This window comes from Cnephaeus nilssonii, assembly GCF_951640355.1.
Source record: "Cnephaeus nilssonii genome assembly, chromosome: 16".
Lineage (NCBI taxonomy): Eukaryota > Metazoa > Chordata > Mammalia > Chiroptera > Vespertilionidae > Cnephaeus > Cnephaeus nilssonii.
This window is the reverse complement of record NC_137087.1, coordinates 51,664,165-51,803,266: the sequence shown is the minus strand read 5'-3', so window position 1 is coordinate 51,803,266 and position 139,102 is coordinate 51,664,165. Positions and strand designations below refer to the sequence as shown.

Sequence of the window (139,102 nt, the reverse complement as noted above, 5' to 3'; positions counted from 1 at the left end):
TATCACCTTTTCTCAAAGTCCCTAAATTTCTCTGGCTGCTTCTATGGGGCTCAGTTCCCTTCATTTGAAGCACACCTTTCATCTGAGCCCATAGGGCTTCTGCTGGATAGACTAGGGACTCCCCAGCAAGAGTCTGGATGCTTCAAGAGTCTCAAGGTGCTGTCTTTCTGACACCAACTTTGCATTTACATCTCATCTGAAGGGACCAGGTATCCACCAACTCTGTCTCATAGCCTGTGCCTGCTCATGTGTTGAGAAATCAGATCAAAGCAGAAGAACATGTAAGGCCTAAGCTGGCAGGATAAATTTAGGTCCACCACCTTTCACCTGTACTATTGGGACACAGATGAAATATCTTTCTGGTTTTGTTGCCATTTGCTTTTATCTTCATAGGCTGTCTTTACAGAGTCAATTGATTTAGTGATTTTTTTGGTCACTAAATATTTCCCCAACTCATTAACAATTTACAGTCAAAGGGCTTTATCTGGTAGTGACCCAGTGAGCCAGTAGGTTGGTCCAAATAACACTATTGATATTTTGGGACCATCCAGAATTGTGCTCATGTATGTACAACTGTGAGATCCTTTATGGGAGAATATAGAGCAATGATTTTTTTCCCTTTAAAAATATTTTTATTGATTTCAGAGAGAAAGGGAGAGGGAGAGAGAGAGAAAAACATTAATGATGACAGAGAATCATTGATTGGCTGCCTCCTGCATGACCCACACTGGGAATTGAGCCTACAACCTGGGCATGTGCCCTGACCAGGAATTGAACCATGATCTCGTGGTTCACAGGTCAATGCTCAACCACTGAGCCACGCCAGCCAGATTTTTTTTTTTCTTTTGAAAGAAAATAAAACAACACAGAGTAGCCCAGTAATTTGAATTTGAGTGAGTCAGGATATAGATAGTCAGTCTTGAAATTTTTTTCAAGTATTGCAAATAGAAAGTTTTGTGATTTTGTGCCCTGACCTTTGTACCCTACGACCTTAACTAGTTAGTTATCTTAGACTATTTACATCATTTCAGATTCTGGTTTGAAACAACTATGTTCTCTTAATAGTTGGATTTAAAAGCTATGAACATTGATCATGTCCAGTGGACTTCAAGATGCTTAAAATTGACTGGAAAGCCATTTGCAGCTCTGGGCACACTCCAAGATAACCTCAGCAGAATATCATCGTTCCTTGGAGAAACAGAGGGCTTGGGCTTGAGAAGGACTTGGATACACTCCCCTTCCTATCCAGTTCTGGTTCTGCCCTTACTGCACTGTGCAACCTCGGGTTTTACTTCTCTGACTATTCATTTCCACCAAGCTCCTTCTAAGGTTATCATGAGGGCCAGAGGAGAGGCATACAATTAGAAGTTGTATATCAAAGTATATAATCCTACATAATAAAAAGGCAATATGCAAATTGCATCACTCCGCTACGCCCACGATTGGGCCGGCTGGAGGCGCGGGGGGCGGGACTCAGGGTGGCCGATTGGCTGGCGGTAGGAGTGGGGGGCGGGGACTCGAGTCCCCACCCCCCGCTCCTACCGCCAGCCTAAATGGCCAACGCTGCGGAAGGACCCATGCGGCCGTGGAAGACGCTGGTGGCGGAACTCGGGGTGGCCAATTGCGTGACTGCCAGCACCAGTTTTCCGCCAGCAGCAGTTTTCCACTGGCCACCCGCCATCAGGGTGGGGCACAGCGGAGCGGGGCGGGGCGCAGCGGGGCGGGGCGCGGCGGAGCGGGGCGGGGCAGGGCGCGGCGGGGCGGAGCAAGGCGCGGCGGAGCAAGGCGGGGTGGAGCAAGGCGGGCGGCAGCGGCGCGTGGGTGCAGGTGTGGTGGCCCCAAGGCTGCGGCAGCGACAGTGCATGCGGCTGAAGCGGCCGCTTGCAGGGTTGAATCCTGCAAATGGGCTACTAGTTACATATAAGATACTATGCAATATCTATCTATCTATCTATCTATCTATCTATCTATCTATCTATCTATCATCTATCTATTATCTATCTATCTATCTATCTATCTATCTATCTATCTATCTATCAATCATCTATCCATTTTGTGACATCTCTTGCTGCTAAGTAGAGAGACAGACAGATAGGGGGAGGTTGTGGAAGCATTTTCAAAACCACAAAGTCCCATATGCATGCAAGGCACTGCTAGAGATCACCATTTCTAATAGTGAAGCTGGCCTTGTGGCTGATTCTATTGTTGTGCTGACTACAATTTACTGGATGTGCAGGTAGAGCTGGGCCTTGAGTGATGACTGAGCTGTGGCTCGCATGGCTGGGGTTAAGATGAAACATTTTCTTAGGCTCATCCTCTTTGGACCTCTTCCTTTAATGTTTCTTACCTTCATTCTCCCCTTGCTTTTGTGTTTTTTAAATTTTCTCTTACTATAGAGGTAATACTTGCTCCTTGCAGAGTAGCTAGGAAGTTTATAAAATCTTAAAGAAACAGAGTAAAATGCATACTTACATCCTTTTGAGGTAACCGCTAAGACTATGGTCTATTTCCTTTTTTTGTCGTTGTTACTGTTTTTGAGCTATGCATTTTAAAGACATCATTGAGAGCCCACTGCTTTGGAATTTTGGTACCCTGCCCACCTTCTTCTCTGACTGAACCATAGCAGAGCCTTGGTGATCTCTAGGGATAGATCTCAGGACCTTGTTGTATCCCCTTACCTACAACATTTGCTGACATTTGTGTAGAATATAATTTCCCCAATAAAACTTTCCCTGCATCACCAGCAGTTGTCTCCTGGTTCAGGCTTACTTCCTCCTACTTTCCATGAACTAGTATGTGGGTGATAATAACTGTGTTGTACAGCGGCCTGTTGACTGGGCTCCATCAATAACTGGATCCCATAACCCAGTCCCCTGCTACTTGAAGTTCAACTTCACATGACCAGAAAGAACAAATGACTCCATGCCTTTGATTCTCATGATCACCTGTAAACAGTTTAAACCTCAAATACTCAACTGTGACTGCCAAGGGTGTCCTCATCCCCAGACTGTTGAGTAAGAGAGGCAGTTCAAGATTCTGTTTCCTATCCATCCTTCTAATCTCCCAGGTGAAGTCTGGAGAATTGGTGCCTCAGAGAATCACCTCACTTAGCCTCACTGCCATCCAGGGAGCGGTGACCCATAGCAAAAGTCTTTATTTTCCAGCTGGTGAAAAGGACTGAGGAGAGGATAACAGCAAGGTAATCTTAAGACACTCACCAGAATCTCTCATTGAGGCCCAGTAGAAGTTCCCTATCAAATGGCCACTGGAAAAGTGAAAAATGCAAATGTCAGCCTCTGCCCTCTGCACTTGAGCTTGTCCTGAGTAAAATCGCAATGCTCTCTTCCACATCACTTAAGCCCATGACTTCAGCCAGGGCCACCTTTCCCGAACACACTGAAACCATTATCCTGCTGCGCAATCCCTGTATTTTTACGTTTGTGATTTCAAGGGCACAGATAGCATCATCCCCCATGGAAGGGCCTCATTGTCCAAGGCCTTTTGGAACCCATATTAAGTAACTTCAAGGTGGCCGGTTGGAGACCGCTTACACATTGCAAGTGAGAGTGACAAGAAGTGGCTTTAGGAAAAAAGAACAAAGTCAAATGAGAGTCGGTGAGACTGATTTGGGCTTGGTTTTCAGTGTCCAAAGACCACAAAAAGGGCAGCGGTTCTCACTGCTCCTCCTCCGATTGCAGTCTACCAGCTTAGTTACAGGGAGGAACATAGTTTTATACATGTAGGGGTGACTGTATTTTGTAAAATCTACAGCCCAGTGCCAGTCACTCCCTTGCTTAAACATATTTCCTGGCTCTCTACTATTTCCAGTATAAAATCAAATCCCCAGACATCAGTATTAGGGTCCTTCAGTGATCTCCCTCAAACCATGCTCCATTTTGCTTTTCTTCTTCTCCATCCCTTTAGTAGTCTAATCACAGTATATCCATTGTCTTTCATTGATGAACACCAGCTTTTTTTTTTTTTTTAATCCTCAACTCGAGGATATTTTTTCCATTGATTTTTAGAAAGAGTGGAAGGGAGAGGGAGAGACAGAAACACCGATGTGAGGGAGACACATAGATTGGTTGCCTCCCGCATGCCCCAGACCAGGACTGGGAGCCTGCAAGCAAGGTACATGTTCTTGACCGGAATCAAACCCACGATCCTTCAGTCCACAGGCCGATGCTCTATCCACTGAGTAGATAAACTGGGTAGGGCTGAACACCAGCTTTTGCTCAAGCATTTCCACTCTGCTGGTATGTGTTCCCTCCCTCCTTTCCTACTTTCTTTTCAGGGTCATTTCCCCCTATTGCCCTAATTTGTAACTATTTACAAAAGATCAGAGGTCAAGAACAGGCAGGCCATGGGCTGATCCAATCAGCAGGCAGTGTGACTTGTTTGGCCTTCACAGGTTTTATGAATCTGAGCCAGCATTTGAAAATTGGGAGATTTTACACAACTTAGCTTTTAACTTAGTCTGAAGCATGATAAGCTGTAGCAACACTGTGCCCACATTTCTGCAGTGGTAGCTGTGGTGGAGAGCAGCCGCTGTCCCCTGATAGGTCACACAGTCCCCAGATGCCGCAGTCCCTACCACTCAGGGTTTGTCTGTGTGCCGCCACCTGCTTCTGCTTCTCACGTTCGTGTTCTCCGACTGAACTCTGTAGGCATTTGTGTTGGCAATGCCTGCTTTAAATAAAACAATAATAATTTTAAAATAATAAATTATTAAAACACACACACACACAGGCTCCTCAACACAACACAAGCTAAAGCTCTGCCATTGCAGATGACATTGCAGAGTGGGAGGGGATGTCGGCTTGTGCTCTTCTGGTGAAAACCTGAATAGCCCCACCCTGGTTGGATCCCATCAGAACTTACATAGGCATATAGTGAGGAACGAGAGGGGGTGGTGTGGGGGAGTCAGAGAAAACTCAAGGGTAATGGCCAGGTTTTTCATACTGAAATTAGAAGAATGGGTTGCCACCTACCAACAAAGAGAAGACCATAAGGAAAATGAGCTGGGAAGAAAATCCAGAGCTTGGTTTCAAGCCTGTTAGATTTGATGTCCTTATTACCCATCTTTTATGAGTTGAATTGTGTCCCCAAGAGAGATATATTGACGTGCTAACCCCCAGTACTTCAGAATGTGACCTTATTTGGAAATGGGGTCCTTGAAGATGTGATTCATGAGGATGAGGGATCTTGGCCCCACGTCCCCTTCTCTCTGTGCAGAATTAGTTCTAGACCCCTCCCTCTCTGGGCAACCAGGGGACAAACCCACGTGCCTTCCTCTTCTCCGCTGCCCTCCCCCTTCCAGTGCTTTCCACAGCTGAAGGTCAACGGGATTGTTGTGGGCAGCCTCCTGACAGGGGAAAATGTCACAGAAAGCCAGTGTGCCGCCCGAGTGGGTTGTGAATGTGAGTGTTTGAGGTCAGGAGGCAGATGTCTGAGATAAAGATTTGGGGGTCTGGGGAGGTGTGGAGAGCAAGGCTGCATCAGGCACTGCAGAGCCCTTAGCCCCCCAAAGCTCACGTTGCTCCCTCTCCTATTTGTAATTCAAAATACAAATACTAAACGATAACGTGGATAGCAAGGATCCAATGTAGTTCTGAATTTTTAATGCTCTTTTCAAATGATAAAATAACCAATTCTTTAAAAACTCTCCCTCTTGGGTTGGTGGTGGGGGTGGGGGCTGTGAGTGATATTCTGGGGTCTCATCACAGCCCTGGCCTCCTCAACTATTGGTGAGGAGCCACCTTCCTTTCCTGGTCACCATGTCCATGTATGATCTGGAGCAAGCCACATCTGTCTGGGTCTCAGGCATCGCATTTGTAAAATGAAGGGTTTGGAATAAAGATTCTCTGAAGGTGCTTCGTAAAGCTGACATTTTATTATTTTACAAGTAGTACTTGGGTCTGTTTTGATAAGTCTGTCTATCCAGGGGTCTGTGCTAGTTCTTGCTGAAGGCAAGCTAACAATACAAACTCAAAAACCTTGTGTTTTGCATGACAAACAGGTTCTTGGCCAACTTATCTGATCTGCCCACGTTTGGTGGCCTGTGGACAAGGATGTGTAATGAACAATGATTCCCTTGGCTGTTTTAACGCCCCCTTGCAAATGGATATACTTTTTGGGGCAGAAATGTGTGAGAATATACAGAACATTCCATTCTGGCATCACCTGGCTCCTGTCCCAATATTAGTAGACGGACCTTGTAACAGTCAAAGCATTGTTCCCAGGCTTTGTATCCCTTTTCTCTGCTTTTCAAAAAGTCCACTTTTAATCTCCAAGGGTGGTGGGAACGAGGAGGGGACCTGGGGGAAACCTTGACAGGTTTGGCTGACTCCTTTGACTCACTTCGGCCAGCCCTCTCCCCACCCTCTCCTTCTCAAGGCCAAAAATAGAGGGAGGACTGCATTGACTTTGAACTTCTAAAAGAAAAGCTTTTTTTTTTTTTTTTTTTTCAGGGGCTGGTGGGAGGGCAGAGGAGGCTCAGGCTAAAAGTGGCCATTTTCCAACCTCTGAAACAGCCTCCAGTGTTATAAGAAAAGAAAACACGAGAAACTGAAAGGAAGAAAGATGGGATATTTCTTGGATTTATAAAAGCAGTAGAGGTGGGGGTGGCACAGAAGGGGGGGTGAGGGAGCAGAGTGAGGCCTGTTGGCTGGTCTTGAGCCTCCTATATACTGGCTGCTTCTCTGTTTTCAGTGGTTGAAAGAAGCAGGGAGATGTTGAGTCAGCTCAGCAACAGGTGTGTGGTCCTCTGGGAAGGCTCCCCTGGATGATGAGAATGTCACCTTCTCATTCTTGTAGACAACACCATCCTGAGGCACCATCTGGATACCCTGCTGCCTAGAGGAAGTGGGGGCCCTCCCTTCTGAATTCCAGGGATTTGAAAACATCCAAGGAGAAGAGTCTCCTTCTCTTAGTAGTTAGAAATAAAGCCAAAAGAAATCACTTTTTTTTTTCTCTCTAAAAGCAGAGTATGGCTGGATATTTCTGGAGACCTTTGAGAAGGTCTGCATTGTGATTGGTGCCTGCTCGCCCCTACCCTCACACCCCTGACACAGGGGCTCCTTGCCCCTCTCGGACCTTCTGCAAGGACTTCCCCACCAAAAGTCACTTCTAAGTGTTACTAGTTGTGGAACAGTGTTTGAGGTACTTAGCAAGCATCATTGTGTTCATTTTTCAAAGCAGTCCAGTGAAGTAGTACTCCTATCATCCCCATTTCTCAGATGAAGAAACGAAGGCTTAATAGTCTAGGCTGGTGAGTGGGAGAGCTAGGATTATAGGCTCAGACAAGACTGGCTTCAAAGCCTCTGCATTTACCCTTGTTGTGTCTTCCCTTGTGATGGAATGGATTAAATGTCATGTGTATTTGGAAGGGACTGTATGGACCAGTGGGCCCACTGAGTCCCTTTGCTGATGAAACTGAGATTTGGTCAGATTTCATAGTGGTGAAGAGGATGCCTGGGGTCTGTCCTAATGAATGGGATTGGTGCCCAGAGAGCTCTCCAGCCCTTCCACTTGTGAGGACACAGTGAGAAGATGGCTGTCAATGAACCATCACCTGACATCAAATCTGCTGGCACCTTGATCTTGGACTTCCAGCCTCCAGAACTGTCAGGAGCCTGGCAACCTTCCCAGGTATTGCAAACTTATGCAGGAGAATATGAATGCTCACAGGTCTTCTGACTCTCTTTCTCCTCCCCCTGACTGCCCACCTTTTAGCTAACTGTAGTGGGAAGAGCAGAGGCTCGATCCAAAGTCACAGGATCAAATACAGGTTCTACCAACCTGTGATCTTGGACAATTCCTTTCTGTCTCCTGAGCCTCACTGTCTTTATCTATAGCGTTATAGCGTTGATGAGATAGCATGTACATGTCTCCCAAAAGCCCGCTGGCCCTCTTGGCTCTATTGGTTGAGTCTCTTCTAACTTCAACACAAAAACTTAGCAGTTTTGGACTTTGGACGATCACCACCATGCTTCTATGCTCAGGCTCTCTTCATTCCACTCCAGCCCCATGGCCAACTTGATGCTTCTAACATGCTGAGCATCTTCCCATTCCAGAATCGTTGCATTTTCTGTTTCTCTGCCTGGAATGCTCTTCTCCTAGATATCAGCAGGGCTAGACCCCCCATTTCTCTTAGTTTTTTATGAAAACTCACCTCTTCCATGAAGCTTTCCCTAGCCTGCTCAAACACCACTTCTATTCCCCTCTCACATACTACCCACTCCATAGGTCTCCTTCCCTGACTTAGGCTTTCTCCCAACATGTGTCTGTCCTACATTTGATGTCCTTCTTAATCGTCTGTCTCCCTACCACAACATCAGCTACATGAAAACAGATTTTGATCCATTGAGTTGAGTTTGCTATTATAGTTCCAGCACACAGAATACTTTAGAAGTTGTTTTGTAAGTATTTTTAGAAGAAAGGAGGAAGGAAGGAAGGAAGGAAGGAAGGAAGGAAGGAAGGAAGGAAGGAAGGAAGGAAGGAAGGAAGGAAGGCGGGCGCTATATGGTCCAGCTTATCATATATACTGTTTGCCTTCTGAGCTCAACACCAGAGGGGATTTCCTATCTAGAGACTTCCCAGCCTCTGAGCCTCTGGTTTTCCCCTCCCTTTGCCTCTATCCTGCCCCTAGATTTCTAGATGTCTCATCATTTACTTTTGCACAGAAATTCAGCTCCTCTGAATTGCCCCACATGAGGAGGTTGGTCAAATAGGGTCAGAGAGTTCAGGAAAAGGCAAATTTAAAATTTTTTTCTTTTTTCTATTCTGCATATAGTGCTTCTCAGAGGACTGAAGGGAAGTGCATGTAGATAAGTGTGCTGTGCTGATGGCAGTGCCTGCACACAGTAGGTGCTCAGGTGCCTGCTGAGGGGAACCATCATGACAATTGAGATTCAGAGGTGCTATCTCACTTCACAGCTGGATGGAAGGAGCAAGGTGCTATTCAAATGTTAAGTCTCACAGTCTGACCACGCCCCATTCCACCTTCTCTTAGTTATGGAAAGCTAGTGGAGAAAGGGTGACCCAGAATCAGGAGGAGCTGAGATGGACATAGATGTCCTGGATCACTGCCCACCCATCTGCACCCCAGGCCAAAACCTGAGGTTTGTTTATAACGTGAAAGGGGGTTGACCAGCGGTGCTAACACAACACCTGGAAGGTGAGGGCTATGTCATTTTCTCCTACATTTGGTACCATTGCTAAGGTGACATAACTTAAGATGCTCCACCTGTTTGGGGCCTGAGTAGCAAGTAGTCGAATAAATTGGGAATGTTTGGGTCCAACTCTCTACTCACTTCCAACTTGCTGTGTGTCCTTGAATACTATTCTCTGCTCTCTGAGCCTTTGGATTATCTTCTACAAAGATGGCCCCGGCAAATTAAAATATCAAGTAGTTTTCAAAAGTTGAGCTGCTGCTCCATGACAAATGAGCTGCCCTGGACGTAGTGGCCTTTGTGTACAATTTGCTGAGACCTAAAGCAGAAGTGAGAAACAGCTGCATGTCTGGTGTGTCGAGTTCTCAGGAAAGACGTGGGCCTCTTTTGGCAAAGCTTCAGACATAGATGGCTTTCTGAGGATGTTTTAGATCTGAATGCACAGCGTGGTTGGGCTTGCCAGTTTTCATTTCTCTCTTGTCAGTGGGGAGATCTGGGGACTCATGTGAGGAAGCTAGACCCTATTCTTGACTCTCTTCTCTACCCTCACTTCTAATCACTATTTTTGAGCAATTTTGTGTCCTAAATTGCCTCAAGTCACCCACTTATCTCCTTTCCACTGGACACCACCCTAGTCCTGTACCTCGCACCTCCTCTTCCAGCCTCTTGCATCCTCCCTGGTAGAGTGATGTTTGGAGCTAGGCTAGATCACTCCCCTCCCCTGCATAACTCTGTATTTCCCCTTTTGTGCTAACTCTGATTAACTGGAGGCATCTACCTGGAACGCTAGTTAGAGAAGGTTTTTGAGACCAAAGTTGGGAAAGGGCCGTGCGTGGTTAAAGCTCTTTGCAATGGAAGGAGGAGTGCGTGTGGGCAGCGTACCCTGTGCCATCCTGCTGTGATCCTTCCCCTCTTCTAGGTCTGGTCACTCTTCCCCAAAAAGCTCTCTGACTGCTTCTGCTCACACTGATCTCACCTTCTTCAAATGTCTTTGTGTAGAATCAGGGCCACATGACTTAGCCCTGACTTTGTCATAATTGTGTTAGGCGTGGTTTCTGGCTCCTGGAAAATAAGATTTTAATCAAATCCTTTATATTCCCATCCTGCAGGGCTGAAAAAATAGTTGTTAACGACTGGATGGCCACTTGCACTCTTTGCTCTGGTTCCCCAGTACCTGTTGAGGGCCACTTGTCCTGCTCCCTGTGGCCCCTAAGATCCCAGTTTCTAGTGCTCTGAGCTCCTCTCCTGCTGTTGCCTGTCAACACCTGCTTCAGCTTCTCTCAGCTCCCTGCTTCCCATCATTCCAGTCTCAGCCCAAATGTCACCTCCTGGAACATCCTTTCCTGACTACTCACCTTGCTCCTCTGCCACTTTCTAGAACCTTACCCTGCTTTATATTTTTTATGCCATGTGTCCACCTTCTGAAAGTATTTATTGATGTTTCCTTCTTTCTTATTCTGTGACTGCCCATCCCCATGTACCCTAAGTATAAGCTCTCTGAAGGCAGCATTTAGTCTGCTGTTCTTACTGTCTTCCCAGGCCAGGCACTGCTGCTGAATAAATGAGTGAGAGAATGAATGGATGAATGAATGAATGAATGCCTAAGATGTGGGCTGTCTCTCTTTGAGATTGATCCAAGAGAACCCTTTCACCGGATTGTTAATCTCCCAAACCTTTGGGATTATAACCTCTGACTCTGCAAATTCAGGAGAATTATAGATAGCCTAGTTCACATACAATGCAGCAGAGTGTTTACTGGAAAGAATAAAACAAAGAGGAAGGAAATGGCTGGATTGTTTGTGAACTAGGCCACCTGAGAGGGAAAGGAACCACCAAGCTGTCTGTCTACTCTTCAACCTCCTGGAATGAAGGGAGGCTGTGAAAAGGCCTTTCCAGGGGCCACATTTTCTGGAAAAACAAAGAGCCACTTTTCACAGCTGACTCACCAGGAAGAAACAAATACCCCTCTATGGGGCTTGGAGCCTCAGATTGGAGAATCCTCTGAAGAATGTTAAGGGGGTTTAATGTTTCTCAGCTTTGGGGGAAAGGACATAGGGAGTGAGGGGAGCATTTTCCTGAATCCTTTTTGGTCTTAACAAACAAGGCCTGTTCCTCCAGTAGAATGCCTTTTCTTTCACTGCAATTTTTATTTTCAAAGCCTTTGTTTAGTTTATGCTCAAAAGCTATCTTTCCTCCAGGTCCAGGTGGAAAACTGCTTAGCCCGTGATTGCTGTTCATTTTTAACATTTTTTACTGTGATTAATGTGGAAAATACAAATAGCAAAAGGAAGAAAAGTAAAGCAATCTATATTCCTAGCACTCAGAGTCAACTCTTCTGGCTTTTATTTCTCTCATACATATATTATTTGCTTCTCAAATATAATTATGAAAATTGGGAGCATGTTATATACACTGCTTTTTCATTTGACAAGACATCATAAACAATCATGAGCATTCTTATTTAAGAACATTTTTGTTTGCTTATTACAAAATCGTACATTTTTTGTTGTAGAAAACTAGAAAACAAACTGAAATAAACAAAAAAATAATATAGAGAAACAGAAAATACCTGTCATTCCACTAGAGATAATCACTATAAAATGTATATCTAATTATCTTTAAAAACATATTCTTAAAATATACTTATATTTAAAAGCCCTTTTTTAAAAAAAAGTAAAAATAGGGTTACATTGTACATTCAGGGAAGACAGGGAAACAGTCTCTTATAATATAACCATTTAAAATCAAGTATATTTTATACAATACTTTATATATATTTTTAAATAATGTATATTTTATGCATGTACTATATGATAAGTATATGGAATATGCTATTGTCCAAGTGAAATTTATTTAAATCACCTTTCCCTTGCCTTTCTCTACTATGGACCCTGGAAAATAAAAATTACCCAGCTTCCCTTGCAGCTGGGGGGTGGCCATGTGATTTGTTCTGCTCAATAAGATGAAGGCAGATATCAGAGGAAAGCTTCTCTTCATATATATATATATATATATATATATATATATATATATATATAAAACTAAAAAAGAGAAGACTTTTGCTGTTCACATTTATCTTTTTTCTTCTTTTGGGGATATGGACATGATGCCTGGGGTGCAGCAACCATTTTGAAAACATGAAGACAAAATCCACAAGCAGAGGACAGTATAGAAGAAAAATAGTAGCAACTGTTGATGATTTTCATGATAACTTCTTCAGCTTTGAGCTGTCTACCTTTGGAATTCATATTGAGTGAGAAACATATGCCCATCTTGTTTAAACCTCTATTTGTGAGTTTTCTGTCACTTGTAGCTGAATGCTCTCCTCATTGATTCAAGATGCATGATGTTCTATAAAATTCAGGATGATTTACATTTGTCCTTTATCTCTTCGTGCTCCATATAAAATTACTAGCTCATCTCAGAACTTGATGGGACTGTGTGCACAATAATATGCTGAATCCAGCAAGGTGCCTGTTTCACATGTTCATTTCAGTGGGGAATTGATAAGATCTGGCTATTTTTACTCAATTACCTTTACATAGGTTTATAACTTTTCTTTCCTCAGACCCCCTTCAGTGACCAACTCACCATCCCCAAGTCCAGGGATAAGCTTCAGATTTTTGTGTGTCAACCATAGCACTGTGCTTTGAGAATGGTAAATAACAAGTATTAGTGCTTTGGTTGTCTGATTTTAACTCCCTGATTTCTTGGTTACAGTTAACCACTCCTCCCCTACCTCCCCCCTCCACCCCCCGCCTCCCCTCTGAAATTCATCAGTGTTTTCCATGCTTCTATGTTTCTGGATCTATTTTGCTCATCAGATTCCACATATAAATGAAGTCATGTGATACTTATTTTTTTCTGTCTATTTTATTTTGCTTAACATAATACTCTCCAGGTCCATCCATGCTGTTGCAGATGGTAAGAGTTCTTTCTTTTTTATGCTGCATAGTATTCCACTGTGTAAATGCACCACAGCTTTTTTATCCACTCATCTGCTTGGGCTGTTTCCAACTTTAGCTAGGAGAACATATTTGTCTCTGATACATCTGATAAGGGGTTAATTTCCAAAGTATATAAGGAACTCATACAACTTAACAAAAGAAAGACAAACAATCCAATTAAAAAATGGGCAAAGGATTTATTTAGATAAACACTTGTCCAAAGTGGACATACAGATGACCAACAGACTATGAAACATGCTCAAGGTCACTAATCATCTGAGAGATGCAAATTAAAATGAAAATGACTTATCACCTCACACCTGTCAGAATGGCTATCACCAACAAACCAACAAACAATGAATGTTGTTGAGGATGTGGAGAAAAGGGAACCCTAGTGCACTGCTGGTCAGAATGCAGACTGGTGCAGCCCCACTGTGGAAAACAGTGTGGAGTTTCCTCAAAAAATTAAAAATGGAACTCCCATTTGACGCAGTGATCCCACTTCTAGGGATCCTAAGAAACTAGAAACACCAATCAAAATGCTTGTTATTTAAAGTGCTAAGCAGAATAGTCAAAAGGACATTATTGTATTCTTTGGTTCATGAATATTTTTAGCTGCCCATTATCCATCACTTAATTAATGTTACCAGCAACATAGCTCAGTCCAGTGGTCAAATAACACTTTTGAAAGAAAGGTTGTGTTCAGAAAGACCTGCAAATTATTAGCGAGGAGACCATGATTGCAAATGACATGTAGTCAATTAGTTGAACTATTCTTGGTGTGTTCCAGACCTTTATAATTGAGGGGCTGGTGTTCTTGCCTGTCTGAGCAGGTGGTGGTCAGCAGGCAGCCTCATGGCCAAGCAGACAAAGAGGGAAGAGGGCAGTGTGGTTGCCCAATGAACCTTTGGAATAAATTGATCCAGGCTGTTTATACTTCCCAATTGGGCAATAGTTAGGGTTGCGGGAGGGAACCTTGACTTCTGCCTTTCCACTTGCAGCAATAGGATGAAAGTCAAATGCTCAATGCATATCTTCAGCTCATGTATTCATTGCCTGGCTCAACCCATCTTCATTAGCCACAGGGATCAGTGTGATGGGGAAAAAGGTCACTTGAGAGGATGGTCTTACTGGCTTCTGCCTTGTGGGAGGCCAGACAGCCAGAGCCAAAGCCTTTGGTGATTGATGAAAATAACTGGGCCTTGGCTTCATAGTCAGTCAGGTGAGTCACTTAAGCAAGAGAATAACCAGGACAGCCAATAGTAGGGTCCTAGGATGAACAGGTGCCAGAGAGGAGGTTGGAGCAGGAGAAAGGTCTCCAAGGATAGTTGGAAAGAATAGAATAGAGAAACCACTGAGCTCTGTTATGTACCTTCATCCTTCAAACTTATTTTCTTTAAGAAGTACAAGTTCAGGTTTAATGGATCCTCCTCTATGCAAAGACCACATATATGGGAACATAATGGTCACTTTCTATTAAGGGGGGGGGGGGGGGGCGGGGCAGGGCAGGGCACAGAAGTAAAGGAGGAAGATGCTGAATGAATTAGAAGGGACTGTAGATGTTTGCACATAAAGAGATTTGGAGGTCATTTAGGCCACCAATTGCCTTTTCTGATATGAAAACTTCCAAGAGAAGGAAAGTGCTGTGCCTAAGATCACATGGGTTCTGGAAAACAACCTGGCTTCTTTACCCCAGGCCTGGTGATCCTTCCCATATATTTGATGAACTTTCTTTTATTTTTATTTTTTAAAATATATTTTTATTGATTTCAGAGAGGAAGGGAGGAAGAGAGATAGAAACATCAATGATGAAAGAGAATCATTGATTTGCTGCCTCCTGCAAGCTCCACACTGGGGATTGAGCCTACAACCTGGGCATGTGCTCTGACCTGGAATTGAACCATGACCTTCTGGTTCATAGGTCGATGCTCAACCACTGAGCCATGCCGGCTGGGCTAGGATGAATTTTAGACCAAGTCTTCAAATGTAAACTGAGAGGTCTATATAATTTTTTTCATGTGCAAGAAAGTAAGTATGGAAGTCCCTGGTTATTAGTGGAGATCAGGAACTTCATATGTTTAACAGTTTGGGGTCATCCGAGAAGCCAGAGGGAGCAGAAGTAGGCAGGCCTTGGGCCATGATGCAGGTCTGCTGGGGTTCTTTTCCCAGCCTTACAAAGGGTTCAGCATTCTGGAGAAAGGGGCTATGCTAGATGATTAAGAAGGAGTCCAAGGACGAAAGATAGTTTTGAAAGGCATTGGGGGTCAGAGGAGCTTCAGCTAAAGGGAACTGAAGACTCCCTCCTTGACCAAGGACCGGTGCTTTTATTCAACACGATTTATCCTAAGGCAAGGTGGAAATATACACTTCAAAGGGTAAGGTATCAAAGGGTACAGAGCATTGTCAGTTTGGGGAATAGCCTACAGTTGTTCAGGTGTTTGGCCAATAGGAGTCAATAAAATGCCCTGAGCTGTCTGGCAGCAGACAATCATCCTATTCAGGTTTGGGGGAAGTGCCGTTTAGCCGTTTCCAACAGGTAAACTACATATGTGGCTCACCCTTGTTGAGCCGCCCAAGCTTCACCAACCTTTTGGTAAAACTCTTGTAATTATTACATGCTGGAATTAGTTCTCAGCAAAGGTCTGAGACCTGTGAAAGGGGAGAGGGGAGGAAGGGTTGGGTAGGAAAAGCCTCGGACCACAGTGCAGCTCATGTTGAGCTGGGAAGGCCAAACATGCACACCTGAACAAGCAAATATGTGTTAAATAATGGCAAGAGCAATAATCCATGGAGAGTTACGGAGCAGTCTGAGATTGTCAGGAACAATGTGTGCTGGAGGTTCTTGGAATGTTCCCATTAGGCATTATGATGGGCAGATGTGCTGGGTGTTCTGCTTCATTTCAGCCTTCCCCACTCCCACATTGCTCCACTCATTCCGCATTCACTGCATACCTACTAAGTACTAGGTTCTTTGTGGGTCCCTGGCTTATGATATTGAGGGGTCTTATAGACTGATGAGTCATTTCAAAAAACAAATCTATAGAAGTATGTGTGGGTTTGTGTGGGACTCCTAATGACTGGAATCCTGCTAGTATTCATGGCGAGGCACAAACAATGGGCAAAGCCACTCATTTAGCTCCATATATGTGGTAAGCTCTGAAATTCATAATGCAGTAGTAGAAGGAAGTCTTTTTATTCCACTCATTATGAGGCTAGAAAAGTGAGGTCCTCATTGTGGCCAGCCTCCCTTCCAGCCATGGGAGGTCATGTCTTAGAGTTCTGGCCAGTGAGATGTAAGTGAAAATCTGATGGTGGGGGGAGGAGTGGAGATGATGGGGGTGGTCTTTAGGAATGCTTTTGCTGATAAGAGGGACAGAAGCCTGGAACTGTCTCTATTTACTCTTTCTCCTCTGTTCTTGTTCTTGAATGTGGATGTGCTGTATGAAATGGTGGCAGCCATGTTGCAAGCATGAGGCCAGGTGGTAGTCATTAGTGCTATTTACCAAATATTTTCAATGGTCCTTCTTGGGGGCATTTAATGGAATTGTCTTTTCCCACCTCCTTTGAAAATAGGTTTGGTCATGTGACCTACATTGGCCAATGAACTCTGTGTAGCTGTTCTGGACAAAATTCATATCCTTTTTTTGTGCATCTTTCACAAACATTTTTTCTCCTGCCTCAGCAACTGTGGAAGCATTTGACAAGCTGGGGCATGCATCACTGTAGGTCTCTGAGTAACTATTAATGAGCAGAGGTCTTCCACAAATATGTGATGGACCTGTGGCATGTATGGGAAAATTTTAAATCTCTGAGATTTGGAGGTTTTACTGCTTGTCCTGACTATAAAAGCGACACATAAGGACAGAAAAGTGGAAAGGTGTTGGGTAACTAATTCATTGCCAGTAATTGCCTATTTCAAGACTCCTTGTTATATGAGAAAAAAGTAACTCCATAATTATTTAAGCCAGTCATAGAAAGTACTTGCAAGTAAGAATATCCTATATAATAAAAGCCTAATATGCTAACTGTCCAAGGGTTTGTTTGACCATTTGACCAGTCGCTATGATATGCACTGACCACCAGGGGGCAGACACTCTGATCAGTAGATTAGCTTGCTGCTGCAGTCCAACCCATCAGGACTAGGTGAAACGGGCCGGACACGACCTGGATGAATCCTTGCACTGGGCCGGTTTGGGCCCGATCCCCGCAGGCCAGGACGAGGTGTCCTATAATTCAATTCAATTCTGATGCTGGAGTTAGCATCTGATCTATAGGTTAAAGGCTCAGTCCCACAAGACTATCCCTCACTTCAGATGCCAATGGCAAGTCCAGGCCTCTGGTACTTCTGACTGACCAGCTATAAGTTGGGGGTTCCCATAACCCTTCCTAGGGTTTAATAATCTGCTAGAGGGTCTCACAGAACTCAGAAAAGAACACTTGTTCACTACATTACCATTTTATTATAAAGGACATAACTCAGGAACAGCCAGATGAAAGATATGCTTGGGTGTGCAAGGTGTGGGGAAGGGGCTCGGAGCTTCCACGCCTTCTCTGGGAGCATCACGCTCCCAGCACCTTCATGTGTTCAGCAACCAGGAAGCTCTTCAAATCGTTTTGGTTAATTTTTTTTTTTAATGGAGCTTCATTACTTAGGCATGATTGATGAAATCATTGGTCATTAGTGATCAAGTCAACCTCTGGGGTGGAACGTTGTGCAGCTGAAAGTTCCAGCCCTCTAATCCCCTGGTTAGTTCCAGTGGCAACCAGACCCTTCCGGGCGCTAGTCATCTCATTAGCATACAAAGAGACAATTGTCACTTAGGAGATTCAAGGGTTTTAGGAATTGTGTGCCAGGAAAGGGGGGCAAAGACCAAGTACTTATTATGTCACAGCCCCCAGTACTGTGAGTTTTCCATTTCCCTTTTTCAAATTTCAATTTTTATTATAGTCACCATTTGTGACAGGAAGATCCATCTGATTCTGTATTTGCATAGGTACTTCCCTCTTTGTTTTGATTTGCAGGAAGTCAATGGGCACAAAAAGACTAACATTTTACCCACGTTATTCGAGCTCACTTGTCCCAACCAGAAAAGCATCTTTCGAATGGAAGGCAAGAGAGGGGCTCTTCCTAAGAAGAAGCCAGTGAGGAGCTATATGGTCTTACCTTGCATCTCAGAATTACGTGAGGACCTTGTTAACATGCAGATTCCTGGGTTCTGTCCCTAGGGCTTCTGGGGTATTGCCTAGAAGTCTGTGTATTTAGTGAGTACCTGGAGACTTCTAATGCAAGGGTTCTCTGACCACACTTCAACGTCTCTAAACTTGGGGAACAAGAGAGAGAAACCCACAAGCCACTTGGAGGACTGGCCCTTACAGACGATTTAGAATCTTTGGTCACTGTGCATGAGTTAGTAAGTGAATGCATGTAAATGCATATTTTGCCTACCTTAGGGGGAAAAAACTGGATTCCCATGGGCTGAGTTTTTCTTGCAAATCTGTGTGGATTTTTTGCATTGAACAGTATTTAATTTCTTTGAACAGTTGCCAATTTTTAAAAAGATTTTTGAGATTTTACATTAAAATCCATATTTTCAGTCTCTCTTGAAGATAACAAGATCTGGCAACCCTGAGCCTACATTTGGCTGGAGTGGTAGAGGTCCTTAGATGGACTATGTACCCTGTATTTTACCTCAGCCGCCAGTATTCCCTATTAATTACACCCAATCCATTTTTGTCATTTACAGTAACTGCTGGTACTAAGATGTTTTGGAATTTGTGATATATTTGACAGTCTTCCCATTCAATTGACAAATGTGCGTGCGTGTGTGTGTGTGTGTGTGTGTGTGTGTGTGTGTATGTATGTTCTGTCCTTGGGCACTGCAGATCAAGCCCAAATCCATGACAGTTTTGGTTTGATTATGACATGGACATCCATGGTCCCCATCAATGGGTACCTCCATTAATGGAAGTTTGTACAGCTCTTCTGTGGGATGAAAGACCCATCCTGGGACCAGGGACTCAGAAGATGACTGCAATAGGGAAATTGTCTGGTCACAGGAGCTGATGTATAATAGGAAAACTGCCATCAACCAAATATCTCAGGACAATCTTTCACACAGCCCCGAAGAAACGGGCCGGACACGCCCTGGATGAATCCTTGCACTAGGTGAAACGGGCCGGATGCAGCAGATGTCCTTACATGGACTATGTACCCTGTATAAAACTAAAGCCACTTGCACACTTCTCTAAAGGCAACAGGACACAAGCAGCTAAAACCAAGGAGACACATATATACATGTACACAGATATGTATTCTCATAGATATATATGAGTATAGATCTTGATACATATGTGCTACATATTAACACACACAACATAAAAAAGAAAAATCACTGAAGGGATAATGGGACTAAGTGGCAGCTTGTGAGAGACAGAAAAAAAAAAAAAGAATCTAGCGTCAACCTATGAACCAGGAGGTCCCAGTTCGATTCCCTGGTCAGGGCACATGCCTGGGTTGAAGGCTTGATCCCCAGTGGGGGGGCGTGTAGGAGGCAGCTGATCAATGATTCTCAAGTTAATTAACCTCTCTCAGCTCTACTCTTTCATTCTCTGAAATGGTATAAATATTCCTACCCTGTAGAGTTTTTGTGAGAAAATGTGACAGGGCAGCATCTACCCAGGACTTGGCCCAGGGCAAGTGCCACTAGATAGTTTTTCTTTTCACCCTGTTGAACCTACTGATGGGTGCTTGTCTTGCTTTGCACCACCCCGGTGCCCAACACTCTGGGTGCTCTGAAGCGAGAGTAGACCTAAAGATACCTTTTCATTTCCAGAGGTGGACCTTGTAGACACCGCAGAGATCCGAGGGGCCTGGAACTAGTCAGTTAGAGAGCTTTTCTAACTGACTTTTTCTGGCAGTGGTGTGTACTGAAATCTGTAATGGGCCCAAGGAAACCATGAGTCAAGATCCGGGAGCCATGAGATGCCTGGCTGGTTCCCATGTCCCTGCTGTCTAGTCTGTGATACTTACTCTCAGGTGAGAAACACTTTATACCAGAATCTCACCTCAGAGGTGAGCTGTGGCCATGCCCATCAGCTTTGCCCTCCTGATTCTGGAGATCCCTCTTGGGTGCTGCTCCACCAGAGCTGAGCTCTTTGGTTGGTGGATGGGTGATGAGAAGCTAAGGCTCTGTCACCACACTCACTCCCCTGGCCGATGTTTTCCCCATCATTCCACGCAGAACATCTGTTTCTAGCATTTATCAAACGACTGTTCACATTGTTGATCAAGGGACTTCAAGGATTTGGATGAAACATTCCTGGCCATGGGACAATCTGGGAAGCTGGCCAGCCTTCCAACAGAACTCTCCCATCTTCCGTTTTCTTTCCTGCTCTTCTCTTTGTAGCCTTCCTTTCTCTGCATCTTCAGTCTCTTATGTTCCCTGTTCCTCTCCACACCCGCCTTCTGTGTATGTTCTTCATCCAGACCTACTCTGACCCGCAGGGGCCCCTGCAGAGTTACCCTTCCTCCCGGCTGAACAGCCAAGACCTCTACTGCTCTGTTAGATGCTAGGAAGAAAGCACACCATCCTAGCCTGCATTTGGGAATCATATATCTGTCTTTGAATCATCAACGGTTGCTTTACTAGCTCTGTGTCTTTATCTTCTTAAAAAAATTTATTTTTCAATTTACAGTTTACATTCAATATTATTTTGTATTTGTTTCAGGTGTGCAGCATAGTGGTTAGACAATCATATACTTTACAAAGTATTTCCCCTGATATTTCTGGTACTCACCTAGCACCATACATAGTTTTTACAATTTTATTGACTATATTCTCCATGCTGTACATCACATCCCCAATAGTTCTGTGCCTTTAGATGAGACATTTAATCCTTCTGAGCCTTACATAAAAATTTAAAAAATACAGACAATAACAACTATTTGTTGCCCTCATTGCCATTTTCTCCACAAATTATAATAAAGCTTTTTTTTATTATTTCTTCTTTTCTCTCCTTGAACTATGAGTCTTAGAAACTAAGACTGAGTATGTAAAAGAAGAATAAAAACCTTTTTTTGTATGTTTGAAGAGCTGGAGTGGTAAGAACATAGGACTTAATTCTGGTTTCAATTCTTGGCTGGGGGACTTTTGTCAAGTTATTCAAACTTTCTTATTCCTTATGATCTCATCTTTAAAATGGCCATAAAAGGAATACCTTCCTTAGGCCTAGGGTTGTGGGAGGATTACATGAGAGGGAATTTGCAACAGGGCTTCATGCATCGTGAAAACCTGAACCCATACTCACGACTGCTGTGATATTCTAACTCCTGGCTGGAGAGGAGCCCTTCAAAGGCTAGTTCTCTCACCTGCTTTGTTTCCTTCTTGTTTTCCTGTGCTGGGGCCATGAATTTGCATATAAAAGGGAGTGGACATTTGTACACAGATGTTCATGGTAGCATTATTTATAATAAAAAGTAAAAGTGGAAATGATCCAAATTTCCATCAATGGATGGATGGATGGATAAACGAATTGTGGTATATTCATACAATGGAAGATTATTCAGCAATAAAAAGGAATCAAGTGAACCTTGAAAACAGTGTGCTAAGTGAAAGAAGCAAGTCACAAAGGCCACATAGTACATGATTCCATTTGCATGACCTGTCCAGAACAGGCAAATCCACGGGAGACACAAAGCAGATTGGTGGTTGCCTCGAGTTGGCAGAGGTGGGGGATGGCGGGGAATGGGGAATGACTGCTAATGAGAACAGGTTTCTTTTGGGGGTGATGAAATGTCCTAAAATTGATTCCGTTGATGGCTATTATACACATAATGAAAAGGTTCTCCAGTAAGTTCCTTTAAATCTTGACCTCTAATACATCCAGACCATGTAAGCATTTGTTTACATCTCCTCAGGGTCTGTAAGAACCTCACAGGGGCCTGCCAGAGTTCTTTTTAATCCTTGTAGCAACTTAGGAGTGGCATGTTCAAAGTCACAGGACTAGAAACACATAGGGCCATTATTATTGACTTGGATAGCCCCAAGAACCCACCCTTTTTGTGATACTTCTGACAGCATCGGAAGGGGAGGGTGGCTGGACAGGATGAAGAATGTAGAGAAGTTCAAAGTCACTGCCAATTAAGGGCCCATAGGAAACGTGTGTTAAGTATCTCCAACATGTGAGAGCAAGTCACTACAGCCTCCACAACCTCTTCAGGGTCAATAAGCTGCACCTCCCGTGTCAAATGTGCTCACCCCTGGTGACCCAGCCCTGCTCAGCCCCACTCAGGCCTGGCTTCTAGGCAGCAGCCAGAACTCTGGGCAATGCAGAAGCTTTCAGGCTGGGAGCTGGGTGCCCCCGGCCAGCCACCTCCACTCAGAATGAGATTCCTGAGCTCAGAGCTTCCCACTTTTGATAGACAATCCCCACCAGGCACAGCCAAGAAGACAGCACCCGTAGCATCATTAAATTGTAACAAGCTCTGAAACTCACTCCAGAAGCCCGGGTCTGTTTGTCCTTGCAGTGGAAGGAAGCAAGTGATTGGCTGGCAGAGCTCGGCCTTGGAGGCCTTATCTCTGGCTGGTTATTATTTGATTAAAGAGGCTTCCTCCTGCTGGGGTGTTTCAAAACAGTGCTGGGAGAGTTTGCTGCAGCCTAGGGAATTTTTCTGAGGTTACTGCCGAGCACCCAAAGTCCTTCAGCCTCTGGCCATACAAACAGGCACCCAGCGGAGCCTTTGGCTCACTCCCACACAGGCTGGGGCTGTCTTCTCCAGAGTTTCGATCAGCTTTACTAAGCAACTGGTTGGAAATAATTCCTCAGACACCACAGAGTCAAGGATACAGGTACTAAAATTTTTTTGGTGTGTGTCGGGGGAACAGTTTCTTAGGATGTCATGACATTAGAAATGGAGGTAGCATGGTGGGGGAGGCTGGGGCAGCAAAGTGAAAAGTAGGAGAGGCAGAGAATGTGGAGGAAGGAAGTGGAAGGAAAGAGAACTCAAAATCTTGGAATTCTTTGGAAAGACTAAGCCAAGACATGAGTCATTTGCAGCTGGAAAGAGGCATGAGCTTGGATAGTGGTGCAGCATTCACGTCTGCATGCTTTTGCTCCCCGTGGAACCCTTCCTGATGGCTATTCTCTTGGCCTCCTTGTCATCCTTCCCTCGGGCTCCGAACCCCAAAGTCTTCAGAGGGCTTTGGACTCTTTATGAGAAATCCAATTGCTTTGGCTTGAAACATCATCAAGGCTGATTTGCAAATGGGACATGGCTTTCAAAGGCTCTGCTTGGTGGCACCAAGCCTTGTGATGTTGGCTGCAGAGAAGAGTGGGGCTGGGCACCATTTGTGAGACTTTGTTTCCCACTTTGGGATCTGTGTTTGGTGTGCATTGTCTGTTCTCAACCCCATCATACTTCCAACTCAGTGGTGTTGTCCGAGTTTGGGTTGGGATGCTATATGTCAAAGGACTTCCTTACCACAGATGAAAGCTGGGGCCTTGTGGTGGCAGCAGGAATCTGACCACTCAGAATGAAGGTGAAAGATGAAAGGATGACATATTTGTCTTCTCTGGTTGTTAGGTTTGGCTGGAGGTGGCCAAGGAAGGAAGGGTATGATGTAAAAACAAGGAAAACAGTTTTGTTTTGACATTAAATGGAAAATAATGCTTTTATGGTAAACTAGAGGCCCGGTGTGCTGGTGGGGATTTGTGAACCAGTGGGGTCCCTCTGCCTGGCCTGTGGGGATCAGGCCAAAACCAGCAGTCCGACATCCCCCAGGGGTCCCGGAGTGCGAGAAGGCACTCTGCAAAGTTGCTGTCGCTCGGCAGCTCCTGCGTTGAGTGTCTGCCCCCTGGTGGTCAGTGCACATCATAGCTACTGGCCGGTCACTGGTCGGGTGGTCGCTTAGGCTTATATATATAGAGATTGGTATTCCTAAAATGGATTTCTCCCTATGCATTTTAGGGGAAGAAATAACCATGCCAACTGTATTTCCTTTCTCTAGTCTTGGGGGTTGTCTTAATTCCCTGTGTTTACAACCATAATGTCTTAATCCTCCAGTGTTTGTGTCCAGTGGTACCTGCTTCAGTAGCTGGGTGGGATGCTACCGAGGCCTTGTCCCACACAGCTTCCGCATGATGGAGGATCTTCTTCCTGCTGACTATGTTGTGGTCCCCTAGGAGTTTTCTCTGGTGAGGCCCCATTGGATTTCCCAAGTAGTTAGTCTGAGTTCATTAAAGTGAATCCTGCTTCCCCCTCATAATTTTAAGGGACATGTCAAGAGGTGGAAGACAAGCCCCGTGCAGGGAATTATACCTTCTGGACCTGATGCTTCTTTTGGGAGTACTTCCTTCCTTTTCCATTGACTGGATGGATGGTCTGGGTCCTGCTTGTTTCTCTGGTTTGCTTGCTCATCATTCTCCATCTTTGTCCTGCCCTGTGGACACTCTTTCTTCCACCCACCGTGGTCGACCTTGTTTCACGTTAATCTTTCTGCTTGGAGCACTCTCTACCCTGCCCTGGCCCCTGGTCTGGCCAAGTCAACAGATTAGTCAGGTCTCTGAGTAAAGTCATTTTATCTCGTACTAGGTTAAAGTCCCCTGGAATTCACTTTATTGGGCCATTAATATTGTCTTAAGATAGCTTGTTTCTTGATCCATCACCCCCCATGAGACTGGCAGGTCTGTGAATGCAGGGACCTGCTCCCAGCCAGTCCCCCCAGAGCCCAGCAGTATCTGACTCTCAGCAGACCTACTGGGAATAATAGCTAACACTGGTAGAGCACCTTCTACCTGCCTGGCATGGTCTGAGTGCTTTACACTTATTCTCTCAAGCCTCACACAAAGCCTGTGAGGTGAGTATCAACCCATTTAACAGCTAAGGAAACTAAGTTAAGAGGGAACAGTAAGTGGTGGACTTCAGAGCCCAAGCTGTCAGTCCTATGCTGTGGTGCCTCTCTGGTACTGAAGGAGTCAATGGTAAGCCAATGATGAAATCAGGTTCTTGGTAGACCATGGCAGCTCTCCCACCTGCTCTGTTGGACCCATTCTCTCAGCTGAGCCTACTGCTCAGGAACCATGGGACAGGTTGTGAGCAAGATTTTGGGGATATGGTAGTAAGTGGGCATAGATGGCCTTGGGAGGTTTGCAGTTCTGTTCTCTCCGTCAGGATCTGCTTTCCCTGTTGTCCTCTCACCTACCTTTGTAGCCAGCTTAACCACACATGGGCTCCCACCTATAGCCGGAAAGGGGCTCCAAGTCAGGAATTCGGTTCAGCCTTGAAGGAAGTTACTTGAGGAGATCACATTGGTTGGAGGCTCACATGAGATCAGGCCCTGTTCTGAGGGCTTTCCCTAGTGTATCTCATTTATCCTCCTTGTGAAGCAGTGAGGTTAGTTAGCATCATCCTATGTTTTAGAAGAGCTAAAGCTAAGAGAATGTAACTAACATGCCCAAGATGGTGGTAACTGCTTGAGCTGAAATTCAATTTCCAACTTGTCTAGGCTCAGAGCCTGCCCTTCCCAAATACCAGACCCTTAGCTTTCGACTCACCTGGTGATCGGTCCCCTCCAACATTCCCACCAGGCGGATATTTCTGTTTCTCTGTTTGCTTCCCCAGTTGCCAAATGGGGAACCCCTCACTGCTGTGTGGTCCTCAGCTTCTCATCTTCCCTGCCTGGATCCCAACTAGCACCTGGCTTGGCAAGACCAGACACCTACCTGGGGACCCAGGTCTGAGCTGCTCTCAGTCCTAGAGTGACACTCCCCATCTCTTCCTCTCTCAGAGAGTGATTTTGTGGCATCTGATCCTACAGCACCACAAGCCTAATCCAAGACCCCCAGTTTAAGGGAATCTCCCAAGTCTGATCGTCTTTGTTTGAAGTACAGCATGGGGGAAAGGGCATTCAGTTCCACTGCTGAATCTTGCTTTTTCCACTTGTTACTTAAATTGTCTAAGCCCCACTTTTCTCATCTGTAAAATGGGTATGATACTTCTCTCATGGGGTTACTTTGAAATTAGAGATTCTGAGTTTAAGAGATTCTGTGCCTGATGTGTGTGAAAGCACTGGGGAATGAGAGAAAGCTCTCTGCCTTTGTAGAATGGGGGTGGGGGATGACAGGCATTAAACAAATCACAAGAATTAATAGGTCATTCCCATCTGTGACGTGAAAAAGAACAAAGGACCTAACTGAGACAGGGTGGGGAGCGAGTGCAGAAAAACCTCTTTGGTGAACCAACAGCTTGTGAGCATCTAATATGCAACCGGGACCAGAACACAGTAGGTGCTCAGTACCTGCAACCCTGACAAAGCACCTGCAGCTCCCTGGGACAGAGTCAGTGGGCATAAGGTGAGGGGGTTGAACTGAATGATTCCTAGAACTGAGTTGCTCATCTCTGATGCTTATGATTCTCTCAACTCACAACAAGACAGAGCCAGATTGAATAAGGCCTCCCGGCTCCCTGACCAGTGCTCTTCTCCCCAGTTATTTCCATGGATGGAAAGAAGCGGGGTCCAAACTTAAAGAAGGCAAAAAGAAGAACTGGCCAATTTGTCTCCCAGAACTCCTTTCTCCTCGCACCTCCCTCCTGCTGTTCAGCTGGAGTCCAGCATCCTCATACCCCTGGGATCACCTCTAAAATGAAAATCCCTAAGCCAGGGGCTGGGGACAGCAAACAGGTTCTCTGTGTCCTTCTCCCCCAAGTTCATCCATGTCTAGGATGATTAACCCTTTTGGGGAAGTATTCTCTGGTAATGAAATTCAAGAATAGGCAGGCTGGGAGGGAACAGGAAGCTGAGGATTTGGGGATGAGCCCTTGTCTTCCTTGGCTGCCCAAGGCTGCCCCCTCCCCGACCTACTGGGCCTCTCACCAGGAGCACCATGTTCCTTTTGCAGTGTACACAGTGTCTTTTGTGAGCTCGCTGGCCGGGGCTTTGGTGACAGCTCTTGTGAAGTGCTGGTTAGCATTTTTCCCAGACAAAGCCAGATGCCCTGGGAGGTGATGAGAAGGCTAAGCATGAAGAGAATGAGGAGGGCAATGGTCAGCCTCAGGCTCCTGAAAGAATAGTGATATCAGCATCTTCAATTCTCTCCCACCTTCCCCTGGGGGCGACCCTGTCCCCTTGACCTATGTCTTCATGTCTCCATCTTCTGTTCCCTACCTGGGGCTCCCTCTGGCCTTAGATGTCTTTTAGCCAATCCCCACCTATTGCTTGCTGGTCAGAGTGCTCAGTAGATCCTCTCAGGGGCATCAGTGTTTTAGCCAGTGATTTTTGAAGGGAGCAATCATGGAGGGGAGACAGGCAGTAAGATTGATACTTCAGGGCACACAACTATCTTCACATAAACTCATAAACTCGGGATTTGAAAATCTCTATTTGGTGGGAGAACCTGAGAGGATTGATGGAGAAAGGAACAGAGATTCCATGTAATAAATAATACATTAGACACAAAGCATTTCCAAAGAGACTTTAAATAGCAAGTTGTACCTACGGCAAATCCCCCCAACAGGTCATAAGAGGGAAAATGACAGGATATTTGCAATGGGAAGCCCACACTCACCATGCTGGTTGAGCAGCATTTCAGAGATATTTATGGGGCTCCCACTTGCATGCTGAGCCAGCACTAATGAAAACACTCCATCATCACTTCTGGGCTCTCAAGCAGCGTGTTGGGGCAGGCGCCTTCTCCCTGCCCGTCCTCCCCCTGCCTCAGTGCACTTGCTCACTGAGCTTTGCAGTTGGCCTCCACCCAGTGCTCTGGGGCTGATGGGAAGTTTAGCTTCAACATCCTGCCAGAAATCAGGTTGGCTAAAAAACCACCCAAAATGAGTCTTGAAAGAAAGCAACATCCATTTCTCTGCAGGGAAGGGGAGGTTGCTGTGGAATTTCACCCCAAGACTGCTGCTAACAGTGTGGATGAGGTTTTCTTTGAGCCAGTTCCAAAAAGTGACTGAGGAACAAGGGCCTGGGAAAATTGCAAACCTTGGGACGGAGAGCTCTTTTCGGAGTTGGCAATGGGAAAACAAGGGGATCAATCAGCAGGCGGCCAGGAGGCTGGCCGCTCCCCACTCCAGCCCTGCTCCTGCCCAGACAGCCCCAGGAACCCCAGGAGAGGAGCCCAGCCTGTGCTCAGCAGTCTCCTGGCTCTCCCCTGGGGCAGCAGCAGTCTGGACCTCCCTCAGACCCTCCTTGGGGCACATTTTAATGATCTTGTGGGATGGTGCTCAGGGTGAGTCTGCCCGGTGGGAGGTGGGTCCTCCCCCACCACACCAGCCAGAAATGGTACACGGATTAGATAACAGAAAATGTGCCCTCTATTCAGCTCTTATGGCTTCGTGAAGCAGCACTCTGTGTCCCTGGTGCTTTTCCATCAACTCCCACGAAGGGCTGCTTATTATGCCGCTGTCCCTGTCCCACATCGAATGAACTCCAGGGCAACAAGGCATTACTCTCAAGGAACTCAAAACCCAGGGGAAGCGATAGGTAATTAAACAAGTTACTTAGTGTAGCATTACAGTGTGGAAAGTGCCACCATAGAGCAAAGAGGCTTATTCTCAGGGTAACCCCTGTGCCCCCCAGTCCCACCCCCTCACCCTGGAATACCTTCTGGGTCTCAAACCTAATTCTTTTCCAGGAGACTCCAGTGGCTACTCACAGTCCCCACCTTCCGGACTGCAGATGGCTGCTAGTTTATGATGGTCTTTCCAGTCTAAGGGGATGTAAGAACTAAGGACAAAGTAGTAAAGTCTTTTTTTTTTTTTTTTGTCAATCCTCACCCAAGGATATTTTCCCATTGATTTTTAGAGAGAGTGGAAGGCAAGAGAAGAGACACAGAGAGAGAAACACCAATGTGAGAGACACACATCAACTGGTTGCCTCCTGCACGAGTCCCCAGGCTGGGGATTGAGCCTGCGACCAAGGTATGTGCCCTTGTTCGGAATCGAATGCAGGACCCTTCAATCCACAGGCTGATGCTTTATCCACTGAGCCAAAGTAGTCAAGTTTTTATTACAGCTATCTGTATTCAATTTAAAGAACTTCCCTTTGTTCTGAGAGTCTGTCCTTCCCACTTCTTAAAATGTTAAAGCATTCTTTCTTTTATTAAATGACGGTGCTTTTAGATTGCCAATTGATGTTTACTTTAATTTTAATATTATGGCTGGGCAGGATTAAAAAGTTAGCATCCCTTAGTTTACTGCACGGTGATAGCTCAAAGTATGGGAAGCATCGCCCAACATGCTGCATGTCACCAAGATTAACACCCATGTCCAAACCCAAGCGGGAGCCCCGGGGGTGTCTTTCTGAGTGTCTGATTTCCCAGCCTGTAGCAGAGTAGCAGAGCTGATATATTCAAATTCCACTCACTTCCCCAAGACACTCAGCTGGCTGCAGCAGCCAAATCCTTAAATAGACACTACTGTTTTCTTGGCGTCCCAGGCTCCTGTATGTTTAATGCCTTGAGTATCCGATTTCTGGGCCAAACTCATGAAAAGCTAAAGGGGAACTATCCATCTCAGAAAGCAGTTGCAATGGAAATAAAAGCCATTAGTGGTACTCGGCGTTATCAGGATGTTTAATTTTTCATTGAAATTTCAAGATAAAAGTCAATCTTCAGAGTTGTGTTAACCCAGATCTCCAGCTTCCACTTAGATGCCGCATAGAGACTGCAGGAAAAGATGCCAGGCCCTGGCCTAGAGTAGCCTTTTAGGGGCCCTCCATCCACCTGCTTAGGTTAAGGGATTTGGGGGTCAAAGGATCTGCTATAATTCAATGAAGTACCATATTGCATCTGGTTATCCTGACATTTTAGATATGGTCCAGGGCATTGGAAGTCCCCCAGGAAGCTTAATGGAGAGAAAAACATGCCCATCAGGCAGGACAAGTCCCAATAGTACATCTGGGAAAGTTAAAATTCTTGGGCTACAGTGGAGTGTTCCTGTGTTGAAAGTTGTTTAAAATAAGTGAGTTGCGCCAGGCTTAGCTATTGAGCTGTACGGGGTTTTGTTTTATCCATTTTGCAGTGTTGACTTTGCTCTGTGGTGGCAATTGCAGAGGAGACTCCTGTGTTTGAACTGAACGCTTCTTGAGGTCAAGGGTCATCCTCTTCTCCTTCTGCCCATTGCTTCCTGAGATGCAACACATCTCTTGGCTCATAGGAAGCCAAAAGATTGTCATTGATGATAAGGATCAGGCAAATGCCTCATCTGTTTTGGAAAGAGTCAGTTGCTAGCCATTTCTTTCTTGACTTACTATGACCCTATAATCATTAATATTTTTAACTTGCCTATTAATTATTAAAAGAAAATTCTTTTCTTCAACTTGATCATTATGATCATTGGTTTGCAACCCTAAGGGAAGGAAGGAGTTCAGTGGAGCTGGTGAGCAGCAAAGGCCTCTAGGTGAACATTCAGTTCCAAAGCTTGGTCTCTTTGTTTTCTGGAACCTCCCCTGGCTGCTTATTGAGAAGATGGCCAAGACTGAGGAGCAACAGGCTCGATCCACTTGAATTTACCTAATTGTGTTTGGCTTGCCTGGGTTGTTATGCCAACACAGCATTCCCATTGAACCCATCTTTCTCGTAGCAGGCAGTCCTCTGGCTGATCAGCAGCTTGAGGTCTGGCAAGAACATTGTAGAAGGTTTCAGGGGATATTTCTCATCCCACAGCTTCACCATCAACCGGTTGTATGGGCCTGGGTAAGTCTCGTTATCTCTCTGTGTCATGGTTGCCTGCCACATCTGTAAGACAGGTTGGATTATGTCAGAAGTTCTCAGCTTTAGCACTACTGAGATTATGGAGCAAATAATTTGTGTGTGTGTGTGTAGCTGTCCTGTGCATTGTAGGATGTTTAGTAGCATCCTGGCCTCTACTCACTAGATGCCATTAGTACCCCTCCCTTCTTTTGTGATAACTAAAAATATCTCCAGACATTTCTAAATGTCACCCTGTGGAGCAAAATCACCTCCCAGGTGAGAACTATTGGGTCAGATGATATCGACCCCACTTTCAGAAACGACATTATTAGTTGTTAATCAAATAGGATGAATTAGGGTTAGCAGTCTAAATATTTTTTTAACAAATATTCCATTTACATCATGGAAATCTGAATTGGAGCTAGACTAGTGTATACACAAGCATTGAAGTAGAGGAGAGAGAGAGAGAGAGAGAGAGAGAGAGAGAGAGAGAGAGAGAGAGGATCCCTTTTAGGTTCTTACTAGCCTTATCTGTAAAATCTCAACATTACCTATTGCTGTCAGGACCTAAATCTCAGATCTATAAAAGCACCTAGGTCAGATCTAGGTCATAGTAGACATCCAATAATTAAACTCATTCCCCTTTTCTCTCCCCCAGCTCCAAAGGAACCAGATCTGTGCAAAACATCGACTTTATCAGCCTTGTTCTTCTATCTCTAGGGATCTACTCTTATTCCACCATGTGTCTCCAAATCCCCCTCGAATCAGGCCAGCAATGACATGTCTTCTTAAAAATCTTGGTTTATTTTAAGGAGAGCCCCCGATCTCTTGCATCACCAGATTGTTGACCTGGTCCACCCTTGAAGGGATTCCTTCTCCCTAGCAAAGGAACAGATTCTCTAATGACCAGAGCTTTGCCATTGTTTCATGTTTGCTTGTGCACAAAAATGACAATAAGGAGGAATCAAGGATGAAGGAGCTCCTACTGTGCGAGTCATCAGCACTGCTCCTCCTGGGGCACTGATTTTGTCATGGGTTTTATCCTCTGTCTTGGGTTCTCAAGAGGAAAGACCATGCGTTGGATGTCCAAGGCAACTCTTGCTCCATCTCCTCTAGGAAAGCATCTCTATTTGGTAGCCTGACATGATGAGAGACATCATGGAGTTCAGGGCCAGGGAGTTTGAATTTGCATTCTCCTCTTGGGTCAGACATTGACCAGGGGCTACAGAGCATATGAAGACAATGTACCTGGTAAATACTAACTGCTCAATAGAAATCCATTCTTATTAATAACATGAATCATCTTAAACAGGCACTATGAACCATAATAAATATAACAGATATTAAATGTACCCAAAAAAGATGAAAAATGATGGACGTTTGGGTGGTTGGAAACGTGTGAGACTCATTCTGTTACTGATAAGAAAACAGGCTCAGAAAGGGGAAGCCAGGGGAAGGGGAGCCCAGGACATCACCACTGGCTAATGGCAGGGCTGGGACAGACCTTGCATCTCTAGATGTTGGTTCTAGATGCTGGGGCTGCTTTGCTGTGTTAGAGAAGAATATATCCATCAATACTTGTTAAAGATGGTAAGGCAGACTTTATTCCATGTGCCCTGAGCTCCAAAATGTCTCTTATCACGTCAAGCTTCCAAATGGAGATGTTTTTCTAGAGGAGATGGTGCAGGAGGTGCCGTGAACATCCAACACATGGTCTTTCCCCTTGAGAACCCAAGAAAGAGGATCAAACCCATCATGATAGGGTAGGGACTACTGCCGTGGGATTTTACAGTCGGGGAGAGAGATTGGGCTCAAGTCCAAATACAGCATGAACAAGTAGGAACAGATAGCCAAGGAACAGGGTGCAGGGGTCAGTGGAGGGAAAATTACTAAGAGGTAACATTAAGGGAGAGGGAATTCTGGCTAATGTGACCTATCAGGATTTTTGCTGAAGACAGGCCAGGGGGATCAGACATCTCCCGGGGGATGACAGAGGATGAGGAAGCCGAAGGTTGGAGTTCTGATAAAACTGACTTAGCAGGGTTTTGCTAAAACTGGATTTTGTAAGTGCATAGTCCAAGTGCATAGATGAGCCTAGCAGGAGATTCGGAGCCCAGCAAAAGTTTAATCGTTGTCACTTGCTCAAGCATTTAGGACCATGTTTAGAAAATTGCAAACAAAAGAAGGAAAACGTGCCTGTGTTTTAAGAACCATGTGCTGTTTCCAGAGGACTCTTTCTTCAGGGTAGGACAGAAGTAAACATTTTGTCTAAAGAGTTTCTAATGGCCTAGGAGAGAAAAACAGATTGCAGAGAGGAGGCCTCGCCCCCCCACAAGGCTCCAGCCCACACCAGCCTGTCACTTATGCACAGACAAGGACAACAAACACCATTGCCTTTGTCCCTCATCTCCCACCTCCTAAAGTTCAGTCTGTGCCTTCCAGCCCAAACCCAAGGGACTGGGAGCTGATTTTTTTTGCTTTGGTTCTGATATTCAGCATTGAGAGCCACTCGGAATGACTGGACAACTGAACCCCAATAGGGGTCACCTTCCCAGTGAGGCTGCACAGATTTCTCCACCCTGTGATTCCTATCTTGTCTTTCACCTCTTGCCAATAACTCATACGTTTGCTTGAAAAGGAAAGACAACTTTGCAGTTGTCTCAAAGTTTGAAAGAGGAAGAGTTTAAATGGTCAGAGTGACTCCAGGTGCTTTGTCCCTCAATAGTGACCATTGGAGCCTGCTTGGGATGGAAGGTTGTGTGGATCTGATCAAGTGTTGGCATGTGAAATCATGTATAATTAACGTGTGAATGGAACCTTGGTTAAAATGGAATGCCTTATTTCAATTAAACTCTACTGTAGTCTTAAGTGACGGTTATAATTCAGTCAAGAAGTTGAATCAGTAGTCATACTTCCTATCAGAATCTTATAGCTGGTTTTGTCTTTTTAAGCGGAATTTATCCACCTGCTGTCTTTCTTATTTGAAGAGGGCTCACGATGCACCGAGCACACATTTTTTTTGTTGTTGTTGTTAATCTTCACCCGAGGATATTTTCCCATTGATTTTTTTTTTATAGAGTGTGGAAGAGAGAGGGAGAGACAGAGATAGAGAAACATTGATGTGAGAGAGACACATTGATTGGTTGCTTCGCGCACACACCCTGACCAGGGCTGGGGACTGAGCCTACAACTGAGGTATGTGCCCTTGACCAGAATCGAATCTGGGACCCTTCAGTTAGCGGGATGACAACTGAACACACATTTTCATGCTTTTCTTTTACTCCTCTTCTCCTTTTTTGTTGTTGTTGTTTTAATCCTTTAAGCAAGCAAAGAGATGACATGAAGGAGGGATCTGTGAATTATGGCCCATGGGCCAAATCCTGCTCACCACATGTTTTATAAATAAAGTTGTGTAGGCACACAGCCATATCCATGTGTTTATGTATTGTCTATGGTTGCTTTGGTAGCACAGCAGAGTTGTATGGTTGCTACATGTAGAACTATATGGCCTGCAAAGCGTTAAATGTTTACTATCTGGTCCTTTCTAAAAAAAGTGTGCTGCCTCCTGATTTTGAGCAGGAGTGTTGGAGTCAAGCATGCCTGGGTTCAAGTCAGGTCCTGGTCACTTGCTAGCTTGCAGAAAGCTAGCTTTGACATTGAAAGAGCTGCATTAACTCTCTGCAACCTAATCTGTACCATGGGGATAAGAGATAGATACATACTCCATGCTGCGAGAATTCAGTGAGATAATATTTATAAAAACCTGCAGCTCTGGCCAGTCACAGAGTAAATGCTCAATAAATAGCAGCTATTATGATGACCATTCATCCCTTTATCCAACAAATGTACATCAATTGCTTTCTTTGTGCCTGGGGCCAACAGCAGGGATCAAGATATAGAAGGTGCCTACTCTCAGGGGAGCTCACATTCTAAGGCAGAATATCAACAATATGAAGAAAACAAACCAACAGATTATTTTCAGATAGTAATAAGTGCTATAAGTCAAATAAAATAGAATGATATGGGAGAAAGCGACAAGGCAGGGAACAGAAAGTTGGTAACCAAGCTAAGACCGGAACTCAGAATGAGTCAGCCATACAATTATCTAGGGAAGAAATGTTCCTGGCAGAGGGGACAATAAATACAGAGGCTCTGCACCTGGGGTGAACTTGGGATGGTCCAAGAACAGAGAGATGGGCTTGGAGACGGAGGCAGAGTGAGGGAGGAAAGAAGAGAGAGGATGAGGGAGCGGGGGTTAGCACGGGTAAGAGCAGGTCGATACTTGCAGACCCTGAGAAGATGTTTGGCTCTTTGAGGCAGGGGTGCAATCTGAGACCATAATGGGGCAGAAATGTAACTGGGTCCGTGGCCTCATTATATGACCCTTATTATAAATATATTATTCTTCCTGTTTGGTCGCTGGCACTGGTGACTGTTGGGAACAGGTGACGAGAGGGGGCCTGGTGAGCCCTCGTCAGACGGCAGCTTTGGGTTGCGGCAAGCCCATCACACCGCCCGGCTGGACCCAGCCACCTCACTTGGGCTTTTCTCCTTACAGTACCCCTGACTCACCCAAAAGATCTTCTGGCTGATGTCACTACTTCTCTGAAATCATTCCTTATCAGGAGCCTTTAATGCTTCTCCAGGCGGAGCACTTAAGGTGAAAATCAGTTAATGTAATCTTAAAACACTCTAATAAATTTCCAGCAACATAAGACCACCAGATAATCATTTTGTCCCTAGGGTCACTCAGAATCCACAGCTCAGTTCTCATCATTAACATTTCTTTTGTGCCCGAATCCTTGCACAGGCGTGAAGAGCCCACTGATAATATTTTACCTGTATGAGGTTTAAAAGGAAGCTTTAGATACAATCAGTTACTCAAACTGCCTCCCATTTGCTCTAATAACAGCCATACAGTACTCCCAGTTTCAAAGCGCTGCTGCATACTTGGCTCACTCACAGGTAAAAGTACACCTTCAGTTTACCCACCTTTATCCATTTTGAAGGACTCCTCCTCCTGCTCTTATTCTCCTCTTCATTTCTCTCCTTCATCATCATCAACACCCTTTACTGGAAAGTACTTGGCTGGCTAAGAGTACTTCCTTTATACTTCCTTTACAATGTGCAAATATGTGTTTCTTTCTCCTCTTGCTTTAGACATTGTGGAAAGAACAAGATCCAATTTGGCTATCTTCCAAGTCATTCTCTCAAGCTATGATTCTTAATCTGAGGTCCATGACTGACCTCAGGGGGGCGGTCTGAACCCCCTGAAATTGAATGTAAACTTTTACATACACATTTTTCCCCCCTCCAGAGAGAGTCTAGAGTTTCATCAGATTCCCTCTTAGGAGGTATTGCGTAAAAGATTTTACTGACTAAATCAAAGAAAGTATAGATGCTCCTTGCCAAGTGATGGGGTTACATTCTGATAAACCTATGGTTAAGTCAAAATTACATTTAATACACCTAACCTACTGAGCATCATCTTTCAGCCTAGCCCACCCTAGACCTGTTCAGAATACAATATCCAAAAAATGCTGGCAATGCAGTACACTGTAGGGTATTGGTTGGTTACCCTTGCGGTCTCCTGATTGGGACTGTGGCTTCGGGCCAGTGCCCAGTGTCACGAGAGTCTCATACAGCATATCACTAGCTGGGGAAAAGATCAAACTTTAACATTCAAAGTATGGTTTCAACTGAATAAATATCATTTTCACAGTACTGTAAAGTAAAAAAATTGTAAGTTGAAGCATCCTAAGTTTGGGACCATCTGTATAGTCTGTAACTAGAAAAGAAAAACTTGCTGGGGTTGGATCCGGGGAAGCCTGAGTTTCTAAAATAACACATTTATTCATTCTGATCTGTGAAGGCAAGAGGGAGTGATACATGGGTCAAATAAATCTTCCTTTTCAAGGACTGAACATTTTCCTAGGAACTTTTATGATAAATACAAACATTATATAGTGCCCATCATGCGCCAGGTACTGTCCCAGCGACTAACATATTTGAGCCCTGAATCCTCACAACAACCCTATAAAGTAGACATTGTTATTAACATTGTTTTACAAATGAGGAAAATGAGACACAGAGAGATTCAAACCATAGATTAACTTTGTATGCAATATTCCAAGACCCTTCATAGTTCTGCTTAATGTAGTTTGTCAAGCTGTAATGAATGGTTTAGAATGATTATCATTTTGGATGTGTCCAAATGGGGCCATGATTACAACATAGTGGCCTCATTAATAACAGGATTCCTATATGTGCTGCCTCTGGTTTTGTAAATAGAAACAGATGGCAGGTCACCCTGAGATCAGACTATTCTGCTTAATTACAATTTGGCTGAGTCACTATGGTTTATGAAATGGGGTTACTGACCAAGCAGATAATTTTATTATTATAACTCTTATTGCCATTAAAAAATTCACACTGTACAGAAGGCATGTCATAACCTTGTAGGATTTAACTAAGCTTTACCTCTAGGAAGTTAAAATGGAGTCATTCCAGGATTTGATCAATTGATGGGACTTCAGATATAATTCATTCTCTACCTGGATTGTATTTATCCAAATAGTTAAGGAGCAGGTGACCTGGAAATCTAGATGGACTAGCCTCTAAAAGCATCCTATACTAGAGGCCTGGTGCACGAAATACATGCACTAGAGGGAGGGTGTCCCTCAGCCCAGCCTGCGCCCTCTCACAGTCTGGGAGCCTTTGGGGGATGTCTGACTGATGGCTTAGGCCTGCTAGAGAAATGCCAACATTATGGATATTAAGGTTGATTTAATCCCACCTGTATCTATAGTGGTGACTAGGAATTCTACAATTCGTGTATATGTGTTAAATTTACATATGTGGTCCAGTGATTTATGGGGAAAAGTAGAAACCCTGGACCAGAACTAAGAGCCTCTGGAAAAAGTAACTAAAATAATTTGATAACGGGGGCAAATGTTTTGCCATCTTTGCAGAAGTTAATGTGCAACAGGAATGAGTGAAATAACAGTCACCCTGAGTGAAGGTCAGGCTCCATGACCCACCCAATCAGCTGTATAACAGAGTGGGTTAGATGAGGGGATTAGACCCTATGACCTAGATTATGGAAACCTAATATCCAATATCTTTCATGTTGGAGGTCATCATTGTAATACATTTCAAATAGCTTAAAATTTTTTTTTATTGATTTCAGAGAGGAAGGGAAAGGGAGAGAGAGAAACATCAATGATGAAAGAGAAATATTGATCAGCTGCCTCCTGCATGCCCCACAATGGGGATCGAACCCACAACCTGGGCATATGCCCTGACTGGGAATTCAACTGTGACCTCCTGGTTCATAGATTGTTGTTCAGCCACTGAGCCATGCTGGTGGGCAAATTTCAAACGTTTTATAGAATAATATGATGATGACTGTCAGAAAATATTTGGTTAAAACCAGTCAGTTGGAATAACTGAAAGGATTTTAATTAGTTGACGTGGGGATCAGGCAGAGACGTGGGGGTGTTTGACATAGTCAGTGTTGTATTTTAAATCTTCATTCTGCCCAGTGTGTGGGATGTTTGTGAGGGTGGTGAGTGGGAAGGAGACATGAGGATTCCAGGTGGTGGGTTGTTATGCTTCTCAGGTAAGATGGTGATGGCCTGGATTAGGTCTGTGCAAGTGGACATAAAGGGATGATAAAGGTTTAAAACTAGTAAGAAGGTAAAATTGCTAGAAGTTAGTGTTGGATTGGATGTGGGAAGAAGTTAAGAATGACTCCTACGTTCCTGGTCTGTTAAGGAAAAAGGGTGGAGTAAAAATGAAAAAGGATCTTGAACCAGAAAAAGATGCCAAGAAAAACCATAAAGTAGGTGGGGGAAAATCCAGAAGGGCATAGGATTGTGAAAGCTGAGAAAAGGCCTTGCTCCTTAACACCAAGACCTTGAACTTGCTCAACAAGCCATCAGCGCCCTATAATCTGATACCAGGTTACACAACCGTAGAAAGATTCTGGATAAGACTAGGCACATGCAATCTAGTCCACATTAGGATCCCTCTTCCAGAGACAAGATGCTTCGTTTCCAGCCAGCATCTCAGCTCCACAAAGCATCTTGGACAGTATCTTGCAACAACCACCAGTGATTTTCAGGGGAGTGGTCTTAAGCAATATTTAGGAACAAAACTTTTTTTCTAAAAGACACGTTGTCTTCAGAGATGCAATGCTGGGCATGACAACAACAAACTTCTATGATGTCCTGTAGGGTAGTCGAGCCTGTGAGAAGTAACTACATCTTTTCTTTCCCAATTGGAACCTTGGCTTTATTCAGCCCAACCAGAAGGTTCACTGAGGTTGCTCCGATAGTCATTGAGGTTGTTCATGAATGTTTAGTTATCTTGTTTGGGGCACATAGTAGGATTAGACTACTTCACCCACTTGCTTTAGATGACATTTTAGCTAATGAAATGGGCATAGAAGGAATGTATGGGTTAAGAGCCAGTGTGTGTTCACTGTATTTCTGTTTCCAGCCTCCGCAATGCAGGAAGCAAGGGTCATGAGGGAGGCCCCCGCAGTGACCTTTATGAGCAGAGCCCCTAATAACCTGCAGTTTATATGCACCATAGACAAGAAATAAACTTTGTTGTCTTAAGACAATGTGACATTTCTTACTGTGTCATAACTTAGCCCCATCCTAACTAATACAGAAACATTCTTCCCCGAAGAAAATAAAATAAGGGTGCATATGTGTTCCAAAGATTTTAGGACAAGTTCTTTACCAGAATTCAAGCTCAAAGACATAGGATCTCTCTTTTGTTCTTAGAGTCTCTGCAAGAAGAGACTAACATCTTACCTAATAATAGACAAACATGTAAATTGACCATACCTCCGCTACACCACCAGCCAATCAGGAGTGATATGCAAATTAACCCAACAAAGATGGAGGTTAATTTGCATACACAGGCACCGAGTGACGGGGGTGGGACGCTTGCATTGTCGCCATGGCGATGACGCAGGCATTCTGCCCCACCCCCAGTCTCTCAGGGCCTCTGGGCAGCATGGGAAGGCAGGGCCGGAGCGGAAAGAGGTGGCTCCTGGAGCAAAAAGAAGGGGCTTTAGGGCTTGAGCAGAAAGGAGCTGGGCTGGAGTGGAAAGGCAGTGCGGCAGTCAGGGAAAGGAAAGCCCATTCTAGCAAGAATCTTTGTGCATCAGGCTTCTAGTCAATTATAATAGCTACCATTTAGTAAATCTCACCAGGTGGCAGGCACTGTGCTAATTATTTTTATATCTTATTCCTTTTACCTCAAAATAATTCAATAAGTAAGTGGATATTAGCAAATCTTAGGGGAACCAATGGGGGTAGAGGGGAGGACATCATCTATAATGGTTTCAACAACAAAGATAGATTTTTAAAAATTAAAATGCTATAATTTGGGCCCAGAGAGGTTAAATAACTCGCCCAGGGTCACACAGCTAGTATGTGAGAAAACTAAGATTGGAACCCAGGGCAGAGCCCTTAGACATTCTGCTAAAAAGACTCAGGATTATCCACTGATGTCCCAATGAGCAACTCAGTATCCTATATGTGGGTTCTTTCACATATTTGAAGCAAAGTGAAGAACTGAAGGGTTTGAAGCCACATGCAAGTGTTCCCACATTCCTTACACTTTTAGGATTTTTCTCCATTGTAATTTATTTTATGTTTTCCAAAACACTGGAGATAACGGAAGCTCTCCCACATCCCTTACATTTATATGGCTTCTCTCCATATTTCTGATACTTAGACAGCTGTTGTGCCTATTATGAGATAAATAATGCATGAAGATTTTCCCACACACACTATAGTCTCAAGGTTTTACTCCAGGAAGAGTTTTCTTCTTCAGATAGAGATGGGGAATAAGGCTGAAGATTCCTTCCCTGGCTTTTGTACTGATCTTCAATGTCATGCTTATCCCATATTTTACCAATGGAGGCCAGGTTCCTGGTGGTTTCTGCATCACATATCTGTGGACGTTGTGTTTTCAATACCATTCAGCTCAAAATACTTTCTAATTTCCATCCCTATTTTTCCTTTAAATCATGTTATTTTTAGAAATCTGCTCATTTCCAAATATAGGTGGATTTTATGGATACCCATAAGTTATTGATTTCTAATTTCTATAGTGATCAGGATAAATATTTTATATGACTTGAATTCTTTAAACCTACTGAGACTTGCTTTATGGTCCAGGATATGGTCTGCCTTGGGAAATGGTCTGCGTGCACTTGAAAAGACAGATGCTTTCCTGTGGTCGGGTGCAGTGTTCCTATAGTGCAGCAGTGTGGTGTGGGATTCTTAATGTCAACTGGACCAAATTGGTTGATAGCATTGTACGAGCCTTGTACATATTTACTGATTTTATGCCTACTTGCTGTCAGTTACTGAGAGAGGGATATTCAAATTGTTATTTATAATCATTAATTTTTCTATTTCTCCTAGCAATTCTGCCAGTTTTAAATATATATATTTGATTTTAGAGAGTTAAGGAGAGGGAGAGGGAGAGAGAGATAGAAACATCCATGATGAGAGAGCATCATTGATTGGCTTCCTCCTGCATGCCTCCTACTAGGGATCGAGCTCACAACCTGGGCATGTGCCCTTGACAGGAATCAAACCTGGGACCCTTCAATCTGCAGGCTGACACTCTATTCACTGAGCCATACCAGCTAAGGCCAGGTTTTTATTTGTATATATAGAATCTCTATGTTTAGAATTGGTTTTCCTCTTATAGATAGACTCCTTTATTATTATGAAATGATCCTCTTTTTTAATGGCCCTCTTTTTCAGTTGGGGTGATTATTTATATGCTAGGATTTAAACCTACCATATTTCTATGTGTTTTCTCTGTATCCCATCTATTCTTTCTTTTAAAAAAATCCTCATTTACTGCCTTCTTTTATTATTATTAAATTTATTTAGAGAGAGATAGAGGAACAGAGAGAAACATTGACTTGTCGTTCCACCTATCCATGCATTCATTGGTTGATTCCTGTATGTACTCTGACTGGGGATCGAACCGACAACCTTGGCACATCAGGACTACACTCTAACCAACTTAGCTACCCAGCCAGGGTTACTTCCTTCTTTTAGATTCATGAGAGCTTTTTAAAAAAACGATTCTACTTTATTTTCTTTGTTGATGTATTAGCTATAGCTCTTTGTTTTGCTTTATAGTAGCTGCTTTAGGAGTTAGAGTATACATCTTACCCTATTACAATTTATCTCCAAGTATATTGGCCACTTTATGCTTAGTATAAGAATGCTACAATTGAATACTTCCCCCTTTCTGGATGTTCTGCTGTCGTCGTCTATATTTTATTTATACTTACGTTATAAACCCCACAAAATATTGTTTTTAATTTTGCATTAAGAAATTATCTTTTAAAAGAATTTTTAAAGGAAGAAAAACTTTTATTTACCTACATATGGGTTCTTGAGATCTTAATTCCTTTGACCCAGCATTCCATTTGATTGTATATTTTTTTCTACCTGAAGGATTTTCTTTTAACATCTACACTAATAAAAAAGAAAGATGCAAATTGACTGTACCATCATGACACCCACCAGCCAATCAGGAGTGAGTATGCAAATTAATTTGCATACACAGGTGCCCAAGTGGCCGGGGGCGGGATGCAGGCATTCCACACCACCCCAGCTGCTCCGGGCCTCTGGGCAGCGTGGGAAGGCAGAAAGGTGGCTCAGGGCTGGAGCAAAGGCAGTGCTGGCAGCCAGGGGAAGGAAGGCCCATTCTTGCATGAATCTTCGTGCATTGGGCCTCTAGTTTCTTATAATGTCTGCTGGTCATGAATTCTTTCAGCTTTCATATGACAGAACACATCTTTATTTTGTCTTTTTTTTAAAAAAATATGTGTATTTGGGGAAATAATTCTAGGTTGACAGTTTTTCTTTTCAGTATTTTAAAGATGCTGCTTTACTGTGTACTTGTTTGCAAATTTCAGATGAGAAGTCTGATGTCATTTTTTTTGTTCTGTTAATCCTTATCCTAGGTTGCCTCCCACATGCGCCCCCACTGGGCCAACCCAGGTACATGCCCTTGATCAGGGATCAAACCTGAGACCCTTTGGCTCACAGGTCGATGCTTTAACCTTTGAGGCACATTGGCCAGGGCCTGATGCCATTCTTATTTTTGTTCCTTTGCACAGTAATGTATCTCCCCTCCCCTATGACTGCTTTTAAGATTTTCACTTTATCACTGGTTTTAAGGAATGTAATTGTGATGTTCTTTGGTGTGGCTTTCTTCATGTTTCTACTTAGAGTTTGATGAGCTTCTTGGATTTGTGAGCTTATAGGTTTTATTAAATTGGGAAAGTTTTCAGACATTATTCCTACAAATATTTTTTTCTGTCCCCCCTGACCTCTCCTCATTATCATATTTCTCCTTTACTTCAGGGACTCCAATTGCAAATTTATTAAGCTCACGGATACTCTGTTTATTTTTATCTTCATTCTTTTTATTCCCTCTGTGTTTCATTTTGGATAGATGCACTGTTTCCAGGTTCTTTAATTTTTTTAATCAGTAATGTTTAATCTGTTGTTAGTCCCATACAAGTGGGGTTTGTGTGTGTTAAAAATATCAGATTATAGTTTTATAATGTCTAGATATTTGGTTTGTGTGCTTTTTAAAGATTTTCCACATCTTTACTTAATGTGCTCAATCTTTCCTCTACTTTCTTGGACTTATAGATTATAATAATAATTCTTTGTTTACTAATTCTATCATTTCTGCAACTTTCAATTGATTGATTTTTCACCTCATTATGGGTTATTCTTTCCTGCTTCCTTTTGGCATAATAAATTTTTTATTGGATGTTAGGCATTTTGAATTTCACCTTGTTGGGTATTGGATAGTTTTGATTTCCTGTAAGTATTTTTGTCCTTTGTTTTGGGGCATTTTGTTCTCAGAAACGATTTGATCTTTTTGGGGCTGGCTTTAAGATTTGCTAGGTAGGACCAGAACAGCATTTCCTCCAGGGTTAATTTTATCCCACTACTGAGACAAGATCTTTTGAGTCATGACTTATGAGGTTTTCCAGTCTGGGTGCCAGGATCAGGCCCCATTCCTTGTCCTGTATGATCACTCTGTTCTTCCACTTTGTTCTGTACTTCCCACTCTGGCTTGTGAGAACAGAAACAATTCCCTGCCTCATGCAAGCTCTGCTGTCTGTTCTCTTTCTCTGTACGGGTGGTTCTTTCCCTGGCCGTGGGCACCTTCCTCACATTCATGAGCTAATAAGGTGAAGACTGGAGCAAGATCTTCTGCAGGTTTCCAGAGCTCCCTCTTTCTCTGTATAGCTCTCCTCTCTCTGGTACTCTACTCCCAGCTTCGCCTGCTTTGGCCTTCCTGGTCTTCTACTTCTATCTCAACTCAGGGAGTCTCTGCCTAGTTCTTCTTGGATTCACCTTCTCTGCACAGCAGCCTGGCAACTCTCTCTAAACGGTAAGCTGAACCAATCATGATGTTCACCTCATTTCTTCCTTCTCCCTTACGGACGAGTGTCCTGCACTGCTGCCTGTTTTATTTTGCCTGTTTTTTTGTTTTTTTGTTTGTTTGTTTATTTGCTTATTTTATTTGTTTTAGCAGGAGAGTAAATCCAGTCCTTCTTGCTCCATCTTGGCTGGCTGGACTGGATTACTTTGGGTTATTGTGGTTCCGTTGATAAGATAGATTGCCAAGGGTGTCACTTGTTCTCATTAAATAACCTGAAGATCTGCAATCCACATCTTCTGCAAGTACAGTGAACCCTTGTGCAATGTGTGTTACAAAAGAGTCCTACAAGTGAACTTCATGTAAGACAATGTAATTTTTCCTTCTGGCTTACCTTTTAATTCCTGTAATGTTTTCTCTGCTTCATTTTTCATTACTTTCTCTTTAGCAGTGAATCAAACCCTGAGGCTTTCCTCTGTGCCCCTTCCTCCCCCCCTTTTTTTCTCTTTTCCTTTTTTGGTCAGGTATCAGTAATCTAGTCAACACAGTCCTTGTGTACTTAGTTGTGTGCTTGGAGCTATGGTGCACATGTGGTTGATAAAAACAGGGTCTTTAACTTCAAGAAATATAGATGAATAACCACACCTACTGTTTTGGATTGTTTTAAAGAAGGGCCACACCTTCATTTTGGCTCACTGTCCTATGCACTGGAAGATCGTGGACTCCCAGTCAGGGTACATACCTAGGTTGTGGGTTTCTTTCTCACATCGATGTTCTCTCTCTCTTTCCCTTCCTCTCTCTCTAAAAATCAATCCTATTAATAAGAGTGATATGCAAATTGACCATCACTCCAACATACAAGATGGCTGCCCCCATGTGTTCAAAGATGGCTGCCCCCATGTGGACACAAGATGGCCACCATAAGATGGCCAGCAGGGGAGGGCAGTTGGGAAGAACCAGGCCTGCAAGGGAGGGCAGTTGTGGGCTATTAGGCCAGCAGGGGAGGGCGGTTGGGATGAACCAGGGCTGCAAAGGAGGGCAGTTGGCGATCAAGCCTGCAGGGGAGGGCAGTTAGGGGTGACCAGGCTGGCAATGAGAGAAGTTGGGGGTGACCGGGCCTGCAGGGAAGGGCAGTTGAGGAGGGGGGGCGGGGGACCCAGGCCTGCAGGGGAGAGCAGTTGCGGGGGACCAGGCCTTCAGGGGAGTGTAGTTGGAGGGGACCAGGCCTGCAGGGGAGGGCAGTTGGTGGTGACCAGGCCAGCAGGGAAAGGCAGTTGCGGGGGGGAACCAGGCCAGCAGGGGAGGGCAGTTGGGGGGGACCAGGCCTGTAGGGGAGGGCAGTTAGGGGCAATCAGGCTGGCAGGGAAGTGGTTAGGGGGTGATCAGGCTGGCAGGCAGAAGTGGTTAGGGACAATCAGGAAGGCAGGCAGGCAAGCAGTTGGGAGCCAGCAGTTCTGGATTGTGAGAGGGATGTCTGATTGTCCGTTTAGTTGAACAGTCGGACATCCCTCGAGGGGTCCCAGATTGGAGAGGGAGCAGGCTGGGCTGAGAGACACACCCCGCCCACTTGTGCATGAATTTCGTGCACTGGACCTCTAGTATAATGATAATAAAGTTTGTTGCTACTACAAAAACTAACAAAAAACCCCACAAAAAAACAAGAGGTCCACACCTGTATTTTGGAATAGATATAGAAACAGGAATAGAAAGTTCAAGATCAGGAATTCCTGTTTTCCTTCTTGTTCCTCAGCTTCAACAAGTTATTTATTGAGTGCAATACAACAAAGCACCTTAGTGTTACCTAAGAGACTGAGGCAAGTCATTGACATTGATGATGAGTTTATTATCTTGTAGAAGAATGACACAATAGATAAAGATCCAAGGTATGGTACCACAGTATATCTGTGAGATTTCATAGGAGAGGATCATTATTGAGGGCTGGAGAGATTAAGGAAGCCTTGGAGACCTAGTTCAAGGAGCAATAGATTTTGGGGAAAGTGGTGGCATGAGGCCAGTTACGAGTATCCATGGTGTGGCTAAGGATAGTCAGAGAGGTTGAAGTAAGGGACTCCTGCTGGAGAACAGTGGGAAAAGTGGAAGCTTACTAGTATCTATGAATGCCTCACCTGCCAGGCTCAGGCATTTGGACTGTCAGGGAGCTCTGAGGGGTTTGATGGGTGGACATGGACAAAGATTTGTTCTGAACAGAGGATTAGGGTTAATGTATGCAGAGGAGATGAGGACTGGTGGCAGAGGTGTGAGGGCAGGGACTATTTCTCCATCATCTTTGTATTCCCAGCTGCTAGTTCAGCTTTGGCTTGCTGCTTAAGTGCATGTAAAAGGTCATCTTTCCCTTCTAACTTCCTAAGGCTCTGCATAACCACCGGCCTTGTTTACGGCAGACACATACTGTGAAAGAACCTCTTTGTGCCCGCTGGTACTTTGAAGGGCTGAACGCAGGCAAACTTGGATTCAGACTTTCCAGTCTTATGTTTCTTTTTTTGAATTCCTCATTTTCTTCCTTTAAGGAAAAGGCACTCGGCCACTGTTACAGAAATTACACAACGGGGCCATTCCCAATCCCCACCTGCCCCCTCCCTAATAAATGCTACATAATCTTAACAAACCTCGCCAGGCACACCACGCGTATACACGGAAAGAGACCCAGGCGCACGCACACTCCCAGCCCAGCCTGGTGGAGAGCCCACATCCCAGATGAGCAGGTGACACGGCGCACACTTAGGTGCACACTTAGGTACACACGCGCTCACGTGACTCAGCGCGCGGGCAGAATAACCACTCGTTTGGACATCCCCACACCCTCCTTAGCCACAGGGACACACACCTGTGCACACACACTACCCCCCCCCCCCCCGCGCGCCCCGCGTGCAGCGCGCAAGGCCACGCGCCGCCCCCGCCCGGCGGACTCACGGCTGCGCGTCACTCGCAGGCGCCGTTGCGTCATCGGGACGCGACGTTGCCGCGAGCGCCGGCGGAGGCTTGAAGTGCCGGCAGCGGCAGCCCCTGCGCCCGCGGAGCTGCGAGTGCGAGCCGCCGGGCGGGAGCGGGGCTGCGGGAGGCTGCGCGGGCCGGGAGCGCCGGGACAGGTGCGTGGTCGTCCTCCGCGCTGGGGCCGGCGGGACTCCTGCCAGTGGCCGGGGCGGTGTGTCCCCCTGGCCTGTCCCCCCGAGTTCCCGGGGACCCTCTGAGAAATGGGTTCCGGCTCGTGCAGGGGTGGGGGTCGGGGTCGTGCTCTTCAGGGAGACCAGGTGGAGGCCAGGCTTCCTCTGTGGACTCAGTACCCTACGCCCCTGCATGGGACGCGGGGGCCATGGCTTTGGCGTTGGGGCAGCCCGGGCGCGCAGAGAGGCCGGTGCTGGGGACAGTCCGACCGCAGGTGACCACGGACTGACTGACCGGACAGAGCGCTCACTGGGTGTCAGACGCCGTGCAAGGCGCTGTGTGTGTGTTTCCCAGTCCTCCGGCCATCCAGGAGGTAGAAGCGATCATATTGTGCACATTTCCCAGCCCGGGAAACCAGGGCAAAGGAGTTACCTAACTTGTCCAGCGTCCCACGGGGGGACTTGAACTCGGGTATGTTTCACTTCGGAGCTGCCCCTTTCAGAACCCACAGTTGGCTCCCCACAGCCCGTAGTCTGGCACCTCCGGATTTTTTTATTTTTTTTTTAACTTTTCGACCTTGGATAAACGCTGTGGGCGGGGAGGAGCGAAGGATATTGGCACAGATTCTCCCTCCTCTCCTCGCTGTCTTCCTTTTCGCAGGCAGCGAAGGGCTCCCCCTGTCGAGGCTCCATTCTGCACCTGAAACTGAGAGCTAAGTTTTATAATCCCGGACAGCTTTCATGGCCATGTGCATTGCTTTGCTAGTCTCTCCTCTCACCCATCGTGTCAGAGGATGTTAAATTGTTAAGGACGCGTGTAGTAGTGATGCTGAGGATAACAGGTGCCGCAGCAAACCCATGTGGGGACTGTAAAGAAGGCAGAGTATGGCCTCCAGGGAGCCCTGTTCACCTGCAATTGAGCTTTCAAGGGTTTGAAGGAGTAATTTAAGGCCAGGTAACAAATAGTCAGAAGTTATCTCAAAGTAGTGTAAAAGTTATGTTAGGAAGTTTTTATATTTTAGGTTACTGTTTATCAGTTTTCTTTAGTCATTCAGTGTTCGTGAACATTTTCCCATAGGGTAGAAAAAGAAAAACTCTTGTTGAAAAGGATGAAAACATATAAATCAGGTTTTTCAAATAGGGTGGTTTGGTTTTAGAGCTTTGTAGATGTACGTGCACATATTTCATTTAAGGCGTCACAAGAAAATTAAGAGCTTCCTTCAGTTTAAGTGGGAAACTTTAGGTGTCCTCCTTGCCTTTACCTTTTTTGCATTACTGCATAGTATGTGTGACCTAAAATTCCCAGCACATAATTTAAAAAATGATCTACTTATATGTATACATGTAACTTATATTTAATTAAATAAATATGCCCCCGCCCCCCCAGGAAACTATTCAATTATTAACACAAACAAAAATAATTTTTCAAAATAAGCTATTATTTACTCTTACAAATTCATAGCTGTTTTGTTTAGGAAGTCTAAAGTTACAAAGATTGATTATTTTTAAATCAAGGCTGCCTAACTGAGTTCATATAAACACATCAAAGTCCGTTTTTACACTTTGACTGAACCTGGTGGAAGTCTGCCAGTAGTTCATTTGACATCCTGTTATGGAGCAAAAATCATGTAGAATAAGCATGCCAAACTCAAAGGCTAACATGGGCCAAATAAACAAGGCATGTGGCCCGCGGGCCGTGAGTTTGACATGCTTGATATAGAAGTAAGACTTTGAGTTCTGGTATTTACTGTCTGGATTCTTTATTAATTGAAATGGCATATGTATTTTCTGTAGCACATGACTTAGGAGTAACACCTTGTGACATGGAGGAATCTGCACTGACCCTTGACACGATAGATGTTTCTTACCTGCCAAGTTCATCAGAATACAGTGTTGGCCCTTGTAAGCATGCAAGTGAGGAATGGGTAAGTTTAAGATGCGGATTAAAAGCTGTCAACCTAAAATGCTCATTTCAGTGTTGTGTATGAAGGTGGAAATGCTGGAGCCAAGTTAATATCAATAATTGGGAAGAAAAAAATTGGGTAAAAAATTTAACTACAGACATGTTAAAAAGCAAAATACTTTTGCATAGGGGAAAAAAAACTACTCGTAGTTATTTTGGGTGTTGTAATTATAAACCTGGTGTACAAATGTTTCAGTATCGATTTTCCATAATTATACCTAATAAGTATAAATTTTGTGATGGAAATAAAGTTTACTTAAAAAAATTAAAAATAGAAAATAAATTTTAGTATGAACCCAATCCAAAGGGCATACATTATCTTGTATTGTTTTCCCTATTTCAACTAATATGACATGTTTAAAATATTTCTTGTTAGGATAAAGCAGTGTTCTGTAAGTGTACCTTGTTTTTTATTTAAAGCAAAATATGTTAAGCTGTATTGTAACAACTTGCTTACTATATAAGGCCTTGGTAGTTCTTTTGTGGGAGTGTGTACTTTAAGAGAGAGTAAGATTGATTGATGGGATCCAGGAGTCTGATTTTATTCATTCTGATTCCTTCAGAAGCTATTTGACCCTTTTCCAGCTTTGTTTTAAAACCTTGAACTCTGCTTTGAGTGAATCGTAGTTTTTGCCAGCTATTACTATTCTTAGGTGCTCAGCTTTTGCTCATGTTCTAAGTGTTGATCATGGAGGGAGTACCTTGAATGAAAATCACGGTGAGAAACACATAATTATGCCACTGCCCAAAGAAAAGTATGTTATCAGTTTCTCTTCTAACTGAAATATCTTAGTTTTAGAGATCATGTGGACAAGTATAATGTTGTTGCCATTTAGTGACCAGTTTTTCCTTAATATTTATTAGGGTGAGTATGGTTTCAGACCTACTGTCTTCAGATCTGCAACCTTAAAATGGAAAGAAAGCCTGATGAGCCGGAAAAGGCCATTTGTCGGAAGATGTTGTTATTCCTGTACTCCCCAGAGCTGGGTAAGAATGCTATTGCTTGTTGACCTTTAATAAACCCTTGAAATATGTGGCATAGATCTCCAACTTTGTGTGAATTTGGTATTGGGCGAATACCAAATAGACTTCATTCATTGATGTTGACTCAATTTTTCTTTCCATTCATATATTCATTAAATGTTGGTCCAGTAGTTGATGCTAGGCGAGATTTGGGCTCTTTAGTGATTTTGGTATGACTTCAGGGGAAGAATAGATCTTACTTTAAGTTAACTCTTCCAAAGAGTTTGTGAACCTTCATGTAACTTCTGCAGCCCTGTGGCTTTGCTGTACTCTTGCTATGTGTCTATTTCGGGCTGATGGGGGAAGGGTGTCTGTTGACTCTGTGATAGTGAAGAATGGTCATTAAAAGCTTAAGAAATGACTTAAAAAGGAGTGTGTACGGGCTTGTTGTTTGTATTTTGGTAAAAAAAAACAAAACATAAGCCATGCAAAATCTTCTACATTATGGTGTGGGTGTCATTTCTCAGCATTTATTTGAGAAGAGTTGATCAGATGAGAGGTATGCTTCTGATGTCATTATGCCAGAGGGATTAGTTAGCACAGGATGGTAGAATCTAATGTGGCCATGTCCTAAAGTAGTAGAGTTACCTATTAAAAGGTATACCTGGATGTTAAGCTCTCTCTGAGATGGGTCAGTTATCAGGACATAGAAATTCTGCCATTTAAGAGCCTGTCATTTACAGTATAGAGGTTGCTTATAACCTGTGTGAATTTTCTACTCAGGATTGGCTTGTCAGGAAGTAGAATTCTGAGTCTAGGATAAAGGGATTTACTAACCTGGGAGAGACTCTTGTGGGACCCAAGCAGTTTATATTAAACTAGAGGCCCATTGCATGAAATTCGTGCACGGGTAGGGTCCTTAGTGGCTGCCGGCCGCCGGGGCCTCCCTTCCCCCGGCTGCCTGCTGCCACCACTGGCTGGGATGGGGCCGGCCAGGGGAAGGGGCCACAGGCAGTTGGCTGACTGACCCCGCCCCCTGGTCGAACTCCTGGTCAAACTCCCAGTAGAGGGGACAATTTGCATATTAGGCTTTTATTATATAGGATATTTAGGCCTACTCAAGAATGTCTTGATATAAATAATGTTCCTTTCAAATCACAAGTGTCTTGCTGCAAGAACTTGGTAGCATTGAAGGATCATGGAAATTTCTAGACCAGGAATAATGTCATTCAAATTAATAGGCCAATAAAGATTTAAATAGAGTATCATGTGCCTTTTCAATTTTTAAAATTTAGCTTCTCATATAACTCTAATTATGAATGCTTAAAAGACCAAAACAATACCTTTACTCTAATGTGTTATTAAGTCAGGGGAGTATAAGTAATTATTTGGTGGTGGTGATGGTTTGGGGTGGGGAAAAGTGAGTAGTATAAGAGAGAATTGATTTTTGTTTAAGCATAGTACCTGAACTTTAGGTACTATAGTGCCTAAGTAAAGGAGCTGAACTTGATCTTAAAATTCTTCCATTACATGTTTACTTAAAGTAGTTTTTTTTTTAATTTTATATTTGCTACCCTTTCTCTGAAGTCCTATTTTCCTTTTCTCTAAAACGATTTCACTAAGTACTTTTACATGTTTTATTGAGGGTACATTATACTTTCTCAGCATTTATTTGTGCAAAGTGTACCTTTTGTCCCAATTGATAAAGTTATAGACTTTTTCTTTTCAGCAGTTATTTCTGGATTATCTCAATGATGTAAAGAGAATGACCTTTAACCATACGTTATCTCAGTAAGTGGAACAAGCACTTTAAGGGAATAGAGAGACTGTACTCTTTGGAGCAAGATCTAGGATTGAATCCTAAATTTCTGCCAGCCTCAATTTTCCTGTCTGTAAAATGGGGATAAGAATTCTTATGTGTCAGGATTATTAAGAGATTTAGTAGTCTAATAATAACTACATGTTACTTTTTTGTTGTTAGTAATTTTATTTGCAGAACAATCACAGTTTTATTTCAGTGACAGAGCATGTAGCCCATAGTATTGATTATAGCCTAATACATAAAGTGTCAGTACCAAGATATAAAGCATCTCCTAGGCACATTGTGGAAACTGGCCATGAATCACTTCCCTTGAACATCAAAGATTAAGTCCACATTTACATATGAAAGTACCCGCTCACTTGACCGTTTTCAAATACAATTAGTAGTGAATCTCCTGTTGAGTTTGGAACATATGATATATTGGTGCTCCAGTGGGGGAAAAATTCTAATTTCCCTATTTTGCCTTTTTTTAGTTTCCTAGTTTTGGGAACACTGAAATCTCCAGTATTTCTGTCAGTGACTTAAGCTGCCTGTAGCTTCAACTGTTTTGGGTTGGAGGGGTGGGGGGCATGAAAGGGAGAGGTGCTCTTTCCTTTGCAAGGTGTTAAGGATTAATTTTGAATTTGTGACCTTCTTTAAAGGCTAAAAGGTACTTTTCAGTAAAAACAGTTTTTCTTCAATATTTTGATTTTGAGCAATGTCTAACTTTATGCTTGAATTTTGAAAGTTATCAAGTGCTAGTAATGTGAGCTCTTCACTAGCAATCCAGTTGTATATTTATATTTCTGTTTATTTTGTTTTACATAGGATAAGTTTTTCAACCCCAGTATCCCGTCTTTGGGTTTGCGGAATGTCATTTATATCAATGAAACTCACACGAGGTAAAAATAAATTTCTTGTACTTCTAATGCATCTCAAAAAAAAAGCAAACCTCTATAATAAGTAATGCACTAGAACAGTGGTCGGCAAACTCATTAGTCAACAGAGCCAAGTATCAACAGTACAACGATTGAAATTTCTTTTGAGAGCCAAATTTTTTAAACTTAAAACGTCTTCTAATGCTACTTCTTCAAAATAGACTCGCCCAGGCCGTGGTATTTTGTGGAAGAGCCACACTCAAGGGGCCAAAGAGCCGCATGTGGCTTGCGAGCCGCAGTTTGCCGACCACGGCACTAGAAGATGAATCTCATGTTTTTGAGAGTTAATATAATATGAGCTTCTGACATAGGTTTTATCTAAAATTTGGGAACAGTATAATCACCTGAGATACCTATAACTATTACCACTGCTGTCCTTACATAATAAATATTTTCTTGGCATGTAGCTATCACTTATAGCTTTTTCTGACTTACTCATTAATTGATTTTGCATCTGAAGTGTTCCATTGTGATAAAGATTTGTCTGAGGAGAGGTTTATAGGTTTTAATGTCTTACGATCTATTATGACTATTTTATACTTAAAAAAAAGAATAACTATTTTATACTTTTAAAAAAAGTGTAGCCAGTCTAGAGTTTTAGAAGATATTTTCCTCCATGGTGCAAACGTTCTTTGATTTATTATTAGCTTAAGACTTTATTGAGAATTCTTACTTCCAAATTCCAGGCAAGTGGGACTAGGCTATTAGGCACCAGAGTGAGAGAAAAGAGGCTTTGTTTTCTGTGAATCTAGGCGAGGGGATAAGGAAGGAGGGTGGAAAGGTTGTGTGAATGTCTTTGAGGCATGAGAGGAACAGCAGCTAAAAATGCTACCAGTTCTTATAATTCTAAGAGCAAATGCCTATCGTAGGGAAGCAGTAAGCTCAGGTGATGAGAAGTACTTGAATTTCTATGAAAAACTGACCCAGGAAGTAATCCAAATACTCAGATTTCAAGTCTTTCTGCTTATATTTTGATGATGAGATCATAAATGATCATGACATGTATATTCAAGATTTAAAAAAAAAATAGAGCTGAAGTCAGGGGACATATTTTTTCTCATTCCCACCTCCCCCTTCCTCTTGCCCTCCCCACCCCCCGAGTTTAAAGGTGAGAGAAGAGATTCTGGTTCATTGATTTTTTTTTTTCTTTCCCTTGGTAGACATGTTTAAGATCCTAAGAAAAGAGATCTCATAGGGTCTCTTCTTTACGTAAGTAACATTTAATCTATAAAGCCAAGGGCTCCATCTGTTGCCCTGAGTTGGCGGCAGTTAAGAGAAAGTTACATTGACAAGGCAGAATGAAACTGGTCGATGTGATAAGCTGCCTGTGCAGTTGAGTTGGCTATTTAAATCTTCTGTGTGTTACATGAAGCAAAGTCTGAACAGTTTACACATATACACACACATGTGCACACACACACGCACACACACAAAGCTTTTAGTCCATTGAAAAGGGATTTCATAGAGAGGTTAGACTTTATACATTCTGGTAATAATTCTGAAAGTTTTCATTGAAGAAAGAGTTTAGAATAAAACACTTAACATACTGGGCCAAGTTTCCAGAGAATTGAGACGAAGGAAGGGAAGAAGAAAGAAAGAAAGCTGGAGGAGCATGTGCCTCATCAACAGTTCTCCCTCAGATGACTTCTCCTCGCTCGAGGGCCTTTTGGTTCTTTTCAGAATAGATGGATTTATAATTGAAATCTGGCATTTACATCAATATCATTACGGAGGAAATGATAATGAGGCATTATATACTCAGTAGGAATGGTATCAAATCGTTGTATAATGAGAGTTTGTAGCATTCTTATTCTGAGATACCTGTCCCCAACCCCTCATCCAAATAACACATAGTCATTGCTAGGACTGTGTCCTATCCCTTAGGTATGTTGAATGTGTGTGCGTGTGGTGTTTTTTTTTTAAGACTAAGAAATTCTGGCTTCGTGAGACTAGAATACAACTTTAGAAGAATTACTATAACAATAACAAAAAATTAGCCCTGGGTGGTATGAAAACTTCCAAATTATCTTTTATAGCCCATAGTGATAGCTATAAGCTATATAGCAATATATATATCTATATATCTATATATCTATACCTATATATATAAAATTCAACATATTTGCTTCTTTGTATGGGATTAATAAGTAATATATTTCCGTTTCTTTTGCTTATATATTTGGTTTATTATTTGGCATAGTAGTATGATCTAGGCATTAATACACAAATTCCAAGTTTAAATTTTAGCTGAGAGCACATGAAAGAAATCGAGAGTAAAATTGACTGAACTTCTAGGGAGAATTTGCTACAGGAGAAGCCCAATCCCGGGAGTGGATGAAACAAGACCTTGTTTTTACAGGAGAGAGACCACTGTGTACTTTAAGCAGCTGTTTTAAGTGTTCCTAGAGTACTTCTCTGCTAAAGGGTTTTTCCTGTTGCAGGCACCGAGGATGGCTGGCAAGGCGTCTTTCTTACGTGCTTTTTGTTCAAGAGCGAGATGTCCATAAAGGCATGTTTGCCACCAATGTGGCAGAAAATGTACTGAACAGCAGTCGGTAAGGGCAGGGACACCTTGGTAAAGGGGAGAGGCGTGGGTGGGCGGCAGGAGTGGGACCCAGGAAGTAATTTCCTTTATTAACCTTTAGTGCCTCTGGGACTCTGTCTCCAGAGATGTTTGCATTTCCAAGTTAAATGTTAAGCTCCATACAGAAACCAAGGAATGGCAGAGCAGGTGGTTTTGGTGGGCAATGCCCTGTGGGAGTGGCAGGCTTGTTTTATGGGTTAACAAGTGAATGGGTTTCTAACTCATGAAAGCAAGTTGGAGTCAGTTGTGTACATAACTTCCAGAATTTTCTGTTAAGTATTCTATAATATGAATGTTTAAGACATTGCATTTTCTATTTTGTAGCCAAAAGAGAAGCGAGTCTGATATTTCTGTCAAATAGCTATTGTGTACATAGGCAGAAACTTTTGTACTAGAAAGTCATTGTTAGCATAGCTGGAAGATTCAAACTCACATAGCTGTTACCTAGTGAAGAGACTAAGATACTGTCCGTGCTCTTGGAAGAGCGTGCTTGCAAGTGGAAGAGACTGGCTGGAACTCAGGAGGCGTGGGGAAGTGAACCATTGTGGAGATCAGGCATGAGAATATGGGGATGTGGAAGAAGGTTGGTCTCTGCTCCACATGGTTGGTGTGGCCCATGTTCCACATCTCCCTGGATTTGGGTAGCTGGAGACAGGGGTGGATTGAAAGATGCTCAGCAATGCAGGTGTGGCTCATAATAGGTATTCAGGTATTGAATGAATGAATGAATGAGTGAATGAATAGTTGATAATGGAGATGTAATAATCATGTCAATTGTGAAAATGTTCCTGGCCAGATTGAAATAAATGCTATTCAAAGAATGGACTCAGGGCACATCATTGTTCTGTGGGGTTGGTCTTTTCGTATTAATGAACTGTGGGGCTGTGGTGGAGTCTAGTATCAGTAGCAACGGTGGGAGAAAACACAGTTATTTGAAACTCCATTGGATTATTACATATTCTCTTTTTTAGGTAAAAACCTTCAAGTATGTTTTATTCTATGTAGGTATTTTGACTAGTAACTAGAATGTCAGAAGTGATTTAAGGAGGTTTAACCTCATGCGTTCTTCCCTACGTCATGTGGGAGGTTTATTAAACTGGATAGAATCTTCCCCTTTATCTCACTGCTTATTGTTCTGTGCTCTTTTAGTCTTGAGCTTTGCCTTTTTGAACTTACTGGTTTTATTTGAAGACACTTGTCAATATTTATGTCCCTCTTGCATCCTTCCTAGAGAGTTGTATATATGGTTCTAATAGAGTCACACTAATGTAAATAATTAAGCCCTCAAAATTAAAGTTAGACATTACTTGACAGTGAGTTTTGGATGCCTCTAAATCATATGCCTCAATGGGTAATCTTCCTTTTTTTCTCTTCTGCGGGGGTACAGCTTTGTATCTCTCCCAGCATAGCTGGAACATTCAAACTCACATAGCTGTTACCCAGTGAATTTGAATTAAATTCCTAAATAGGCTTCCCAAAGTCCTGAGGGGTTCATTGCTTTAGGAATATGATAGCCTTAATATTTAATAGACAACCAAAGAAAACACTTCGAACTTGAGCTTATTATCTCACTAGAGGCCCAGTACACAGATCCGTGCACTGGTGGGATCCCTCGGCCTGGCCTGCACCCTCTTGCAATCCAAGACCTCTCGGGGCATGTCGGAGAGCCGGTTTTGGCCTGATCCCTGCAGGCCAGGCTGAGGGACCCCACTGGTACATGAATCTATGCACCGGGCCCCTAGTATGCATATAAGATCTTTGGTTAATCTCTTCCCACCTTTTTCTCCTCCCTGCTTCCTTCTGAGATTCATCAGTCTGTTCCATGTTTCCATGCCTGTGCATTGAGCATCTGCCCCCTGGTAGTCAGTGCACGTCATAGCTACCAGTTGAGTGGTCAAACGGTTGCTTAGGCTTTTATGTATATAGATGTTGCCACACATTAGAGAGGAGGTACATTTTGTTTTGTGACTTACAGCTATGGTTTACAAAATGCTAAGTACCGAATATAGTACAGAACCAGTTACATTGTCTGTCTTTCCACTTCCAAATCAGTGTGCAAGATGCCATTGCAGAAGTGGCTGCTGAATTAAACCCTGAGGGCTCTGCTCAGCAGCAATCCAAAGCCATCAGTAAAGTGAGAAAGAGAGCCAAAAGGATCCTTGAAGAAATGGTCGCCACTGTCTCACCAGCAATGATCAGGTATTAAAGGCAAGGCAGAAAGTTTCCAACGAGAGCCATCTGTTATGAGCAAACAGGGTGGAACCATTGGACTTCCTCTGGGTCCAAGATGTTTTAACATAGTCTGATGTCACACCCAACTCTTTATATTCTTATTAGAGGCCTGATGCACGAAATTTGTGCAAGAGTAGGCCTTCCTTCCCCCGGCTGCCGGCACCAGCTTCCCTCTGGCACCCGGGACCCGGGCTTCCCTCCAGCCACCAGCAGCCCCCTGGGACCTGGGCTTCCTTGCAGCCCTGGCTTCGTCCGGAAGGACGTCTGGTCTAATTAGCATATTATGCTTTTATTATTATAGACTCGTCTTTTATGGAAGTAGCACGGTGGTTGGCTTTAAGGTGCCTCCACCTCTGTTAATTGAAGCAGCCATTGCATTCCCGCTGATACTTACTCTCTAGACGAGGTGTGAGCCAGGTTTCACATACCCGTGTCTAAAAGGGAGTGGTTTTCTGTTGTTCTGCTCCCTGAAATACTCGCTTGGCCATTTGTTTATAAGGTCTAAGTGTTAGGTGAAATGTAAGATTTTAGTCCATAATAAATGGATACTTTTATAAGTACCACATATGTAAAGTTAGCTGTTTAATTCCACAATTCAGATACACAGGCACACAGAGTCACTTACAAGCACTATGTACACACACACACACACACATGTTTAAATTTGTTTTTACTTTCAGACTGACTGGATGGGTGCTGCTAAAACTGTTCAACAGCTTCTTTTGGAACATTCAAATTCACAAGGGTCAACTTGAGATGGTTAAAGCTGCAACTGAGGCAAGAAATACGGGAATGTGTCATTCCATCTTCTCCATGTTTGAAGAGTGATTTTATAATTCTTGTGAAATTGTTCCCTTGTATACTGTGGTGCTTTCCAACCCATCTGGGAGATTTCCCCAGGACGGTAACTGCAGAGCTGTGTGTGCGAGGGGCAGTGGGGTAGAGGAGGACCTGCCAGCCATGCAGGATTCCTTTAGAAATTACCTTGCAACAATTCTGAATATCAGGTAGAACAATCCCTATTTTATAAATGAGGAAATAAGGGCTCAGATAGATTAAGACGTTTTTCCAAGTCACAGCTAATAGGTGGCTTGCCTGGGATTTCAGGCTGAATCAGGCTTGACTCTAAAACCTGTGCTCTTGCCGCATGATGAGAGCTGCTCTCAGAGACATGTGGGCTCAACTTGAACTCGTTTCTTTTAAAATTATTTTTTTATTGATTTTGAGAGAGAGGAAGGGAGAGGGAGAGAGAGAAACATAGATGTGAGAGTGAAACATGGATTGGCTGCCTTCTGCACGCTCCCTAGTGGGGATTGAGCCTGAAACCCAGGCATGTGCCCTGACTGGGAATCAAACTGGCAACCTTTACTAACAGTCACACCGGCCAGAGTGCAACTTGAAGTCTTAATTACTTTTCTCCTTCTCTAACATATATATACATATATATATATATATGCACATATATATATTATTTTTTGTAGTTGTTTTTAGCTACATAAATATTAAATTGAAAGAATTCATGTTACTGGAAAATATTTTTAAAGAATGAGTCACGGATTAGCCAGTGTCTGAGTGACTCTAACCAAATGTGAAATTGCAAAGTATGATTGAACTGGACATTTGAACTTATATTTGGCATTTTCCTTTCACCAGATGAATTTGCCGCTTATATTTCTACCGGTTCATAGATCCCACATTGACTATCTGCTGCTCACCTTCGTTCTCTTCTGTCATAACATCAAAGCACCATACATTGCTTCGGGCAATAACCTCAACATCCCCATCTTTAGGTAAGATGAGCTTATTTTGTAATTTAAGGTATGGAAAGGATTATAGTCTGAATTTTTTTTGTACCTTTTGACATGATATTGAAATTTTTTTATTTTTGTTATAAAAGTAATGCACGGTCATTGTGAAAAATTGGAAATGTACAAAAAAGCATTAAGACTATCACCGTTATTTCTGTGTTTTATATGGGATACTTGGTGAACTCTACCTAAACTTTATGGGCAATATTTACCAAATGGATAAAGGGCAATTAGAAAGACAAGATAGCAAATTACTGTATCAGGCTTAGCAATTGGGAGGTGGGATGGTGGTGATGGTGTAAAGGTAGTGAAGAAGAACTATACCTTTTAACTTCCATTTTATAATTTAGAAGGGCTAAAAACTTGTAACCACTACAGTATCACATGAAAGTGTGTATTTTAGAGGTTTTCAGGAGAGTGAAGTGCATTCCATTCAGAGGAAATAGTATGTGACAAGGCAGAAATGCAAAAGCGTTTATTGAGGCGATGTCAGACGATTCAGTAGGGTTGGAATGTAGGATGTATTGGAGGGCTTGAGGCTGGAGGTGGTGACTGCATAGGTAGTGAGGACTAGGTCAAATGGTTTATAAGCAAGGAGTTTAGAGTATATCCTGTACTTGAGAAATGACATGGTCCGATTTGCATTTTGAAAAGTCCTTCTGGATTAGAGGGAGTAAGAGCAATTCTGACTCTATTGCAATATTCAGGCAAAAGGTAATGAAGGCTTAAATTCAAAGCACTGTAATGCTGTAATGCTGTTGGAGAGGTGGGCATTGACTTAAAAAGTGTACTAAGTTGAATTTACAAGAGCAAATGCTAGTCCAGATGAGGGACTCAACAGAGGGGGAGAGGGGGCGAGGGAGGGAGGAGGGAGGAAGACTCCCAGCTGTTTACCACTGGTAGGTAGGGCAGCTGATCACCAATGGGCAATTGGTGCGGAGTAGGTTCTGTTGGTTAGGGAAGTTGCAGTTTCAAACGTCATTGCTTAAAACACCTCAGCTCTGTGAGTAGTAGAGAGTAAGAGGATGACTTTAGAGTGACTGGAAGGAAGTGGGCTGGCAGGTTTGCAAGCTGTGAAGTCTGATCCTCAGCCTCACAGTCCAAGGAGCTCCGTCCTAATTGCTGAGCTCAGAGTTCTGTGGCCAACCAGACTCACATGGACGACGAACGAGAAGCTATCTTTCGTAAAGTCAGCTGATACTCAGCGATGCTGTACACAGGAGTGAACAGATACATAGACCTCGCCTTCAAATAGCTCTCTAATCTACCAGACAGTGTGATATGACTCCATAGGGCAGAAGTGCTTTTCCAGGGACTAGAATAGTTTACTTTTCCTGGGCACCTCTTCCCATTACTGAGGAACCTGGGGAGCAGAATTAGAAAGTCATCAGAAAGTTGCTGGTAGGCATAGATTTAGAGCAAAGTCTGGGTTCTAGAGAAGTCTTGCCCCATTAAAGTTTGCCTCTTTTGTAATCAGAATAACTTATGCACTCATGCTCTACAGTTTCTCAACTTGATCTCTTGGAAGTGCTTGCCAAACACTGATAATTTCTCTTAACTCAGGTGCCCTGTCATGTAACTCTATGCCAGTCATTGCTTAGCCCATCAGTCCTTCAGACGTGGCAGACTAGATAACCTGGCCTGTTTATTGGCACCTTTCTTTTGCCACAAACCACCTTCCAGGGTGGGTTATTTTAATGGGTGGTTCGTCTCATTCAATATGAACGTATTCTGCAGGTTTTACTCTCAAAGAGTGATACTAAGCTCTAGGAGCATCTATCAGTGTTATAGAAAGAGACCTGGGGTTGTGAAAAAAACGTTTCATTCCTGTGAGTAGGAACATGAAGCAGATTCCTGTTTCGTGTTTTGAAAGGATGGTTATACTTGATAAAAGTATCCTTATCTCACAGAACACTCTCTGAGCAATATTTATTTGCGAAATTTCTCCAAAGTAGCTTCTGAAACATCACATTCATTTTGTAGTGAATGTGCCATAGGAAGATTTTGGGAGGTCTGAGGGTCAGTGTCTGGAGAGCCCGGACAGGGTTTTCAAGTTCAGCAGTATTTCGTAATCCTCTGAGACTCTGTGGCATCGACTTCGCAGGGTGATGTGTCATTTAGGCTTCTTCTGGCTGGGAGCCGAGGTGGTAGAGCCGCAGTATATGGAGTGAGGCTCTGAAGGCTGACCAATAACGTCGATGACCGGAAAATGGGAAAATGTCCACGTGCTTGCTGTCAGTGGCCCCAGCAGCACGTGGTTTATAGTCACCTGGCGAATGCTTGGAAGTAACTTGGAATTTGAGTATTCTTTGTAACATTTTGAATTTCTAGTACCTTGATCCATAAGCTTGGGGGCTTTTTCATACGACGGAGGTTGGATGAAACACCAGATGGACGGAAGGATGTTCTCTATAGAGCTCTGCTCCACGGGGTACGTCTCATCTCTAATTACCTTGAAGCCATTATGGTCGTTACCACAGTAGATGGAAGAAGAGAGACTGTTGTCTGAGTAATTATTTGATGGATTGTTGCTTGGGTATGGGTTTGATGATTACTTTTTATCATCACCAAAATACGGCATTAGAGGAGCTGCCCTGTTAATATTTGTGCGAGTGAAGTATTTTGTCGGTAGTGAAGTTACGTAGGCTTTTGCTTTTTGTTGCTAAGGTTTACTTTGCTGAGCCTTCTGTAAGTTGGGCAGTCTTGACCTCATGTGTGACTTTCTTCTGATGTCCCAGCACATAGTGGAACTACTTCGGCAGCAGCAGTTCTTGGAGATCTTTCTGGAAGGCACACGCTCCAGGAGTGGGAAAACCTCCTGCGCTCGTGCAGGACTCTTGTCAGTGGTGGTAGATACTCTGTCAACCAATACCATCCCCGACATCTTGATAATACCCGTCGGCATCTCCTACGATCGTATCATCGAAGGTCACTACAATGGCGAACAGCTGGTAAGAGGACTGCCTACCCCAACTCTTCTTTGCTTTCAAGTCTGTTGCTTTTAGAATTACCTAGTTTTAAAGCTTTGTAGGAAACACGGCAGGGTGGGTGTGGGGAGTAGCTTCCGTCTCCCGCCTCAGCCCGACTGGTGGTGCTGATGCGGTGCTTACCTGCACCTGGAGGAGGTGACATGCCTAGATGTGCCAGTGCTGGCCGTGGTCATGGGATTGGGAAGTGGGAGAACACTTGGCACTGTGGCCATCTCTGCTGCAGGGGGAAGAAGGGGCTGTGTGGCTTCTCCCCAGGACCTTACTGCTTATGTGCAGATTTTTTTTAACTTTAGCCAGAAGGACTGGTGGGATTCTGTCGACAAAGCAACTATAAATTAATTTGAGAAATGGCAGTAATGTTTTTTATAAGCTTCTTACTGAAGTAAGTATAAGAGTTATAGAAGAATGCACAAATCATACGATGGAGCTTGAATTATCAGAGTGAACAACCCCCTGTAACCAGCACTGAACTCAAGAAAATACTCTCAGGACTCTAGGAACCCCCCTGTGCCCCTCTCATTGCTTCCCCTCAAGGGTAACCACTTACCTTGACTTCTTAAGGAGTAGAGTAGTCTTGCTTATTTTTTAATTCAGTAAATGGCATTATGTATTGTGTGGTCTTTTGTATCTGGTTTCCTTTGCTCAGGCAGGTGTTTGTGCGATTCATCCTTGTTGTTGCATTTGCTTAGTTTGTTTATTCTCATAGTATTCCCGTGCATGAATATACCATAGTTTATCCTATTGTAGAAAAACAGTTTGGGTTCTGTTTTTTGACTGATCATTTCTGTACAATACTCTTGATGACCATACGTGCATTCTGTGGGCATGTATCTAAGAATTTGGAATTGTTGGGTCATGAAGTCTATACATGTTCAGCTTTCGTAAATACTGCCAAACAGTTTTCCAAAATGCTTTTACCAACGTACCATTCCTGCGGCATTGTGAGAGTTCCAGAGGAATTTAGTGTTGTCCTTATTTAGTGTGGAAGTGTTGGGCAAGGTGCTTATTTCAGGCCTGCTGCCCAGAACATGTCAGCAGCTCAAGGACCCTTGATAATTGGAGGCTTTAAAAGTTAAGTGATCGACACAGATTATTATCTGTACCTGTTGTGAGATTCCCCCTCAAGTTGGTTAGGTGTCTGCTCTGAATGTGTGTTCCACTCACGCTGACTGTCTCATGAGGTCATATCTGAGTCCTGCGTCCATTATCTGGCCGTCATTGTGCCATATGCATATTAAATATTCAGTAAGTGCTTACTGAATGAATAGTTAGCTTAAAGGCCACCGTGGGGCTGGATTTGACACTCGCTGCCTAATGTTAGGTATTTGGACTCTGGTGATCATCAGGCCTCTGATAAGTGACCTCTTTGACATCTTATTTTTATCTGAGCACTGCAGAATATTGTTCAACCTATGTCATTTTTATCCTTCATTAGTTTGCAGTTGTGTTTTTGTGAATGCTGTATATAGTGTGCTGAATGAATTAGTGTTAAGTGTTTGGTTTTTCATTGACCAAATCACCTCTCCGGATGACACGATTACATCTTGTAGACTCTATGAATTCTAAATATTCTGACAGGTCTCGGTCAATGAATACTTATTTCCCGTGTTCATGCGCTCTTGTTTTTTTTTTTCTTCAATATGAACCATGAAAAACAAAAGAAACAAAACAACAAAACACTTTATTCTTTGGATAACAGGATGTTTGCATATGTGTGAGCTTTATTTCTTACCATGTCATTCTTTCAAAATTGGAATTTAGGGAAAACCTAAGAAGAACGAGAGCCTTTGGAGCGTAGCCAGAGGCGTCATCAGAATGTTACGGAAAAACTATGGGTGTGTCAGAGTGGATTTTGCACAGCCATTTTCCTTAAAGGTGAGTGTCTGTTGGGATGAAGCTGTTTTAAAGCATTGGGGTAGCTCGGGGTCAGGTCTGGGCCCTGGTCCTGCCTGCCTCTAGTCCTGCTTCTGTCGCCTCAGTTTCTTCTCTTGGAAAATGAGGACTATGTCAAGAATGGCATTTCCTAAATTTTCCCACCAAAGTACACCTGCTAACAAAGGACAGTAAATATCTATCTTTGGGCGATATTGGGTTCAATGTTTATTGCTATTTTTTTAAACTCATGAGACTTTTGCATATTGTTTTATAATATATATCAATATTTTATATCGTATTTTTAAATTGCCTTTAGGGGAAGTTTTCAAAGCACAATCCTTAAAAGCTGGGTCCTAGTCAAACTAGGATGATCCTCTGATTTACTGAGTGGGATCCAGGTCCCTCGTGTTCTGAGGGGTGGGAAGCCTGGGACTGCCGGGTCCCTGAGGTCCTGGCAGTGTAAATTCCTAAGATTTTCCAATTGGTTAAAGAGAAAGAGAAGAATGGGTGATGGAGTTGGGAACTCAGGGGGTCAGGGACAGAGTCCTGCTCCTGCTCTTCCACTTCCTGGTTTTATTCTAAAAGTTTCTAATTACTGTGCTAGGTGCTTTCTGACCTAATGCTTCCAATTCTTAAGAACCCCATCATTCTTACTATTAAAAAAAAAAGATTGCACAGCTTCTCTCTCTTGTTATGATTTGCTTTTGGGTTGAAGTTCTTTTGAATATTATGTGACCCTCAGGTTGTCAGATTTCCTTTATAAAGAAAGCATGGTTATGTCAGTTACCAGTAATAATATTGGGAATGTCAAATAATTTATTTAAGATGTGAGAAAAGTTAAATGTTCTCCTTTAATTTATAAATGATTTTGCTTAAGCATCATTCTGCTCTTTTTATTTTCAGTTCTGAGATTTCGTGTTTGACAGCATCCTCCGGGTCATTCTGGACTCCTAAAGATGGTTTTAGGATATAAGAAGTAGTTCTCTGTAGCATAGCTGATTTGATGAAACAACTCCCTTTTTACTTTTTGGAGATCGAGTATATTTTATATATGTTTATGTAAGTGAGACAATGAGAGCAAATGTTTGGTTTTTCCCCCTCCAGGAATATTTAGAAAGCCAGAGTCAGAAACCTGTGTCTGCCCCACTTTCTATGGAACAAGCCTTGCTCCCAGCTATACTTCCTTCAAGGTGAGGTTTGGGGGAATTTTTTATACTGGCTAAACTATCAGATATCTATTATGTCTTACATTGCAAAGAAAAATAGGTTAACTTGAATGAGAACATGCATGTTCTTATTTTCACTTCCAAGCTTGAGTAACTTTTCTCTTGGTTGTATATGGGATGGTGAAGTGATGTGCTTTCATAGTTTGGAGGTTTTTGATTTATTTGCATTCTAAAATCTATTTGATAAGTTTTCCTAAATGTTTTAAAACGAAGTATCTTGCTTTATTCATTTTTTTTTCCAGCCAGTGGGTTTGGAAATGATGTGTCAGTAGACTGTTTAGTTATAACTAAATAATGTATTTCCTCCAAGAGAGTGTATTGGGCATAGTAGAGTATATCATGGAGAAAAACAACCCATATAAATAATCTACTTGTGGTTTAAATTTAGAATATATAGTAACTTACAGTGTGTTATACATTCATTCCTTAGGCCAGTGGTTGGCAAACTCATTAGTCACCAGAGCCAAATATCAACAGTACAACGATTGAAATTTCTTTTGAGAGCCGAAAACCAACTTTTGCGCATGGGCCACGAAGTTTCAATCGCACTGTATGTGCGCGCCCGCACGTGGCATTTTGTGGAAGAGCCACACTCAAGGGGCCAAAGAGCCGCATGTGGCTCACAAGCCGCAGTTTGCCGACCACGGCCTTAGGCCATCATAATTTGCTTTGTGAAAGAGTGGGGTTGTAGAAGTCTAATTTTTAAGGAAACTTTTCAGACCCAATGATGCTGCTGCTGAAGGCGCCGAGCCGTCCCCTGACGAGTCCAGCAATGAGACAGAGGAGTCGTTCCGGAGAAGACTGATCGCGAATCTGGCTGAGCACATCCTCTTCAGTAAGTGGAACAACAGTCTCTCTGGTTTACGGTGCAGACCGGCGTGGTGCAGGGCAGACCGTGCAGGTTCGGGAATCTGCTCTGCTTTGGTTCCACTTCTGGTTCTGGTACCTGATACACAGGTGGTGATAGATGGGTTATTAGCCAGAAGGTGATGTGGTGGGGATTTGGGGTAATCGAGTAAAACATCTCACACAGTGCCCGATGATTAGTGGGTGCTCATGCTTTAATAATATACAGCACTGCCACAGTGATTTGTTATCTCTTTTGCTCATGAATGTGTTTCCTTGAACTAACTGGTAGTGCAGCTCTAGGTTTATAGTTGCATGTCCCTTCCCCCTCTGACCCCATGATTATTCGGCAAATATCAAAGGGCCATTCTGTGTAACGTTTGCGTTAGCTGTGGGGATACAGATTGAGGAGCTAGTGGTTCAGCACCTACAGAGCCTGTGCTGTTCTCAGGGGGGTGCTTGTACACAAACACTATGTGGAAGGGGTCCAGAGCGGAGTGCGGTGAGTGCAGAGCCGGTCTTCCTTAAGGACCAGATTGCAGTGTCCTGTCATGCGGGAGAGGTGGCTTTATAGTTCTGGGGCAGCACCACAGTCCCTTGGTATGCAGCCCAGTAGGCTCTTGTCTCCACTTCCTGTTGCCCATCCCCCGTCAGCTCCAAATCTCAGCACTTCCTGCCGAGGTTGGTGTCCATGCCTCCTCTGGCTCCTTCCATTTCAGCTGCTGCTGCCTCGTGCGGGACAGAGCACAGAGCGTTCTTTCTCAGGCACATCTGACGTGTCTCCCGTGCTTGGATTCTGGATGCTAACATAATACATCCTTAATGCAGGGGAGTTGGAAAATAAAGACAAAACCCACTGTCCCAGTAACCAGCGGTGTTGCTGTCTAGTCTCTAAAAATCCTTCTGGCAGTTTTGTCTTGTGCTCTCTTCCATTTGTAGCACAAATATACATTTATGTTTTTAAAATACTCTTTATAAACATTCTTTTTGATGGCTATAAATATAGAACAGGATACTGTTTGTTTTTTTTAAACACTGGAGACAATATCAGCTGTGAGTAAAGTATTCCTGAACTCATTATCATCTCAGAAAACTCCCCAATGGTGTTTAGTTCAGATTATTCTACAGATGTTCTCGTATTTGATTTATATGATTATAATTTTCTACAAACTCAGAGTATAGTGTATGGACTAGAGTCATTTCAAATGTATTTACGTCCCCTTCTTCCCCACCTCTGACCTACCTCTGGGCCAGGTTGAAAGAGGAGGTGAAAATACATTGAGCAGCATCACTGTGGGTCCTGTGGCAGGCCGTCCATTTCATTCTCACGCAGCCCACGGACTAGGCAGTGCTCTCATTTGACCCCTGAGGAAGCTGAGGCTTGGGAATTTAAGTAATTTCCCTCAAGTTGTGGAATTAGTCAGTGTAGAAGTTAGGTTTTGAGCCCAGATTTTCTGACTTTCAGTCCTGTGGGATGAGTATAGAAGTACAGTTACAGTAGACTGTCACCTGGGACAAGTCAAGAAATAGCAGTGGGATGTGCTGTAGAGCTCGGAGAACAGGCTCAGGCTTTGGGTCTTGGTATTTTCATAAAGGTGTCTCTAGGTCACTCAGAAACTAAACTCCATTATCCTCAATTGAAGGTGCACCTACCTTAGACTGAATTCTGTTATATGACGAATAGTGATCTCTAATGGCCCAGAACACAGTATAATGTAACTTCCTTTTGATAAATCACCTTTATGGGGAATGTGGTAGGGGACTTTTATAGTTTTAAATACTCCTATTTAAGATTTAGGTACTTTTAAAAGTTTCAGCTGTGTATATATATATATATATTTTTTTTTTAAAAAGTGCATCTAAAGCTCTGTGCTTGCCTTTCAGCTGCTAGCAAATCCTGTGCCATTATGTCAACACACATCGTGGCCTGCCTGCTCCTCTACAGACACAGGCAGGTATGTCCGCCGCGTCACCTGCAGCTAAAGACTACGCGTGAGACTGCTGTCAGCTGTGCAGACCCGATTCACGGATAGATTTGGCCCACTCCTGGCGAGGACTGTGAGACACAGTAATATAAGCTAAGGACCTTGCCCACAGGAGCTTACAAATCCAATGACAAAATCTACATGAAAAAAACTCAGAGACTGTGTGTGTGTGTGTGTGTGTGTGTGTGTGTGTGTGTGTGTGTGTATATATATATATAATATATATATATATATATATATATATATATATATATATATATATATATATATATATATATTAGAGGCCCGATGCACAAAATTCATGCAAGGGGCTCCCCTGCTGCTGTGGCAGCCGCCTCTGTCTCAGCCCCCATCCACTGCGGCTTCGTTCTGGACGTCTGGTCTAGCATATTATGCTTTTATTATTATAGATTATTATAGATACAGTAATAGTAAGGCATTCTTTGAGTGGTATAGTTAATGTAAATACATATATATACATATACATATATATATGTATATGTATATATATGTATTTACATTAACTGTAAATATGTATATGTATATGTATACACACACACACATGCAGACACACACAGTAATAGTAAAAAATACTTTGAGTGGTATAGTTAATGTAAATAAGGCATATTTTAATTGACATGCAGATAGTGAATGGCTTCCCTGCTATTTGATTTGTGTTTAGGACCACTTTCCACCTTCCCACAATGCACCTATGCTATGATGGGACTGGCTGTGTCTGTCATGTTCTCACCAAATACAGTGCCAGTATCTATAGGCACCCAATAAGTATTTGTCAGATAGGTATTTAATAGGGGAAAATTCTTGCTAAAAATTAGCACTTCTTACTTTCAGATGGTGGCTTCTGCTCTCTGTGATCTTATGTGCTCATATCACATGTGTAGCTAGAGTGCTCTCTGGATGCGGAATATCAATTTCATGACATTCTGGGGGACTAGCTTTTTAATCTTTTTTATTTTTTTTTACTTTCTCTGCATTGGTGTTGTGACCCTTTTTCTGTATGTGCTGACATGAAGCTGCAGGAAAGCCAAGGCAAGAAAAAATCCTCTGAACGGCCTCTCAGCCTTTTGGGAAGTAGTTTTCCACTGTCATGAGGCCATTTCTGTGTGTTTCTCTAGGGAATCGATCTCTCCACGTTGGTGGAGGACTTCTTTGTGATGAAGGAGGAAGTGCTGGCCCGTGATTTTGACCTGGGGTTCTCGGGAAATTCCGAAGATGTGGTCATACATGCCATACAGCTGTTGGGAAATTGCGTCACAATCACCCACACCAGCAGGAACGATGAGTTTTTTATTACTCCCAGCACAACTGTCCCATCAGTCTTTGAACTTAACTTCTACAGCAACGGCGTCCTGCACGTCTTTATCATGGAGGCCATCATAGGTATGTTGGGCCCTGGAACATTTTCATAGAAAATACAAGGGCCTAAAACACCCAGGGTGTCTACTTCAGTTTGGATGATAACCCCTGGTTGAGGGAACGTGTTGCTCTATTTTTAAACTTCAAATAAGAATATAATCTGTATCACTGTTTATAGCTTATTTTTACATCTATTATTCAGTAAGTAGCTCATGAATTACGGCATAGTATTACACTTATGATTGAGGGAGAGAGGTAAGGTGTCTTGCCATCCAGGAGCTGAAAGACTGAGTGAGAGGAGACAGACACGTGGCGGTGATGTGAGTGATGGGACTCAGTTGTGATCAGGGGCGCAGGGAGAAGGGAATAGAGGCGACGGGCCCCAGAGGAAGGCCTTGGATGGAGTTGGGATCACATGGACTCACGAGAAGTAAGTCTGAGGGGATTTACTTAAATTTCACCCTGAAATGCAGGTAATTATTTTTGATATAGCAGTCTGGTAAGGTAGTCCAAGCTATCTGAGCCAGTTGAAGTTTTCCTTGGAGCTCTGAGACTGCGGCTTCATTGATGCTTTCATCTCCTCAGCCTGCAGCCTTTACGCAGTCCTGAACAAGAAGGGTGCGGGCGCGCCTGCCGGTGGGGCCCCCACCCTGATCAGCCAGGAGCAGCTGGTGCGGAAGGCGGCCAGCCTGTGCTACCTGCTGTCTAACGAGGGCACCATCTCTCTCGTAAGTAACAACTCTCTGCCTGTTCTCTTTTTCTTGAGCATTTTTATGAAAATACGAGTAGCTTGCTGCCGCTTGCCTCAGCTGGCCACCCGCCCACCACTGCTGGTAGCTCTCCCCTGCTCCTAGCTCACTGCCCCGCTCGCCCCCCCGGGGCTCTCCACCCCCTGCCTGTAGCTCCCTGCCCCACCTTCCTGCTCATCCGTGATTCAGTGGTTATGCAGTTGGTCATTATGCCTCAGGGCATGACAGATAATTAGCATATTCCTCTCTTATTACATAGGATAAACCAACTTTGTCTTTTTCTATTACTGAGGCTTTACATTCTACTCCTGACCTCCAGACTAATATGTTGTTTACTATGTGGATGTGGCTTTTGGGGTCACTGCTCCAGTGACCGCTTTGTGCCCCTGTGAGGTGTGTTGGGTAACTGCTCGATGTTCTGCATCAGTCAGATCCAAGGTTACCGAGCTCTTATTCCGCATAAGGCACTGGGTCAGAGGTTTGTAAATAATTAACGCGCTCACTCGTGGATGATGGAACCACAGACGATAAGAGTCAGAAACAGTCTTAAAATCATCTGCTCAGCCCCATCCTCACTTTACAAATGGCGAGACTGAGGCCCAGCAGTCCTGATGAGCATGCATATTTTGTCCACGCACTTGCAGACATTTATAACGAGGCATACGTGTTAAGCAGTAGAGAGAGCTCTTTCCTCAAAGTCATCAACAGGTAGAACTCATATTCTATTTAAAGTCTACTGTCCTGCACGTGGGACGTCTGTGAGCACGTATGTGATGAGGGCCCACCTCCATGGGCTTCTTCATGGGAGGCATGTTGCTGGGCCTGTTGGGGAATCTGTTTTGCCTCAGCCTTGGGGGGGCAGAGTCGGAAGGGAGAAGGTAAATAGGCTCTCAAGATTGCCTTTTGCCTTTTCCTGGATCTTTTTTGAATATTGGACATTGTGTTTCCTTATCCACCACCTTTGTGTACAGTATCTACACAAACCTTTGACAGCTTTTGCAGAAAAATTGTCTTATAAAGAAGAAGAATAGGTGGTGGGGTGTCACAAGCATCCCCTCTAAGGGCTGCTTCCCTTGGGGTAGCGGGGAGGCTGAGCTTGGGAGCACCATTTTTCAGGTGCTGCCACACTGTGTGCTCTGCTAGTCTGGAGAACGAGGCCTCTTCTGTGGCTTTGCCCATGACCACCCATATTTATCAGGAGGGTGGGCATTGGAAATCATAGGACTGGCCCAGTCCTAAGGTAGGTTATATCATGGAAATATTTGGCAGCTACTTTGTACGATGTTTTTCTGTTTTTACTAAAAGAGACATAGGATCGTGACATTGACCTTGAAATGTCTCTTCTTTCCAGCCCTGCCAGACGTTTTACCAAGTCTGCCATGAAACAGTGGGAAGGTTCATCCAGTACGGCATTCTCACGGTCGCAGAGGTAAGGGGAATCGCTCGCCTTTGTTTGGTTTAGTTTAGTTTCTTGCTCTTCATTTCCTTGTCCTTTCCACCAACTACTTTAACCAATATTACAACCAATTATTTTAACTAATAATGACATTAGATCTGTAGTCAAATCCAGATGAACAGAAGAGAAAAATCAGCGTGGGGAGAGTAAACGTCTGGGATTGTGTGACATTTTGGTTGCTTCTGTGTAACTGGTGTTGTCTAAAACATATCCTGACAATTCCGGGTCCTGAAGTTGTTCTAAGATGAGATGTTTTACTTCTCAGTGTGCTTGTAGCTTGCACATACGCATTTTTCTCTTTGGAGATTTTGTTTTAATGGTGGTAAATTTAGTAGAGTGAGTATGACCTGGAAAAGGTGAAGGTGTTTTTATTTGATGTGTTTGGTAGCTTTCCCCCCGTCCTTTCCTTTGTTCTTTCCTCGCTCTCTCCCGAGTGATTCTGAGTTTGGAGAGGGGGGTGGATGGACCTTGTAAGTGGCGGGCAGAGAGGAGTGGAGAGGGAATGAGAGAAGCTGCCGTGGTGGGTCCAGCTGGCAGTGGTGTGTGCCTGTGCCTATTTGCCGACTCTTGCTCGTCCCCTGGCATAGCAAGATGACCAGGAAGATGTCAGCCCTGGTCTTGCTGAGCAGCAGTGGGACAAGAAGCTTCCCGAACCTTTGTCCTGGAGAAGCGATGAAGAAGACGAAGACAGTGATTTCGGTGAGGAGCAGCGAGACTGCTACCTGAAGGTACTTTGGGGAAGAATTCTGGAGGACTTTACAGTGATGACTTGAGGTTCATGTTGCCACTAGCTAATGAGGCTGATAAACTGGGACCCTGGTGACTTACTCATAGCCAAAGCACCCACAACCCAGCGTGGTGCTTTCTGCCTAGTGAATAAAGGCTCTCGAGCTGTTGAATTAATACCTGAAATTGTCCAGCTTGAGTATAATTGAATGGAAGAGGAAACAAGAGTGGACATTGAGAAAGGTGAATGTCCTGCATGGTGCCATTCATGACCTTGCACAGAACAAGCAGGTGCAGACCTGTGCCCACACCCTCACTCGCGCCTAAAGAGGCGTGTTTGTGTTCAGTCACCAAGCAAGGGGGTACCACACCAGCTGTGGGAGAGAATACCACCCGCGGTCCTTGGCCTGGCTGCTCCTTTTGAGTCATTGTCAGTCTTGCCATCCCTTCTGAATGTTCTGCATCAGCTGTTTGCCTCCGATGAAAACAAATCCTATCTCAGGAGAAAATTTGGATTTTTAGAAGTTTGGTTGTCCCTCATTTAGAAAAATCAATTTTGTCTAACTTACCATTTTAGAGATCAGTAATAATGACCCATCTTTTCTGAATACCCTAAGTGGGTACTTCCTCTGCAGTGGGATGACACGCCTAGTACACACACACACACACACATACACACACACACACACACAGTCAGGAGGTATGGCTTCTGGAGATTCCAAATGACAAATTTTTCCATTTGGGGTTTTATTAGTTTCAAGATGGGCCAATGATCTTGCTTCCACACACGAGAGCGGCTTATCTGAACATGCATGTCTTGTGGGGGCGGGTACAGGGAGAGCCTCACCATCACCCGTCCTCGCTGGACTGTGGGCTGAAGGACGACGGGGGGTGCCAGGAAGTGGGGACTGGGGAGGACAGAGATGATCTTGTGATCTTGTCATGTGACCTTTTTGTGTCCTTGAGTGACTACTGAGTCAGGCTTCCAGCCCTGTAGAGACTAACCTCAGGACCAGCCACTTTCAGTGATGACAATGTGTCATCATTATGCTATTCAAATACCATGATTCCTTCTAGGCAGCTGCTCAATGAACGCAAATCTCAAGTCCTGTAAAAGTCAATGATTGCGAAAAAGAACGCATTTCAGCACCGAGAGTCATTTCCCACAGAGGCTCTCCCTGTGCGCACGAGTGGCAGGCGGCTCTGTGCAGGGACCGTGAGAGCCATCTTCTCAGTCACTGGTTCTCCCAGGAGGGTCCCCTGTCAGCGTGCCGTTGCTCCTGTGCCTCCTCATGCGTTGTCTCTGCTCTTTCACAGGTGAGCCAATCCAAGGAGCACCAGCAGTTCATCACCTTCCTGCAGAGGCTGCTGGGCCCGTTGCTGGAGGCCTACAGCTCCGCTGCCATGTTCGTCCACAACTTCAGCGGGCCCGTCCCGGAGCCGGAGTACCTGCAGCGGCTGCACAAATACCTCATAACCAGGACAGAAAAAAATGTTGCCGCATATGGTACGCATGCCACTAGCTTGGCTTCTTTTAAATCTCTGACTTCTTAGATTACAGGAATGCTAATTATAGGGGGAAAAAATTGCAAAATTATCCTGACCTCTCACTCTATAGTCCCATCATTTGTGAGGTTCCTGCATGTTGTTGCACGTAGTTGTTTGTTTGTTCTTATTGCTTTGTAGTTGCCCATTGTATGAATATTTAGCACATTTTATTCAGTCATTCTGCTGTTGATGGATATTTGGGCTGTTGGCAGTTCAGAGCCCCTGGGAGTAGTGCTCTTTGGCACAGGTTTGCACACACGTCTTTGGGTGGACATGTTTCGCATCAGGTTGGGTGCATATCCAGGAGCAGAGTTGCCTGGTCACAGGGTGTGTAGGTTCAGCTTTAGTGGGTCCTGCCAGATGCTGCCCACTTGGTGGGCCAGTTGGCATTCCCACCAGCTGTGCCTGCTCAGTTGCTCCACCTCCTGGTATTGTCTGTTGTGTAAGAGGTGTGATTGGGGGAGGGGGTAGCATTTTATACACTTAGGGTTTAGAACTGAAACTACGGTGAATAGGAATTTTTAGAGCCAGAGGGACCTAGAGGTAGAGCTCTACCTAGAGAGATGTACAGATCCTGTCTAGATCGGTCACTTTCTAGATGAGGCAGCCACCCAGGTCACATAGCTGGTTCATGGGCAGAACTGGGTTGGACCTTCTGACCTCCAGGCTTGTGCTCTTTCTGGCCCCACTGCTGCAGGAATCACCTGTGCATTAAACAAAGGGATTTCTACGCTTCTCCTTTGATTCTCACAAAACCCCTTTAAGGCAGATGTTTAAGTATTTCTCTTTCCCTTCCTCCCCCCTTCCTTCCTCCTCTCCCTTCTTATTCTTCTCTTTTTCTCCTTATTCTTCTCTCCCTTTTCTTCTTCTTAAACGATGGTAAAGTAGGTTTAACGTGGAGCTGCCCTGCTGCTGACTCGCTCTGATGCTCTGGCCTCCGCACTTCTCACTGTGGATATGGGTTTTGCTGGGCCTGAACATTTGACAGGGTCTCACTCTTTCTCTACAGCTGAGAGTGCCACCTACTGTCTCGTGAAGAATGCTGTGAAAATGTTTAAGGATATTGGGGTAAGTGCCCGCCCCTGTGGTAGAAAAGCATGTGTTAAGCTCTGTCCTCTTCCCCTTTGGACCTGGTCTGTTTGAGCCACCTGTGGGTTGGGTGGACCCCGAGGGGAGCCGTTTCTGCTGGAGGCCTTTTTGGGGACGGGTGGGGCATGTTGAAGGTGAGGCCCGCCAGTGCAGATTTCTTTGAAAGTTCCAGAGTTGTGCTGGTTTTCACCTCCATTCTAAACCTGTTTGCATAGAATGTGTCCCTGTGTTTCCAGATGCTCTGGCCGCTGGCCGGGGGTGTTGATGGTGCCCCATGGTTCTGACTGATTTCGCCGTATTTTACTATAAGTATTGCTAGAAGAATCCTCAGCTGTGCTTTACTTTCTCGTATCACGTGGCGCTGGGTTCCACGGAGGTACCAGTGGGCTTTGTCAGGGACCGTGACTTTATTCCACCATAAATGTTAGAGGCTAGTGCACTGGCTGCCCTCCCCGAACCAGCACCACACCTGCACCCACAGCCCCCGCCCTGCTCGCAGACACGGGCAGAGCTTGTGCTTAAAGGCAGGAGACAGTTTGCTATGTCTTACTGCTTCTGGGGTTTCAGACGCCAGTTAGGGTTGGTGACGGGAAAGTCCTTTTTTTTGTTTTGTTTGCATTTAATTGAAACTTTCTCTCTAGGTTTTCAAAGAGACCAAACAAAAGAGAGTGTCTATTTTGGAACTCAGCAGCACTTTCCTACCTCAGTGCAACCGGCAGAAACTCCTGGAATATCTTCTGAGCTTTGTGGTGCTGTAGTAACGAGCTGCCGGCAGGTGAAGGGCGTGCATGGCCCCTGGTGGGCTCAGCTCTTTATGGCTCCAGGTGGGAGGTGCGTCCTGTGGCCAGGCCTGCCCTGCCCTGACGTGGCCTCCTGGAAAGCAAGTGCCTTCTCCCCTCCGTGGGCCTGTGACCATCCCGACTCTAAGGCGCACAGTGGCCCGCAGATAACGCTCTGGGGGCCCCCAGCCTCCGCTTGCAGTTCCTAATCAGTAGATTACAAAATGAAATCTCAGAAAAGATTTTGGAGTTTATTAAAGATTTACATTTTAAGTATAACTGTTAAGGACTAATTAATGTGAAGGACAAAAAAATGTAGTTGTACTAGTGTTCTTGAACTGAATCTTGGTGATACGTAATGCTGTCGGGGAATTCATTGGTATATTTTCTAATTAACTGTTAATCTTCCTTTAAAAATAATTGTCAACCCAAAGTGCTTTACGAAAGAATGGGCAGGTGTACATCACACCCAGGTATCCCTGTGCTGGCCTGCGCTGGTCAGATTTAGTACGTGTTTTCAGAGCTACATGAAAACACAATGTTAGATTAGGTCAGGGATGGAGATAACCTGATGACATATCTGACACCAGGAAGTACCTTTGGCTGGCAAGATTCAAGGTGAACTTGGCCAGAAAACTGACTCGGAAAACTTTTGCTCAGATAAAAACATACCACTGCGTTTTAAATGACCAGCAAGTATTTAGGAATGACTTCCGTTTCCTGGCTGTACCCTTCCCCACCCCTCAGGTGGTCCCCGCCTCTCACAGGCACAGCTGTCCCGGCGTGGTCGGCTCGGCCTGGGAGACTTGGTGGCAGAAAGGGCTCTGGCTGAGGCTGCCGGCGCAGGGCTCCCTGTGCTGCACACGGCGTGTGCACGAACGAGCCTGGTCGGGGGCCTGGGACCCACTCGGGGCGGGCAGTGTGCCACCGTGCGGCCTTCGTGGTGGCCTGCTGCCTGGTGAATGGTTGGAGACATTTGTGGCTCTTTAGCTGTGAGGCAGAATCAAGGTTCTTTAAAAATTTAACGAGTTAATACGCCTCAACCCTGACGCCACGTAGCGGCAAATCATGAAAACTTGTCTGTTCATAATAGAGGTGCCTTTTTGTGAGCGGGGAGCCTAAGTGTTCATTAATTTTGGTAATTCCTGGTGATTTCTTTAAGATGTGATATTAAAACATTTTCTCACAGCTCGTTGTTCCTCCTCTCCAAGGTATTATGGAATGAGGAACTCTCCTAATGAATATTGCATATCGTCTTTGAATTTAATATAGAAGTACTGAGAATGAAGTTTGTGCTTTCATAAGCCTGGATTTTAAACACTAATCGTATCTCATGAATATTCTGTGTTTGGGAGAGGGAAGGGCACTGACTGATATTTCACTTGGAATGAAATATCTCGTTTGGAACTCACAGCAATAAGGTTGTGCTGCTGCGACCTCCACTCTTTGCAGATCCCCCGTTTGGAACGTACTTTCTTAGTAGGAACTCGTGTACCATTCAGCTACCGTCAGTGTTGTCGGCTCCAGGGTGGAGTGTGGGCTTCACCTTGTGGCTTCCGTTTTACTAACTGGGCGTTCTGTGTCGGGGGGGGGGGCGGGGGGGGGAACACACGGGGAGGCTTAGTTATCCCCTCGGTGCTCCCTATGTGGGCCAGCCAACATTTCGCTAGACTCTTGCATTCATCCCCTAAATTAGCGATCAAGGTTACTCAGACCGCCTCTCGCTTCTCCGGAATGTCCGGTTGGCAGACTTCCTAGTGGCTGACACTGCTGCCCAGCTTGTGATTCTGCTGGAGCCGCGGCCGGGCCAGCCCGAGCAGGGACCACGGCTTCGGCTTCCCCGGCTCTGTTTCCCTCTCGGTGGGTTTGTTTTCTAGGAATCTAATCAGATGCTTTGGGGATGCAATGTATGGTTCACTAGGTCTCTCGCCACTCAGCTCACTGTGAGAATAAATACGCATGCCTTTTTTGTAATTAACTGGTGCTTCAAACCCTTTTTAAGGAAGAAAAATCTCAACCAAAGTTATGCTCACCCAAGCAAGCTGACCCTCACGTTGTTTAGCACAACCCATGCTTCAGGGCCTCGTTGCGAGAACACCCGTATCATGACAGTAAGGTTTCCAGGTTTGCTTAGATTTATTCTCATTGTTTCCCCGAAGCGGATGGCGTCCCTGTACGATTAAACAAACTAGGTGCTTGTAAATAATGTATTACAGTTTACTCTGCATTTCTCTGAACCGGAAATGCATGCCTCCAGGGAAAGGCTGTGAGTCAAGTTACAAAACAAACAAAAACTCCAATAATAAACGATATGAAACTGCACTCTTTCAAAATGAGAATGTCCCAAGTCACTCAGAAAAACGGAAGGACTTTTTGATCTCTTACATTTTAAGAAAAACAAAGGGAAAGAACTAGAGTGGAATGTGTGGGACTAGTAACAGAAATACCAGGAGCCTCCTTTCTGAGTGGAGAGAATACCTGGGAAAGGCCGGGAATGCAGGCTCAGCTGTGGAATTCCCATCATACCTGGAGGGAAGCATTTTCCATCGTTTTCGAGGGAGCGTGCTCCGGGATGTCGGGGCTGTTCTGCAGAAGAAAGTGTCCCTGGGAAAGCAAGTTTGGCCATGGGTCCTCTTCCTGGGAACTCCCTGTGCACTCAGCACAGTGAGGGCGCAGGTCTGGGAGGACACAGCCTTTAACCAGCGTTTCCAAACTCAGACCCCAGGACCCTTTCCCCTTCAGGACCTCTGGGAACCGCTCACTGGTTCCCCCTGGAAAACATTTTGGGAAACACTAGGTTAGGCAGTTCTTTAAGGGGATACAACAGTAACTGAGAGGGCGTTGAGGCATGAACTTCGTGTCAGGTGTTACATTTAGTGGCTATTTCCTCCCCTACTGACAGCACAGAAAACTAAGACAGGTGGTCAGGCCCTGTCCTCAGTGGGAAGATCAGCCGTCAGCGGTCCCGGCTTTTTCACTGAAAGCAACGAAATTAACACAGAGATTAACTGGGGTAAAATTTTCATTCAGATTTAGAAAAGAAAAATTGCACAGTTGGATGTAGATTTTTATCCACAGATAGTTCTAGTGTTTAGAAGTGACAGGACCTATGACTGAAGTTTATAAAACTTAATTTGGATGTAAATCTTTTTTTAAAACACTCTTTTTAGGAACTGGAGACTTGGCATCTGGCATTTTAGTTTAATACAAACTAATGATTGCATTTGGAAGAGGCTTTTGAATTTCTTTCTAATCACCTAAAGCACAGAAATGCCCTGAGGGAAGGTATTAAACTATGTGCCTGTTGTATAAAGAAATTCTGAATTGTAAAAGGAATTACTCTCACTGTGAAATAACACTGTGTGATTTTGTGAGCAACACTTATTTGGAAACATTAATTGATTTTTATGCCTGTTAATAATGTATTGTAAGAAGCACAGACTTGTAGTTTTGTTTTAATAAACCAAAAAAAAAAAAAAAAGAATATATTCTTGATGTCTTGCATTTGTAGTTAAAAGTCCCCTACATGTAATCCATTATACAAACATTTGTTCTTGTTTGACTTCACACAGAACTTTATTAAAATGCTTTAGAAGAAACTCTCTTACATAAATTGACAAACCTTCGGTGAGTGGTTTATTACTGACTCAGAGCGCTGGAACCGTGATCAAGCACCCGGGGAGGTAGGCATATAGCTACGTCTCAGCTGTTGCTCCCCTTAGAAAATAAATGTTCACATCACAGATACGTTCTTTGGGTGTCTGTAAAAATCCTTTACACTCGGTGCTTCTGCCATAGTTTTATAAAGTTTATGAAAATACGTACTGAAGTGTTGGTTTTTTTCTACTAATTCATAATAATTGCTCAAAAATACTAGTTTAAGGAAGGCAAGCATATTAAAGCACTGTTTTCTGTGGATCCTTATAAAGCACTCAGATGCAGCCTTCTCTCAAGTGAGCACCCTCTGGCAGGGGTGGTCAACATGTGCCCAGTGATGCTGCCCGTAACCTTTGGGTGCCTGGCATGGCTGGGAACCTAACACCCAAGACCACCCTATCACTCTCAGCCAGCCTCTGTCCATGAACTTTGGACTCGAACCCCTCTGACTTCCTCTGGATGTCATTACCGTGACTATGCCTTCACCCTTTGGCCCACTCACTCATTTTTTTTTTGCTTTAGCAACTCTTGCTGTCCCCAAACATGACCTTCCCTTATAGCAAAATTCTAACTTTTATGACCACTGTCTCTCTATTATTATTATTTTTAATCCTCACCAAAGGATATTTTTCCATTGATTTTTAGAGAGAGTGGAAGAGAAAGGGAAAGACAAATATCGATGTGAGAGAAACACATGGATGGGTTGCTTCCTGCATGCGCCCCAACTAGGAAACCAGGCCCTGGGGGAGCCTGCAGCCGAGGTCCCTGCCCTTGCCTGGAATCGAACTTGGGACCCTTAGGTCTGCAGGCCGGCGCTCTACCCACTGAGCCAAACCGACTAGGGCTATTCTCTCTAAGTAGATACTAATTTTGAAGCCTAGTCTAATGTTTAGTCCTGTACTCACTAATTTTAGTCCTTCCCTTTTCTAATACCTTACAGTCTGTCTTGTACTCGTGTGCCTAGTAAAATTCTAATGTTTCTTCTGGACAAAAGGGTGTTTTCTTACCTGTTGTCTCAGCAGCTGTGACGTCCAGACCACTTTCTTTTCTTTTCCAACTCCTCCTCCCCTCCTCTCCTTTACAAGACGGTCCTGGAGGTGATGCTGGATTCTCTCTATTTTTTTTTCAAATAAAGTTTTGTCTAAAATTTGTATTTTTTTAATATGAAAACCCCCAATGTTTACATATCGGTACAACAAACTATGTGGATCATGTAAACTGCTTCTCCGGGCCATTTCTGTCTTCGCTGCCAGTTCATGCCTTCTGGCCCAGGAGAAAGGTGAAGGGGAGGGTCTGCTCACGGTGCCCCTTCCAGGGCAGCCCACTGGTGGGGGAAGGCTGACATGCTCATCTGGGCTGAAGTCTGAAGCCAGGCTTTACGGAGGCCCGTGGGCAATGTTTAACCGCCAGTGGGCATCCGAGCCAGCCTTTGATGCCCAGCTCAATGCCTTGCCCATGTCAAGGAAAGCCTATGTCAAAACAAGCCAGTATTGCCACTGTCCGTGGGCTTGGTTCTAGTGTAAAAGCTGCTTATGACTCCAAGTGATTAGAATAAATGAGTGAGCAAAGTCAGCTTCCGGCCTTCTGGGAAAATGCCTTGCCCCTTCATATTGCAGGTTAGTTGAAAATTAGAAGGAGAAGAACTTGCCCTGCTGAGAGCCCTCAACTTACGAAGCTGAGATACAGAACTCGGTAGACGGGAGGTGGCCGCATAAGGCAAGAGCCGACATGGGTACCTTCTCTTCTCTCTGGGGTCTTTATAGGTGGGCTCATCCTACACCTAGATCCTTGTCTGCCTGCAATGGTCCCTTTGCTCTCAAAGGGGGCTACGTTTGGATAATAGATTATATGTATACAAACACACACATACATGCATATATACACATACACCCTCGTGTTTATCACCTGAGAACTTGAACCATCTTCAAATTTACCTGTAAGGAACTGTTTATAAACATCTAACAGCTGCTTCTGGACCCCTCTTGGCTCGTATTGGGAGACAGCAGAGAAACAGCCAGATGTTCCCCCTGTAATGTCTCCCCTTCACAGACCCCCACAATGTACACCTCCTCTAGTGCTTTGGGAAGATTTGAGGCCACATTCACACAATTCATCATTTCTCCGTTGTTGCAATGGTGAGCAAAACACCCCCACTTCTATTTGTGTGACTCCAGGTGTGCATGGGGGGTGGGCAGAGAGCTGCCTGTCTCCTCGTAAGAAGGTAGAACAGTCATGAGCAACTCGAGGAGGGATTGACTGGTCTCTCGGTGGACCTCAAGCATGATTGACAGACCAGCAGCAGCAGCCTAACCTGGGAACTTGTTGGAAACGCAGATACTCCGGGCCCCACCCCAGTGCCCAGCAATCTGTCTTAATAAGCCCCCAGTGGTTCCCATGCACATCAAGTTTGAGAACCCCTGCTCTAGACACATTTCCTTGGCGAAAACGGGAGTCTCGCAGCTCGGCACTGTGTATTCAGGAAGTGGAAACAAGGGACGGGGAGGGGTGATAAATGTCTTTTCCCAACTGGCTTCTTCTCAGAGAAGAATTAACGCCACCAAGTTCACTTGACCGAATTGAGGTTTAAGACAACGGTGCTTGGACCCTCGATGGACGTCCAGGTGCTCCTACACTGGGACCCGGTGGTCTTGGGCCTGTTCGTTGCTTAGCCATCTCTCCAGCTGACAGCACGGCCTCCTGAATGAGTGACCTGCCATCTGGGTGCTTCTCAGCCCTCAGTCTATGAAAGGAAAGTCTAGTTCAAGTTTTCTGTGTGTGAATTTTATACAGCCTTTCCAATCAGTTTTTGTTATTTTAAGTAAAAAGTATAACAGAAAGAGCATGGAGTTCGGGGAGCGGTAAACCTAGGGTTGAATCCGACTCCCTTGTGCACGTGCAGGAAGAAGACCCTGAGCTAGTCACGCCACCTCAGTGAACACAGTTGTCCCCTGTGTTGTATGGAGATGGCCTCACGGTGGATTCTTGAAGAAGAAATCAGGCGGAATGAAAGCGTTTGGCATGTGTGAAAGAGCTGCAACCGTGTGGTATTTGGTTTTCACTATTTCCTATTTAGGACAAATTTTCGCTCTGAAAGTAAAATTAGAGTCACCAAGTATCCAGCCCTCAAGTTTATAGAAGAGAAAATCCCTTGCTCCCACAGTCGGTCTCAGACAGGAGCATCAGTGTTTTGACTTTCAGTCCCATGACCACCAACCAAATGGAATGTGAACAAATAAATAAACAGAATGTTTAGCTCCCGTCCAGTGAAGTAGAGATCATCCATGTGTTGGTGTGGAACATGGAAAATTACATCATGTTGTGCATCTGGAAGGAAGTTAATTGGCTCCAGTAAAACAACATGTTAGACGTGCTCCCACGTAGGAGGTGTGTGTGCATATTGAGTTAGGCGCTGTGCTAAGCATCATGGGGCAGGTGCTCTCAGCCCCATCTTACCAAGGATGAAACTGAGGCTCAGGGTGATGTGGCTGGCTGAAGATGTCTGCTAAGGCAGAGTCCAGACTTGCTCTAGACCATGGTGACACACTTCTTCCTGGGGCTTTCCAAGCTCTGGGCCAATTGACAGGGGCCTGGGGGGCAGGGCAGCGTGTAGTACGTCTTGTCAGGACAGGGTGGGGTGGTGGTGGTGGGGATCATGTAAGGATTCTTTCCCTTCATCCCACCCAATTTCCTCTTCAAGGATCCGTTGTGAGATGGTTCTCATAGAACACAGAGGACAACCATGCTCACCGAGGTGACATGGAGTTCGCAGAAGCCCTCTGAGACTGTGCCTTTGAGGTTGAAGATGGCTAGAATTTGCTACCATTTGTTGCATGTTTCTTAAAGCCAAATCTCAGCCGTGAAGAGCACATGTGTTGGAGGGAGTCATCGGCAAGACCTCTGGTCGACCAGAGATCAGGATCCTGCAAAGGGGGGCTCCTTCCCCATCCCTGGCCTTGGAATGCATGGCCCGCCCACTAGTCCTGCACTAGCAGCTGTTTCAAGGACACAGCCTTGAGACAGGAAGGTGGTGTTGAGACCATCTGGACTGTGCAGGTGACCGAAGAGCCAAGTTAAGGCCTCTACGTAGACTTTTATGATTCTGCCAAGAGAGTGCAGAGATCTGCTTGTCTTGTGGCTGCCCAGGTCAAGCCCGGTATGTAAGAGCCTTGCTTAGTAAGACTGCCACCTGCCCTCCTGGAGTGATGGCTTCTTCCTTCCCTCTCTCCTTACTCTGTGATCGAGGGCCAGTTTAAGACCCAACCATATGATAATATTTTTATTATTCTGTGTGCCAGCCCCATGCTAACCACTTGGTGGTGGTCCTAAAGCAATTACTCAAGGTCACGCTGCTGAGGGCTGGGGGCTAGGGGCTGGCTTTTAGACTTGATCTTTAATACCGTGTTTTACAAATGCTCCGTGGGGGCCCTCGGCATCCCTGGTGGGTTCAGGGTCTGGAAGAGAGAACAGAACACATTGAAACTGAGTCTGCAGATGGAGCTACTTTGGAAGGTGCTGTGAGCGCAGGGCTCGCTTTGAATTCTTCTACTGTGTTCACTGGGTTGGAAAAGCCGCTGTGTCCTGTGGGAAAAGAAGGGAGACACCATCCTGTACACCCAGGCTGCAGTCCTGGCCCCTCTGACGGGTCAGGGGGTATATTCTTCTCTCCAACGCGATGAATGAATCACTTCTAAATCTGAAATCCTGTGACGGAATGATATTAACAGGGCCACAGTCACCACATTTGTGGTGAGATAGGAATGGGGGTGGTGGGAGAAATAAAGGGGCGTGGGGGGTGATGCCCTAGGGGCCTAGGCCTAGGCAGTGGGGCTTCCTGATTACCCCTATTATTTAAAGCCCGCCTCCCGGGACCCGCGTATCTGCCTCAGCGTGCAATCTGGGAAGTGGCCACAGCTGCTGTGGGAGGGGCAGCAGGCAGGCGTGGAGGTGCCGGATGAACGGATCCATGACTGGGGTTTCGGGAAGCTGAAAAGAAGGCTGGGCCCCAGAAGTCAAGGGTGAGTCCATTTCCATGACTTTCTTAGGGTACAACACCCCAAACTGCCAACAGACCAGAGTTTGGACAGGTAGGGCCCCGCGCAGGAGTCGGGGTCTTTCGGGTTAACCGTGTTTGTGCCGTGCCTGCAGCTGAGGTGGTGTTTGCTTGTGATTCAGCCTAGAATGTGACGGAGGCCACCTGTTCAGATCCCAGCTCTGCACTCGCCAGCCAAGCGCCCTTGACCCTCTGTTTCTTGATTAGCTGCCCCCACATAAGAGGGATACAATGACATAATGAACCGTCACGAAACACTTCGCACCAAGCCTGGCACACAGTAGATGCTTTATCAATGTTTGCTCTGTCAAGAGTCGGTCTTTCCCGGTAACTCAGAAAGTTTCGGCAGCGCCCTCTGCTTTTTCTGCCTCCCCATGCCCACTGGCTCCCTCGGCCAGGGTTTCTGGAATTCTCTGACAGACGCTATGCAAGCCACGGTGGAGACGGGGCAGCTGTGTTCAGGACCACTGCGTTGTGCTTCCCTGCCCTCTTCAGCCTTCTGGGCATCAGGACATTTCAGAGGCGAAGTTGCTTGAATCTGGCCCACCTGCCCCAGGGTGCAGGGTGTGGCCACGCCGCGCATTCCAGCTCTGGCCACCAGGTGGCGCTAGAACTCCACCAAGGGCTTCTAGGCCCAGACCAGGGGACTAAAGTGTGCTTCCCAGGAGGGCCTCGGGGTCCTCCTTAGCATTGGGGCTTCTCGTGGACAAATGAGACCTCAGGATGGATCCTCCAAGTGGAGGGAAGGGGAGAGAAGAAGTGGGGAAGCTGGGAATTAAGGAGCAGCCGTGGGGCCCAGGTCTCCTGTCTTCTTCATCTCCATCTCCCTGGGATGCCTGGGTGAGCTCTTCTTTGGTCTCCCTACACACCTCTGCCTTACAGCCCATCTTCCATGAGCCTTCCTGCCCCTCTGTTAGTGACCCCCTGAGGCCTCCATGATGCCCTGTCCTCTCTTTGCTGTCGCTCTGTTCACCTCTATCAAACCCGACTCCTCCGGACTTCTCAGACACCTCCCCCCCCCCCGCCCCCCCGCCCCGCCCGCTCTGCACCTTTGCTGCTGCAGTTCATCACCACCTTTGGCCTTGAGTCACCCGGAGGCGACTGTTCCTTCTGCTGAGCTCTCATTCCATGACCTTTTTAATTCATTCATTGCAGCATTCATTGAGCGCCGACTGTATGCAGCAAGGGGCTGGAGGTACTGCAATGAAGGGTACTGACACCCGCCTCTCAGGCAGCTCCCGTTCTAGGTGGTGGGACGGGTCCGAGGAGCAGACAGGAGTGCACACCGAGTGCTGACTGTGATGGGGGCAGCGGCTGAGCCTCGTGGCGCGGGGGGTGGGGGGTTGGGGGGGCTGTAGGGTGTGACTGTGGGATGTGGGCTGGAGAAGTCTTCTCCCAGCAAGGTGAAGAAAGCCAGCTTTGGGGAGGGGCCAGGGAGTGTGGGTCCTTCCTGCAGGGGGACAGGGACAGTCTCTCCCCCTACTGGGCGGTAGAGGAGCTGGCGGGAGGCTGGGACCCAGCAGCTGAGCCAAGAGGGCGCGGAGCACAGGCGGGGAAGCCAGGGAAGGGTCACCATGGAGGCACCAGGTTTTGAAGGGTGTGCACAGGGGCCTGGCGGGAAGGGGAAGCAATGAAGCTGCAGAGCAGAGAGAGCGGTGGCGCCTGGGACAGGGTGGAGAGGCGGGTGGATTGGGTATGTTCTGGAGATGGACGGGCAGAGGGATGGGGTCCAGAGTCACGCTGAATACCAACTCCAGTGGCAAAGTGACAGCTTGAGCAGCCTGCTGTGTGGGACCGGGAGAGGCAGTATGTCGTGGACCATGGATTTCACATTTGATTGATGGACTCAAAGCTCCTTGAGGGCAGGGACTATGCTTGATCCACCAAAGCGTCACGAAAAGGAATTTTCTGGCGTGGCCTCCCTTCGGCAAACTTCTGCAAAGCTTTGACACTGTTGGAAATATAGGACCCAATGGGTGAAGCAGGCCCCTCGCTGCCTGCCACCCGCTGTCTTAGGAGCACGTAGGGATGCTGCAATGGTGGCAGAGGGTGACTGACGGGGCCAGGGCGGCCGTGGCTTCCTCCTTTGCTCTGTGCCCGGAACTCTAAGCCCGCGTGGCCCCCACTGCTATTGGTGAGGCGGGGAGTGCCGATCCCTCTTCCGCCCCTTCTGGTCCCTCTGCCTACTTCTCCTCTGGCGAGTGGGGTGCCTTGGTTTCAGGAGCCCTACAGGTGGGTGTGCCCTGCAGAAGGGGAGAATGGGCGCCGCCCATGCCGCCCAGAAGCCTTCTGGAAGCCTCAGTCACATGGGCGCTTCTCTCCTAAGCGGCTTTGCCAGCTGGGGGCTGACTCCCTCCTACAAGGACGCTGAGTCTTACTTACAGTGTGACCTGTGTGCTTCAGTGAAGCTGCGATCCGCGGAGCAAGGTGGGAAGGGCCTAGGGAGGACCTGTAACTGTGTGGCTGGATCTGTGGGGAGCTGGGGAGACGCTGAGGAGGGGCGAGGGGAGGGATGCTGGGGCTGGAAGGCAGTGTCCTGTGCTTCACAGCTTTGCCCTGGAGGGGGTGTGTGAGGGGGTGCCTCTCTGGAACTACTCCTCCCTCTGGGTACCAGGAAGCAGGTCCTAAAGCTGGAGGCTCCCGGTGGAGCCCAGGGCGCAGGGCCCTTCCAGCCACTAGAGGGCGCCTGCACCCTCCGTGCGCCTGGAGGGTGGGTGACAGCTTCCAAGTTGCTGATAGTGGGAGGCCTTTGGGGTGTCTCAGAACCTCAGAAATACTGTAGTGCCTGGAACTGGTGCCTCACACCCTTTGTACCCCCTCCTCCCGTGTGCTGCTCAGATGTGGCTGCTGTTTCCTCCAGCATCTCACAGACCAGCTCTAACCCACCACAGCTGGTGTGACCCTGGGGACTGTGGACCCTATCCAGAGCCCTGGGACCTTGGCCTGCTGTGATGAACATCAGAGGGGCTCCCCGAGCTGCCCCAGTATGTGTAGTCAGGTCTGCTTGCCCCGGAGCCTGGGGGTGCCTGTGGCCTCCTCCCTGGATGGTGAGTTTCCTGGGAAAGAGAACCTGTCTTTGGCATATTTGTCATGTCCGTTTCTCTGCCCTTCAGGCCTGGCTGGGCCCCGCACTCATGGGAGCTCATCACATCCGCTGGACCTGCGTGCCTACTGGGTGTCGGCTCCTGGCCAGCTGCTGGGTCAGGTGCTGGTGGTGACAGTGAGTGGGTGAGGAGGCGGGTCGCCCAGGGCTCAGCTGGATGTTCTCAGCAGCTGGGGTACTGCGTGAGCAGCAGGAAGAAGGGGAAAGTTCATGCCTCCCCCAGGTCTCTCCTCTTAGAAAAACAGCAAAATCCAAGTGGAGACCCCCCATGCTCTCTGCCAGGTTGGCGTTTGACTCGCTTGATCTAACCCAGCTTTTACTTAATGATAATAAGGGTGTCAGTTCTATTTTATTTTAAAGTGGAACTTTTCAAATCTTCCTAGCTTTCCCACGGCCATAGCCGATGCTGGTGGGTCACGCTGTCCGTCTGCAGCCTCTGCCTCCCCTCGCTGCCCTTGGATTCTCTCTGTCTGGGGACCTGAGACGATGGGGTGGAGGCAGCAGAGCAGCGTGGGCACAGTGGAGGCCTGGGACCTCACTCACCTTCCGGATGTCTCATTAAACTGCCCACCCCATCAGGTGAGGCCTACAGTCCTGGCTTTGTGCTGGGCACACGGATGGTGCCTGATTAAGGCTGACCGAGGCGGGAACAGGCAGGGGTGGTGTGAGTACCTGCAGTTTAGATGGTTCTTTTTGCAACTTATCCCACTTGCCGCATCCCCATAGTCACCCTCACTTACAGACATGTAGCATCTCAGAGCTGGGAGGACCTGGAGCCCATCCCCACCCACCTGCTCAGGGGGGAACCTGGTAGTCGTCCTCATGCAATATCTCTCCTCCTCCTGCAATATCTCACTTCCGAGACCCATGGGCGTTCTCCCCGCCCATCTGAATGCCCCTCCGCTCTCCATCGCCTTGGCCACCCTCTCAGCCCAGGGGCCCCACCTCCTCCCGGCTCCTCAAAGAAGCCCTTTTCCTGGCCCCTGACACCTTGACTCCCATATAGTCCACGTTTCACAGACAACTTTAAAAGGGGTGATGCTTTTTATTTTTTAACATACATTTTTATTGATTTTAGAGAGGAGGGGAGAGAGAGAGAGAGAAACATCAATGATCAGAGAGAATCATTGATCAGCTGCTTCCTGCACACCCCCTATTGGGGATTGAGCCCACAACCCCGCCATGTGCCCTGACTGGAATTGAACCCTGACCTCCTGGTTCATAGGTCGATGCTCAACCACTGAGCCATATGGGCCGGGCAAGGGGTGATGCTTGTTAGATGGAAGTCTCTCCAATCATATCAGTTCTCTGCTGAAACTGTCAATGGCTTTCCATTGCCCTTGGGATAAAATTCCGACTCCTTCCAGGGACACAGGTGGGGCCTGCATGCGTGGGTCTAATTGAGTAATGGGTTACTGGGCAGATTAGTCTTCTTGAATTATCGTTAGCCTCCTTGTCCCAAACACACAGAGACACCCCCCTCTCCACCCCGGGAGGGTGGGACAGATGAATGTTTGCTGTGTATTTTTGTCACTTTGTGTCCTGGCAGGATAATTTGGGGCAATGCGTTGGCTATAAATGCAAAAACATGGATAAAACTTGCCAGGAGGAGTAGACAGGATGGAGAAGAGACCACAGGCTGGTTTCTGGAAGAAGGAGCCTGAGCCAGCAGGACGTTCCAGTCTCGATGTCGTGAACTTGGTAGGAAAGGCCTCGATTCCTTCAGAAGTAGGCCGGCTATAAGTTATAACTGTGAGAGTATGTCCTCTCTGGGCCTTGGTCTCTTCTCTGGAAAGTGGTTTCCAGAGGGTACAGAGCGACCCCTCACTTTCCCTGAGTTCTTGTTGAAGTCGGATTTCCCACGTGAGACCCAGGTGATTCTGACTCCCAGCCGGACCCCCTGGATGAAAGGGGTCGCTGCTCTCTCACATCTCCTCTTCTTGATACTAATTTCTGGTTCAAGCTCTTCCACAAGCACTTGCTGTGTCTTTGGGCAATGTGTCCCCCGTCTCTGAGCCTGTTGCTTACCCTGTGGTAGGATCATATTGATGGAATATTAGTGAATTGTTATATTTTTTCTCCTTCTTGGTCTTTCCTTCCCTTTGCTGGGTAAAGCCCTGTCTTTCTCCATGTGCCTCCCCATGGTGGCAGGAGACGAACAGGAGCTCTTCCTGGCTTTTGAGTTTCAGACCCTTGGGGAACAGAAAGGCCTCGTAGCAGAGGAAAAGTATTTAGAAGGAAACAAGACACATGAGAGAAAGGCCCTCTTTCCCTCCCTGCCTCTGACCAGGGATGCGGGCTGGGAGGCAGCTGGAGGGGAGGCAGGGACAGGGGTGCAGCTGGAGGGGAGGCAGGGACAGGGAGGCAGCTGGAGGGGAGGCAGGGACAGGGAGGTGGGCAGGGAGGCAGCTGGAGGGGAGGCAGGGACAGGGAGGTGGGCAGGGAGGCAGCTGGAGGGGAGGCAGGGACAGGGATGCGGGCAGGAGGCAGCTGGAGGGGAGACAGGGACAGGGATGCAGGCAGGGAGGCAGCTGGAGGGGAGGCAGGGTCAGGGATGCGGGCAGGGAGGCAGCTGGAGGGGAGGCAGGGACAGGGATGCGGGCAGGGAGGCAGCTGGAGGGGAGGCAGGGACAGGGATGCAGGCAGGGAGGCAGCTGGAGGGGAGGCGGGCAGGGAGGCAGCTGGAGGGGAGAAAGGGACAGGGGTGTGGGCAGGGAGGCAGCTGGAGGGGAGGCAGGGACAGGGAGGCAGCTGGAGGGGAGGCAGGGAAGGTGTAGACAGGAGAACCCCATGGGGCCTGGCTTTCTGCCCAAGGCGAGCCCTGGAGAAGTGGCAAGGTTGCCAGAGGTGTTTGTGCGACGGAGGGCGGAGGAGACTCAGGTCTGTTTCCAGAGCAGCAGCAGGATGTCAGGGAGGGCGGCTTCCTGAGGAACACGGGCCAGCCTCGTCCACCCTCGGCCTAAACCGGGAAAGGAGCAGATGGTGCTAGAAGGGTTCTGAGAGCAACACGGGCTGGGGCAGGACCTGCATAACGATGATGTCAATGTCCAGGTGCCCTTTCCTCCCTCCCCACACCAAACCTCAGCATTGCACTGGCCTTCCGGAACCTTCTGTGCAACTTCAGGGGGAAAAGGAGGGTGGGCCTGAGTTATCTGATGTTCATCCATCATCCTAATTAGACCAAAAAAAAAAAAAAAAAGAGTATTTGCACACCCCTGGCTGATGCAAATTTGAGGTTGGACTTAAAAATGGGAACAAAATGCCCCTAGATGGTTTGGCTCAGTGGATAGAGCGTCTGCCTTTTGGACCGAAGGGTCCCAGGTTCGATTCCAGTCAAGGGCACATGCCTGAGCTCGATTCCCAATGGGGGGCATGCAGGAGGCAGCCAATCAGTGCTCCTCTCTCATCATTGATGTTTCTATCTCCCTCTCCCTCCCTCTCTGAAATCAATAAAAAAATATATATATTTTAAAAGGGAACAAAATGGAGTATGGAGTTTTGAACTGATGAGAAAGTTGGCTTGGAATGAAAATGCAGAGAGAGAGGGGGAGAAAGAGATGGATTGGAAACCAGCCCCCCAGCGCTGGCAGCCCGGCTGGTGGGCACAGGTGGGAAAATGACCGTCCGCAGATCGGTCCTGTTAACGAGGCTGATGGCAGCCACGGGAAACCACCTGCAACTCCGCCCAGAGCCTGGCTCCCGGGCCCGGGGCTGCGAGTAATCCATCTCGGAAACGCCGAGCCACGGGCCCGTTAAGTGGTACCCACTGGAGACTTGTTCAGCTCGCATGCAGCCGCGGACGGCCGAGCTCTGCCTCCGGAAGGCCAGATGGCGCAGATGGTGGCGGTGGTCCCTCGGCCCCACGGCAGCGACCACGGCCTGTGGCAGATGCCTGGGTTGGCAGCTCCTGGGTCTGCTGAACCCACGTGGCTGGCGCTCGGAGAGATGCAACTGTTCCTGCTCACTCCGTGTGTGTCCTTTTCTCCCTTCCACGTCCCCTGTCCTCTGCCCAGCGTCTGCCCCTCAGCTCCCGGGAGCCCGGTGCGCCTGCTCCCTCCCCCTGCGAGGACCAGGCTGGTCTGGATAAGGAACGGAGGCTGTGCAACCACAAGGGATGACCCCAGAGCATAATGGAGGCGAGGGCTCTGGGCTCCAATGGACTTGAACCCCGATCCTGGCTCCTCCTCTCTCTGTGGGACTGTGGACAAGTGACCCAAACACTTTAAGCCTCAGTTTCCTCCTCTATCAAAGGGGGGCACCTACCTCATGGTATGGATGCAGGGATTAAATGTGGCCATATCAGCAGTACTTAGTTCAGCACCTGGTACCTGGTACCTAGTACCTAGTCAGTGTAACTTCAAGACCACAAACCACACCCATCTGGGGTGTGCCTTACCCTTGACATAGTAACAGTCCCCCGGAAGCTGACACAGCCCAGCGTCCCCCCCAGCGCAGGAGCCCAGCACATAGCTTTCCTGGGGGGACCATAACTCTCCCAGACCTTGGTGATCTTGTCTTTTAAGCCCGTTTTTCCCACTCCTTTTATTCCTTTTCCCCAGGGCAAATCTGAGCGCGTCCCAGCTGCAGGGGATAGTGGGGGCTGACTTTTCCCAGGCAGAACTGTATTAGAGGTTTCCATTTCCTGCAACCCTGCCCATCGGATATCGCCTGTTTCCAATTACCGTACCTACCCATAATTAGATGAGAACAGACCAAAAAAAATGGCTTTCCTGGGAGCCACTGGCACTGGGTTGGCCTTGAAGCTTTTAACCTCATTATTATTAATAACCACGTTAGTGATGAACTTTTGACCATGTGCGCGCATCAAACATCCTTTGCTCATCTTCACTGGAGAGGCAGAGTGTGTGGCCGCAACGCACTGCCCGGAAATCGGAAGGTTGGAGTTCCGTTCCTTAGTTAATGCTTGAAGACTCAGTTCCTCTCTGTGTGCCTCAGTTTCCTCATCTGTAAGATGAGAGAGTTGGACTCCGTGACCTCTGGGGTCCCTTTGACTGCCTTTTGGAATTGAATGCTTTAGGGAAAAAATTAAGCCTCCCAGAGCTAGAGTAAGGAGCTCAGAGGGGCGGGGACCACGCAGTGCCCTTGGCCCTTGAAGTTACTTCTCCAGGAGTGGACCTTCAGCGGGTCCAGTGGGGGGAGAGGTTGAGAAATGACCCTGTGGGTTGACACAGTTTTCATAAGAATATCTGTTTAGTCCAAGGGTACTCTGCATTGGATGTAATTGTACCTTCCTAAGTAGTTCTTGACCTTGGCTTTTCATTAGAGTTCTCTGGGGAACTTTTCAAAAATTGGATGACCAGACCACACCTAGCAAGTTACAACAAGATCTCTGGGCCTGGGATAAGGCATCAGTAATTTGTGATTCCAATGTGCGAGCTAGTGTGAGAATCACCGTGCAAGAACAGCCCATGTTAAATTTTCATGTGGACGGTAGTCACTGGGGCTCTTGCTAACATGCAGGTTCTGATCCAGGAGGGCTGCAGTGGGGCCCGCGTGTCTAACAAGTGCCCCGGTGATGCAGCTGCTGGATCCAGGACCACACCTTGTGGAGCAGGACTAGGAAGACCTGGAGAGCATCATGCTAAGCGAAATAAGCCAGTCAGAGAAAGACAAGTACCATATGATCTCTTATGTGGAATCTAATGAACAAAATAATCTGATGAACAAAATAGATCCAGAGACATGGAAGCATGGAACAGACTGTGGAATCTCAGAGGGAAGGCGGGGCAGGGTGGGTGAGTGGGAAGAGATTAACCAAAGAACTTGTATGCATATATGCATAATCCATGGACACAGACAATAGGGTGGTGAAGGCCTGGGGTGGGAAGTGGGGGTGGGCTAGAAGCAGTCAATGGGGGGAAAAAGGGGACACAAGTAATACTTTCAACAGCAAATATTTAATTTAATTAAAAAAAAAGATTAGTAAGGCCCAGCATCCGACTCTGCTGCAGAAACCACAAATTCCTGGGAAACTCGGGCTGCAGGCGTCCATCGGGGTCACTTCTCCGCTCACCCTCATCAGCAGAAGGAAACAGAAAAGTGTGAGTTCCCCCATTGGTCTCATAATTTGTCCCCTCTTCAAAGGGATAGTCTTCCAATATTTGTTTTTGAGTGAGGTGGCATTGCTTTTGGCAAGGACTTCTAAAAATTGTGACTTGAATGTTCTGACTGACTCAGCGAGTGTGGGGACTCGGCACTCTTAGGGCTGGGCAGCATCAGAAGCCCCCTCAAATGCTGTGGGAACCACCCACCGTGCATCTCACTGGGCAGCCTCATCGCCAGTCTTGGAAACGGATGTGGTCAGATGACATCCCGCCCAGGGGCAGCCTGGGAAGGGCCTTGGCCTGAGCTTGGAGGATGGATGCTTCTGTCTAAGACTTTGACCTGAGCAAGGAAGTGCCTCAAAGGTGCAAGAACACTCTGAGTTAACTGAGGCAGCAGGAGTGTATCCAGGCCCAGGGGCGCCAACGGTGGTGGCCCACGTCCAGCAGCAGTGAGGGTTGTTCTTAGCCGGGTCCTGGCTGGGGTTCTGCTCATTCAGTCTTGCCTGGTTCCAGGTGTCCTGATGATTTTGTGAGCTACCCTTGACCTTTTTAGTACATGCATTTTCTGCTTAAATGGGCTTGATTTCTATTGTGTGAAATCAAGATTCCTGATTGGTACCAAGGGTTGCTATTGGATTAAATGAGATAAACCCTGTTGTGACTTTAGAGTTCCATCCAACATAGAATAAATAACCAATGAATGTTAGTTATGTTGATGGAGAAGAGGAAGAAGGAGGCAGGGAGAAGGGGAGAAGGAGGAGAAAACAAGTAGGATGCTGAGAGGGACAATATTGAAGGACAATATTGCTTTCAACAGAGGTCAAGAAGAGTCCTCCAAGGACATGCCGTCTAAGTTCTGAAAAATGGAAAGGAGCCAACCATGTGAAGATCACATTATTAGACGGAGGGAACGGCATGTGAATGAGCTCCGAGGAAGTGACGAGACTAGTATGTTCCAGGAATTCTTGGAAGGTCATTGGGGTGGGATCAAGGTGACTGAGGGGGTCTAGGCATGAGTTGCAGCTTGGAGTAATGGCTGGGAATTAAACCCACAACCTCTTGGTGTATGGGATGACATTCCAACCAACTGAAGACCCAGTCAGGGTGTGAATTATATTTCAATCAAATAAACATATATGAAGAGAGAGAGAGAGAGGTTGAGAGAGAGAGAGAGAGAGAGAGAGAGAGAGAGAGAGAGAGAGAGAGAAAACTATAGCAATTAACTAAAGAAAAAATCCAGTGTTAATTATTTCATAAGTAATAATGGTAGAATGTCTCCCCCCCAAGTTAATAACTAATCATGTGTTAGATCTCTAATTCTTTTTTTAAAATAGTTTTAAAAAAATATTTTTATTTATTTCAGAGAGGAAGGCAGAGGGACAGAGAGAGAGAAACATCAATGATGAGAGAGAATCATTGATTGGCTGCCTATTGCACACCCTCTACTGGGGATGGAGCTTGCAACCTGGGCATGTGCCCTTGACTGGAATTGAACACGGGACCCTTCAGTCCGAAGGCCAATAGCTCTATCCACTGAGCAAAACCAGCTAGGGCAGGTCTCTAATTCTTTATACTAATTCATGACAATTCTTGTTTTTGAAGAGGAAGTTTTAAAATTCTTAATTTCAAAGACAAATATGTAAACCTTCATCTTGGTGGTCCGGTTTCCTGAGACCATGTTTGCTGTGGGAAGTGGACGGTGCCCTTTCATTACGAGGAACTGGGAGGCACCTCACAGCTCAAAACAGAAGAGGACAAACGAGACTCTTAAAGTCCAATTTCTCTCCCACTTGAGAATAAAAAATGTTATCATTTAGGAGAGCAATTCAATGTGTTTTACTAATCTCGGCTCTTGCCTAGTGTGATGACTTCCAAGTGCTCCGGTCTCCCAGGGCCCTGCTGTCTTTGGCGTTAGTGCTGGGGCCAGACCTAGAGGCCCCTCTGAGGCCGGTGCAGGGAGACCAGAGGGAGACTCTGACAGAGTCAGCATCAACGTCCTTGGCTAATCACGAGGACAGGATCATCTGCAGTTGGCTATGAGCAACTTGACGTTAGGGATGGGTCCCAGCCCACCGTATAGCCTTAGGACCCAGCACAGCGCCTGACATGTGGTAAGCTCTCAATAGTCTTTTCTTGAATGTTATATGTTAGCTAGGATACAATGAGGGACACACACAGACATAGACCCTTGCAGAAATAGTAGGGAGATGTTGACAAAATCATCACGTGCAGATGTAGCTATAAACTGTAAAAGGGAGAAATATGCGGGGCCCTGTGGAATTATTGATGACCGTATGGCCACATGAACTCCTGTGAACTTGACCTCTGGGACAATGTAGGTCTCTACAAGGGATTGTGTTTAGACAGAGGGGGAAGTTCACCTCAGCTGTCACCGGGGCTCAGATGGGCAGGACGGATTTGCTGAGAGGAACACTTTATCCCAGGCTGCCTCCTGGTTGAAGGAGGGAAGGCCAAATGGACAGGGCCTTCTTGGGAACGATCTTGCAGGTGGACATTGGTGTTCTGTGCCACCAACTAGGGACCAAAGGCAGTCAAGAAGCAGGAGAGTAACTGATGCTTGAGGAGGGGACTCTGTGCTGCCCCCGTGTGGTGAAAGCAGAGCATGCCCCTTCCCCTGGCCTTTGGGGTTTGTGTTCAGGTCTATACTAGTCCTTTTCCAATGCTTATTACGGTTGTTGTTTTGATAAGTGCTGGTTCTAAGGAACTCTGACCCCATATCCATCAGCCTACTGAATATGTCTCTGCTCAGAACTCCCTAAGGTGTAAATTATTGTTTATTAATGCATCAATGAACAGATGTTTGCCTAACACCTGGAAGTTTAACTTGGATGGAAAATCCTTGGGGAGCTCAAACCAGAACCACAGACCCTGGATCTCTGGGCGTGGGAGGAGCCACTTGACTATGTGTTGGTCGGAGTTCAGGGCTCAAGTCCACACTGCCAGGCTCCCATCAGGGCCATTACTTTCAGCTGAGGGAGATTCATGGCCTTCCTCCAATCCCTGCCTCTGCAATGGGTCTTTGCTTCTCCCTTTAAGGGGTAGAATGTGTTTTCCTACCCCATGAATATGGGCTAGCCTTTGACCTGCCCCAGTCAACAGCACGTGGGAAGAGTGATGTTGTGTGAATCCCAAGGCTATGACTCAAGAGTTTTATATACTCTGCTTTCACTATGAACTCTGCTCCTAAACTATGGATGTGCCAGAGCCAACCTGCTGGACCACAGCCAGCCGACATGCAGAAACTGATGCCTAGAAACATCCAGAAACATCAACCTGCCGTTGATGGCAAAAGCAGAGTAACCTAGTCCTGACTGGTTTGGCTCAGTGGATAGAGCATTGGCCTGCAGACTGAAGGGTCCCAGGTTCGATTCCGGTCAAGGGCATGCACCTTGGTTGTGGGCACATCCCCAGTAGGGAGTGTGCAGGAGGCAGCTGATTGATGTTTCTCTCTCATTGATGTATCTGACTCTCTCTTCCTCTCCCTCTCCCTTCCGCTCTGTAAAAAATCAATAAAATATTATAAAAAAACACACACAAAAAAAGCAGAGGAACCTAGCCAAGGGGAGAAAGCAATGCCTAGCTGAGCCTGGCTTACATTTTCAGGAGTTCCTGTAACTCTGCAATAACTGAGACATTAGCGATGTGATCATGGGCCCGTTGCTGCATGTCTCTGTCCCTGTTCCCTCAGCTGTAATAATGTGATCTCAGAGCTTGTGAAGCTCTTGGCTCAGGGCCTTGTGCATGTGTGTGGTAATGGGCACCAGGCATTATTCTGAAGGACAGGTTTGTGGTGAGGCTGGGTCTGCGCCTCCTTTGCAGGGTGTGGTAACCTATGACAGCGGGGAGAGCTTCAGCCTTCGTCTGTGTGCCTCTGTGAGAAAGAACTATGGGCAGGCGGATGGAAGTCAGGCCTTTTCTCCCAGCTCTAGGAAATAGGAAGACAGAGGCAGGTCTTAGCTCTGGAGGGGAGTCTGCCCCAGTTCCTGAAGGTGGGGGCCCCTAGGGCAGCGGGGGTGGGGTGGGGATGTGTCAGGTCCAGGCTGTTGGCTCTTGCAGCCCAGACACGCCATCACTTGCTGTATCGAATCTGAGCTTTCAGCATCAAGCGAAGCAATCGTTTATTTGATGGAATTGGGGGCATAGAGAATGTTATGAGCACTGACTGTCTTTGCCTGAGCAGGCGATAAGTGTGAAGTAGAGCCAGAGTTTGGAGGAAGAAGAGGGTGCTGGGTCAAAATGTGCATGTTGGTTGCGTGTCCAGTTTTTGCTTCCAGTCTTGTTGGACTCTCATGACCTCTACTACAGAGATGGGAATACCAGTCCCCACTTGCATGGAGACAGCAGGGATTTTTAAAAAAATAGCTTTCAAAAATTTGTAAAGAGCCTCTGAGCACCTTAGTGGCAGGAAGTGGTATCATCACCACGCTGTCAGATGGCCCCGGAAGCTCCAGGCTTGACTCAGCTGTGTGTCTGCATCCTGACTTGACAAACAATGTCCTCCTTATCTTTAGAGGAAGAAGGATGCTCTCCAGCTTTGCTTGGCTTCCTCAGGCCTTGGTTCTGTAGCCCCAAAGACCCATTTCTGCACACAATTAGTCATTTTCCAAGCCCTTGAATCATTTTCAGGGAGCCGCTCTGCTTTCCCAGAAGGTGGGTCAGGTTTGTTTGCGAACGCAAGTGTGTTTGTACATCGATAGGGTGGGGAATTGAAACTTGGGGGCTCAGAGCTTTTAATATAAACATCTTGTCATTAAAAGAGACTACAAACGCTCCCAGAGGAAAAAGAAAAGCGTGGCTTATCCTCTCTATGGTCCCTAGCATGGCCCTGGGCTTACAGTACGAGCTCTGTAAATCCAATTTGACAGAAAATAGATGGACTGTACCCTCTCCAGGGCTGGAATGCACACGGCCCCTAGAGGACTTTGGGCAATGCACAGAAAAGGTCAATTTCACTTTCTGTTGCATGGCCTCTTCTAGGCGGGGTATTTATCTCAGGATGGCATCTTTCCCCCTGGCTGACATCACTAAAGAGCAGTTTACAGATACTCTAAAACAACACAGCTTCACTTAGCTGAAGGTCATGAACCTGGGGAGGCGGACTATCCAGATTCAGCTAAGACACAGGAAGTAAGCATCAAAAGACCTTTGGAGCAGGTGGAAGGCATAAGAAAACTCTCGCATTAAATTTCCTCCTATCAGCCCTGGCCAGTGTGGTTCAGTTGGTTGGGCATCCTCCTGTGCACTGGAGGGTTTCAGGTTCGATTCTCAGACAGGGCACATCTCCAGTGTGGGTGCATGAGGGAGGACAGAGGGATTGCTTCTGGAAAGGTTGCAGAGAGCCCATGATTGGAGGAAATGAACCAACTTCATCTTGGCTTGTCGTTTTTTAAAAAAGTAACACTAGTACTTCTGGGTGTTGAAATTTGAGTTTCATTTATTTTTTCTGTATGCTTATCTATATTTTTGAATATGTATAACAAGCACATGTTATTTTCCAATGGAAACAGTTCTATAAATGTTTTGTTTGTTTGAAAATAAAGAAAGACATGTTTGTTGTCTGAGACATTAATTTAGGTGACTCAGAGCTTCTGAAAATGTACATCTCCCTGAAGCACCATGAATCGAACATAATGAGGGGATTGCACAGTTATCAAGGCTTTATTTAGATTGCCAGAGGAAGATGGTTCTCTTCAATGCGTGTTATTTTGGACTGTCCATAGGAATGTCCTGTTTTAATATCAAGAAGGACCCTGGAAAGGCCAGTGCAGACTCTTTCGGTCTTTCCTTTTCATGAAAATATGAGATCTGTATTATTCTTCAACGATTGTTCTCCCCCCTTGGTGGAAGCTGATGGGTTCTATGAATTCATGGGAGGCCTCTGGGTCCCAAACCCTAAAAGGAGAAATATAACCAAACATTCCTTTAACTTCTTCCTGACAGCTGGGACAGCTCCCGTTCCTCGATCCCTGAAGACTGGCCAGGCTGGGCATATCCTGCCCAAATGACGGTAAGAATGGGAACTGAGCTGAGGAAATGGACGGAAGTGCCTTTGTGTGTCCTGTCTTCTTTGGCATTTGTTGTAGACACATCCCAAAGAACCAGCCAAGAAGGAGACAGTTATCTGGGGATTCTAGTGTCTATACCTCATGCATGGGAACAACTTACTTGAGTCAATTTTTCCTTTCTTCGTACTCTAGCATACATTCTAGGATCCATTGAAAGTAAGCCAATACAACATGGCATGATTACGTGCTATGATTGGGGAATGATAAAGGGCTATGGGAGCATCTAGGAGGGAAACCTAATCCAGACCAGTAGTGGTCAGGGCCCTTCCCTGGGGAGCAGATGGCTTGGATGGGGCATGAAAAGGGGCAAGAGTCGGCCAGGTAAAGGGAGGTGGGGGAGAGCTGATAGTGATAAATGCAGGGAACTGAGAGTGGTTAGGTAGGATCCAGCTTGTGCCACAGACAATGTCCTAAGCAGAGGATGAGAGATGAGGAGGGGCCAGCTCATGAAGCACCTTTTATACTACGTTCAAGAATTTGGATGTTCGCAAGGCTGGTAGGGAACTGGAGAGGGTGCTATAAGGCTTGCATTTTAGAATGTTCATTCTGATTGCAGGAGGACATGAGACTGGAAGAGGCGGGGAGGTCCTTGGGGGGTGGTAATGGATTGGGAGAGTGATGGTGTGACCTAGACTTGCAGATGGAGGCTCAAGTCATCCCCACCCTACCCCCTAAAAAAGAGCCAACCTTAAATTATTTGGTTCTTTCTCTCAAGGAATTGCAATTAATTCAAATAGATCAGATTTATTTTTCAAGAAGGAGTGGTTCAGAAAAATGTAGACAGAATCAAGGGGTCTTTTCTAGACACCACAGGGCAGCCTGGTGATGGTTGGACAGCTCTAGGTCCCGGGTTGGTGGTAGCTGCAAGAGAATTGTGACAATTATGTACAAAAAGCTGACAGGAAACAGCTGCTAATTTCCCATTGTCTCTACTCCTGTGAAGGGGTCCGTGTTTACAAGACAGTGGTTGCTCTGGGGTGACCCGGAATGAGACCCTGCAATCCATTTAGGCCTCAAGCATTGCTTCTAGGATGAGTAATTAAATGTTGAGTACACAGGTGGGAATCTTTAGAGTCATGAGATAAGGACAATACAAATTTATTTATAAGAGTCATTAATTCAGAGTAGTTTTCTTTGTGGATTTTCTCAACCCAACCAAGTTAAAAGCATAATTATCAGTAGGTGGAGCTCTGAGGAGTATTTTGTCATTAAAAATATCCTCATGTTAAGAACCACTGTTTTAAGGGACAGATGAGATGTAGTTTCAGTCCCAATAGGTCACCTGGCCCTGATTGATTAGATCTGGGTCCAACCCAAACAGGAGGTTTTAAGTGGCGTTCCATGAACAGCAGGAACACGGTGCGTGGACAGAGCCCAGCTTCCAGTGGCTTAGTCTCTTGGTTCTTCCTGCCTCTCCTTTCTATTTTAGCACCGGCAGGTCCTTTCCTTGCAAAGTGCATGCATTCCTCACAGATAGCATATGTGATTTCGCCTAATTAGGACTTCAGCTAGAGTTGCAGACATCCGGATACAATTTCACGGCAAGCCTGTGAAATCTCCTGATTTGATTTGATGATGATATTAACAACCGTAACTAATGCAGAAACACTGTGAGTAACAAGAAGCTTGATGTTCAGGGAGCCTTTGAACATAAGCTTTTGACAGGCCTGCCCAGTCAGTCCTGCAGAGGCTGAACATACAGATTAAGTGCAGAAGGAGCCACCCACGTGCAGGGAAGCAAGACAAGGGGGGTGAGAGGGGAGGAGAAAGCAAGTGTAGCTCTGTCTGGAAGCAAAACAGCAGGACTTTGCACCCCAAGGCAGTGCCTCTCAATTGTAGCTGACTGTTAGAATCACCTTGGGGACTTTTCTTTATATTTTTTAAATCCTCACCCAATCCAATGACATGCTTTGAGAGAGGAAGAGAGAGGGAGAGAGGGGGAGAGAGAGAGAGAGAGAGAGAGAGAGAGAGAGAGAGAGAGAGAGAGAGAACGAACATTGATCAGTTGCCTTCCATATGCTCCCCGACTGGGGATCAAACCCACAACCCAGGTATGTGCCCTGACCAGGAATGGAACTGGCAACCTTTCCGCGCACAGGATGATGCTCAACCAACTGAGCCACTCCGACTGGACACCTGGGGAACTTTTAAAATACACCTGGGTCCCATCTAGGTCAGGCCCAATCAAACTCTTTGGACTGGGGAGTGAGCATCTGAATTTTTTAATGCTCCTAGTGCAGGACCCTTACTAGGCATTAGTGTCCTTGCGAAGCTTGTTAAGACACAGATTAAGGGGCCCTACTCATAGAATATTTGACTGAGTGGGTCTGGGTGATGCCTGAGAACTTGCATGTCTGACACGATCCTTGGTGATGCCGTTGCTGCGGTTGTTCGGAAGACCACACTGAGCTCCATCCGCTGCTCTAAGCTCTTAGGACATTGGTGCCAGATGGTTTACGCCTAAAACCCCATCCTGTGAGGGCCTCAAGTCTTTTCGTTCACTAAAAGTGAGGACCAGAATAAGGTGCCCATGAGCTCTCCTGGCATCCCCTTGAGAAATGTGGGGATTGGAAACCTGGAGAACATAATCCTGGTCCTGTGCTGCCTCTGGCAGTTCATGTGACCTTTGACTTCTTAATCTGTAAAATGAGGGGGTTGAACAGCTAGCATTTGATCAATGCCCATCCCAGGTCTAGTTAGCAAAGCTCTTTACCTTCCTTGTTCCTTAAGGAGTGGAGGGAGGAGCTTGCTTTCCCTCATATCACGGCCTGCAAGCTGAGCTCTAGCTCTTCCTTTTCTTGCCTCTGCCTTCAACATCTGGGCTCTACAGTTCCTCCTTTCTCTGGGGCTGTGGCCTTCTAAACAGCCCAGCCCAGGACGCAGCTCAACTCACAAACCTGTGTGGCCTCCACCAGCTTCAGAGAAGCTCTTGTGTCTAATCCTGGCATGGGAGGCGCTCTAATTCTAGATTCCTCCACCCTCTTCCCAGCCTCCTGGAGTTACTAAGCTGCTAAGACTTACCAATGAGGTAACCTAACTCTTTGACTCCTATGGAGCGGTCGGCTTCTGAGAGTTTGCCTTCCCCTGTGGGTCAAGTTCACTCATCCCGGCACCTTTGCCTCCATCATGCCTTGCCTGACATACCTTCTCTTCATACCCAAGTTCTTGGAAGTACTGTGGATTGCCAAGGTTGTTACGATGACAAGAACAGCCTTCCATGCCCCAGGCTCCCTCTGACAGGCTGAACTGCTCTCTCCTTGTCATGCCCCTGGGCTCTGTGACTTCCTAGGAGTCTTTATTTCATTTTTCTCTAGTGTATAGCTTTGTTATAGGGTGGAGGTCTGTACCAGTTTTCTCTGAAACCTGAGTGTCCAGCACAGTGCCCTCACCCAAGAAACAGTTGCTGAGTAGAATCTACAAGGTCTGGTGAGCATTCTCTGTCCAAGCACCCAGCCTGGATGCTCATGCATCTCCCACAGGCGTCATTGGGATGAACTCTCCTAAGAAGGCTAATATTTTTTGGCTCATTTAGCCTCGTGCAATCAATATTTTTGAAACCTATCAAACCTGGGAAAGTACAGTGTAGAAATTCGTTGATTTAATTAGCCGTCATAGGCGAATAAAATGCATTCTGGTGACACATAGTTTATCTTTTGGAGAGGCGACTGGATGAGGGTATGGAGTGGGGTGAGAGATGATTTATGCCAGAAGCCTAGATGCTCATAAGGTTGTATTTTATACACTCAAAGCAGAAACAGGGACGATGCTCGACACGTTTCATGCTTCTGTTTTCCTGCATCGGAACCAGAATTGTGCTGGAAGAAGTTCTATTTGCCTTAAAATTAAGCCAAACGTTTCTGAAACCAGATGCTGGATTTTTGTTATTTTGGGGGCTTTCAAGGGGGCTGAAGGTAGAAGGCGTGTGTCTCAGCCACCAGGGCTGTGCTGAGGGCTCCCTCCTCCCTATGAGGCCACCCACACTCCCAGTTAGTCCAGACCCCTGCACCTTGGGGTTGGCATTTTGAGCACCTCCATCACTACCAAAGGGAACATCAGTGAGATACTTGTTCCCGTCTACTGCACGCATCTTCATTACCAAGATGAAACTGGGTACCCGAGTGTGAGAGCATGCATGAATGCCCGTCACATCCATTCCTCTTGCCGCCTCCACAAAGCCTCTCAATCAAACCACCTGTTCCCCAAGGGAATCAGTTTGCAGGGTAGAAGAGAATCTCTGTTTGCTTTCCAGGGGTGCCCGCCTTGGAAAGAGAAGTGGGAACAGATGAGGGGGACAGGTAGGGAAATGAATGACATCACCTGGACCTTCAGGTGGGGAAAGAATGAAGCACTATGCTGCAGTGAGGACCCGGGCAGGCGAGAGGCCGAGATGCCAGCATTCCTGTTTTCCATCATTAAAGAGAAAAATTTCCATTTGAAATAAAATTAGCCAGGACATGAACCTCTTTTGGTCCTGCGAGTATTCCCTCCTTCACGATGGTCAAGGACATTCCACCTGGTCCCTTTTAGGATTGAGGTCTGAATGAGACAGAAAAAGGAGTTTTTGATTTATTTTTTCAAAGAAGTAGCTTAACTTTCTTAATTATTCAGGTCTGCTCCACGAAGGCACCTCTACATGGGCTTTATTTCCTTTTATGACACAAACCTACTTCCAACCTCTGCTCCAACAGGGACCCTGAAAGCTGGAACTAGTAAATAGTCATGTGGGAGTCCAATCAGCTCCAATGTGGGCTATGTGTGATTTCAGCCCCGAGCACAACTATGGAAGAATGAGCTGTTTCCTCCCATAAAAGATGAGGGAAGAGGGTTTATATTTGAGCATAAGGGATCCCTGTAAGACATTTGGAATTCAAATTCAACTTGTTTTACAAAATAGTGTCCAAAACACCCAATTAGAAGCTCAGGGCACTGCAGATTAGCAAATCCAACCTTTTGGGTGCAAGATTTATAACAAAGAGGCAGTCTCATGTCCCACTTCTTTCTTCTTTAGTTCTCTACTGGTTTCACCCCCCAACCACTTTCATGCATAACACTGTTATTTTTTTATTTTTCAATATTAGATATTATCTATTGATTTCCTATTAATGAAGACAGCGAATTATTGTCTCACCATGAGATTTCCCATCTACTTTATCTCTCAGTAGTTATTATTTTTTGTTAGATCAATATCCAGTGTTCTCCTTATTATAAATATGTATAGTTCCAACTGATAAGTCACACATGCACGCACATGTATGTACAGATTCCATCATTTTGGAATCTCCTTTACTGTTTTAGCGATTCTCTCTTCCTGTCTTCCGTATTGAAAGTTCTAACTGCCATGTCTTGCCATTTGCTAATTGTTTTATCTGGGTGAGGAACGTTCTCCTGTTGCTTCCTAATAAAGGGTGTGGGGTAAATGTACCGTTGAAAACATGTGTGACTGAAAATTGTATATTGTACCCATGACTATCAAGGCTACTCTTCTTAAACCATCTACCTGGGCCTCACTTTTTCCTTCTGCATAAAATTTGCCAAGGCTTCAATCTGTCAGAAAAACATGGATTTCATGGCAAATATAAGTGCTGAAACCTAAAAAGCACAGGAAAATATTCGCACACAATTCAGGATTGTGGTTCCTTCTGAGGATGGTGGGAAGGTCAGAGGGAGAGGACTGTGCTTTGGGCCAGAAGCAGACAGATTGGGTTCTACAGAAATTCCGTGGCTTCCTCCAGTCATCTCTTTACTCCAGAAGAGCTGTTTTTTACTTATTGTAGAAAATGTCTTGCATTCCTTCAAAACTTGTAAGGATTGGCCACTGATGTGCTTTCCCAGGAGAGGCATTGCTTATTTATTTACGTATTTATTGCCAATCTTGGCTCCCATGCAGTAATTGAAGCTATCAAAGCCCAGATCTGGACTCCTAGGCCTCCAGCTCTAGATCCCATGGGTAATGCTCCAGTGCCTGGGATGTGTCTGGTACAAAACTGCAAAGTCTCAAGTTCCAGTTCCCTTGTCTCCCAGAAACAAGAAGGACCTAATGCAAGACCTAGGGCTTTGAAATCAGAGAGTTTGGGGTTCAACTACCAACTGAACTACTTCCTGAGTTGTCATAGAGACAATTAACTTCTCAGATCCTGATTTAACTCATTGGGACAATAGGCACAATGATACCTAGCCTGGAGGGGGTGTTCTGAGAATGAGAGATAGATAGGTGGTGCTCAACTGTAGCTATGAGGAAGAATCATAGCTAGTTCTGATATCTGGCCTTGCTTGAGAAGCAGTAACCATCATGAAATAATCGATTCCTGATAGGACTCGTCATGACTCAGTGAGCAGAGCTGCCTTTGTGAAAAGCAGCTTATTTATACAGCACATGTGCAATTCAGGGCATTCACCCAGGCGACCTTTATTTAGGGCATTTCTCTTTCCACAGCAACTTAATATTTATGGCTTATATTTCTGGATGAAAAGTCCTTTTACTGCATCTCCATTTCAGCTATGAAATTCAGAGTGAATTTCATGTATGGGTGTAACTTGTGTTTTAAGTCAGATTGTTCCAAACAGGTCCTACAAATTTGTGGAAAATCAGTCCAGCGATTTTTCATTTCATGAGATAACAGCTATAGATAGAAATCTACTTTTATTCCTCTGGATGGCATAGATTTTAACAATAGCATCCACATCCATCTGTGTCATTCTCAGGACCTGGAGAGCCCTTTAATGTCAGGGAATCCTGTCTTATATACTTTTTAGGTCCCCAATGTCACTATGGGGATATCCTGAGTTGAATTATTTAGTGCTTTTCAGCAAGACACATTCAGGGATATTCAATGCTAGGTATGTACAGATGTCAGAATCTGGCCCTGAACAAGACAGATGTGAACTCACTATCTAATCAGAGATAGACATACTCACTATCTAATGAGAGATAGACATTAAACAATTGTACACATAATCAATTACTGATGTAGAGTGATGGAAAAGGCCATAGTACTATGGAAACATAAAATGGATGTCTGGCCATGGCAGGGTATTTCTGGTCCAGGGATTTGGAGGCTGGAATAGTTGCCAGGTGAGCCTGACCATGGTGTGCCCCTGCTCTGAGTGGATTTATGGGGTCTCTTGTTCCCCACCTGGTTTGAAGACCAGAATTGCAGCGCATGTCCACACCCTAGATGATAATGAAGTTGCTCTCTTCTCCTGTAATATATTTTAAGTGCCTTCTCTGTGCCTTGGGCTTTCATACTCTGTTGCCTCATTTAGTCCTCACAACAGCCCAGTGTGTTTGGTGTACCTGGAGGTTCAGAAAAAATTACAGTGTGTCTAGTTTCCCATGGGCATTAATTGGCTGAGCCTGGGAAAGATCTTGTCTTCTGATTCCAAGCCATCTTTCTCTACAGGGGTTTTCTCTTCTTTTAACCATATTTTTAGTAACAGAACATTTTTCTCAAGCAAAGCCCAATATATGAAGCTTTCTGAAGAGAGCTGCCTGAGTTGATTTGGGGATGGAGGATCACATCACCACTTGCTAGTCTCCCCTCTGTCCCCCAGGCAGCCTCTAAATTGCCTTGGAAGGACCTAAGAATTGTGTGAGCCTCGGTTCGAAAACCATTACTCTACATCATATTGAACTTGTCAGCTCACACAACTCTGCAGCTTAGTTACTACCGGATGAGCACAATTAAATGCCAGCAGTTATTAGAGCTCTGTGACTATAAGGGAGACCGCTCTAAGCCCAGCGAATGAGCCATCCCTGCTAAATATTCATGAGCGTTAATATTGGCCAAGTCTTCCTAATCTCAGGCTCATTTGAATTTTCACCTGTGGTGCTTTTCTGTAAACAAGGAGATGAAATGGTCAGGGAGAAGGGCTTTGTCTCCAGCAGGTGCACAATAAGTATTTATTGATTGGATTTCCTAGGTTAGCATTGGAGGAGGAAATGTTTGAGTGCCTATAATGCAGACCATGCTCCTCCCCCTGGGGCTAGCACAATTGTAGACTATTTGGGCTATAGCCTTGAAGCCTTTATAGTCTACTCACAGACAGAACATACATATGTGCTGAAACAATTAGCCCTATACTGTAAGTTGGCAAGTCATTGAGTGCTTACTCATGTATTGTAGCTACTGATGCTATGAGAGGACAGAGAAGAAACAGATTAATGAGAGGAAAATGAGGGAATGAAGGTTAACAGTAGAGCCAAGTGGTCCTTTTGCTGGATCTTGATAAATTGGTAGGAATTCGAGGGAAAGGAAAGGGCATTTAAGGCAGGGCATCTTTAGCAGTAAAGACACAGAGGTAGGAATTGGCCGGGTTGTGCCGAGGAGAAAGGAAAGGGATTTGAGTGATTGGAGAACATCCTGGGATAATGGGAAATGACATTGGGGGCTCTATTGGGGGATTTGTAAATAAGATATACCCCTTACTGCAGGACACAATCACAGGAACACAAAAGAACAAATGGCCCCAGTTCCTGTGAGTGTTTCTAGTGGTTGGGATAGAATCAAGGTATAGAAAAAGGAGCTGTTGCTTGATTGTGTGGACTACAGGGAGCCATTGTAGGCTCTTGTGAGAGGGAGTCATATTTTGGAAACATCGCTCTTCCAGCATGCTTTTGAAAGATCTGCTGCCTCCCCTTTACACATATCCCAGTCTCGAGTCTTCCGATGCTTGCAAGTTCCCAATGATGACTCAACTTGGGGTTGGTTTTATACAATTCTTGATAATTGCTTCTAGTTTGTGTTCCAAATAAACTGTAAATGTTAATCAATCCAAATGTTCTTGTGAACAATAATTTGGTAAATAGATACAGTTAATGAAGTGCTAATGATGAAACATGAAGAGCTTCACTTAGGTAAACTATGAGACAATGTATTGTCCCTCTGACAATATTCCTGCATTGACATTTTTGCAAACACAGACAGTACATTCAATAGGTCAGACTGTTAGATCACACAAGTACCAAGCCCAACCTCTGTAACACTGATGTCATTTTTGTGCTTTTTAAAAAATATATATTTTTTATTGTTGACTAGAGGCCCAATGCATGAATTTGTGCATGGGTGGGGTCCAGCTGGCCCAGCCCTGATCAGGGCAGATCAGGGCCAGGCCTGTCAGGAGGAGAAGGAAGTGGGAGATTGGCCGGCCAGCCTGCCCTGATTGGGGCCCAATCAGGGCTGGGCCACGGGTGGAGGGGGGGGGCTGTGGGGGAGGGGGGTTGGCCAGCTGCCTCGCCATTGATCAGGGTGGGAGAGGCCGATTGGGAGCGGGGCCTGGAAGGTGGTGGGGCCACGGGAGGTTGGCCGTCTAACCCCACCCCCAATTGGGCCGGTTTGCTGGCTGCAGTGGGCATCATAACAACCAGTGGTTCCAGTTGTTACAGCGTTCTGGTGGCTGGCTTTATATATATATATATATATATATATATATATATATATATATATATATAGTATTATAGATATTTCCCATTTTATTTGTGTATTGATTTCTTTGAGTTAATAACTAAAGTATTGCCTCCCTTTTAAAATTTATTTTATGACCTGAATGCTGCGTCTCCACAAATCAGAGGGAAGACAAGATTGGGTCCCTCAGATTAAAATACAGGGAGAGATTGGAAACTAAAGAGTGATTTGGTATCTCAGAGGTAGCCAATCAGTGTGCTTAAATGATGATGATATATATACACCATTTATTAATGAATGAAAACATTTTACATTATTTATTAAATCTTTAAAATACTCTATTCATATATGTCTTTTTGTTACCTCTATTTTCTAGGAGTTGTACCCAGGGATTGGAAATTAAACAACTCACTAGACAGAGAGGGAATAGTGGAACTAGGAATATGAATCTATATCTTCCTGACCAACTCCTGCTCTTTTAACCACCTCATTAGCTTCCTTCTCCATTATGATGATGAAGATGGAGATTATAATTTTTGCAGCAGACATTTTAGTTGCCTACTCAACAGCTAATCTTGCTTTCTCTATTACCAATAGACTTTGTTTGAGTAGGTAATCTACCCAAATAAAAGACTTACCCAGACTCCCTAGCATTAAGGATTGCCATGTGATATAATTCTGATCAATGAGAGATGAGCTGAAGGTTCTTGCTGATTCCCAGAATAGGCACAGATCCTTCACGTACCTCCCTTACTTGGGTTCCTGTTTTGAATGTGGATGCAATGACTTGAACTATAGCAGCTATCTCACAACCACATGGTCCAAAGCCAGATGCTAAGGTAGTAGAGCAGGAATATAGAGATAAATGAGTCTTTGATGACTCTCTTGAGCAACTGCATGGGTCTTGACCTGCTTACATCCTAACTACTTATTGCGTGATAAAAACAAATACTTTACTATTTAACCTACTTCTGTTACTTTGGCTTAATGCAATGCTAACCAATAAAATCATTGTGCCTTTATAGTTCTTGACATACATGAGGGTTTTTCCATTGTGATATCTATTGACATTTTGGGGCCGAATAATTCTTTGTGGTTGGGGCTGTTTTGTGCATTACAGAAGGTTAGCAGCATCCCTGACCTCTCCACCCACCAGTTGTGACAACTGAAAATGTCTCGGGACATTGCTAAATGTCCCCCAAGGGACAACGTAGCCAAGTTGAGAATCATTGTCATACATCATCCTATTTGACCTTGTCAATGTTTTTTGGACATAAGTAGAAGTGTTTAATTGATTTAAAGATGAGGAAACGAGGGTCTAGGACATTGTGACCTGTGGACTGGATCCCAGGACTTTGGCTCCAGGTTCAGTGAACTTTCCATTGCAGTGCTCCAGTTATTTGTTTGGTTGAAGGCCACTGATCTAATTAGCTGAATGGACTTTAGATGCTGCCTGATTGTTGTGAAGAAGTATCACAGCTGGAGAAGGCAGAGTATTCCATGAACAGAAGACAATAAGTAGAATTTTGCCCCTTGTTCTCTTGAACAGAATGTGTTACTTAGTGTTTCAAAAGGGAATCCACAAATCAGGGCTTCCTAAGGGTGCTGACACCATTGTCCTGGCTGCAGTTTGCCGGGGTTCTTTTTCCCAGCCTTACAAAGGGTTCAGCATTCTGGAGAAAGAGCTGTGCGTAGATGATTAAGAAGGAGTCCGTGGACAAAAGATATTTTTGATAGGCATTGGGAGTCAGAGGAGCTTCCAGCTGAAGGAACTAGAAGACTCTCCTCCTTGACCAAGGACCCTGCTTTTATTAGTACAATTTGTCCCAAGGCAAGGTGGAAATATACACTTCAAAGGGTACGGTATCAAAGGGTACAGAAGCATTATCAGTTTCGGGAATAGCCTACAGCTGTTCAGGTGTTTGGCCAACAGGAGGCAATAAAATGCCCTGAGCTGTCTGGCAGTTAACAATCCCATTCAGGTTTGGGGGAGATGCCTTTTAGCCGTTTCCAACAGGTAAATTACATACGACTCAACCCTGTTGAGCTCCCCAAGCTTCACCAACCTTTTGGTAAAACTCTTGTAATTATTACATGCTGGAATTGGTTCTCGGCAGCAGTTGAATTGCCTTCTCTCATTTTCCAAAAAATAACTGGTAGAAGCAAGCAAATTCCAAAATGTTCCCTAGTTTTTTGTTTGTTTGCTTGCTTGTTTAATGCCCTAGTGATACCTTGTTCTAGTCAACTTTTCAAGAAGTTCAATAAAAGTTGAAAAGATTTTATGGGATTTGATTCTTTCTTCTTCCTCCTTCATGTACTATGAAAACAATCTGTAGCAAACACAAGCTACATACATATTCAGGCCCCTCTTAGCGTCAGAAGCCTCATCTGGCTTCTCTAATATTTCCGGGTTTCTCAACTGGGATTGCCCACTGGGGTGTGATCTAAGTAGCATCATTATGAGTTCCAGTTCTGGACCTGTTAGCAAAGAAAACAAACAAACAAACCCACACAGACTCTCTAAGTCCATTAATAACTGCCAAGACATCTGTTCTTCAGTGGAAATATGGAACAGGAAGTGCCTCTTGAGGGAAGAGGGTATCTTCAAGAGAACAGTGCTGTTATCGACCCACTGAAGCCTTGACCTTTGGCTTCTCTTCCTCTTCTTCTTTTTTTTTTAATGCTTTCAGACTAAAAGCTGCTTTATTTTTAAGAACATCTCTGTTTGGTGTCTTCAGAGAATCCCTGTGAAGTCTGCTAGACTTGCTAATAGCTACCAAGGCTGAATCATGTTACCTTACTACCAGGCTCTGTCAACATTGCCTGAGCTTGTTTTGAGAAGTTGTTTATGAATAAATTGTGAAATGTTGTCCTTGAAAAGTTGTTCGCCATGCTATTTTAGAGAGATGAGCACTCCCCATAAGAACTTTATATGTAAATAAAAAAAAATCATTGGAAGCTTTGCCTCTTTTTTCTTACTTAATTTTACTATTAAGTTCTTATTTTACTATTTGTATGTTCTCTTAAATTCTTTTCCTTTTTTGAATAAGGGCATCATTAAATAAATAGCAAATTTATGAACCCAGTTTTGTGAGTCAGGAACCCATCACATCGATAGGGAATTAAAAAAATGATTTAAGGACACAGTTATGTATCTAGTTTAACTTGTTTGCAGACAGGTAAACAGAGAAGATGAAAAAAAGAAAAGAAAAATGAAGCATCAATATGAATATGCTTTATAATTGAAAGACAATCCATTCCATGGAGTTTGGTGTTTATATACCAATCTGATCCATTCACTTATTGACTGAACAGGCATTTATTTCATGCCTACTATGCTATAGGGTTGGTATTAGACATGGGTATTTCAACTTAAATAAAAAAATTATTCTTGTGAAGAAATTTAGTCTGATAGGGGAGTCAGATAAAAAATAGCTAATTATTTAGCAATATAATATAAAACTGCATAGAGTGTAATAGGAATGGTCATGAAAAAGTGATATGAAAATGGCATTCTTATGGCATTTCCATCTTCATTATGAGGAACTCTGATCTTTTCTACTCATGATTCTACTGGAGGGGGTTTCTGCTTCCTTCCAAATGACAGTAAAGTGCTGAAGGGGGCATGTTCTTTATTCCCCATTTATTTCCTGAAGGGAGAATGAGTATTCAGCTGATTGTAGAGAAAAAATTTTCCCTCAGAGTTCACAGTCCCTGCATTGAACAGGTAACAACATCCATCTCTAATTCTCTCAGGTTCTCATTCTTCTGCTGCCTGGGTTTTAGAAAAAGGCTGATATTACATAAACTCAGAGTATATTTGCAGAGTTTGCCATAGTCATATCTCTACCTACATTTAGGGAGGGGATTAGTAAGAATCACCCTTTGGACTTGGGTCCAAGTAACATTCTGCAATGCCTCTTTACTGGGGGACCCTAGTTATCAGATGATGGTTAACAAAGCTGAGCCATTGATATCCATTTGGCTTTGGATATTTATCTCTACTGGTTAGAACTCAGAAGCTAGGAGAAAGGAGTTATTACCACCCCTTTATTAAAAAAATCTCAATTGATAATCATAGCTACCCTATGAGAAGGTTCTATGGGGATTATTTTTTTTGTTGTGCATGTGAATAAGTAGGCAGAGATGAGGAATAAAAGATGGCTAGCACCACAGACATGGGTTCAAATCCTGATGCTGCCACCTAAGAGTGGACTGACCTGGGGATAAATTCCTTATTTTGATGAGCCTCAGTTTTCTGCTCTATAAAACAGAGATGGCATCATCACCTTTGTAAGTTGTTGAGAAAATTAGACATTGTGTCCATAGGACACTAAGCACAATGCCTGATGCATAGCAGGTACTCAATGGGTATTTGACCTGAGATGGTGTTCAGTCATGAAGTCAAAGCTGAGAATTGGGGGATCCAGGAAAGCTGAGACCAAGAGCTAACTGAATCAGGAAATGCAAGGTCACCTGAAGGAATTAAAAAAAGAAATGGAGTGCAAATATCTAGGGCAACCTTATAGGGGTGCCAGCATTTCCTAATATAGGAATGATTTCATGTATAGAAGCTAAAATAAGATGAGTATTGTAAGTCTTAGACTATGTTAAACTGGTTGAGGGACATCTACCTTCTCCAGAGCAATTTTAATTTTTCCTTTTTGTTGATGGGAACCATTAGTTGCGAGTGAATTGTGTGGTACAGATACAGTGTGCTCCAGGAGGGAAGGGACCAACCTGTCTCTTTCTCCGTGGTACCTTCATTGCCTAGACCAGAGCTGTGCATTTCTCATTGCTCCATCAATAGTTTGTGAATCCATGAATAAATGAGCTTAGAGGTGGGAGAATGCCATGGGCTTGAAGCAATGGAGAAGACTTCTTATGAAAGGTGGAACTTGAGAAACACCTGGAAGCATGAGTAGACTCTGTAGCAAAGGGGAAGTGAACACTTTGAAAGGGTTAACAACTTTATAAAATATTGTTTTGAATACTGAAGGACTATTAGAGCTGGTTATTCACATGGATAATCTTATGCATTATTATGCATTGTAACGTGATGTATTCAGCCAGGCATTTATATCTCTTAGGGAGATTGCAGAAGCAGCTGATGGCTCTGCAGTTTGTTGATTGGCCGTATAAAGTCAGGTTTTACATTTGGGTTTTTCCAGGTTTCTGGGGACAATCTTTCTTTAAAGCAAGCTATTTAGAATTACTTCATCCTTCCTGGGGAAGATTGGTGGGTCCAGGTGGGAGGAAAAACGACAGAATAAAAGACAAGCTTGGATGCATACAACCCCCTTTACAAATGCATCCGAATCATAACGGAGCATTCATGACACTCTCCATTAATTAAATTAAATTAATTTTTTTCTTACACCACTTTCAGCGTACAAAGTGCTTTGCAGTGAGAGGCAAAATGGGATAATGAGATAATGTTTTATGGAACCACGAAGCAGCAAGTTTCCTATCATTAGCAAGACAGAAGAATATATTAAAAATGGCATGGATAGAAGAAAACTCCAAAATAGCAACCAGAGAAGAAAGGACAGAAGCGATATGTGGCTCACAAAGCTTTTAACCCTTACTGTAAAAAAATAACTCAATATATTGGCAGGACTCAGAGTGAGCTTAGGGCAAGTGAGCCTGGGGGCTGAGCACTTGCCCTTTCTATGGCAGTTAGTCCATAGAAACTGTACTCATCACTCCTAGCTTCTCATTCATGAGATAGTCTGGTATAGTAGAAAGATTATGATATTTGGAGTCAGTCAAATCTTTCTACTTTGGCTACTGTATGACTCAGTTTTGTCATTCATAAAATGGGTGTCAACCCTGTTTCATAGGGTTTTATGAAAATTAGGATTGTAAATTGCTTTAGCTTATGGGTCAGCACATAGTATATGCTCAACAAGTATCAATTTCATCTCTGTTTTTGTTGATAACAATAATACTAGGTCAAACTATCACATGATTTGGATCGTCCATGTAGCAGCTGTGTGTGTGTGTGTGTGTGTGTGTTGGTGGGGGGGAGTTTAGAAGTGGAGATTGTTCACCAGATGGTATATATTGTCAATCCAACACCTATTGTCCCCATGCTGGCAGAGCTCCGGTTTTGTTCCACCCTCCATCAAGTGACTTGGATAAATTTGGATAGGTCTAAGCAAATAATGATGGTCCCATTTTCTTGATGATTATTGGTTTAAGTGTTGGTCAATGAGACAAAAGGAGAATTTTGCTGGGAGACTCTTGGGGAAATTTATTTTCTCTTCAAAAGAGATGTGTGCAGAAGAAGAGGTCCCAAGATGCATGGAACTACAGCAACCATCTTGGACCAGGAGTAAAATTAGTCCCAATGCTTTTCTTAGGAGAACCTGCTGTAAGAAGAGATGAAAAATCTGGCTGTTGCATTGTGGTATTATTTGCAAAATTAGCCAACTCTGTGATGGCCTCACCACTAGACATTTATTGGGGAGCTAATCCATCTCTATCGTGTTAGCGATGTTCATGTGGGGTGTCTGTTATTTGCACCTAAAGGCATCCTATCTGATCCAAGAGGCTGTCAGGTGGGGACCTAGAGTTTAAACTTGAGTTTTTCTTTTTAAGTATAGAGAAAGATCCTTATGTTCTTACTAGTGATATTTGAAGTGGAATAAAGAAATAGGTTTCCATGTCATCCTGTCCTAAGCCACTATCCGGGGAAACATTTCGAAGCCCAATTCATCCTGCTTATTCACAGAAAAATTTGACTGAGTCTATTGGAATCATAAACTCTTCAGCCTATAGAAGAGAAAGGGAAGCTATAAACTCATTCTAGATGCTACATTCTATATGTTCATTCTTCTATATGCTACACATATCTTTTAACCTCCACACGAGAGTCTAAATTTTAGACTCTAAAAGGTTGTGTTATCATCATTTAAAGATGGGGAAATTGAGGCTCAGAAAGGTTAAACAGTTTGCCAAGATCTGTCTGCTATTTAGTGGTGAAGCCAGTATAAAAAAGCTAGAAACCAGGTAAAAGAGATGAAAGTCCAAAGAAATCAGGGGACTTATATACAAGCAAGTTAATTGCCAAGACTGGTCAAGAATCCAAGTTTCTTGATGTCCTGAATTTCTTAAATTACTCTCCCTATCCAAGATTTTCTGATGTGAGCAATGAGTAGTTTATCAGAGATTTACCTATTAAGTTTATTTATTTAGTCAAAGAGTTTTGTGCACCTACTAAATGCTCAGCACTGTGCTAGGTATGGGTATACAGTGGTGGCCAAAAGGGGCGGGGGGCGGTTCCTGCTGCTCACTTCCTTCGTTGTAGCCACTCCTCTGGGTATGTCATGAATGGGACTAACATGGTTGGTGAGTGGCCCAAGGAGGCCAGAGTCTGCTTTGCAGAGGGTGCAGAGAAGACCAGGATCTAGCAGAAAAACCAGGGCCTAGGGTGTGGGGCCTGTGAGAAACTCCTTAGTGGGTAAGAGCGATGTCTTGGGACCTCAGAACGTGCTGCCTCTCTGAGGGCCAACACTTCTGTTTCAGGGCAGAGTGGGGACAGGCAAGGGCTGAGGAATTAGAAAACTCTGGCTCCAGGAGAAATCTGCTGGGCAGGCCTGCTTTAGCCTGACTCCTCCAGAAAGCATTGAGGTGTGCCCTGTGTTTATTCAGCTTTGTGTCTCAGTTAGTGGGAAGCTTCTGGAAGGTGGCAACTACTTTTCTTCTTTCACTGTGAATGTGGTTTGGTGATGCTACCAGGCCTGGGCATCTGCCAAGATCAGCCACAGGGAGTCTGAGAAAGAAGCCATGGTGTGCAGGTGAAGGCTGGACAACGGGTTCCCCGGAGGGGAAATGTCCTGGTTTGTTGTATTTGCTGCTTTCTTTGTAAATATCCCCCTACCTCCACCCTCATGGCTGACTTTAAGCTAGCCATGGGATGTCAACCAATTCTTGAAATGCATAAAAATTTAACCAGTAACTCTTGGGAGCCAGTATGAGATGCTATAGGACACACTGGCTCTAGCCCAGCCCTGCAAATAGGCATGCTAAACCAACCATGAAATGGCCAGCTTCCTAATTTACCTGGATAGCTGCATGGTAGAGTCTGAGGACCCCAGGTGATTTTCAGGTGATGGGACCAGAATCAGCAGGGACACTTCCCCCAGTCCCTGAAATGACTTTCTCTACCTTTGAAATAGAGGCTGATTTCTGGCCATTTCCCCTTTTCCTACACACCCCCTTGGTAGTTCCCCCTCTCCCCCCATTTTACCTCTGATTAAAAAAAATGTAAGGCAGAATCTAGAACAAACATCTTGTGTTCTGTTTAAACAAGAGATACTTTTCAGAAGTGTTATTCCCATAAGGCATCAAGTTAGGAAGAAGAGGTGGGTTTTATTTGTCCTGCCAGGAAAAACAAACACCCTATGGGCTTTGCCTAATGGTGCAAACCCATGCCTTCTGATGTGCATTCAGGATATAGTAGATATAGTATTGTTGACCAACTCTACCTAAATAAAATAAATAAAAAAAGACATACAATGTCACATGCCAGGATCTCGGGGCTGCCTGATGAACATCTCGTATTTCCAATAGACGCTCATGTTTAAAGCTGCTCCTGTCTTCAGCATGATTTAGAATTTTATTTGTTTAGCCTGTAAAGTAGAGGTGAGAATATCACGGACTTGAGATGTGAATCTTATTAATGAAACAGCATTTAGAAATGAGAGCGTCGCCGTTTCTGCTATTACATTGTCTGTAGATTAGTTATAATGTTCTGAGGACCCTGTCTGATCAGAAGCTTATTCTAAGTAGCAAATCTCATTTGACAAAAGAATGCAATTATTGGTTGCTATCTTAAGAGGACAGTTACAGGGCAGATTAAAAAATGAATATTTTTTTAAAGCAATTACATGGGCGGGAGACAAATTCTGATAGAAGGAGGCAAAGAAAAAATGATGAACTGAAATAGAATGGGATTTGAAAATTAAAAAGCAATTGGACATATCATTGTTGGGTGGGGAGGGGGAGACCCCAGTGATGAGGTGATTATGGAGTTTAACTTCTGAGGTTTTGAGGCCATGCATTGAATATGGGTGTCTATTCTTTTTGTCTTTTTAACAATTTTTAAAAAATTGATTTCGGAGAGGAAGGGAGAGGGAGGGAAAGACAGAAATATTAATGATGAGAGAGAATCATTGATTGGCTGCCTCCTGCACACTACCTACTGGGGGTCAAGCCTGCAACCTGGGCATGTGTCTTGACTTGGAATGGAACAGTGACCTCCTGGTTCATAAGTCCATGCTCAACCACTGAGCCACACCGGCTGGGCTATTCTTTTGGTCTTGTCTCAATAAACCAGAAGCATTTATTGGAAATCAGATCAGTGAAAGGTGAGAAGATGCCTCCTTACTTCATTTATGTTGGAAATCTTTGAGGACATCCACACTTGCTTAAAAGATGTTAGCAAAAAAACAACAACAAAAAAAAACAACAAACATCTTGGGGAGAAAGGCAAGGCAAGCTGCTTTTCAAAATGAACAGGGAAGAGGGGGAGAGGACAGGTAAGAGAGAAGGCAGGTGGGGAAATACTCATCTCTGGGACAAGACTTTCCAGTGGGGATAGTACAGAGACCCCAAGTCTGAAGTCAGACATACCTGGATGTCAATCCTGTTCCTGTCTTAACTGTGTGACTGTGGGCAAGTTTCTTAACCTCTCTGAGCTTTAATTTCCCCATCTGAACAATAGGACGGGTGCAGCAGGATTGTGGTGAGAATGAAATGAGGAAGTAATAGAACACATGGTACACATTCAATAAGTGTTTTTCCCTTCTCAGGGAAATTACAACATACAGTTACAACTATGTGATTTGTGGCAAACAGCCCTGTTTTTATTGTACTTTCCAACACAGTCTGATGGGATTCTTTGGGCAAACCTGATGGACAAGTGGGCCGCAGAAAGCTGCCCCAGATTCCTGATGCTGGTGAGGAGAGACCCACGGTTACCAGGAATCCTGCCTGTGGATAGTGTGTGGGTTGTGGGAACAAGGGTCAAGTTCAAGGTGAATCCTGGCAGCTAACCATCCTCAACATGAGCTAGTCCCAATCTGTCAACAGGTGGTGGGAGAGGGCAAGGGTCATTAATTTTACTTTTTGATAGAATTACTGTTTTATTATTTTTATCTATAAATGTGGTACTGACTGATTTCAGGATTTAAAAAAAAAATCAGCAAACACAAAGGAGCCCAAAGAAGAAACTATAGAATACCCATAATTTTTCTACCCACATTAAAACAGTGTAGTGCTTGTCAAACTTTTTATTCTTACTGAATGAATTTATTCCTTTAGAAATGAGACCCACCTCTTATTTTAAGCATTGTTTTCAATGTAAGCATCATGCTTTAAGTGAAATTACTTAACGTCCCCCATGTCCAGGTCCCGAGTAAAGCTGGCTGTATGTGGGGATACCAGGGCTGGTCCTGTGGCTTCCTCTCCCAGGAGATGCACCAACGTGTGCTCTGGTTGGGGTATATTTTTCCAGATCATTTCTTCATTCTTGGTGCTTATGCACACTGCAGTGCTGGCAGCTGTTTGCTCTGGACGGTTAAAATCATGGGTACTTAAAAATTTAATATCTTGCCTATCTATTTTTGCTTATTTTTGTTTGTAATGAATTTATATTGCTTTTAAAACATGTGTTTTGCTTTTATATAAAACTTTACAGAAAATATATTAAACCAGCTTGTGAATTGCATGCTTTCTACACTAGAAATGCAGTATGTGTGTATGTATAATGTAGTATAGCTATATATAGGGGATGCAGAGAAGGAAGTCAGTTTCATTTAAAACAATATGTTTTTATTGATTTCAAAGAAGAAGGGAGAGGGAGAGAGAGATAGAAACATCAATGATGAGAGAAAGTCATTGATTGGCTGCCTCCTACACACCCCACACTGGGGATTGAGTCCACAATCTGGACATTTGTCCTGACCAGGAGTTGAACCATGACCTCCTGGTTCATAGGTTGATGCTTACTTACCCACTGAGCTATGTTGGTAGGGCAATATGCCTCTTTCATATTTATCTGAGATTCTAGCCACTTTGTATCATTTTTTTTTTAGTTCTTGTTCTACCTATTTCTTATTCGTTTCAGGCCTGGGAAACCAATCTGTGTCTTCAATTTGATTTGCATAGATTTGTAGGCTTGGTAGGATTGTGTTCTTGAATTCATTTAATTGGCCTAATCCATTCAAACAGAGTCACCGAACACCAACGAAAATGAGTCCCAAGATAATGGCAATAGCTTGCTTTCTGGAAGGAAGATTGATTGAATGCGGTGAATCGATGTTTGCGAGTCATCAGTTAATTTCCTTTTATGTCCCACATGTTAATTACCAGAGGAAACAATTTCATACCTAACTGAAAAGGATGAAACAAGATGTTTATTCTCATGTCAAATTACTTGGAACGAGAAAGTCTGGAAAGCCACAGATGGGCACTGCCCTCGAGTGGTCCAAGAGCAGTGACTTGAATGCTTCCATTTAGCAATGAGGCGGATGTATGTCTGCTGAGTATCTCTGGGAGGAGGATATTGATGTTCCAAGCTATCATTCGGTCATGTGATGTAGACATTTCCAAGGCAACAACGAGAACAGTCACAGCTGCTGTGTTACATGGTTGACCTGAAATATTAGATTTCTCAAACTTGAGGACCTCTAATGCTGACTTAATTATTTTCACTATAAAGCTATTTAAATACATGTAAAAACAAAACTTTGTATAAACCCTTTTATAGCTCCTAGAAAGCTATAGTGCACATTAAAGGATTGCATTTTATTTGAGTTAAATTTTATTGAGTTTATAGTTTTATTTGTATTTAATATGTTGGGTGATGTTGGCTAGTTGAAACTGAGTCATCACCCTAAACATAAATTTAGTTCTTTTGGGTTCTCCATGCCATGGCTTTGATCTTTTTACAGCATGTCACAAACATTTTCTCATTCATTCATCAGTTTTTGTTTTCATTTTTTAACCTTTTGAAGTATATCTTGGGGCAGCTCTAGGATACAATTATTTGTATTTTATATTGCTTGCATGTAATAGAAGCAATGCTCAAACTCAAAATGAAAACTTGCAAATTTCCACGAAAATTTATGTGAAGTGTCTCACCCAAAGTTTGGAAAATTTCAGATTCTTGGAGAACCTATATCTTATAGTGGTGTTTGAAATCAAGCCCTGCTAGCGCCTCTTAACCCTTCACAGATTCTGGTAACCTAGCTAGGTACAATCTTAGCTTAGAGAACTGCCCCTTCCTAGCACAGCTGGTGGTAAGGTCAGGGCATGAGAGAGCCAAGGATGGAAAGGAGGAGGGTAGTGGGCTAGAAAGGAAGGATGCCACCTCTGTGTGCCATTCGCCTCCAAGGTATGAATCATGCCATGACTATAACTTTGACCCTGTCAGCACAACTAACTGTCCAATATGGGACAGAAAGATTTCTAAGTCAAGGTAAATATGAAACAACCTGGGTCTAAGTCCTAGCTCCTCTGCTTGTGGCTGAGAGATCTTTGGCACAGTTTTGAAAACACAGGCTTGGCTGCTGGTCCCAAACACAGTGGGTTAAACAAGATGAGTATTACAATTGTCTCTCACGTGACAGTACAGGGTAGGGAGTCCAGGTATGGTGGCTTGGCAACACTGGAAAATGAGCTTCTTCCATCTTGTTCCTCTGTCAACTTTGCCTTCATTTCCATGGTCAAATGACCAGGCACTGAGTTTACATTTCTGCCACAGGTGGAGGGAGAGAGGAGGAAATGGGCACATGCCCTTTATTTGATTCCTTGGAAGTCACACCCATCACCTCTGCTCACACATCACCATCTAGACCAGTGATGGCGAACCTATGACACGCGTGTCAGCACTGACACGCGTAGCCATTTCTGATGAACGCGGCCGCTGAGGCGGCCGCATGCCGAGGATGAAACATTTGCTGCTCCTGAGGATGAAACATTTGTGAAATAATGTTTTTTCCTCAAAGTGACATACTACCTGAGTTATGCTCAGTTTTTTGGCGAGGTTTGACACACCAAGCTCAAAAGGTTGCCCATCTCTGATCTAGACTCTACTCACATGGTCCTGGGCACTGCAATGAAGGTGGTGTATCCATCCAGACAAATATTCCTAGAGACGAAGAAAAGAAAAAGTGTGTGTGTGTGCGTGTGTGTGTGTGTGTGTGTGTGTGTGTGTGTGTGTGTTGGGTGGAGGGATGGGAGAGCTTCAAGCAGTCTCTGCCCCGGCTCCCTAAATCCCAGCTTCCCCATCTTTGAAATAGGGATAATGTTAGTCTATGCCACAGGGCCATGATTGTTAGTATTAAATTGGAGTTTCCATAAAGAGTTCTTGGCATAACACCTGACTTTTAGCAAATGCTGAGTAAGATGAGCCACAAGCTTGCGCAACATCAGCCATGGCAGTGACTTTCCATCACATCAAATAATGCAAAGTGCTATCCACCTTCAAATTATGATGGTAACAGTCATGGCTGGCAGAGATGCTACTCTGAAGCCATGCTGTTCAGAATGCTCTCTGGTCAGCCCGCAGCTGTCACAGGCAGCACTGCAAAGAGGTTAATGCATGACTTAGCAGCCTGGCCCTGCCCCTTAAAGCTGTCATTTGGGGAGGGGGTTATTTCTCTGCTCTACACCTCAGTAGCCTCATCTATAAAATGAAAACAACACCAGCACCTGCTTCATAGGGTTGTTATAATAATTAAACGGACTGCTATTTGTGACGTGCTTATCATAGCATGGAGCACATAGAAATTGCTATGTAAGTTAGTGTATATTAAATAAAGAAAATGATTGCAAGTCTACTCTTTAGTCCTGATGTTATGAATGAGGTGCATCTAATAGGAGTCTGAGTAGAAGCTCTGTTAAGAGAGGAATTTATCTTTCTGCTAGAAGCCCAGGGCCTGGACAAATACATGACCCTTGGTGAGCACTTAGTGGCTAACCAGATCCTGGAGGCTTGTTCCTAAGGGAAATAACATATGTCAAAACTGACCTGATATCCTAGTTGCTTAAGGTGTCATTTGGCAGTAAAGAGAGAATTTGCCAGAAAAGGAACAAGTCATGATCTTCAGGGAGATGCTGGATGCCAAACCTCTGGGTATGGAGCAGTGGAAAGAATACTGATGCTGGGGTGCACAGCCTGCATTCCAGACTTGGTTCTGCCTTATCTATTTGTAGAACCTTGCAGGGAGGGGAGTATCAAAACCTTAGTTTATTCATCTGTAAAATGGGAATCATATTTAGCTTATTGGGCATTTTGAGAAATACGTGTGTCAATTCATTAAAAACATAAAAACGCAACTCATCTATTGTGAAAGGGCCTGGCTAGATGTGGGGGTCTCCTCATGGCAGGAAACATGATCCACAAATGAAGAATCCTATGAGGCTATCCTTGAAAGCAGAGAAATGCATTGAGTTGGGCATTTTACAAGGGAGATCTACAACTCTGTCACTTCTTTCCAGTAAGATAAGATGTGAAATCACTTAAATTTTTAGGCACAGTACCTGCTTTAGCTTGAAATGTGTTGTTTTTTTTTTCAACACAGAAAGCCTCTGCACAATTCTGAGAAGCCTGGCAGACCCTTTTAGAAGAGATTGCAATGTGATTGCTACAGACATCAGAGGGTGGGGTAGCTGCGCCCTTCTTGTGTGGCAGGCAGATTTGATTTCAGAGTCTGGAGGCAACTAAAGGAACCCTGGGAAACATGTATGAAAAATCTGAGCCGAGATGGAAATGACAAAATGCTCTGGGGTCGAGGTCAGGTTCACTTCCAAGATAGGGGTCCTGTTTCTCTCTACAAAGGGCTCTTTGGGCTCAGCATTTGTCCACAGTGGGTCTCTGTTTGTCAAGGTCTACAAACCAGTCTGTGCATTTAATTCACGATAAGTAAGGGTGACTTTTGTGCAAGTGACTTCTGGTCTTGCCATCTAAATATTATAAGAGTGGCCCTCCGAAATTGTGTGTGTTTGTGTATGTTGGGTGGATGGATAGGAGAGCTTCTAGCAGTCTCTGCTCTGGAAATTCTTATGTCAGTTCCAACTTGGCTGGAGAGGTATTTTGGTGTTGGAAAGGATCAGGTGGGAAGGGGGCATACTTTGGGGAAAGCCTAGCCTTGAACCATCTGTAGAATGTACTATGCAGGCAGCTGATGACTTCAGCAGTAGCAGGATAAGCACCAGGCCCAATAAACCATTGACAACCATTGTGAAAAGTATAGACACTGCACACACAAAAATGACCTTGAAGGAAAGAAAGGTCCCTAAATCTGGGACACAGAGGATGGGACACACTAGTGTCAGCTGGAACAGTGGAAACTGTTCAGACACTTCTGTTGACAGAATGTGTGTTACAGAATTATGTAAAGGATAGACATTCATTCATTCATTCTTTCATAAACATTTACTGAGTACCTTCCAAGTGTCATAAACTATGCCAAGGCCTAGGATTTCAAAGATGTATTTTACAAATAGTCACCGCTACTGGGAAATCTAGCTTGAGGGGAGACAGACGTGCAAACAAATATTTGTCATAAAATAATGGTGGTATGTATATAGCAGAGAGAAGGAGTAAGTCTTCTCGGAAAATGGGAGGGAGTTTGAAAAAAGCCTCCCAGAGGCGGGAGGAACAAAATGATAGGAACACACACATATAAACACTTAATTCTACCTGTAACTGTAGGAGGCAACCGTCTGGGCTCTAGAATTCTCCTAATTCTGGGGGGCAAATAACAATGAGACACTTAAGAAATGCTTCTGGTAATGATGGGAATAAGTCACTGAAATGGGAAGGGTTTATTTATTCTAAGGAAAACAAGACACCCTTCTTTCCTGTGGAAAGTTTGGGAGGTGGGATAGATGAGATGAAAAAGATTTAAGGCAGTGGAAACAGATAAACTATCTAATAAGCTTATGAAAAAGAACGTGCAAAGAGGCATTGCTAGGGAAGTGGAGATTTGTATCCCTTTAGTCTTTCCTAACCTCTCTATCTGATCGCACTTGTGAGCTCTGAGTGCTTTCTCTGGTCCAGCTTCCTGCTTGCAATCCCCTGAACTCTGGTCTCAACCTTTGTAACTGACAGATATGCATCCAGAGGACAGATCGGCTCAGAGGCAGGTGCTTCTGCAATGACATGCAAGCCGCAGTGACAGCCTGCAACTGGTTTGAGGTGATGTTAGGGTGCAGATGTGGGCGGCAGTGTGGGAAGCGTGGGGTTGCAAGAATGCAGAGCTCAGGCTCCCTTCCCGGCCTCCCTTTTCCAGAGGGAGGCACCCCAAGCAGGCAAAACAGAGATAGCGGATTCTCTGCAGCATGGTAAAGGGCATCTCTGTCCATCTTGATTGTCCATCAAGCATTTTGTCAGGATCCATTTGCGGAGATGCCTTTCTCATAGGTCTGCTGTGAGCATTACTGAGTTAATATATGAAAAGCATGTAGGACGGTGCCCCCTGGCACATAGAAAATGCTAGTAAGTGTCACCGTTATCTCAGAAGTTGAGGAATTTCATATATATATGGAGACAAAACCTTAAGAACTTCAAAAGGGTACATATTTGAAATGCAAAACTGGGTACCAAAGGGCAGGTGTGTATGCACACATATGCATTTGTGTTGGGAATACTTGATCCAAGGATTTAATGCCTCCTTTCTTTGAGAACTTTCTAGACAAATTACTAAGTAATTATAACAGAGTGCTTCCTCCCATCTGGGGGCACAGAAGTTTCAATATTTGGCTTGTGAACATTGAGATCATGGTCCTAAGATGTGAAAACTGGGATGAACTTTAGGTGTCTCCCACCAACTCCCAGCTTTTATTGATGAGAAAACAAACTCAGAAAGCAAGGCTCACCCAGAACCACGTGGCCTGGAAGAGGCAAAGGCAAACTACAGATTCTATCATCACTCCCATTGGTCAGAGTGATGCACACACATCCAGTAGCCCTGGCTGTCTTGTATTTCACTTAGGGACAAACTAGTGGGCTGGTGTGTGTGTGTGTGTGTGTGTGTGTGTGTGTGTGTGTGTGTGTATCTGAGAGAGAGAGAGAGAGGGAGGGAGGGAGGGAGAGAGAGAGAGAGAGAGAGAGAGAGAGAGAGAGAGAGAGAGGCTCTGAGAAGTCTCAGATGGGCTTGGGAGAAAATTTTTGGAACCATAAGAGCTATTCTCATGGTTCCACTTCTATTAGCACTTTCTCCTGGCCTGATTCTCTGTATCAAGCCATATATATATATATATATATATATATATCCAAATATAATAGTACTCTTAAAACAAACTTTTATACAGGGTGTCCTAAAAGTATAAATTCTTGCTTACATCAGCTGGGGCAGAACATCTTGGGAACCTGGTCCCCACAGAGGAGCAAGGTGGGCTCACATCTCAGAGCTGAGGCAATGAGGGGGAGCATTTGTGAACAATGGGCGTAGTACGGTGGGAACATCACTATGCAGTGAAGTGGTTAGACTCAGATGATCAGCTCAAGAGGACATTTTCATAAGAATAAATAGGGAGCAAAACAGAGATGGGAGGTGTTGACAAAGGAGCAGGGATGGAGAGACCCTGAGGAAATACAGCTGGGAATTCGCAGAAAGGGGTGCTGTTGCTTTTTGGACTCTCATGCTCAGGAAGTAGAGTTCAAGCCAAGTTCAGTCTGATCGTTGAGAGACAAGGAGCTGCAGTTGATATCTGGGTTACATAAATAATTCAAGTATGAGCTGTTTAGGAATCCACGTCCTGAGAACTTATGGGGTCATCCTGTCTTTTGACATTTAAAAACAAAGACAAAAGGCTTGTCCTCCCATTCTCATGCGGTGAAAGCCCAGGTTCAATCTTAATATTTTTATGAACACCAGGAGGTTTACGGTTTCTTTCTCATTTCTCTTTCCAATTTATAATTGTCACTGAATAATTCTTGATCTTGACCTGGGTTTACCTCATTTGACTTTTATTTCCGTTTTCCCTATGTTCACCTACATGTGCCACAAACCCTCTTAAAAATTTTGCTAAATCATCCCCAACTCAAGAGAAGGAGTCAGCACACAGCCCTGACAGAAAACTTAAATAATTTATTAGGTTTTTCTGGTCTGTAAATTCCCCTTAGAACTTTCCCACTGCCAGGAACATCTCACAGGCTGTCTTTCCTGCTCAAGTTCTAGTCTCCCTCAATTTTGCTGGGCCCTTCTTCCTTTTCTTGAGGACCAATTCATGTCAATTTCTACCAGGATACTTTCTCCTTTCTTTTGGAATGTTAAATAAACTTTAATCTGCTGATCTAACTACTTTTTATCTCCTTTATCTTCCATATCATGCTTAGAACTCACCTTTTCACATCCAGACTGGCCCTGCAAGATGGTTTTCACCTTGGCCAGGTAGCTCAGTTGGTTAGAGGATCGTCCTGATACATCAATGTTGCCTCAGTCAGAGCACATACGGGAATCAACCAATGAATGCATAAGTAAGTGGGACAACAAATCAATGTTTCTCTCTAAAATCAATATAAAAAAATGTTTTCTTAAATAATAGTTTCTGCTTAAAAGAAATTTTACCACTAACTTTTAAAATAACATGTTCCCAATTCTACTTCATTAAAGAATTCTAATTTCTTAATTTAAAGAGGAAGAAGGGAAGGGATGAATATTTATTGAAGACACTAAAACCTAACCCTGGGCCAGTGCTTTTATGGATCATTTCATTTAATGCTTACATAAGCTCTGTGGGAGAAGGGGTCACCACACTTGTTTACAGATGAAGACAGTGAGAGTCAGGAATGGAAGGATGCTCTAGATGACATCAGATGGTGTGTGGTGGACCTCAGTTTACACCAGAATCTTTATACTTCAGATGTATACTGTTTCCATCATTCATCTTGCCTTTGAAGAGAGGGGATGATCATGGAAACCTCATGTGTAGACACACTTTCCTTCCATGATTGACCACTCTTCTCCCACAGTCCAGCCTTTCCCACTTCCTGTGAGCAGCTCTGGTTCTCTTTCCCTCTGCTCCTGCTCTCCCTCCAAGGATCCTTCATCTTTGGTTCTGTCAACTCCATCTCCAGATCCTGTTCTTTCCTGCTCTAATTTGATCCCTAACTCCTGTCTAGAGACTCTTGGAATATAATCCACAGACCTCCTCACCCTCATCTATTCCCCATTCATTCTGTACTTTTGGCCAATTTCTACCAGGATACTTTCTCCTTTTTTCTTCAATGTTAAATGAGCTTTACTCTGCTGATCTTCCTACTGGTGAGTTTATCTTCTGTTCACAACGCTTTAGATCAGGGATGATCATGGCTCCTGGGGAGGGTGGGAATGCTGTGGTCTCTGGTTTCAGGAACCTCTGTGAAATTCTCTTGTGCCAGTGCCCGGTAATGGGTGTGTGGTTAAAAACCTGGGCGGGGAGTCAGAGAGATGTGGGTCCAAACTGAAGCCTCACCTCTAACCAGTTGTATGACCTTAAGGCAAATTAAACAATTTGCTTTAGATTTTTTCTTCTTTAAATTTGGGGACAATGAGAGCAACCAACTCAGAATGTTGCTGTAGGGTTTAATGATATGATATAGCACAGGGCTGATAAATAGTAAGAACTCATGAATGGTAGCAGTTGGTGTGGTTATTGACATGGAGGTCTTGCTATCACTTTCCTCCTCAAGCCCTTCATGGGCACCCCTGCTGGCCAGCCTGGACTATTTGGCCTGACACTCAAGTCCCCCACCATCTATAATTTAGCCTCATGTATTGTGTTTATTAATGGTGAACCATACACCATGGCCTGGATGCAGCCCCTGGGGTTTAGCCTGGAATAGCCACCTCTACCAAGAGGGAGTCTAACCATGCTTTCAGGCCTGGTTCATTCATTTTTGACTCTGCCTTGAGAAGTGAGCCCTCTGCCTTGCCTTGAGAAGTGAGCCCTCCCTAGCCTTTATTTGGTCTTGTAGTCTTTACAAAGGACCGCTTTTTATATTTCTATTTATGTAAAAGGCATAAAATTCTATATTTAGCAGTCACTTAAAAAATCTTCATTGAAAAGTAAAAAAAAAAGAAAGAAAGAATTAGAATTACTCTAGAAGATTCAGGGCTGTGTACTTTCAAAGGCTCAATTGTGAGTATGTTGCTAGAAAATGAAGGGTGTTTTCTGACTCTAGGTTTAGAGTGCTTTGCCATGTTCTTGCTTTTACTGGAGTCCCTTGCTGTGTACTTATTGTTCTAGGGGACAAATAGCAATTTAAAACCCTGACAATATATCCTGTTTGCCTGAGGGTGTTTGAACTCATCATTACAGTGAATCAACAGTTTAAAAGAGAAGTCAGGAACTGGCTCTCCAGCTTTGCTTTATACTCAGAGTCAAAGACAATGGAGGTTTTCCTCTTGCACTTTGGTAGAGAGAGCCTCCTTGGAGAACTCAAAGCTAATGTGGAAAAGAAAAGGCCTGGTGTGCCATAGCCAGCTTCTTTGCCCATCAACTTAGATAAGATTTTGTTTTGAGATGTAAAAAGGCTTGTTTTGGGTTCAAGAATGAGAGAACGCCTTGTTTTCTTTCATCTCAGGCCAGCTTCTGTAGAGTAAGTCATTGGCCCAACGTTTCCGATGAGCTGTGATAGATGGTTCCCTTTGAAAGGTAAAGCTTGGCCCAACTTTGCAGAGAGCCTTGATTTTCTGACTTTGACACTGTCTGCTGAATTTGTCTTCTGTTCACAAAGCTTCAGATCAGGGATGGTCATGGCTCCTGGGGAGGGTGGGAATGCTGTGGTCTCTGGTTTCAGGAACCTCTGTGAGATTCTCTGTCAAAAGGATATTTCCCCAGTTTCCTCCAGTTCTGCCACTTCCTTGCATGGTAGCAATGCCGTGCTGTGTTGTGAAGGTTCTTTCCACAATGGTTTCATTCATACTTACACATCCTCCCAATTTTGGATGGTCCCAGCAACTTTTCCCTGCATTGCCTTCCCATTCATCTATTGGTTGAAAACCAGCTCTCTTATCCTAAACATGGAGCATGCAATTTATTAGAAAACGTCTCCTTAGGGTTTTAGATGGTCTGGATTTAACAATAGTAATGCGGCACCATGTTAATTAGACCTTAAATACTGATGGGCACTGTGTTAAGTATTTCATATTCATGAACTTCTTTACATCCTATGAGACAATTATGATCCCTATTTTATATGTTAAAAAACGAAGCTTAAGCAGCATATTTAAGGCCACAGACCTCGGAAATACGGAGGCCAGAATTCAAGTTCTGCCAGATATCAAATCATGCTCTTAGCCTTCTCTCTCTATCTCCCATTTTGTTAAACAAAAATCTTCATTTCACCACTGCCTGGCTGTTGGCAGTGTGTTTATTAAAAACAAAGCCCTAGATCTTATTTCAGCTCCTTCAACATGACTTCCCTTGAGCATTTTGTTTTGAGGCTAAAAAATCTGAACACAAGCATCTCAATTAAAGTGCCTTTGAAAAGATTTATTAGCAGATTGCTTTCATCTTGACCATAACTAATCCTAGAAAAGGAAAAACAAGACAAGTGGCCAGAAGTACTCTTTGAAACACTGCATTTGGTGGAACTGGCACAGAGTAGCTTTTAAGAATACATTCAGTTCTCACAAGCCTGCCTGGGGTCGAAGTGAAGCAGAATTTGCAGCCCAATAAAGAAGGTGTCTATAAATGAATCATACCATGCGAGGAGATGGGGGAAACTGCCTGATGAAAATCACCACATTCTGTAGTCAAGTTTCTAGAAATATATGCAATCAACTGATGTGGAACCTAAGGCGGTGGTCACACATTCAAAGCCTCCTCCGTCCTCCCTCCTCCCTCCCTTCCTTCCTTTCCTCCCTGACTCAAACATGTATTCAGCTCATTCTACATGCTAATCACTAGGTGCTAAAGGTTCAAAGGTGAACACCCAGAATCCCTGTCCACCTGAAGTTTATTGCAAGTGGGAGAGACAAGAACAAATCAATCAATACATACATAGTAGGTCAGGTAGTGATAATAACTGTGATGAAAAAGCAACCCAAGGTTAAGCGGCTGGCGAGTGATGGCACATCCCCTTTTACATAGATAGAATGGGCCAGGAAGGCTTCTCTGATGAGGTAATATTGGAACAGACACCTGAGAGAATTAAGGGATTGAGCCACCTGTATTTGTGAAGAAAGGATACCCCTAAAAGGGACATAGCAAGTGCAAAAGCCCCGAGGCAGGAGCATGCTTGTCATTTCATGGAACTATAGAGATCAGTGCGGCCAGAGTAGGGTGAGTGGTGGGAAAAGAAGAGGAAACGGGGCTGTGGAGAGGGCCAGGATGAAATCAGGGCCAAGGAAAGAAGTTTGCCCTTTATTTTAAGTATCAGGGAGGCCACTGGAAGGTTTGAAGTGAGTGTGACATCACCTGACTTGATTTTTTCACAGACACAGTTGGGAGAGTAGAAACAATGTGGAAGCAGGGAGACCAGAAATTGCTGCTGTCATTTTGACAAGAATGAGGGTGACTCAGGAGCTTGCCCACAACTGGGACTCTGCCATGTTAGTGGAGTGGTACTGACCCATTCTGAGTGCTAAGGATTTTGCCTCTTATGAGCTCCTTTTAACCTCTCAGCCAGCTGCATCCTCTCAAAAGATGGCTGCCAGAAACTCTTCCCCCCTCTCACACATATGTGGCTCTTATTCCTGCTCTTGAACATAATATGGCCTTGTGACTTGCTTTGGCTAAGAGAATGTGGCAGGACAATGCTGTGCCATTCCCAGGCCTTGTCCTGTAAGAAGCTGTCAGTGTCCATGTTCTCTCTGGGGAAGCCAGTCACCATGTCAAGAAGCTCAGGCTGGCCCAGCTGGCATGGCTCAGTGGTTGAGTGTCGACCTATGAACCAGGAGGTGATGGTTTGATTCCTGGTCAGGGCGCTGCAGCTTGATCCTTAGTAGCGGGTGTGTAGGAGGCAGCCGATCAATGATTCTCTTTCATCATTGATATTTCTACCTCTCTCTCCCTCTCCCTTCCTCTCAATAAAAATATAAAAAATAAAAAAAGAAGCTCAGGCTGGACAAACGAGTGATGAGATACCAATGGAGAGAGAGTTTGGCCACATGGAGGGACACTAGGCTAGAGGGGATATGTTCCCCGCCCCCCCTCCCTGTCTAGCTGCTGGCTCAATGCAGCTGAGTGACCTCAGCTGAGGCCACCTGGAGGAGAAGAACTGCCAGTGTGAACCCAGACTGAATTTCTGACTCGTTGAATTGTGAAAAATAATTTATATTATTTTAAGCCATTCTGCTTTCTGTTTTATTAAGCAGCAATAAATATCCAAGTTGTTAATATCATTATCCCTATCCTATAAATCAGAGGTGGGCAAACTGTAGCCTTTGGGCTAAAACCAGCCTGCCATCTTGTTTTGTAAAATAAAATTTTATTGAAATATAGTCCAGGGTATTTATTTACATATTATCTACGGCAGCTTTCATGCTACATGGCAACAGGGACCATGTGGCCAGCCAACACCTGATGATAGGCCCTGACTTCCCGTTTTAGACCACATTTACTTACAACTGTGATTCCTTCCCCTGTCCCTTTGTGATATGCATGCATCTTCTATAACTCAGGAGTGTCTTTCTCAAGGACCTGAAAGCCATTTCTTATCACTATAATCATCAGGGAGGATTGGGCCTCTGTCTCAGCCTCTGTGGGAGGACATAATCCTAAAATAATTGCCAACTAGCAGACACAACTGGCCTGACTGCATGCATGCTGACCAGCTTTTTGTAATTCTTTAGTTTTCTGACTCTATTGAGCCCCTACCAGCTGCCTCTCCCTACTCCCCCATTCTCTCTTTAAAATACCCAGTTGCCTCTGTGCAAATCAGAATGGAGCTCATCTCTTTCTCCTCTTCAGTAGCTACTAAATGAAATCTGTTTTCATGGCTTTGAATAATGTCTGGCTTTGTTTATCCTTAAGAGGGAACTTACTAAGGTAGATGACAGCTTCAGTAGATGAGCGGACATTTGGTCCTGTCTGACATGTCAACTGAGACATTAGGTCCATGTCAAAAGGTTCCTGATAGCTGGTCCTTCCAAAATGTCCAAAGAGACATTTGGTCCATGCCAGAAGGTTCTTGATATTTGGTCCTGTCAAAACATCCACAGTGACATTTGGTTCATAGCCAATGTAAGACCTGCTCTTGCACATGATTTGAACCCTGACCCATCTACCTAACCCTGTGCTCCATTACAAGCTAGTCTACCAAGGCAAGGAGGGTTATTATTGACAATACAGTCACAATACCATTATTGATCCAATAAAACATGCTAGTATTTTTCTGTATTCTGCAAACAAAAAATAGCAATAAACATTAAGACTCTTTAAATCCAGCGACATTTTCTAAGCATGGACAGTTTGGCCAGAACCAAATATCCAGGACCTTTTGGCGTGGCCACATAACTTTCTGGGTGTTTTGCACAGGACCAAATGTCCTGTAAGTCTTTGCGAACATAAGTAACAGTTTCCTCAGTCCTGAGTGATGCTCTAGAGCAGTGAGTCTTTAAGCATAGCCTCCAGCATTACCGAGAGAGCTTGTTAGAAATATAAGCTTCTGATCCATAGAATCAAACACTCTGGGACTTGGAGCCCACAATCTGTGGTTTATCCACTTCTCCGGGTGATTCTGATGCCCCCTAAAGTTTGAGACATAGCTGTGGGGAATGCCAGGAATTTCAAAGGCAGCTCTGAAGGCAAAACCATGCGTCCTGTTTTTAGGGATTCACTGATGACATTGGGTCTAAGTAGAGGCAAGGATTCTACTGTCAGACCAATCTCACTCTCCCCCTGAGCTACCAGACACTCAGCCAGGGCAACGCCACTGTCCCCCTACCCCGGTCCCAGGAGTCAACATATGCATGCTTCTCAGAGCCCAAGGACCCCAAAGCAAAGCATGAGCTTCCCTGCTTTAGTCCTATTTCTAATGGAAATGCTAACTCTTCTTTGGCTATATCTCCAAAAGAACTTACTAAAAAAGTAGTCATAGTTTTATAGATACAAGCCATTAGACATAAAAGAATACATATTGCATGACTTTATTTATATCAAGTTCAAGATCAGGCAAAACTGTCAAAATGGAAACTAGTGATAGCTTCTGGGGAATGGGTCTAGACAAGGAAGTGGCATCATGGAACCTTCTGGAAATGGCACCATGTGATTAAAAGTGTGGGTATCTAGGTCTGCATAATCTCATGGAAGTGTGCATTAAGATGAATGCATGCCCATGTATTTTTTCCCTTAATAAAAATCAGTCATGAACCTTCTAATATAAATGCAAACAATAGACTTAAGTAACTAATAAACTAAATGGGGTTAAACACATAACTGTGACCATGGTTTGGCCCTGCCTACGGAAGCTTCTCTGACCATGGAGCAGGTTTGCACCTGGTTTCAGAAGAATGGATGTGAGCAATTAGATGAGAAAGACTGAAGCCTTTTAGTATGAGGAAATATCAGCATCTTTTAGCTATACCCTGGCTCATATGCAAACATGTGTACAGATACATTTCTCAACATTAGACCTTAAGTACTTTCCAGGGATTAATTTCCAAGGCAATTACTTCCTGCTGTTAATAGCCAATTAACAAGTAGGAGATAATCACCCCTCGGTTGTACTGTGGCTAGGTAAAGCAGTATAAAGACGACTAATTAACACCCAGTCTTTTAACTTACTAATTAGTCTAGCTGGGCAGGAGCAGTTTATTTAGAATATACTGAAGGCACTGAATCCCCCAAATTTTATTTTTCACCACGCCGATAAATAATTGAAACCCACTGCTTTCATTGGTCCTATTCATCCCTCTCCTTTGATGCCACTCAGCTTTGAAGTACCATCCCTAATAGGAGATAGCTACTTATCTGTTTCTTTAATAGCCTCATGAATATTTCTTCCCTGTTATTTCTTGCTAGCACTTGCCAGTTCTCTCCTGAGCTGTAGTTTCTTTAGCCTCTTTCACTTGGTGTGTTGACTTTGGTCACCTTAATCATACAAGCTACTCGGGATTTTATTTTCTTAGGAATAATAATGACTCTTTAGCTTGATGCTTTCTAAACTTAACTGTTCTTTAAAATCACCCAGGGAAGCTGGTTATAATATGCAGACCCCTGGGCCTCACCTCCTGCCCTCCACTCTCGCCCCCACCCCTCCCAGTAACTCCAGTTCTGAAATTCTGGGTTGAGCCCAGAATCTGTGTTTTAAGTAGTTCCCTCACTCCCACATTGCCAATGATTTGGAGAACAGATGACCCCACTTGCAGAAATATTGCTTGGGTGGACAACTGAAGCCTTTGGTAGTCTTTCCTAGTTGAGAAGTACATTTCTAGACAATAGTAAGATCTCTCTTAACTGTGAGCCACCTACTTGCGTCTCTGACCTTCTTCTCTGACTGAGCTGTGAATAGGTTGAGAAATAAAATAAGGGAATAGCAGATGGTGGCTGAAATAGCCTTCTCATTACTGAGAAGGGCTAATTGGTAAGATGAGGTTCAGTGTCAGAGACAATCAGGCCACAGTCTGACCCCCGCAATGCAGCCGCCTGGCTCTATCACTGTGTGAAGGATGGAAACAGCCCTCTCCATCCTAAATTTTCTAATCTGATAAGTGACTTTCCCTTCCTGGGAATAGAATGAACACACAGGTAGAGAGAGCCACAGGGGTCCCCCTTACCTGTCAGGAAATCACAGGAAAAGAGGAAGCAGGTTCTTCACCTCCATCTCCACCACCCAGGTCTAGCCCCAAATCAAAATGCTTGACAGAGCACTGAGCTCACTGGTCTCTGGGGAAACATGTCCTCTGGCAGGAATGTCAATCAGTGCAACTTTCATGAAGGACAACGTCCCCAAATACTTCAAAATTGGAAGTATCCTTTGTCTTCTAGAAATATCCTATAGATGTGCTTAAAGGTGTGCAATAGAGAATATATAAGGGCAAAAATGGCAGCATTGCTATTAATAGCTAAATATTGGGATTTCCATTAACAGGAAACTGTTATATAAACCAGGTTTAGCCCATATAATGGAACACTATGAGGCCTTAGAAAATCCAGAGTTGGGGCAAGTGGACCAGGACTCTACACTGCCCTGTACTGACGACCTATTGAATGGAAGGTGCCTTGCAAAGAGGCATAGTCTGGGCAAGGTGACTCTTTCGAAGAGGCATTTTCTGAAGAAGGCTGATAGCCTGAGGAGGTTTGGGGACCACAGTGTCCATTACAGATTAGATTTTCTTTTACTTCTCCTAGGACATATCTTCCTTTTGTCTCAGGGCAGCCATCATAGATAGAAGGCTATATTCTCAGCCTGGCTGGTGTGGCGCAGTGGTTGAGTGTTGACTCATGAACCGAGAGGTTCCTGGTTTGAATCCCAGTCAGGGCACATACCCCAGTCATAGGCTTTATTCCTGGTGGGGGCTGTGCAGGAGACAGGTGATTGATGTGTCTCTCTCATCTGTGTTTCTATCTTTCTATTCCTCTCCCTTCCTTTCTCTCTAAAATCAGTAAAAATATATATATTTTAAAAAGAAGGCTATATTCTCTACATTGTAGAAGAAAATCTGTGATTTCATATGCCAGGATTAGCTCTTGATATGTTAAATAGGAACTAAAAGAATTTAGAAGCTGTTTCTTTCTCAACAATGTCTGGCTTATAACCAATTATCTTGTAAGAAAATGCTATTTGAATTTAGGAAGCTTAATTATAATCCTTTCTTTGTCTTTGTAGCCCTTCAGTAATAATCCTACTACCCCCAAAGCACATGGTTAGATAATTTGGGCTAGCTAGGGAAAAGATACTGTACACAGAAAAAACCGAGAGAAAATCATAGAAATATTTTTGAAAATATTTGTGATCTGCCTCCTTATATGCTTTTTTATTTCCTTTTAGCTCAAAGTTACCTGAGGGCTGGGGATATGCTATTCTTATTAAAAATTTCTCCCATATGAGGCTCTGCATATGTAGTACTCTAGGAAACCATTATATACCTTTATCGTTTTTATGAAAGTTCATGGACATTGGTGTATTAGTGATGTGTATAATAAATTATACCCAAACTTAGCAGCTTAATGACAAGCATGTCACACAGCTGCTGCAGGTCAGGAATTTGAGAGTAGCTTGTTATTATTTTTATAACGATAATGCATATTATTATTAATTTTTTTTTTGTTAATCCTCACCGGGGGTATTTTTCCATGGATATTTAGAGAGTGGAAGGGAGGGGGAGAGACAGAGAGAGAGAAACATTTATGTGAGAGAGACACATAGATTGGTTGCCTCCCATATGTGCCCCATCCAGGGATTGGGGATAGAGCCTGCAACGAGGTATATGCCCTTGAACCGGGTCCCTTTAGTCCGTAGGTCCACACTCTATCCAATGAACCAAAGTGTCTTGAGGGGAGTAGCTTAGGTGTTTGGTTCTGTCTCAGGCTCTTTCCTGAGATTGTAGTCAAGCTGCTGTCCAGGCGGACAGTCATCTCAAGGACTCGTTGGGGCTGGAGAATCCACTTCTAAGCTCACTCAGGTGATTGTTGGCACATTTTAGTTCCCCACCAGTTAGCCTGAGGCCTCAGTTCCTCACCAGTGGGCTTCCTCAGAGGGTTGCCTACAATGTGACACCTTGCTTCCCCAAGAGCAAAGGAGAGAGTCAGAGAGAGAACCTAAGAGGGAAATTTATAACCTAATCTCAAAAGCATCACTTCTGCCATGTGTGACTGCTCACAGAGATCCCCAAGCCCCGTGCAGTGTGAACACAGGAATTGGCATCACTGGGGCCATCTTAGAGGCTTCCCTACAATCACTGGCACAAATTCTTGACCATTCATCTGGAGCTTGGCACGTTGGGAAAAACCCTGGGTGTAAGACTCAGATATGGATTGAGAAAAACTCCCTTCTGCCACTCACTACTTGTGTAACCTTGGGTACACCACTTTAATTTAGCTCTTGTTTTCTTATGAGTAAAATGGAGATAGTAATACCTTCCTCAGAAGAGTGTTGTGAATAACGCATGAGGTAAAACATGCAGAAAGCCTAGCCCAGGAGGCACCCCAAAGAGGGACATAATAAATAGCAGCTGTTGTTATTAATATAAGATTAGCATTCTCTTCCCACTAATACATTGTGTCATGTTATCTGCCCAAAGACAGTTGCTACCCTTAGGGCCCCAGTGGACATCTCGGGTGTAGATTTGCAGCCCTGGGGGGCGGGGGGAGATTCTATCCAAGCCAAGAGCTAAATCTTTAGGGCTCTTGCCATCCCCCAGTGTCCCCTGGCAGGGTGACAGTCCTTAGCTGAATGGGGGAAACAATCCTTCTGGATTGTTTCCTCCAATTTTTCTTGCTCAATGTCAAGGCAGATTAATTAT

The 139,102-nt window shown here is 44.6% G+C and overlaps 1 protein-coding gene across 2 annotated transcripts; it reads left to right on the top strand.

Moving 5' to 3' along the window:
- Positions 1 to 22,765: 22,765 nt before the first annotated feature.
- Positions 22,766 to 79,845, top strand: GPAM (glycerol-3-phosphate acyltransferase, mitochondrial). 2 transcript variants are annotated; one of them, XM_079794151.1, is made up of 21 exons: positions 22,766 to 22,968; positions 49,189 to 49,319; positions 50,222 to 50,344; positions 52,950 to 53,023; positions 55,501 to 55,614; positions 57,696 to 57,842; positions 58,556 to 58,652; positions 59,529 to 59,665; positions 62,015 to 62,114; positions 62,422 to 62,634; positions 64,435 to 64,548; positions 65,653 to 65,738; positions 66,494 to 66,609; positions 68,505 to 68,575; positions 69,742 to 70,006; positions 70,568 to 70,710; positions 72,083 to 72,160; positions 72,775 to 72,915; positions 74,231 to 74,420; positions 75,471 to 75,529; positions 76,192 to 79,845. In XM_079794151.1, the coding sequence occupies exons 2-21, from the start codon at positions 49,218 to 49,220 to the stop codon at positions 76,306 to 76,308; spliced, it is 2,487 nt and encodes an 828-aa protein (XP_079650277.1). In that variant the 5' UTR covers positions 22,766 to 22,968; positions 49,189 to 49,217; the 3' UTR covers positions 76,309 to 79,845. The 2 variants fall into 2 exon arrangements, with proteins under 2 accessions (XP_079650277.1, XP_079650276.1); XM_079794150.1 differs by lacking the exon at positions 22,766 to 22,968 and adding an exon at positions 47,244 to 47,379.
- The last annotated feature ends 59,257 nt before the right edge of the window (positions 79,846 to 139,102 follow it).

What these genes read in the sequence shown, in the direction of transcription:
- GPAM (XM_079794151.1), top strand. Translation starts at nt 49,218, where the DNA reads ATGGAGGAATCTGCACTGACCCTTGACACGATAGATGTTTCTTACCTG. An exon ending in ATAGAGCTCTGCTCCACGGG is followed by an intron (nt 62,115 to 62,421) that starts GTACGTCTCATC and finishes CTGATGTCCCAG; the next exon opens with CACATAGTGGAACTACTTCG. An exon ending in ACTACAATGGCGAACAGCTG is followed by an intron (nt 62,635 to 64,434) that starts GTAAGAGGACTG and finishes ATTGGAATTTAG; the next exon opens with GGAAAACCTAAGAAGAACGA.